The 144,179-nt window shown below is 32.1% G+C and overlaps 1 protein-coding gene across 2 annotated transcripts; it reads left to right on the forward strand.

The window, feature by feature from the left end:
• Positions 1-23,252: 23,252 nt before the first annotated feature.
• On the forward strand, positions 23,253-88,450 carry LOC126780508 (homeobox protein caupolican). Of its 2 annotated transcripts, none has more exons than XM_050505064.1 (5): positions 23,253-23,683; positions 46,048-46,374; positions 52,700-52,809; positions 85,573-85,871; positions 86,015-88,450. In XM_050505064.1, exons 1-5 carry the CDS (start codon positions 23,642-23,644, stop codon positions 86,524-86,526), a joined length of 1,290 nt encoding a protein of 429 aa, XP_050361021.1. In that variant the 5' UTR covers positions 23,253-23,641; the 3' UTR covers positions 86,527-88,450. The 2 variants fall into 2 exon arrangements, with proteins under 2 accessions (XP_050361021.1, XP_050361022.1); XM_050505065.1 differs by having other exon boundaries at positions 46,064-46,374.
• The last annotated feature ends 55,729 nt before the right edge of the window (positions 88,451-144,179 follow it).

The raw sequence follows: 144,179 nt of genomic DNA on the forward strand, positions 1-144,179 counted from the left end.
AACTACGATTATTTTTAATTTTCACAGCTTTTAAATATCATACTAAATTACTCACATCTTCAAACCCATACAGACTTTATACACTCACACAAACACCCGCGAGTGTCTGTATATATTACTTATTAATCTATTAGTTTAAATTAAATAAAAAGAAGATGTGACAGACGTGATACATTTGCGAACGAATCGATAACTTAAGAAACCTTGTACTTAAATTCGACCTCGACCTCCAGACCTTAACCTTTTACTTTAATAACGACCTAAGAAGTATAACTTGAAAATTCAAGTTTATAATCTTACAAAATTATATTTACGTTTGTTCTTCCTAGTTATAATAAAAAGTATAGCTAAGAACGATATCACATATGGTATTGGATTACCAAAAATAACCCATGACACTGGATGCAAACTTTTCGCCTCGTCTGGTAAAATATATTGGAAAGTTAAGGGTCAGTTCTGCTAACATTCGTATATAGCACGAGCATAAACGAATTAAAACATGGCTTGCCTGTAATTGGGTAAAAAGTGCGGAGTCGACTCGTTGAGTTGACGTTCATCAAATGCTTCAGCAGTGAACTTCGCTAACAAGCCGAGAGTAGTTCGGAACAGGCTTTTTGTGGTAGGGCTGGAAATACTTGGAACTTCATATACGCAATTTTATCTCAACTGCAACAGAAAAGTCCAGCTAAAAGTTACTGTGAATTAAAATTTCTATGTACATACCAATATAGTTAGTTGCTATTAGATATTTTATAATTGTATTAATAGCTTGATGAGTCATCGTTAGATAACAACTTACCAAAATTATAAAATTATTTCATTGTATTTTTTTAAATATACCTTTTCTTTAGACACGCGTACGGTAAAGTACTATTTATTTTTAACATATTCGCTTGTTTTATTTCTAATACAGTGAATAATGAATACAAGAAAATTAAATAGAAATTAATTAAAAACTGAATAATCAACACAAACAAGAACCTCTAAAAAGTGAAAATCTAATGTGTTTGTTGGATTTTTAAATTTATATAAGTACCTACTATTACTACTATCTTATAACAAACGTCGTCACGTCAGGCGATCGCAATTTTAAATCGATCGGGCCTGTGAAAGGTGACGCCATTTGTCAAGTAGAAAACGAGCTGATTTTTTCCTCCCCCTGAACTCCTGAAAATCTATCAAACTGAAATCAAAATCGGTTTATTCGTTTGATAGCAACGATGCCACAGATATACACACACAGATATACACGTTAAACTTATGACACCCCCTTTTCCATCGCGGGTTAAAAATGCAACATCATGCTACCTAAGCCGTTATCCTGAATCTGCTATGGGTTAAAATTTTTAGTGTGTTAATTTAAAAAAAACGCACTGTTTAAGCATACCTCACCCACACAAACGTGCTTGTCAATTAAATAAATCCACGTAAAATTTGTCTCCATTAAACAAGACAAAGAGTACCTATATCACAACAAAGTATATATTTGACCGCATTCAATCGATGTCACCGTCCTAAATATTCAAAAGTGATAATGTTTAAACACGCAAACAATGTACTGTTCCCGGTTAATATTAAGTTGTCATGAGTGCCGAAAGGGTCAGCGATCCGACCCAAAAATAGGGCCACCATCTCTTTAATTAGTTTTAGGATTATTATCCCGGAAACGAAGGCGGCTTCGTCACGATTATAAATTTTAACAGGTTTTATCTTTCTATCTAAAAGGGACTCATAACCGGAATCTAGATTTATTTATTACATTTACCAATATAACTTGACACATTATAATTATATACATTCTATGCGTTTAAGTTACTTATAATTTATTTCTTTAGATCAAACCTGAGATTTGGCTATCGAGCTCTCAACCAGTAGCCAGCCATCTTATCTGATTTACGTACACCACAATAAGCTTTTTTAATAGCTTTAGCTTAATTACATCAAGCACCAAATATCAAGCTTACATTATTTGCTGTGACGTCATTAACACAATTAGTAGAACCTTTAACAAAGCAAGAATCTTACTCGCAAATAAATCACTTTTTAATGTAATAAGCTGATGATATGATACAATAAAATTTAAATATTTCCGTTACACTCGTATATTACACAATACCTAAACATGGCGACCCTACTTAAACAAAATACTCATTTAAATTGCGAACGATGAAAATTATGAATATTTGCATTGTTATTAATCCAACGGTATCTATTTAGTGTTGTATAATTTAAAGTTCCTACGAACAATGGTGAGCGGGAAAATTTGCGGTCATCAACATTTAAATTATTTTTAGATGAGCGCAGGTTAGCATATGACACGACCTTTCCCTGCCAATGTTTTAGCCATTATGCAGTCTGTAATGTAATTAATTGGTTGCATAAAGTGTATTGATTTTATACCTTTATTAAATATTTATCATTTATATAAATAGTTCAAAATCAGTCGAGATGGGACAATGAATATTATCCAGTGAATTTTCATGTGTTTAAAATTAATATCGTGCTCGGCGGTGAAATCATCGTGAGGAAAACTTACACGTGTCGGATGAAAATCTTCCCCATGTGTATCTACCAATCCGCATTGGAGCCTTCAAATATTTTCCTTAAAGGGAGAGGAGAATTTGGGATATTTATAGGCTGTGACTTTACTTTTTACTTTTAAATGCTTTTAGTACTTAAACGTTTTAATAAAAATCATTTCTAATAGTATCTACGTAATAACCGGATTCTAATGAGTAGATCGTGAGAATTTTTAACATAACTTCGTTTATCTTCAAGCAAATTACACGAGAGAGAATAATGAATGATTTTACAAGACTGAATTAAAAAGATTAGCGTTTCGGAATTTAGATTATGCCGAGACGAGCCGGCGAGGCACTCAGTAGTTACACTTTTCCACTAATTATATTACATAGGTATGTTAATTAAATACAAATAAATAATTATTTAAATTTAAAAAAATATGTATACCCATAGATGGACGTAGTTACTTCTCTGCTGTTATATTATATTCCCTGATATAAATCCATAATGTTATATGAATTAACATATGACTTCAAATGACAATTAAATAAGTAGTATGAAATTATTGAATACTATAACATTCATCATAAAGCGATTGACTGAAGTGACATAATATTTTCTCGTAATATAATTCGCAATGAGTACAGAGTTAGCCCAGAAACGTGAAAGAGACACCTCAATCAGTTAAACTGCTGATATGCGAGTCCCGACAACAACTGATTTGCAAGAAATGGGACCGTGTCGATGGTTCTTGAATCGGCCTATTTTGCCAAAAGCGTAGATGAGACGCTACTTAAACCATCTCTTGTGATGGAAGCAGCTCAAAGTTAATCTAATATAATTTTGTGACATTTGCAACTGCTACTTATATGGAATAAGATTGTTTCATATTCACTTTAAATTATATTGCGTAGGACGTAAACTTAAATAGTATTTATTTATTTTACTTCCCAAAACTATTAATACAGGCCAATCTTAATGTGACAGTTTAAACTCATAATTACAAATGACAATCAATGTAGTTTTATGAATTCGTTCGCATAACACACATATAAATGCATTTTTTTGGCAACCTGATTGAGGATGTTCAGGGTCCTGACTATTATTATAGGTATTTTTTAAGCAAGTTTGTCATACCCCTCGGTATCGCGAATCAAGCGGCTGCCTCTGACGAGGAATATAATCATCGGGCACACAGTGTGCTTTTATTGTTTTCTGTTTTAACTGCAGGTTAAAAATGTCGAATCAATCAATTCAAGGTTTTAATTGATCGATATAAAATGAGATTGTCAATCAGTGCTGCAATCGCATTTAAAAGCCTTAAATCAGCTACTAAAATTACACTAGATTGTCACTAGTAACAAAATATATGGGCTAGATTTCAGTTAAATTTATTGAAATAGTTTAAAATTCAGATACAATGTTTACCCCATACATACTAATAAGTAAAATTAAAATATGAATAAGAGATTAATTTTATTACAAACCATAATTGAGAGCACGAAGACTCAGCGTTCCTTGACCGGATTTTCAACCGCAAACTTTGATTTAGTTTCACGTGTTCCAACCATTGAGCCAATGCGGCTTTTATCCTTAACGGTGTAAGGATTCGTATATATTTCTAGAAGCGCTAAGGTAACTTATACGTCGCCAACTATATGCAATTCAGTATATTATATGCTTTATAGAAAGCAACAAATATGAACTCCACGCTCTTCAATTCTACTTACTATCGCGAAAGTTTGTGAGAATGAATAGATGGAAAACTCTTTCACGTAAAAACTACTGAACGGAGTAGCATGTAATTTGAAATAGAGGTAGCTTGAACCCTGACATAACCCAAAAGCTACTTAACATCATCGCCCTGCCCTCACACACCGGCGGAAGTTAGTCATCTATAATAATATAAAAAAAAATATTTATTAATAAGTAAAGTTAAAAACATTTGTAAAATTGTTCTAGAAATGAATACGTCGTGTCGCTGACTCCATCAACATAAAATGTTATAGTGAACTGTAACGTTTCCGACTTGGTTAAAACATCACAACAAAATGAAAATAATTTCAATAACTATAAGTCAGTATGAAAGTATAAAAATAATCCAACTGCACTAATCGAGCAGTATCAATATCAGTTAGTGTTCTAACTTTTCTTACCGCTGATGCTGCGGAGGTGTCTTCCTGTCACGGACGATAAATGAGAATTCTACTGAAGTTTCGAATCTTAAGTAATAAATATCTAAAATTAAATTATCTTCGGTTACATTAATATCATGAAGTGTAGTTGTCTTCGCACGTGGATTATCATATAGACTATGATATGATGCTTGGTTGTGCTTAACCATCACTTACTCCACCGATAAACAGCACTATTTAGTTCTGTAATTGTATTCCAGTTTGATGAGTGAGTAAGCCATACAAGCCATTTGTACAGGTCATAGCATCTTAGTTCCCAAGGTTGGTGGCGCATTTGCGATTTATTCATGTTAATGTTACTTCCAGTGCCAATGTCTACGGGCTACAAACGCCAGCCCGCTGACTTATTACAAATAAGTTAGTTAGTTTGATATTTTGATGGAGTCAATATCGAGCGACTTCTCTACAGCGCTTTGTTGTTTATTCAAATGCCATTATTCCATCCGAATAGCGCAGTTTCCTTCAAAGGAAAATGAGGTGAGGTGCAACTATAACCTCTGATTAAACATACGAAAATTAACCAAACCTAATCCTACAATATTCGTGAATCGTGTGTCTGTACTCGACCATTTCGGCACTACATTTGATCGATACCATTAAAATGGTAAAGTCGAGATGGCCCAGTGGTAAGAACGCGTGAATCTTAACCGATGATCGTGTGTTCAAACCCGGGCAAGCACCACTGAATTTTCATGTGCTTAATTTATGATTATAATTCATCTCGTGCTTTACGGTGAAGGAAAACATCGCGAGGAAACCTGCATGTGTCTAATTTGATCGAAATTCTGCCACATGTGTGGCAACCAAAGCTCCAACCCGCATTAGAGCAGCGTGGTGGATAAGCTCCAAACCTTCTCCTCAAAAAGGGAGAGGAGGACTTAGCCCAGCAGTGGGAAATTTACAGGCTGTTACTTACTAAAATGCAATATCACAGTATTGAAAAGTTAATCTTTTCTTTTAAATATATTTATTTCTTCATCTAAAGAATTTGGCTTCTGCCTGTTTGACTTCATTTTTGTATTATAAATGTTTATAACTACACTACAAAAAATAATTACATGATTATATTATTATATATATAATTGTCTTAATATATGATAGTTATTATATAATATGTGTGTTGTGCTACAGCAGTAGAATTCGCCAATGATGCTAGCGCCTGAAAATGTATGGAGTAACTTCTTGTTTTCGAATATTCCTATTTATATATTTCCCGTTATTCAAATATAACATACATACCTTGGATCAAATTCAGATCCAATTCATTGAATAACAAAGAATAAATAACAAACACGTCATTATAACAAACAATGATACGCATGTATTTTATTATTATTATGCAATAATTTAAAAAAAAAAGAATAAATATAAATTATCACATGTTCAACCGTTCTCAAGGTTGCAGTGCGGGACAAATGTAACAATTGTATGTATAAATAATATAAATTAATACGTAATATATAACAATTGTTAAAAAATTCACGATAAATATTAATGACATTTTTGTGTAGTACTTTGTTTTTTAAATGTACAAGTTATATAGAGTCATTATATGCTTTACTTTATTGGTAAATAGCCTAGCGATAGAATATTTACAAGTTCGATGCGGGCTCTTTGAAGATCTTAAAGAAGCGTTTTATTTTAGGGTTGCAACAATATATATCATATATGTAAATTAAAGGGTGATTCATATTATAACAACAGCAACGAATAATACTTGTTGATTCACGAAAGAGTTTTTTATTTTATTTGTATTTGTTGTTTATTTCTAGTATTAAGCTTTGTTAATTGTACATCTTAAGTATCAAAAGTCTAACACTAGACAGCTCTCCTTGGTAGAATCCACATTCCGACCCGACGGTAACGCTTGACGATTCAAAATTACTTTTAAAAATCCATTTAATCATTTTGATACTGATTCGATTTAAATTTATCCAAAACATAGTGACGATAATATAGATGGGAAGCAGAATTTTTCTCGCAAATACGGTAACAAAATTGTGTTAGAGAATTGGTCAACATTGCGCTGTAAGCCCGAGGCTCCAATATCACAAGCGTTTTGAGAGCGTAGGCGGTTACCGCACGACTAGACAGCAGACTGCATAGACGGCACCTTCTTTATAGCTGATAAAAATGTCTAATGTTGATTTTGCAAAGAGCGGGATTGCAATATGAGATCTTGAAAAAAAAATGTTTGCCGAACGTTTTATAAGAACATTCTTATTATATTAAAGTAATTTGTTTAACTTTACAATTTGCAATACATATTAAGTTTATATTAAAAAGGGTAACACGAGGTGTCTTCATATTTTATTTTATGTAGTTATACTTCTTTAGCTGCGATGAGTTTCAAATTTCAAGGTCAAATTTAATGCAACATTGTAAGCGAACGAAATGTTTCAACAAAATTCTTTTGACGCATGACGATGAAAATGAGGATGGATTCACTTCTTTCTTATTCAAATAATATTTTTTTTGTTAATCAATACGTATTTACCGTATTTACATATCTTTCATTCTCTCATTTCTCAGCAAAGATCCTCTCAGCATTTGAAATTTCAATACATATTATATATTATCCAACACGCGTGGTTATATTTATGGCCTTCTATTTTATTACTTTCCAATAAATAAATAAATAAATAAATAAATAATAAAGTATATCTGGATCAAATCACACACACTTGATGGTTTGCCTACGATTAATATGAAATCTAGTTATGACCTGATTGTAAAACCACCTGTAAATGATCCACTGCTGAGCTAAGACGATAAGAAATACGCTAAGAGGAGCCTTGGAGATTCTACCACGCTGTTCTAATGTGAGTCAGTATCCAAGACATGCAAGTTTCTATAAGATCCGAGATGATTGTTAAGCACAAATTCATCGCGTGAAAATTCAGTGGTGATCGGGCGTTTGCAATCCTCGGCTTAGAGTCACGTGTCCTAACCACAAGGCAATCAACTATTCAACCTGGTTACTTATTTTCAAACGTCATATAGTTTTATTTAGAAACAATTAATCCAATTTTGTCTGAAACTGAAAGAGTTATCCATTTTCTTCGTTATCTTTATCGCGTTAATGTTATCGCTGACGAATATTTGCAACTTTTGTTTTCACGAATGTCATTTTAAATCGTCAACCGGGATCGTTATAGCGACTTTTTTTTTCTTTTTTTGATGTTTATTGTGACGAATGCAAACAGTTGTAGGGACGTGAATTGACAACTATTTCATTTAAAACGCACCGTTATACGTCAATGCGATAGGAGCCTTAATCGTGGAGTGGGCGTACAACACCGTGTATAGTGCACAAAATACACTAGTTCCGTTTAAGCGAAACGTTGAGTTAAACCACATGATATGCAAATCTTGCTTACCACTTTAATGTATTTTAGACACCAGATATTGACAAATTACTGTTGATAACGAAACATTATATATATTGTCGTTCCAAAAATATGTATTAAATACAATAAAGTTATAAAAACATATCTCTTTTGTTATCTCATTTAAGTAACAGCCAGTCAATGTCCCACTGCTGGACAAATGCCTCTCCATTCATCCATCATTACTATAATAATACTAGTTATTTTATACATAATAATAAATATCCGAATTACATCCCATACATACATACACGCTTCTTTGCTACGATATCCTTCACCACTGAGCGAGAGATGAAATAAAATCATCAAGCACGTTAAAACTCAGTGGTCCTTGCATGGATTTGAACCCGCTACCATCTGTTAACATTGAAATTCAAATTCGAGAACGGAATGGAATTTTGTATTGTACCCATGCAGTACGTTGTTGCATAGATGCATAGAAGTATAGTAGTAGTAGACGTAAAAAAAAAATATAATAAAAATAATTACCACTTTACTTCATGTTCCACTCTATCGTTTCCCTATCTAAGTCATTTCACAATAAAACTTTTTTTTTATAAAATAGGAAGGTGGACGAGCATATGGACCACCTGATGGTAAGTAGTCACCAACGCATTTTACATAGCCAATGCGCCACCAACCTTGGGAACTAAGATGTTATGTCCCTTGTGCCTGTAATTACAGTGGCTCACTCACCCTTCAAACCGAGACACAATAATGCCAAGTACTACTGTTTTGCGGTAGAATATCTGATGAGTGGGTGGTACCTACCCAGACGCGCTTGCACAAAGCTCTACCACTAGTGAGCTGTAAGGCTGTAAGGCTTCGCTTTAACCTTACCATCACTATAGTCATTTAACTACAAGGCTAAGGCTTAAACCCTTATTTTCACGTAACCGTCTTGGTAGTCTTGTGTCCCGTTAAAAGAAATAATTATGACTAATTTCTTTATATATGTTATTTTTTTTTAATATTTACTTGTTAGAAGGACTTTTTGCAAGCCCATATGGGTAGGTACTACTCACTCATCGGATATTCTACCGCTAAATATTGTTTTATAAAAGAGTATATATTTAACTTTTATTGTGTTTTCCTGTCAACTAACGGTTGGCTGGGAAGTTGCGGTTGAAAACTTTATATGTTAAGCAGGTATGTTTAAACAATGTGTATATTTCAATTAATACATGGCTTAGCGCACAATGATTCATTTCATTGTAATATTTATTCTAAGATCTAAACACGTCATGTCGAACGTTTTTGTTTTCAAATCCGTAAATGTTAATTGTAAGCCATTTGTAATTTTATCCGAAATCATATTCTAGAAAACTTTAAAAGACTCTGAGGAAATTGTTCTTATACACAAAACATAAGACAAAATGGCATCGATTTAAATAAAACAAATATAGGTAGGTATTCGCGTCATTTCAGCGAAACGGTGACGCAAAAAAAAGTAATACAAGCGAAATAGATTGCTGCGTAAAGAGAAATCACTTTAATACCTTCGGAAGTGGTATCGACGGAGCAAAACAACGTCAGACAGACAGGGGAACGTTTAATCAGTCTATGTAGCAGACACGAGGGGACTACCTTCTACTAAATGACCAACCCTCTGTTAACCCGGGCCACCGTATCCACAAACAGTATACTCGGTAAGTACCACAAACGATCGAGCCATCGAATTGTATAGACACGGCACTTTTTGTTTACGGTAAATATTATTTTTTAACAATTATTATTTTACATAATGTTGATTCTGGGCAAAATTATTTTCTCACTTAAGTTGAACGCTCTGATGCAGGTTGAACATAGATCTCGCAGCATATATGGAAGCATTCAAGTTTTCTTACGATGTTTCCGTTCAACTTCACGTTCAAACACGAGATTAATTAGAATCACATGAAAATTCAGTGTAGCAGTCCCGGGTTCGAATTCGCAACCTTCACTTCACATGGACGTAGACACACATTACCGATAAGACACTAGTTATTCTCTGTATCGTCATTGTTGTCAACAATGAAATTGGACCCATTTTCATTGGTGACAGCAATGGCGATGGTAAGCTATCATCGTTGCCAATAAATAATGGCAAGCTAATATTAACAATTATATGCAACGAAATACTATAATTACACTAAATAAATTTTATACTCAAAAAATCAATGCAACATGTTAAAATTTGACGGCAGAATATTTGCCTAATCAATATTGTTGTAAATGACCGTAATGTTGTATCACACTGTACTAGCTTTTGTTTTTGTATGTAAATGTGCCGAAGGTGTTGCTAATATCAATAAATAAATAATTAAAAATATATTAATCGCCAGTACTTAATCGCAAAAGTTGTTTGCGAACAATATCTTACTAGTGAATTTAATCTTGTAAAATGAGAAATAAAAAGTGCTTCTCGCTAGCCGCCGTTAATAATCTATATTCGGGTGCTGCTTATTAAAATTTTTTATCTTTAAAAAATTCTAACCGAAATTTAAATCTCTAAATAAAAAAATATGAATTTATTAATTTAATAATAACACTTTTAATTCGTTAATGGTTTATAAAATAGTATTTATTGCAATATGATCTACACGAACTCTTTTCTTTTCAGAATACTTATCAGTCTGAAAAAATAAGTGACCTTAAGTAATTATTGTACATACATTATAAAATCTAAGCCACGGCAACGTTCATTGTAAGCCATTTTTGAATAAAGAAATAAAAAAAATGTATAGAATAATAATATTCTTATTTCGTATTTCATAGATGGACTAAAATAGATTATTTATCTTTGATTTAATAAATTAATCAGATAAGAAAGATAAGGAAATCATTATCAAGATCTTATAGATAACATAGAAATCTATTAGCGCTTAACTCATTTGATAAATGTCAATTTGATATAAAAAAACAGCTTATTACATTTTTAACGAGACTACGGTTTCTTGGAATTCACACTACAGGTTACTTCGGGTTATAAATTGTGTTTAAATCTGTCCGTCGGTCTGTTTATTCGAGGCATTGACACTGATAGTGTAACAAACAAAATCTTAATTATAATATCATTTTAATTTACTAATAAAACATATTATCACGTGTAAAGAGAGAGTAAGTCAGTGTACGCATATACACGGACTTACTCATTATACTCACGTCGATTTAGGTTTAATGAGATTTTCAAAGCACAGGTGTGTATCACTTCTTATATATAGATAAGGCGTCTCCTGGATTTTATAACAAAAACTAATAACTTGAAAAACAGTACGGCATCTTGAAAAAAAAAATGGAGCAACATTGACTACCTTAAACATAAAATAGGACAGCGTTACAATAGTTCCGCTGATGCAAGCAAACACGCAAACAAAATTTATTTTAATTTAAAATAAAATATATAATTGTTATAATACAGTTCACCGAATTATGTTTTTGTTGAACATTAAAATATATATTCTATAAATATACAAGTTCCAATTATAACTAAATGAGTGTCCAACACCTTATGTTAATTTATTTATTTTAATTATAGTTTCCAAATCGAACATCGTTTTTTAAACTAAATTTATTAAAATCCGTTTTTGGATTTTTTTATCGTTATTTCTAACGCGGGTATTTGAATTATGATTAATAAATTATCTGCATTTTAGTTCTGTCAATACATAACCATTAAACTATTAAAAGATTTTTTTACATTTAGTCCCGATTATTATTATTTTTTATTATATAATCTGTATAGGCTCTATAGTAAGAGGTCATTGCCAGTCATAGAAATTGGTATGATAAAATGCCTTTTGTCGATTTTTTTTTTGGCCGATGAATAAATTGAACCCACTCAAACAGAAAAAAAAGCCGAGATGGCCCCGTGGTAAGAACGCGTGAATCTTAACCGATGATCGTGGGTTCAAACCCGGGCAAGAACCACTGAATTTTCATGTGCTTAATTTGTGATTATAATTCATCTCGTGCTTTACGGTGAAGGAAAACATCGTGAGGAAACCTGCATGTGTCTAATTTCACTGAAATTCTGCCACATGTGTATTCTACCAACCCGCATTGGAGCAGCGTGGTGGAATAAGCTCCAAACCTTCTCCTCAAAAAGAGGAGAGGAGGCCTTTAGCCCAGCAGTGGGACATTCACAGGCTGTTACGTTTACGGTACTCAAACAGACCTTAACAAAGCCCTACTATGTAGTACCGTAAGTCATGGGGTATTTAGAAGAAAAAAGTATATTACGTATTATTAATCTCGTTGAAATAATCTTTTGTTCACTTGGTCATAGCTTTATATCATGATACGAATCAATAAATGTACATATCTAACTATTTGACGGTCTACGGTTCGCCTCCTATGTTGTTACCATGCCCTCTCCGCCCCCCCGAGCATCACCCGCCCTCCCAGATTCATTTCTGGTTTTCGCTACTCTTTTTTGTCTTAAATTGTTTTTGTAACTTGTCCCCTCCTTCACGGAGAAAATGTTTTTCTACTTATATCAATGATTCCACTCTCCTCTATCTTTGCCGATAAAATTACATTTTTTTTTTTCAGTTTTCTAGCAATGAAAATTATATTAAGGTTATATTAATTACTTATATATTTAAAACGTCTGTGCTATGGACTATAATGTTCTTAAATAAATAAAAAATATTTAAAACATAGTTAATTATTTATAAGTTTTAAAAGTATTATTTAGTTAATCACTACAATGACAGATGACACTTTATTTATGTAAATCGATGTGTGAAAATGACTAACTAATGAGTTTCTTGCCTATGTATTGTATGCTCGGTGTAGTTCACTCCGAACCTGTGGTCGTTTTATATTTAATCTAATCATAACAAGATTTAATTGTCGACATAAAAGTTTTCATAAATTATATACATTTATAAATATAATAATAATAGTCCTTAGATACTAATTTTAATTGGTATATTCAAAATGTAATCTAAAATATGACCTTTTTTAGCAACATACCTATTACAAAAATAGATATTAATATATATATCTATATATTTTTTTAGACATAATAATGCATGCCTTGCTTGTTCGTTCTCATTCGTGTTATAGTAATGCAATTTGTGACTATATTATTGCAAGAAATTACGTAAGTAAATTACAACTAACCTAAAATATTATGTATTGAAATTTAGTCGTAAATCGTAAGCTAGATTGATTATTCAGATTAGTAAGAATTTGAGATTTTAGTGTATTAATCACTAGTTAAAATATTATCATAGTATTCCCTGTTGGGTTTTGTCTGCGAACTAGTCGTTCCGTCGTAGTGTGTCGACTCTTTTCATTGTAAACAGTTTCAAGCAAACAAGCGATTCTAATCATTATCGCAATGTTATAAGATTGATTTTACCGTTACAGTTGACCAGATACAATTATTCTTAAGTACAGAATAGGTATTTAAAAACTAATGTGATACATTAGGTACGGGCATTGTAAGGAGGCAATTAGTTTATTAATGTTTAATTACAAATTGACGATAAAGTTACCGTTTTCTTAAATCAAAGATAATGTAAATTACAATAATGTATGCGTAAAAAATGTACTTAAATATATATATATATATATATATATATATATATATATATATATATATATATATATATATATATATATATAATATACCTCAGTAAAATATTTTCTATTTCGGTTACTGCAACTGCAGGTTATTTTTTTCTTCAAAGACAGTAGATACCTGCTGTCGGAAATTGCCAAATAGTGTTTTCTGTCATTTCGTTTCAGTTTTTTACGTGGTCGATTTTCTAACAGGCGATTTTACTTTAGAGAAGTGACTGTATTGACTTTCATTAATACATTTTATTGCAACACGACCGTATCTTGACTGTCTGGCTCATAACAGTACGCGATGGAAATACGAAATTTTAAAATCTAGCCCCATCATTCGTTCGGAATTTGAAAGCACACAACGACAATGACTATTTTTAGATTAGACATATTTTTTTTGTAGAACGTAAGGTAATTAATGTCTTATAGAAAACTTTTGATGTTGTTTTTTATATTTAGCTGAGTATACACAAGCTTACAAATGAAAATATATTTATATACTAATAATACATACGTACAAACACTCAAAACACAAGCACTTTTGAATATTTAATTAACAAGAGACAATTAAGGTTAATTCTTCGGATAAGAATCGACAGGAAACAGTTCTCCATTCAAGCGCATTTATTTAATTTTTAGGTGTATTAATTATTATGTAAAATAAAACACTAAAAACAAAATAATAAAATTTTAGTATCAACTTAAGTTCTACAACAATTCCGTAATCAAGACCTAATAATTAGTATACGTAATTATAATCATTACAATTAAACCTATACCAATTAATCGATTAAACGGTGACCACGTAAAATTGTGTCGATTTTGTAGCTGCAGATATCTAACGAATAATATTGTAATATATTTACATATCACGAACCGCTTTACATTATATTTTGTTTACTAAAGTGAATATATTATGTTATTATTAATTATAAATACGAGATTCTCCAATGGTATTTTTTTATAGAATAGGAAGGCGGACGAGCATATGGGCCACCTGATGGTAAGTGGTCACCAAAGGCCTTTAGACATTGGCATTGTAAGAAATGTCAACCGTCGCTTACATAGCCAATGCGCCACCAATTTTGGGAACTAAGATTTTATGTCCCTTGTGCCTGTAATTACACTGGCTCACTCACCCTTCAAACAGGAATACAACAACACCAAGTACTGCTGTTTTGTGGTAGAATATCTGATAAGTGGGTGGTACCTACCCAGACGAGCTTGCACAAAGCCCTACCATCATTGGGCTACAACACGCGAATTGTAAACAAAGATTGCGGGTTCAAACCCGATCAGATCCGAAATTTTTTTATCCATGTATCTCCGGAGCACAGCACAGTTAAAATAAGCTCAAAACAATCACCTCTTGAAGATAGGTGTGACCTTATTTCATCACTTGGCCACTAATTGCATATTCATTTGTTTTGTTTTTATTAACAAATGTTATTAAGTTATCGACGAAGGCTCTATATGTTAAGGGGAGACTACGATTCGAAAAATGCCTTGAAATCAAATAAAATATTATGTTGTTTTTTTATTATTAATTAAACCAATTGTTTCAAGTATATATATAATAAAGATATTTAATCCCTAAATCAGTCATAAATATTTAACTAAAGTTATTTAAGAATGAGTTAATTTTTGATTGGCCGTAGTCGCTACGCGTGCTACACTTACAATATTATTCAATTCATTAATCGTGTAATAATTTCTATCACACGGGGACAAATTATATACTTTAGGGATAAGATAAAAGTATTGCAATGAACACGCACTATTATTTTTTATCTTCGTATCAAAGCCGCGACTTGTGGTGTTACCAGTAGACTAGTTGCATAATGTTAGGTGATCTGGTTTCACTAACGATACTTACCGAGAATTCCTCGACATGTTATAAGAAGACTGCGGTTCCCATCATACTATATATCCTTAGTTATAATACAAGTTGTAATATTATAAATGAAACTGGAATATTTTATAATAATATACCAAATATATGTGAGTGTAATTATTTTAAATTATATGCAGGACGCAAGTACTGTCTATAATATTACCAAATTAAAATGTTTCGCTTATTAATGACAAACATTGACCCCTATAACTGCAATAAGCACCTTAAGTTCATACTATGCATATCCAGAGCGTACTCCGACGAACAAGTCTATTGGCTAGGAGACTAAATCGACTTACCCCACCGAGTAAGTCCTTAGTATCTGCGCTCACCTTGCTACCAGCAATAATACGAGGTCCGCCCGCGCCCCGCTCAAACAGAACCACATCTCGGTATCCTCATTTCGTATGCAATTTTATTCATTATTTGTAATGTACTTCAATGGAATAGCTACCCTATATAGTCAAATCACTTTTAGCGTTTACCGTAGGACGTATGTAGATCGACGCTTTCAGTATATTTAGTATGTCTTTGAGACGTTATTAACGCCTAACGTTCGGAAACTCATTTGCCTAAAGCAAATATCGTTGGTCCCTTTTTTTTATTTTCAAATGCGATCCTTTTAAGATGCCGAGCTTTATCTCGATCTGTCGTTGAAGTAATACCGTGTCTATACAGTGTGGCCAGATGCGTGATATTAAAAAGAGATCAAAGACTTTCGTTAAAATCATTGAATAATAATTGTGTGAGTAATGACGACAATACGTCATCTGCGAGCTCATATAGATATTAATAATAATATTTATTTATAGTTGAATTTTTATTGAGTTTATATAGGATGAGGGCAAAATAATTTGTTCAAAATTTGTTCCCAAAGTTTGTTCAAAAGGAACGCTTTTACAACGATATCGAAATTATCTGTTCTCATTTGATATAATTTTTTGTTTAACGTTATATGATATGTGTCAAGATGGTCCAATGGTTAGATCCAAGTGAGTCTAAGCCAAAGACTGTAGGTTATAAGGTAGGTAGGACTGTAGGAAGACCCTTTTTATGTTATTAATTTATGTGTTTTTTGAATTCCTTGTTGGTCTAGCGGCAAACTTATGAGACAATTATGATAGTTTTTCTAAATAGCAACTCCAAATATGGAAGTCGGTTTGTTTACACGTGGCGTGGAAAGCACATAGTACTGTTGTTTCGTGCTTAAACTATTTCCGGTCGTAGGATTTGCAGTCTCATATGGTTATTAAAGTAATAGAAGACAGCGCATTTGTATTCGACTATACCCTTATCCACTATAAAATGTCCTGTGCAGTTAGCTAGTATACCTTGAGAAAGTTCACCGTGGCCGAAAATAGGTCAGGTGTACATCAAAAATAAATATATATTTACTCGTATGTACATAGCTTGAATAATGTATTTAATTTAATTACAACAAAAAAAAGCAAGATTAGACTGATAAAGATCAGTACTATAACTAAATAACGGGCTCAAATACGGGCATGTACCTATCACTTAGTTTTTATATACTTAATTGCGTTTACACGATTTTGTTCATTTGTTCCCGTATAGCTTATAATGTTTTTACAAATAAATCACTCTCAGCTTTAATAAAACTGCAAATAATTCGATTTTGATATAAAGCATATGCTAATTTACATGATCGAAAATGTTTAGTTTTTAATGTAAGTAGGTACTACATAAAAAATCGGTTTTTAATTTTTTAAGCATACGAAATATTGGTTTATGTAATGTATCATAAAACGAATGTAAACATGTACATTGTCAATATGATTTTAGCGATAACTGTAACATATAAACATATATGTTACAAAATATATTGGTTGAATTTTGCTCAATATCCTCTCCTTATAATATTTTTTCAAAATATTTTGACGAGCCGGTTGGCGTGGTTGTTGGATGCTTGCCTTTCACGCCGATGGTTGTGGGTTCGATTCCCACCCAGGACAGACATTTGTGTGCACGAATATGTCTGTTTGTCCTGAGTCTGGGTGTAATTATCTATATAAGTATGTATTTACAAAAGAAAAATAGTATATGTAGTATATCAGTTGTCTGGTTTCCATAGTACAAGCTCTGTACAAGCTTAATTTGGGATCAGATGGCCGTGTGTCAAAAATGTCCCAGGATATTATTATTATTATAATAATCAGCTGATTAAATCAAATATTAAGAGACTCGTATGTTATTGTTAGCGAATTCGAAAGCTATTAAGGCAATTAGAAAAAATCAATCCGTTCATAGATTTAAACGAGATAAAGGCTGTAGGTAACAATTTACTATTTAACATTTATGCCCCGTGACATGAACACGATCAAAAACAGTGAAACACATTATTATTGCATTTAATGTGCGTCCGTATTTACCAGGATTACCAACATATCAACGCAAATAAATTTTTTACATCGAAAGAAAAGGCGAACGCTAAGTGATATGAGATTAAAAAATTTATATATTCCAAAATCATGAATTAAATTAATCCGATAATTATTGAGGTTATTTCGATGTTTTTATATTATTATCGATTATAATGTTGCTACAGAAAACTGGTAAATGTACTGCGAGATAACGTACGAACTTTTTTTTTTTAATTGTAACCATAATTATGATATTTCTTTAATTTTACATGGTAATTTCATTTTGTTTTTTCTTGTATTTAATATTTCTATAAGAGGTAATGCGCATGCTTCTTGGTTGCAATGCCACCACATACATTTCGAGATTTTTATAAGCTGTTTAGTTGTTTTTTTATCGTTTGTTTTTTCACTGGTTAGGTATTCATTACAGCAAGATTTAAAAAAAACTGTCAAAGAATATCTGTGTTCTAAAAATTATTATTAATTAATAAAATAAATAAAATTATTGTATTATTACGACTTTATTATTAATTATGACTTTATTAAATTTTTTTTATAATTAATAAGTTACCATTGTAAGCAAACAATTTTGAAAAAAAAAACATCCAAATTTCTTACGCCGTTTCTTCTCGGGACTGAGGTGCTTCGTCCCAAGTCGGTTGATTTTTGCACATCAACGAGAAAGTTTACGAATGCTTATATGTTGAATAATTTTTTTTATTTGAATTTTTTTGTTGAATACGAAATCATCATATTTTTTACATGTTCAAGTAAAATAGCTAAGATATATATTTAAGTAACATTAAAAAAATCGTAAACATCGAAATGAGAAAAAATAATTTATATTATGTTTTAGAATCAAACAATATTGTACATTTATAGTTTTTTCCATTTTTCTAGTCTCCAATTCAAATTTGTCTAATTAAATATCAAAACATCCTGATTACGAGAAGATGAATACCAAGATTTAGATTACGCCATATTATTATTTATATAATTTCATTTATATAACTTGCCTGAAAATTCAAACTCCACACTTTATATATATATTTATATATATATAAAGTGTGGAGTCATCGCAGATGTATATATATATGTATATACATGTGCGATGTAGTAAGTAGTAACCAATCCCTACATTGCTTATGTGGCATTAATATTGATGCTAATGCGCTTTTTTTTAATTAGCAGTAGAATATCTGATGAGTGGGTGGTACCTACCTAGACGGACTTGCACAAAACTCTACCACCATATTAATACAACACATTTAATACATAATACAATAATAAGGTTGCTTTCAAAATGACATGATTTTATTACTTAGTTATATACTATCGAGAAATTTAAAATCATATTTAAGTATTACAATCATTTATAATAAAATATTCAGATGAAAGATTATTTATTTTACAATACATTGGGTACAACAAGTAAATAATAGTCTGTTATCAATATAATATATAATTATTTAAATAAAAAAAATAAATTTTAATGAGTACCAGTAGCATAAAAAAATTACAAAATAAACATATACATATATACAATATAATGGACTTTTTGTAAATCTTATTTTAATTTGATAAATACTGAAATAGCAATTAAAAGTTTTATCAATATTAACAACAGCTAGGTAAAGTGCCTATAAATGTCACACTGCTGAGCTAAGGCTCCTCTTCTTTTTTAAGGAGAAGGTTTGGAGTTTATACCACCACGCTGCTCCAATGCGGGTCGGTGGGATATACATGTGGCAGAATTTCATTGCACTTAGACACATGCAGGTTTCCTTGTAACAGGTATACCTACCTATATATATTTAAGTATAAAAAAAATCAATTAAGTACTATTACCTTATTTATTGAAAACTTAAAGAATTTATTTACATAACAACAACACGACAAGAGAGATACACACATATTAGAGACTTATTCACATTGAACTGTGGATTCCTATAAAGCCAAAAGCTATTAAGGTAATATAAATCATTTTTGTTAATATGATGTATCTATATATATTAATTACGACTTTCATTTTTAATTTGAACATATAATATCTTTTTTATTTAAAAACTGATATAATAAGCCTATCATATTGTTAAGTAACATATAAATATGTATATTTGGATAAGCAGTGAAGACACTGGCTCAATCCAGGGCGAGCACCACTGAAAATTCATGCTTTGTTTGTGTATATAATTCACCTCGTGCTCGGCGGTGAAAGAAAACACCGTGAGGGAACCGACATGTGACAAATAAAAATCTGCCACATGTGTATCCACCAACCCACATTACAGCAGCGTGGTGGAATAAGCTCCAAACCATCTCAAATAGAGCCTAAGTAGTGGGATATATACAGACTGTTACTTTACTTAGCAAAGATAAGTCTTTCAAAATATTATAATTGTAACTGATCTTCAGACACGTAAGCCAACCATGGAATCTATATATGTACTCATATAGATTCCATGGCTGACGGTGCGCTGATGGTATAAGTAGCTACATTTCAATCAGTGCCAGTGTCGATGGGGTAACCTCTTACCATTAGGTGGCCTACACACTCAACTGCCTTCCTAAAATAAATTAAAACACATTACATTCGAAAAAGATATAAAAGCAAATGAAATTTAACGAGGTCTTTTAAATCCAATTTATTTAAAATTGCTTACAATTTCTTTAATTTAATTAGCGATCTCTTCATTACCAAAATCAAGAAAACTAGAAAACCGTAATCTGATAACAATTAATTGTAAACAGTGATTTTATATTTATTTATGAAATATTTTTATCCGTCTACTTTGAATTTTCAGCATTAACAGAATCACGTATAAAGTTTTTTTTTATTAATAGAAGAAAAAGATAAAACATAAACAATTTAGTATACGTAATTTTAAATTTTAAATGTTTCAATACAATCAAATTAATTATTATAAATTAGCTAATGTCACTTTCTTTACGTCATTCCTATGACGATACCTCTCTGCCTATCAAATTATTATTTGTAATTAATTATATTTAAATTTTAATTAAAAACAATTTGAACTTATTCTGCGATTTATTTGCAAAATTGAATATACATTGCCTCACGAAATAGTTACTGACCAAATGTAGAATGTGATTACACTTAAAATTCGAATTTTAAATACCCACACTAATAACTACTTATTTTAAAAAAGCTATGCGCATGCGTCGGAATAAATTTTGCTACATCTTTGCCTGCCCACAAATTTTGATAAATATAAGATCCTAATTCTTGTCTTATTCATTGTATCGACAAAGTCAACCTCTTTGGCCGAATAATTAACTGTATTTACAATGTTAATTAAAAAAAAAAACAATTTAGTATTCGTACTATTATTAAACTTTAGGATGTTTCAAGTCAATCAAATTAATAAATCATTTAGTTTAGCAATTTCGATACGAGCCGCCTTAATTACCTACGTTTGATTTCAAATCGATATTGAAGACCAAAATAACCATAATGAATTAAATGAGCATAATGTATTTATGCTCTGTTCATTGCGCTTAATCCAATCGGAATCAATTAATTCAATCTAAAACTTCAATAGCTGCAGCGCTTACAGATAAAAACCCGTTGAAATTTATAATATTACAGCTTATATTTTGTGTATTATTTTAAAAATATTAGTGTCATCGCTTTGTTGACTATTCAAAAGAGAATGTAAATAATATTTCATAAACCAACATAAAATAACTTTTTTTTTGTTATAAATTCAATGTAATTGCAAGGTAAGTTATGTATTACATTTTGTTATATGTTTTCTCACTGTTAAGACGTATAAGTGTTTTGAGTATAGTTAATTTTTAATTAAAATTCGATGGTTTGTTAAGGCTGAAAGTAAGAAATGTAAGGAACGTGCGACGTTGGCGTTAGCTGCGCGTCGAGTGAGCCGGTAGAGCCGCGCGCCGCGCTATCCAATTGGTCGTTCGGCGCGGCCCGCCCAAGGGAGGGGGCCACGCACACAAACAAAGTGCTCACCTAAGATAATTTATTTTATGTTATACCGTTTGAATATTTTATATTTGTGTGAGTTTTTTGCGTTCAGTGTGAAATATTCGCGCGATAAGAAAGAAGAGGGGAACAGATCGATCGGGTACGTTGCGCTTTTTATTTCGACACTCAGTTGCCTTATTGTACGAGTTTAATTGTAGTGCATCTTCGGTTAGGTTCTAGTAAAGCTTCGTAGTTGACACCCTGTTTATAGTATAATTCGCTCGAGGCTCTTAGCAGCTGACACTCTCTCGACTTTGTATAGTCTGTGTAATAAATAATGTTGATCTTATTCAGTCTATTTAATGGGAACATAAATAATATCAACATATTCATTAATATTTAAACTCGGACAAAAAACTTTGACAGTCATCATATATTTAGTTTTTAATCGTATTTCACTTACTTAAAACATTTAGTATTCAATTTACAAATTGCTAACTTGTTAAAGAATACTGACGATGTATAAGGCTTTAACAAAAAAAGTTTCATTTCAATAAATTTCAATACTTAACCATTATAATTTTAAATACCATTCAATTGAGACAAAACGTAAAACAAAATGCTGTAGGTATAGCATGTCGATACAGTTACTTCACTACAATGTTATACAACTATTGAAATCTATTACTTAAAAATATTCGAATGATATTTTATATATAAATATAGAAATCAATTTATTTTCTTGTTTATAGAAAATGTTTTGAGGGCGAATAAAAAATACAACGCATGTCGTGGAACAAAAATCGAATATCAAAAGGGTAGTTAGTAGCATTTAAATATAACGGCGTACGCAATACAGATACAGTCGGGACGAACACACTGGGAGACCGTTTAATGCTGTCACCGCTAACACGCTTCAACCAGTAGAGCGACCCCAGTAATATAACCTATCGAGTACACAACAGACCACAACAACTGACTCCACGAGCATCGTATAGCTATCCTAGTTCAACGTTATTGGAAAATAAAAATTACAAATGTCGTGGTTACCTTTAATGACATGCAAAGCTATCATTAAGTCGACTACGGCGAAGGCGCTCGTCGTGCGCGTCGTCACTGTTAATTATCACAATATATAAGTATAAAATGAAATAAAAGGGACCGCTCCATACCGACACCGGCGTAAAAAATACGAGAAAAGAAAGAGAAGCTTTTAAAAAAGAAAGGAGTGCATCTACCCCCACCTCCGGTGCCCCCACCGAGCGGGGCCGCCCCTGCGGCGGGCGCCACCCATCGCACCGCAAAAATCGAGAGCGTCGGCTGCGGCGCGGGGTCAAACGGCGACGCGAGCGTGAAAAGAAGGAGCGGTGTGCGAGCAGCGACCGACGCACACAGACGCGAGTGTGCGTGTGCGCGCCGAGAGGGACGGCCGAGGCGAGAGAGGGACGGCGGCGCCAATTACTATCACCTGGCGGGCAGCTACCGCATTACCCACTGCCGCCGCGCGCGCGACCACGCGCCGCTCAGCACGCGGTCGCTCCGGAACGCTCCGTGTCGGTCCGCGGCCATCCGCCGGCTCCGGCTGCGATTCGATCGATTCTCTCGACGCTTGCACCCCGTCCTCGCGTCATGCACCGGACTCGCCCCGGACTAGTGCCCGCGAATATGAAACTGTGAAGTGAGTGCGGACTGTGACGAGAACTTTACGTGTTTATTCAAGTTCAACGATCAATTTTTAAAAGTGAAAAATGACGTCTCAATTCGCCTTTCGAGGATCTCCTCCGAATCAGGTAAATATCTTTCGTGTTTTATTTGCTTATTGTATTGTATAATAATTAATATTGTAAAGATTTGCAGAGCGATTTTTTTTTCTGAAAAATTTGAAGCTTTATTTTGATGATGTGTACAGTTATTTGTTGACAAATTATATATGACGGTATGCTCACGTAGCTCTCCATTCAGTAAAAATCGGGTTTTATTGGCAATTTTCCAAGACTATTAAAACCCTATTATTGGGTGTTTATGCTAGCCGCCAAATTGCAATAAGAGAAAAATTCTCCCGTGCCGTTTTATTTCTTTTTACGCTCAAAACCTTTTAGATTTTTTTTCCTTTAATTATCGGGACGGGAATAAATTCGTTGAATAATATGTTGACAAATGAATACGTAGAGTCGGACTGATGAGTAGTTTAAGTATAAAGTTGGTTGTTTTATTCTAGTAAGTAAATTAACATGTGTTGCGGAGACGAGGCGTACACAATCAGTGTCAGACTGATTTGATTACAAATGTTGGGACTTAATCAACTCCACATAATGTTCCATCCACCAGGATTCTCTTTGAACAATTCGCTTTACACAACACTTACAAACACTCATCTAACATATAATACATTCAATATTATATATTTATGGATACTTAAGAACATTAATTTAACAGTTTTTTTTTAATCTGTATACCTATTTTTTGTATTTTAATTATTTTATAAAACAGGTCTGATATTATAAATATATTAATTGTGCTTAAATAGTTTATATATATTTATTTTTATTTTTTTTTTTCTTTTATTACAATACGATAATAAAATTTTATAATTTTCTTATCGTGATATGTTACAATGCCAATTTACAGTTTTATAATATTTGTTGTGAATCAATCATTTAAAGTTGCTTTTTATTGATCGTTTCGTATATGTTTATATGTTTTTTAAAATTATAATAAACTGAAACACAAAAAGGTTTAGCTAAGAATATATTTTTATTATTATTAAACATAATTTGTACTGAGCACATAAATAATCTTACATATTTTTATGCGATATTTTTTTTTACATTAAGTGAGGTCTTATGCCATTTTTAAATAATTACCCGTTGAAATGAGTAGCGTATGCTATTTTTAATATAACAAAAAAAATATATATTACCGGAATTGATATGTAATAAATTATTCCTAAATATTTCTTTCATTCCGCATGGAGCAGCGTGGTGGTATGAGCCCAAACCTCAAAAGGAGAGGCTTTAGCCCATCAGTGGGACATTAAGAGGCTGTTACTTTGCTTATTTCTTTATATCTTTATATTTATTCTTTAGTATGATTTATTTTTCTCCATCATGTTAATGCTCTAAAATTATGGAAGATTCATATTTTTAACATTAAATTTTGACACATTAAGAATCACAAATCGTAACAATAAACTTATGTATTTCATTTACAAATCGAACTTTCCATACAAATGTAATACTTTTATAAAAAATACATTTACACATATCTATATACAGTAAAAATAAGACAAATTTCTACCATGACCGGTAAAATGGCGTATGTTTCTATAAATTATATAATATAAATATACTTTATCAAATAGACTTGTAAAAGCACTTAATAATTGCCATTTCATAACATTCATTAGACGTGAACCTACCACCGGTTCAAAACATAGGATCAAACGAGAGTAACTGGCTAGAAACTCGATAGTTACTAATTAATACGGATTATAATCGATATATACACGTATTGTAAAAATTATAAAAGTTCTATTTTAGTAAAGTATAATTATATAAATGCTTAATGACTTTTACTTAACTTAAAAATAACTTAATTTTTTTTTTTTTCTGAATTAAGATAGTCATTCAAATACATAATTAACGCATCAGTAAATCTCTTACAAACATATAATAAATACAGATAAAAAATAAAAAGAAAATAATACATAAAATAACATTATAAAAATGTGTTATAAAATGAAGCGGTTGAGGCTTGAGACTCGATCATTATCTCAACCTTTTTAAAACGATTTAAGGACTATTAATATATATATTACGACAAGGATGCTTATGATCAAGTCTGTCTAAAATTTATGCGAACAATTCTCTGTTTTAGATGTAATTAAAGCGAATAATTTTCTAGCAAAATTTTATATAAAGAAACAAATAATAATTTATCTTTATAGAAATTTATATATTATAACTTGTAACGTCAAGTATAATAATTAAACTGTATCTTTTTACTATTTATCATAAATGTAGAGTCATAAGGGCTCTATGATATAGTAAATAAATCATACGCTACACTGGACATAAACAAAAATGCAAAAAATGTTTGTATTAGTATAAAAAGATATTGTAGTTAAAGTCCTTTTTTCAATATATAATTTATCCACTTACGACGTTTTATTATAATCCGTTTTGCCGTAATTTTTTAACATAATAACTCACAAACTTTTATACTAACATATACCGTAAATATAGAGTCATATATGATAGAGCCATAGAGTACATATGAGTTTGTACACCTTTTTATAATTTAAGCAATAGCTAACGAGTAATTAAGGCCATTATATTATCCTTATAACCGTCTCAATATTAAATATAAATACAATTAAAAAGTGTTACGAAGCTTTTCTTCATATATCATTTTAATGGTGATATTACTGGATACACGTTTATTGTTAATTACTCGTGTATTTTGTACGTTAAAATAATAAACAACTATTGAACGAATCGTTTTTTTTTATTATTATTAAGTTGTTATTTGTAAGCAAAGGCATTATTATATTCGTTTCTATTATACTAATGTTGCCCTCTAAATTAATTAATATGAAAGCTTAATATAATAATTTATACTGCTTACTTTTACATTATTTTTACTAATTCATTTAATTTAAATTATTATTAGATATTTATTTGTATAATTCATATAAATATGTATGAAAAAAAATCATAAAGACCCCGTAAAGGACAAAAGTAGTTTAATTTACAGCACATTAAGGTAAAGACACGAATATGACATGAAATTCAATTCATTTAAAAAAAAAAATACGATCAAGCGTATCTATAGTAAAACTAATTTGAAAATGGAAGCCAATCTTTAACTGTCAAAATTAATATTAAAATATCTCGAAACAAGTTAGCGCTTCTTTTAGATTTGACAAGAATTGATATATTAAAAATAAATCATTATTTATCCACTCTTATCTTTATAACTTTTATACCAAATTTCGGAACCATAAAATCCTTTTTAGAACGTTTATAGCTTTAACTATTCGAATGCTTAATTAGCTGATACGAATCCGCCGAAAACTAATAAGTACATGGGCAAACATAATTTTTTTATTCATTAACAGTTTTGTGTATGTTTGTTCGTTTGTTCGTTGTTTTTATAACTTTATCTGGATTTAAAATATTATCGGGTTATATTTTGATTAGCATTCTCGATGAACTTTCCACATGAATTATATCGAAAATATATTATTAGCAAGTGTATCCATCGCTGCCAACGTAATTGATATAATATAACAAAGTTTTATAAAACATAAAACTGTCATGTGTTACAACTTTTGAAAGCAAAATGATAATATGTTAATATTTTGATATCTTCCTTATCAATGCTCATTTTAGAGCCTAACGAAACAACAATAGCTTGCATGTTATAAGTTTTGAATAAGTCAATTATTTTGTTTGTTTATAACATTTGCTGTTTATGTAGAATAGTTTTTTGTTGACACTCTCCGGATATTTCAACGATTAAGTCATACAGGACACGAGAACACAACAAATTAATAATCGACGAAGGATATAAAAAGGTAATAAAACCATTCATTTCAAGTCAATAGATTCCGAGTAATACTTCAAAAGCAAAGAACTTCTTTATATCAGGAGTAGCGCATACTTGCGAAGGTATTCCGCGCAAGCGACTTTTGTTGTCGTATAAATCTACAACAATTTTCTTGTCTCAACCCATTAAAAGAGTTTTTTTTTCGAATCGAGCTCTGTAATTGTGCAGGGTTTGCATAAAAGGAATATAATTAATATACTAGACTTAATTTGGTCTCAAGTAAGCAGTTGGTTTTTATACTATTACACCGGACACACAAAGGAGCCGCGGTATAAGCCTCTGTCGAAGTAATTTACCGACTTGTCGAAAGGCCAGCGCAGACATCAGTCAAAACACATGTATTTTTTACACAATAACACATATACAAATATATGTATGTTTATTTATAAAATGAATACTTTTTAATGGATTCATAGCAACGACAAATTTTGAAAAAAGAATAAATATTCGATGTGATAATACAAGATATAAAAAGCAATAGAAATAAAATTCAATAACTCGATTGCTTTTACAATAATTTAAAACTTTATATTATAAAATACAGATTATTTAAAAAATATTTTCATTACGCATTTAAGCACTTATAATAATAAACATATATATATATATATATATATATATATATATATATATATATATATATATATATATATATATATATGTCAAATTAATAAAAACCGATATCTTAGGTTGCAATGAATGAGAACAAAACATACGTCACACCTTTTCCTCGTTTGTAGCATTAACGTTACCGGCCTTGACACAACAAAATTTGAAATTGGAACGAAATAACTAAAACGTTATAGTTACATAATAAATTTAGAAGAACATTCTATTTGTCATTACCATTCTAAATATAAGTTCCTCAAATTGTAAACGTGTGTGCTGCCTGCAAATCAGACGTGACAGAAGTTAAACTTTATGATGAATTTCACGCAAATAGAAGCGTTATTCTCAATATATACTGAAACATCACTCTCATTACACTCAAAGAAGTTTCACTTCGATAATTTAAGTTGCACTTTGAACTGAAACAGTTCTTGTTTATACATTTCACATTTGTTGACATTGTGTACGGTAGCAAGTCTCGTCTACAGTCTACACCGCCTTCGTACTCACAGTTTTTGCTTCATATATTTAGCCTATTTGTCGCCGCTGTATTGGACAACGGAACCGAGCTGTGACGTAAGTGGGTTCATTATTTAAAGATCACTCTATCTCTGAGTGCAATCCGTCAATAATATATTAAACACAGTCAAGTTTATTTGCTGTGTGATAGCGGTTTATTAAATTTCGCGGTTGTCATATTAATAACGGAGTTATCTCAGATTTTGCCATATTGGAACGTTGAATGGTAAGTTAATAAAGATAAAATTATGGTGTAGGGGGCCGCGTGCGTGGTGCGCTGTCTAGTTACGCTATCTTCACGATAAGGGGCCCGGGCGAGGGCTCTCGTTCGGAGGGATTATCCTCATTATTTCTTATTTTCGAGCTTCACTCCAACAATTACCTAATGTCGTCACGTTGTGCGGTCAGTCTTATTTCGTCTAGCGTCTAAATGCGCTTAAGCCAGCGATAAAAGCACTCGCACTCAATTATAGAGCCTTTTTTAATTTGTAGTCCACCACACGAGCGTGAGCAACGAGATGTTCTTTTATTGTTCTTCTCATACGCTCGAGAGTAAGGTAGCTTAATGTACCATCTAAGAGCTTTTATTGCCATACAATTCGTTAGCAGCGTTCACTCGTGTGACGTATATTTAATATTTACAACATGTGTTGCATTAACTTAGACAAATATTAAACATAATTTAGTAACGTTAAATAATTTCGTTATAAATAACGTTTCACTTACCTGTAATCTTTGTAAAATAACGGGATAATATAAAGAATTAACGATAGAGCGTTACGTTTTTACGATGTAATTAGTAACGTCGAGCCGTAAGTAATTCGACCCTAAACTAATTAAACATGATTTTCGTTAGGTTATATAAAAAAAAAAAACTTCCTCAAAACGCTTGATATATTGTCCACAGGTATTGAATGACGGTATCGTTATATTCGGATACGTGTAACATGCGTGATTATTGAGCCTGAACTCGATGTAGTCTCGATATATTTAGCGTTATAATTTTGTCACGATATTAAACAAAAGGCACAATGAAAATTGATACGAAATATGTTATAAAGACTTTTTTTTTTTATTTAAAGGCTCTGGATAGAAGGCTATTTATATGTCCTAATTAAACGTATCGTAAAATTGGATTAAACTGGTTTAATGTGGATTTGCATTGATCTAATTTTCATATATAAAATACATGAAAATAACATATATAAAAAAAATAAAATAAAAATATATTTAACGAACATTCACAGTAACTAACGTAAAACAAAAAGGTTTATTTTTAACATACAAAAAGCTGAAGAGATATAATTTTAATCTTTAGATCGTTGAATTAACTAAGGACACATAAAAAATATACACACATACGTACATACATTTAATAATTTACCTTTTAGATAACTCAATGACGGACACCATAATTTTTCCTATCTCTAACGCTTCCGTTTTCGATGAGACTCTACAAAAAATATCACTTAACTTTTGGATATTTTAAGCTGATAAAAATAATATGTTATAGCACTCATCACCTGGTAAAGGGGGCCAATTGAATTATTTTATTACGAGTTAGGGTAATTACTTGTAGCAGTATATCTTAAGCTTGATTAAAAAACATATTATAATTGTTTAATTATCAGTCCCAATCTAAAAACATGGATCCAGTTGAATTTAAATAATAAGTTTACTATCTACGTAATTTTAAATTATTTTTAGATAAATATTTATATATGTTACACTACGAGTGCAAGAAAAGAAAAATGCTAACGTTTTATTGTCAACACGCGTTATTGATAAAAATCTATCGTTACCTTAAATTATTAAAATAAAGGAATCAATGATCCATAACAGTTGAGTCCCACGAGTTAATTTTATTCGATCAAATGATGCATTGAAAGCGACTTGAAATGTATAAAGAGGCTTCAATCAAAAATGTATTCAAAAATAACTAGTTTTTTTTGTTGATTAATGTATTCTGTTGAAACCGATTCGATCAGTCTGAACTTGTGATGGAAATTCGAAATTCGAAAATAAGTAAAATAATGACAAGTGACGTTGAATGCAATAATAATAATTAATGTATGCTACTATTAATATTTCCCATCAACACATTGGTTTTGAAAATTTCACTTTTGAAGTCGATATTGAATTACGAACAGCTTCCAAAATAGGTACTTTTTTCAATATAGAAGTTTTGTATATTATTCTAAAAACGAATATTGTTTAAACTAATATTCCAAAACTAAAATATTATACGTTTAATAAAATTATTGATATAGACTGACAAGTGACATTCGATGGTATTATTGTAATTATTAATATTATAAATAAGAAGGTTGTATGTGTAATACCAAACTTATTGTTCATCTGCTGTCTCATTCTAAAACATTTATGTTAGATAAGGAAGTAAATACAGCTGATAGTTTCAAGAACTTATTGGCTATAAAAATAAATCAAAGTACTCAGCTTTGGTATGCAATAACTGCAACGATATTAAATGTTGAATTAACCACAGCTCATGGAACATATAAAAAATTCTATCTAAATATTATATACATAGATGGTATTTTTTTCTCATTACACGCTTGAGACGAAGTTATACAAGTAACTACACATAAAGAAATAAATTTCGCTCATTATCTATATTACGTAAAATATGAATTTGTTTTTTAAAAAAATATAGTTCACGGCTAAAGTCGATCGGTCTAGTGCATACCACTTTTGCAATTGTATTTATTCTATGTCGTTCACGGTACGTTTTTATTTAAACACCAATTAAGAACAAGAATGGGTTGTAAATTTTTATGCTGCCTACGCTTTAAGAGGACTCAGAATTTGATGGTGTTTAAAGCGACTTTAGACCTTATGGCGTTAATAATAAGTGAGTTTGAATGTCGTTAATGTATAATTGTGTCGTACTCTCAAAATAAACCGTAGGTATTGAATTTTGTTTTGATACGATTCTTGTTCTATGGCTATTAATTTGCTTCACTGTATTATTGTACTTTGTAATTATCATTAACTGCCCACACTTAGCCTGAGTTTTATATACATTTTAACATAAAGAACTATTTACAATGCAATAGCATATCGATGTGTCCGTGAAAACATTTCACATAAACCGTATTAACAGATATTGATCTCATTTTTCAAAGACGAAAGATAAAATTATCATAAGTTGCCAATATAACCAGTTAAACTAATAAGTTAATTTTATGTTCGAGATAAGAAAGTAGACCAGAAAATTGATGATGATCCTAAATGCTCTCATCTGTGACGTCCTCATCAAGTTTTGGCTACCGTTTAATCTTAAGGAAGCAAATCTAGGAACCAAATATATTCATAATTCGAAAGCAAGACAATCCCACACGACCGGATTGAGATCAGGCGCTGTTGCAACTGTTTTACGTTCCAAGGTACGAGAACATCGCAACCTTACAATCAACTAAACCAGATAAAAATTAAGAGACCCTACATTACACTATATTGCTAATAAGCATTGGCTAGGGAAAATAGATTTTATCGCCTTGGTAACCCGTTATAATATTTGCCCCTTGCCATGTTACACTGGCTCACTCACCCTTCGAACCGGAACAAGCCATACAAAGTATTCTTGTTGTGCGTTACAGCGAACTAGGTATTAATACAACAAAGTTGTAAACAAACATAACTATTTGCATGAATATTTTTTTTTCGAACGCAAAAATCCTTTACAAGAGACGGTTTAAAAGTCAACAGATACAAATCATAGTGTAATTAAGCTCAAATGATTGATAAATTACAATGCAATCTCCCCTTCGCTATCACACTAACCAAATATCAACTGGAATTATCGTTTCACGGGAATATCAATCTTACGTCATTGTGATACGCTCTAAAATCGTTAGTTTACTAAACAAGAGGGTAGAAATCCCAACGTTACCTAATGTCTACATTAAACAGCATCGGAGTTTCATGGAGGCATTCATTGTTTCCTAACTGAATTGTTATTTTTATTTATTACGCTTTTATTATTAAATTTTGGCCAAACATCGCTTTTGACACAGCCACGGATAAAGGTCTTCGGATAATTTATTATGTATATAACAGTTGTTATATGATGTTTCTTTTGAAAAGATTTATTCGAGTAAAACCTATTTTGTAATGATAAAAGTGTATTTACACATGGTGACCATTTTTAAGGGTATATTCGCGGACACTTGTACTTATTTATTGTAATATTTGGCTACCATTATTATGAAAAAAAAATACAATTTTTAATTTAAGAATTAGAGTTTGTCTGTATTACTTCGATACATACGGTGTTTAAGCCAATTCAACATATTTATAGTTGTATATGTAATTCTACTAATAAAATAGGACATTATTAAAATACAAGGCAGAGCTTGTGTGTCTTTATGTATGTCAGGGAAAAACGTATCGTGAAAATTTACTGGGATAAATTTATATATGTTTGTAGAAAACAACACCTAAACATTGCTTTTGAATTAGGAACTCTACCAAAGCTCCAAGTTCAATATAATTTCATGAATTGATGCGTAACGAAATTACAGACAAACACTGTATGACATCATGATCAAATCAACCCGAGAAATAATCGACATGTAACAATTCCCTGTAAATAGAGGCGTTTCTAAACAAAACTCAAGTGAATCCAGGGCAATAACCAAGTCCGTAATAAGCCATCAAAAATCCTTCATTCCCAGCCGTCTTGACCTCTTTTTCTCACGCACAATTTAACTTTTAGTGTTTGCCATTCAACGGTTCTGAAAAAAAAAGGAATTGTAATTAAGTAAACGTACCTTCCATTGTTCTGTACGTGAGGCTTATATTTTTTATTGTTATTATGTATAAATATAAATGGATTAATTTAAAAGTTCCTTTCTCCTTAGAAATTAATATTTGCTAATTACAATTATAATTAGTTTTTATAAAATTATATTCCCAGTAAACACAGCGATATTCATGAATAAACAATTATATAAATTACACATTAACATGATAATAAAAAGGATATTGTTCTAAAAAACCTATTGCTATTTGCATTAGCGTTGTACAAAATTGTTTTACAAGCTCCACACATGCGATAACAGTGTTCGAGCAATTTGAATAATTAGATTCTAATGTTAAAACGATTACAGTATATCATCGATATATTTCAATCCCTTTCGAAAGTAACGTATCGAGAAGAATCGCATATTTTGTCGTTAACGGAATGGTATTAACGTTAACTCGATATCGAATATCGATTACGATAATGGTCCGTGAACAGGATCTCGGCTACCCCTAATCTGATAGGCTTTCGGAGAATCTTAAATTAATTTCTCCGAAATGAAGCGTGTGTGTAAGATTAACCGTGTCTCGTTACATCGACGAATTGCGGCGATTTTGGCGCGGGCGCAACCGGATTTGTGCAAGTGTGCCCGCTCTACACAAAACGTTCGGGTCCGCAATGCAATTATAACATTTGCGCCGTTAACATAGATTATATTTTGGTATGGGTTTTATTTCGAATTATAAATAGGTACTTAATTTTTTAGCACTCCATACTCGTGTTATTTTGTTGTTTTTATATATATCTTTAGAGTATACGTTCTAGACTTTATAAGTTATGTTGTACTATTTTAGTTATTAATTAATAGAGAATTTATATCGAAATGCTTTCACAATTTTGATACGATGATATAATTATTCGAACGAACAATCAGAATAAAAAAAAACAATACTTTCTTATAAATTGGTTAACTGAAAAGTTTAAAGTGGAGAAATGTCATGATGTCGTTTGCGAGAAGATAACTCGCCGGAGTTATCAGAGTTATTATTAGGAGACGTTCGAAATCCATAGATCTTTCGCCGCTCGAGATGCACAATCACCATCGAAATGGAGTCGACGGACAGTATTATGTGTACTAAAATACACGTGTTTGACAATTAGTGGTGTTGTTTCGCCCACGAGCCCGCGACGTCGACACAGTCATCGAATCATCGCGACAGCCGCGTTCACTTCATCTATACATAACATTGCGTACACAGAGCGCAATTTATGTTAATGTCGTGCGCGATAATATATTAATTTCGTATTAATTTTAACAAACTAAATAGCACCTAATTTAATATGATTTACAGGTAGTATAGATAAGATTCCAAACGATATACTTCATATCGAATTACATCAACTCCTGCATTTTGTATTGCCGCTTACAATCAAAGGAGGATAGCGAAGATTCAGACGATATGATAACTTCAAAAGAAATTTAATTAGCCGATTATTGTCCTACTATTACGTGGTGCCTTCAGAGCTGTATCGCCGCTTTGATGAATCTCAGATTATATATCAATCGATAAAATTGAATCTAAAATATACTAGATAACGGTTTTGTTTTAACGATATTTTATCAAATAACATTGCTTACAAGTGCGGTGGATTAAATCGCCGCTTTTGTTACTTGATCGAGTATATATATTTGATAGTATAAAGTGCCATTCCGGACCAACCAAACACATTCGATTATTTATATTACGATTAAAGCGACGGAACCTGAGAGCTAACGAAAAAGGCATTGCGAATATCCATAACGAATCGCTGCGATTGTATAGAACGTATGTTATTGGCCTTATTGCGTTTGGAATTTGCGGTTATTTTAGTAATAGTGGTCGATTAGTAGGTAACGACAGGGAGCGATAAAGTCTTGGAAATCGCACGGGATGTTTTGAATCGGTAACGCTTTAATGACGGTCATATTCGATGATTCAATATTCGCTAGTTTACATTCGGACATGTGTACGTAACATTGTTTTATTGTATTGTTCAATTCCGTGAGGTTATCAAAGTAAAAAATAGCCATACATGAATACAAACGATTTATTATTACTTATAACAGTACGTTAGTTTAGATGACATCAATTCTCTATCGATATCGAAACTTGCTAGAACGAGCTGTAATCGAAATTCGTAACTTTTTTAGACTAAATTTTATGCAATTTAAACTAACTTTTATATATATGTATATATCGTAATTAACTTAATATATAACAAAGAAAAATATGTGTCACTCATATTCGTAATTGGAATCATATAAAATATTCAAACAAGATTCTTATTTACTTTTTTTAAATCAGATCTATTACAATAAATATAATACAGATAAAGTGTGGTCGATATTTTTTTTTAAATTGAGAACAAATTTAAAAAAAGAACAATATAAAATACGTTGACGTTAAAGCAGGTTTCAATACCATTTGGGCTATTATTAATTTAATATTTAAACTGTACCTATCCGTCATTGAAGCATTTGCTTTATAATATTCACAGTAAAAATAGCCACAGCTTCGGGAATATCAGACGGAGTTTTTTCTCACATTGCACTAGCCTTTATGAAATTGGTTGGATATGATCATTTAATTTTATTTCATTTTATTTCCCGAGGTGTGACATCACCATTGGATCCACAGTTCAATATTCCATAATTCAAACAACTATTATACTTTTATTCAATAACTAGAACTATGATAGAAATATTGCTTCTTTCAACTTAAATCGAAGCAATTGATTAAATTGTTCTATGAAAAGGCTACTACTAATTGATGGCAAAAATTATTAAAAATATTCTCAAATATAACAGAGTTCGTGCGCATATCCCGTGTACACAAATACTAAACCTCCGCACGGAATGTAGGAATATTAAGAACTCTAATGTTTAATATTAGCATCGAACGACACGTGTTTATTTCGCATAAGAGACCAATAAATTCCGCGGACAAACCGAACATGTTCATTAGAACAAGTTTACAGTGAGCGGGAATGATCGAACGCTCTGATGATTGATGATACGTTTCTATCACGACATTCTGATTTGGCTTTTGGTTTATTACTACCGTGTATCGATTACTTTTATCGGCGATCGGATTGTTTCATTAAAATCATTTTCGCGAGGTTATTGTGAGATAATTTGTATCTGATTCGAGTGGTGACCAATTTTGAAATTTTTTATTTAACTTCTTTTTATGTTTGTGTGTGTGTTTGTAAAATTTGATTATTAGTGTGTGGGTTTTTAAACTTAAACTATTTCTATCTAACCGATTGAGTTGATAATTGCAGACATGTTTGCCAATACCCAATTTACCAAATTTAATATTAATATATATAATATAATATACCAAATTTAATAAAAATATACGAAAGTTATTTTTTAAAAAACTTATTGTAATATAGTGATTTCAACAAATAAATAACATTAACCTTTCGACCGATGCGTGTTTGGGATTGTACTTATTGAAAACAAATCAACTCCAAAAACCCACGTAACAATTTTCCGCGAAATCATTAGGTCAGTTTTCGAGTAATCAAAACATGCAAACAATATATGTAACGTTGCATCGCTGAATATAACCGGATGTCTCGTTACTATAATAGAGTTCGCAAAGCATATATATGCCGGTAAATGCATGCAGGTGCTTAACATATACACGACATATTGTACATAAATAGCAAGCGATGTTTCTTATCACGCTTATAAGCCTCCTATAAGCAATTTAAATCATATATTCCTAATTTAAAAAAAAATGTATATATATGTTATACTACGTGTAACGTTATCAGTCACATGGGCTCAACCAAGAAGCTCCTCTGTTTTTAATACCTTACTCTGTTGTTGCAAAACACATACTTTAATACAAACGAAGGCACCGTAATGGATATCACACTTAGTAAAGGATTTTTTATTTGCCCAGCATTCAACTTACTTACCGTTACTCCTGTTAATTTTCTAAACAAAATACAGATGTCCGATGTAATGGGCATTTAACTCTGTAATTTGACATTTTAATCCCATAAATGTTTCTGATTATGACGAAGTCGACACATCTCCGGTTGCTGAGAAATCGCAATTTTATGAATGAGTTGTTTGAATGGAATACAATAAAGTACGCTTCGATTACGAACCGACCCGGAAAGCCTTCGTCAAGAAACTTTTAATAAAACACTGTGATGGATTATAAACGTTATTTTTAATTCGTTAAAGTTCATTTTAGTATCAACCAGTTCATTCGGGAACGCATTCAAAAAAGGTATTATAAGAGTTGGGACCAACATTAAAGATTTCAGCTCTCCATAAAACACGTCTTAATAAAATATATCAATTTACACCACGGCTCACTTCTATAACACGTTCTCGTTTTTTTCACTACGTTTTCGAATATGATCCGTTTAAAAATTTGAAAAAATCTTCGGCGATCTTGATCATAGATATTAAGTTGAGACCTAGAACGGATTTGATTTGTAAACTGTCTGCAATAAAATCATAATTAAAAATTTAGAATATATTTTATTATTTAATCGTAATTTCATAAATCAATTTATATACCTATGGTAATTAAATTCATTTATACCGTCTTAAAACGACAAATGCTAAAACTATTTTCATTATGTATACAATCCTGTGTTGAGTGCCTATAAGATTATTTTATTGCATTTTTAAAAACCTCGTGCTACAATGTTCATATATTAAATTTAAGATACTCACTCGTTATACAATATGATACGCTTGATGTCATCTCAACCGATTTCGGTCATTGCGCAGGATATATTGTAGTGCTCAAGTGTGTGAACAAACACCTGTGTTTTCTCATTCACTATTCCGTCTCATAATTCGATGAGACAGCAATCCGACACGACCAGAGAGTGTTCAGGCGCAGGACCAACGGTGCTTACATTGCCTGCATTTAAGCTACGCGCTGATATTGAGAATTTCTTGAAATTCAATAGCTTTTTATTCACTATTTTAATGAACTCATGACCTCGGGTTATACAGCCGTTTAATTTAGTAACTATATTAATGAAACACTCAATGATATACTTACGTCCTAGTTTGATTTGTTGACAAATTGATATATTAGACTAACTGCGAAATGCCAATGATTTAGCTAACAGGATAACTCTATTTAAGACGTCAAACGTGTCAAAGTTATTAATCTAGTTAGTAACTATTGCTACGTTATATCAAATACGGTGTCGAGCTCTATGTCGTAATATTCTTTGTCTAATTAGTAAATTGCGATTATTTCCACAGATTTAATTTCAACTGTAATAGTTATACAGACTCATTTAAAAAACCCCAAAAAACTCGGCTAAGCTTTTGAACTTAGTTGGTTAAAGTTTTGCTGTTTTAAATTATTACTTCCTATTTGATGTGAAAGCTTTTACAATTATCTAATAATTTGAAAATAATATATTATTGCTTATAATTAGAAAATAGAACAAAGTTTAAGTATTAATAGTTTAAGTATAATATAATATAATATCAAAACAAAATGTATAATCACACACAAGTTAAAAGAAAATTAAATAAATATTACTAAAATACAAAGTAAAAAAATATAAAGAGCTCAATTTGCATTAATCAATCGCTATCGTAATATGGTGAAGATATTTTTACTCTGTAATTATAAAATCATCCGGAACCGTTGGAAATTGGTCGGATACAAATTAATTATAGAATGCATTTCACAAAACGCCCGCTTTATATAGTGGTTAACCAAAACTGTACGGAAGTTTCGAACGTTGTCTGTCCGACGTCCCCGACAAACGATTTATAACTTTAAACCCAAACTTTGAGGTTCAATTTCGCGCGAACACACACCATGTTTATTAATTTACGTAGTTAAGGACTAAGAGATTTTTTGTTAACTACGTTTTCACACGAATAACTTCGCACTTAAAAATGTTACATTATTTATTTTATTATAATAATTCATTGTCCGTTTCGACACCGCTTCTAAGTGCTAAAGATTACATTGTCGGTGCTTTTAACTATGTTTGTTTTTGTATGATTTAGATTTATATTAAGATTTCATCTCTTTATATTATTCATTAAGATCTTTGCTTTGATAGATGACACTATAAAAAAGGCTATTTAAAAATTATAATGCGTTATTCATTGTTGCAATGTAATCATTCCAAGAATGTTGCCATCGTTCGACATGAATCACCCACTAGCTAATTTTTAATAAAATAAAAATCAAATTAAACTGTTTATTAAAAAAAACGCATCTAAAATAACAAATACATGAATATTTAAACGAAGTGAAACGGTTCGGCACGGGCGATCCTATTAAAATGCGTTATTATCATAATACAGTATTATTACATACTTATCTTTACATTGCGTAGCATTAGGACGAACTTCCTTCAATATTTATTTATTCCTAATTCGAGCTTAATTAGGAAAGGTGTGAATACATTACGAAAGGTTTACATCTGAGGGCGGTCTGTTATCGCGTCGTATATCTCCGACAGGATACGCCAGAGGTCGACGAAATGATACCTGTAATTGTCCAATTAGAAACGAAATTTTATGTTAATAAAATGATATAGTCGAAAGCGAAAGGTGTACGCGGTGATTATTGGAAACGATTTTTATTTCTATTCGATCAATTGTTCTCTTATATCCATAATGTACATGGAAAGAACCATTACTTTCCACCCGGTCTTGTGATAAACATGTTTGAAGAGTATGCCAGTGAATTTGGGAGAAAGAAAGATTCATCTTAGATCCAATAGCTGGAGACGTTTTGCCATTTAAGTTCATCAAACCGCATCTGAAGTACACACCACACTTCTCTTGCCTGTTTTCTTTAAAAACTATACTAATATTATAAAGGTGAAAGTACCTCTGTCTATCTGTTATGTCCTAATGGCTAAGGTACTGAACTCATTTTGATTAAATTTTGTACGAAGTATGATTTAAATACTCCAAACACCTGGATATATATATATATATATATATAGTATTTTCACCTTATATATATATATATATATATATATATATATATATATATATATAAAATAAGACCACATTGCGTGCTTTGATTGTTAAAATCTGGTGAGCAGGTGACGCCGTTCATTACGACAGCCCGACCTCGAGTTAAGTTTTAACCTATCAAGTTAATCTAATAATAAACACCTCGGACAGGTTAAGTTACGTAATTTGAAGTATAATTTTAAAAAGGGTTCTTAGATTAACAAAACCTTTAAAACATAGTTAACTAAAGTCTATAATGATAAGATTGCTAAAAACCGAAAGTCTTATGTTAATTTATTGTCATAAAGCGTTCGACAAATTCGATTCATAATTTGCATTTCATTCGATAAAACTAAAACAGTATTATCTAAATATTCGTCTTGTCTTCATAATAGTAATGGATGGTTTCGAATCCAAGACTCTTAATGTCCTCTAACGAATCGATCATCGATTTTAGAATTTTTATTATAATTTTAATCGCGTTTTTGTATAAACTAACCTTCATGATTATTGATAATATTGAGTACTTCTAAAATGAAATAACTTTATCTCGTTTTATAAACAAACGTTTGAAACAATAAACAAAATTTGAAATCGAATTATTATCACTATCCCTTAATCCGGATAAGATTAACCTAAGTTATTTAGAATCCGTCTCTGTTACCGTAATAAAACAGAATTTTTTCAAGTAAAATGTGTTCAATTAAAAAAAATAGAATGTTAATAAATCGTAATAAATTATTTTATATATGGCAATTATTCGATTTAAATTTAATATAAATGTAAAAAACATCCTTCATTATTATTAACATGTGTTATTACAAGACCATAAAGATAATAAAAAAAGGAGTAGATAGTCATCATTGATTTTAAAAAAGTAACTACTGATTTACGTGCGTGTTATTTTAGTAGTATTAACATTGCTTTCAACATATCAGCTGAATTCGTCCCAATCTTGTGACATGACGTTTCGAAATGTTTGTCGATCACATTATAATATAATGAAACTTAGTGAAGTCAATACTTAATATTTTCTAACCAATTTTAATCCTTAATCAGGGACTTATGTTATCATATTTTATAAAGTTTGCATAAATTATCAAGTCAAGTTTTTGGTTGTCAAACTATTTTTATGACTCAAATCGGTTTGACGTTCGCATAATATTAGGTACGCAAAATTTTCGCTTTTATGATTGTATTTTAATCATTATTTATGTTTCTGTTGAAACAAAATAACTCATATTAGTGCGAGTTTTTATTTCTTTTCCTAATTTGTTCTTATCGAGTTATTATTGCGTACTGGAAAAACATTGGAAACTTTACGAAATTTTCATGAATTAGTTAAAATTATTAAGTTTTCAATGTCCTAAATATAAAAAATGACTTTTATGTTTACGTATTTTTAAATATATTTTAAATGAATTGCATGGTTTCGTTACATTTTATTTAATTGTATGTATTCATTGATATTTAGAAGTTATCGTAAATTATACAACTATAGATCCAATGACGAGACAGTTTCATACGATAAGTCACAGGAACAGGCACATGTAACATGTAAATAAAAACATGTGCGTGCCACACGAGCATTAATTAACATTGTTTTTATTTTGAATGTAATAAAATTTTATCTGAAAGTAGTTTTAATTGGAAACGTCTATGAAGGGCAACATTGAAGCGTTTGTTTTTAACGTGGCAACATTATTTTGCACTTACGTGTAATTATGTATTTAATGAACCTGCCTACGTTTATATTATCATCGTTTCAATAGAATTTATATAAAGAAACGTCAAAATAATCTTACATTTCTAAGTAATTGAAAAATATGTATGTTTTGTTCAAGATAGACATTGTAATAAAAACATTTTATTATAACAGCTAATTATGGGCTGGTTAACACGTACTGTGTTATATAGAACTTACTAGCAAAACCCGCGACTTTGCCAGCGTGGTATTCAGTGTGTGACGAAAATTCTTCGAAATCTGCTATTTTGTACACACAATATTTTATTTATTAAAATGGCTGGTAACTTGCAAATAACAAAGACATGTAAATTAAAGTTGTTATAACTTTAGATAGACTCAGCCGATTTTGATAAAATAAAGACTAGACGGTAGCTTAAAAAAAATATTGTTTCAACTTAAAAAGGGGCAGTTAATTTGAAATCGCAGACAGATACATCAATTTTATTTATTTGTATCGGTGAGACAAATAAATCCAAGCAAGATTACATTTTCGTTCTATGAAGAGTTAGGTACGGAATAAGCGTTGCTGAATTGTATCTTAGTCGACTTAACGTTATCGTAAATTTAATACTTTAATGATGCAAACGCCGACTTTGATAAAAAGCCTTCGATACCTGCGCGGACGTCAGCGCTCACCGTACACGTCAAAGTTTTTGCCGCTTGATGTCTTTAACGAAATTCATGTCATTGGGTCCGATTTCTCTAAGATTAAACTTTTTTAGATTATTTAACAAATAGATCGAACCCTTATACGCTCGAATATTCAGTTACAAGGTTTAACACTTAAAAGAACTTAACGACTACACACATCCTGTGGGCTACAATAAAAAAACGAATGACAAAAAGACACATCATGTTTGTTTTTTAAAAGATGTCTGCCTGAGATTAGCCAGCGGCACTTTAATCCTTGAACCGTCCGATATTTTAAAAGGATATGATGACAACTTTTTTGTTCTGGTTATCTAACGACGTACGTATATATGTGCGTAACAGTTAGGGCATTACCGGAGTGAAGTGATAAAGAAACACATTCCCTTATCAGACGTTTTGCTGTACCAGAAACATACGTCTTCTGTTCGATAAACTTAACTTATACCTTGTTTGAACGCTCACGAACGAATCAATCAATCCCTAGATGAGATAGATTACTTTTATTAATAGACAAATAAGAAAATTAATAATACCTTAAATACGATCCAAATTATAATAAAAACGATCAATAAAATATTCTTAAAAACATATATTTTAATAATAAAATATAAAATATCAAGTAAACTAATATATCAAGTCATTTTTTTTAAACACTAATAATAGCATGCATGCATAATATTAGAAAAAAAACTATTTGCTAATTAAAAATGTGCTATAAAAACATAGCAGTAAGTTTTAATTTGAAAAACATCAATCGAAGTGAGAAATCTGGCAGATCGTAGTCCCAAGAGTGTTAATTTCCTTGAAAAGTGATGGAGTCCCTTAAGTGCAAAGCTGTAAAATGTCAACGTTCATCAGATGTTTAGATTATTACCACTAAGCACCCTTAGTATCTACTCTTGAAACAAGACAGACATAAGATACGACAGATTCGAGTCTTAGAATCAACAGTTTAAAGAACATCATGAAATATAATGTTCTATTTTTAAATAGACATATTTATTTAAAAAAATAATTTTGGAACGTTCTGATTCGATGAACAGAATAATATATTACGCTTCAATGATAAATAAACCTAGACCCTTATATTATATGTAGTATAATAATGGCCTAGATATCGAACAGTGTAATAATTTAGATTCTAAATTTAAAAATTTAATAGATTAATCGAAAACGCTTAATAGTTTTATCGGTCATAATATTTTGCGTCAACTTATTCGACACTAATTTAATGTCACGACAGTTTTGACAAACGCCTGCAATGAATACGTCTGGCGTTGAATTATAAGGAAATATTTAAACAAATAAAAAGAACACTAATTATACATAATGTACCATTTGTTTTAGGTTAATAAAAATAGTTAAGTGAATGCTTAGATTCACATTCTTTCCGTAGAAAGCGTGACAGTCTCTTGTAGAAAGTTTCAATGTTTTCAAACATTAAAAACTAGTTTAAATACGCATAGAACACGTATATATATATGTGTAATTAATTATGTTAATTGTTATTAATACATAATATTCATTATAAGTTACATGTTTATGTTTCGAGTTATATGAAGTTAACGTGATGTTAACGAATTGAAAAATATATAACACATGTTTCAATTATTATTGAATTTATTATTATTATAACTACTAGGTTTTATTTATTTTAATTCGATAAATAATTAATTTAAGTTACATATATATTAAATTTTATTTATAACACATACATGACATTTAATAAAATTAACGAATAATATTTAGTAGTTATACAACTTAAGAGTAATTAGTACACTGTTAAGCCATGGTCACACCACAACAAAAGAAAAACACAAAGACTATTTGCTTTATAAATCGACACCACTCATAGCCAATAAAAAACACGTTTAATTATAGAATCATTTTCAATGGCGGAATAAATAACGCATGACGTAATACAGGTACTCCGTCGTTTCAACCAACAAATGCTCGTATCATTCGAACGAACCGTATCCCCTATAAGCACCGGCGTCGATTTCATCCGCATACCACCTCGCACTCATTATCCTCTCTACCCCGTCGACATAAGGTCGATTCCACAAGAAGCTAAACGATATAGCCCTCGAGCCCGCGGTATACGTATTGCTGGCAAGGATTAAATAACTATGCTGGGTATGTAATGTAGATAATACAGGGATCCGACATTTAACGGCTTCGGGATTACCTCAATAATTCCCTCGGCACAATAAATGTTTTCAGCCGGGTGGTAACGCGGCCCTCCCATAGGTGATTTTCCGATTTAAAATGGCGGATACGTTTAGGGCGACTGAAGCCATAGGACGGACAGCCCGTATCCTATAGCAGAACACAAGACATATTACGCTTACCTACACCGCTTTACATAGCTAGAGGTTAGAGAGACCAAATGTCTCCGGCCGTTACATACATGCTAATAGGGGAACGAACAATAACTTGTCATCTAAAACGTCAACTATATATCACAGACCTTATTACGACACAAAGATTTATCCCCAAACATAATTTATTTTATCCGGAAACATCCTATAATAACATAGAATGGACACAAAGAGATTTAATTCTTGTTTTCTTCCCGATGTCAGGGACTCGTATCACGAGCGGTCGGGTGGCATTTTTCGGTCTCTAATCCCATTGAGTGAACTGAGCTTTTGGGCCGTGGACCATTTTTCATTCGAATGACAAATATTTAGAAAGTTATTTATCCACGTATGAATTCGCAGCGCTCAATTAAGAAGACCGTAAGGGCTCGGATCGCGTCTTCTTCTTTGTTCTCGGACAACGGACGGATGTTTATTCTGCGACCGCGCTATCGATTCAGGTAGTCCCTCGAATAAATCTATAACGACAACAATATGCCCGGCCGGTGCCATTGTCATGTTCAGAAACCATGTATCGTATCGCGCTAATGCGACTACGAGTAATCTAATTCCTTCACACAATACACCGAAAGGGTTTCGCGAGCGTGTCCGATTTGCCTACGAGTTGACGAGCGACAGTTACGCCCATGCGCCCCTCGCACTCGTTAAATGCACATTTATAACACATCGAACGTTCTCATTTTTCACATGCATCAATACCCGTCGTGGCTGATGGATAGCCATGTGAACATACCGTCTTGCGATGCGAATTAGCTTTGCGCACGGAGGCCTCCAACTAGTAATGCAGTTCCGCACCAGCGAATGTGAAAACGCGCCATAAAGGCATTTTAAAAATTTACAACTTACAGAGCACCATATCGACAGCCTCCAACAGTCCGCCGCCGACGCAGGCGGGGATGAGCGGTGGGGCGGGCGGCGCAAGCGGCGCGGCGCGGCCGAGTTCGCCCGCCCCCGCAAGCCGCTGCTGCGACACCGGCCGTCCTATATTCCAGGACCCCATCACAGGACAGACTGTTTGCTCGTGTCAATACGAGTTTCTTAACTACCAGCGGCTCGCATCAGGCGTGCCGCTGTCGATGTACAGTGCGCCATACCCTGACGCTGCCACCGCAGCCGGCATGGCCGCCTACTTCCCAGCTCTCGCCGCAGATCAGCCCCCCTTCTACGCAAACACAGTGAGTATTAGGTTTGCGGTAACATCATTAACACGAAAGTACTATATTTAATAGTAGAACATTTCATATGAATTATAATAAAGTTGATAAAAATACAAAAGCATTTGTGTTGCTATCGTGAATTTTATTATTTAAGTCGACGTATAAATACAGATAAAATACGCAATGTGATATGAAAAACGAAGTTAACCACGAGTGAGCCTCACGAAATGTTTGACCTATTTTATAAATAATTAATCATGGGTTATGCTAATCAACACATAAGTGTTAATTACTAGTTATTAAACTTATAGTTAAGCGAAAGTATCTGATGCCGGAGACACGTATAATATATTCGACTCACTGAATATTTATAAATGCCATATTAAAATATAAAAATTACATTCACTTAATTAATAATTTGAAAAAATGAACGCATAAAATAATAGACGTGTTGATGTCTCTCAATAATTATATAAAAATTTACATCAAACAGCTGTTAAAACATACAACGCACCATAAAAACTGCGGGAAATATGTAATAAAGATAAATAAAAATTAATGTAAATCAAGTCGTAAAATATCAAAGATTATTTGTTTTCCTTTAAAACGCCAGATCGTAATCAGTTGCGATTTCTAATACACGTGTAAAAAAGCGAGGTAGCGAGGTAGCCGAGTAACAAGCACCTATTTTTTTAACCTGATTTACTTAAAACTACAATTTTATCGCTTTTCTTTAATTTATGAATACAATCAATCAATTTTGTAATAAATTTTTTAACATATAAATAATAATTTAACATATAAATGCCTTGACATATTTTTTTAAATCGTCAATTGAAAACAGGCTAGCGTTGTTTTAATCTGTAGATATCTAGATAAACCCAATGTTGTTTATGGTAGTTGGACTTCGCAGAAACTGCACTTTTACGCATTTCAAACAAGTATTTAACATGTTTCTGCACTATCTTGCTATTATCGGCCAATCTGTGATTATATATTTACTTAAATTATCGGAAAAGTCAGAGATCCTTATCAATTAAAAGCTTTATCTTATTCTATTTTACATTATTAATAAACATGCATGTTATTCCGATTTGCCTCTTGTTTCGGCAGCAAGGAGCTCCTTTTTATTTATCTATGCACTAACTATTAGTCATTTTGTATGTTGAATCGTTTTACAAATTAATTTAATTTAGTTCGGATAAAAAACAAAGTTGTCGTGTCTACGCCAGTCAGCTGTATGTCTTTGAAAATTCTGACGTTTTTATTAGTGAAATCTTAGAGATATAGCTGATTTTGGTAGCTATAAAAATCATGCGATTTATTATTTCAAGTTATAAATTATAATATTAGTTTGTTTGAAAAAATATTAATCCTTTGTTCTTAAAGTTCTCAAGCAAACTTCCACCCCTTTCTTCTTTGAAATTTATAAAGTTCATTAACGAGCTTATTGATATTTTTGGCGCCTGTAAGAGGCATCAAGTTAAAATTATTTTAAATACTTATAAGTATAGACAGAGATAGAAAATAATTTTATTTGTCATACCTTGACATTGAATGATTATTTTTAACAGCGCGATCGAACAATTTTGATATTTAACATTCAACTTACAAATGAAACAAAATTTTTACCCAATATTTGTCAACATAATAAATACACGGTAAAGATTATTATGTTTAACATACGATATATAATAAATAAAATTTAATATGCTAAAAGTTCTCACTTCATCTTAGGATCAACATAAATTTAAAAAATTATACACAATACAAAATGCTACGGACATTCGCAGGAATTGTGTTCATTAATAATTTCAAATCGGTCACAAATAACACGATTATCGATCAACTTATAAAAAAAAACAACAATAAAATGCTGATATCATTATAGCTGCATTAAACACTGACGTCGAAAACAATTTATGTTTCCAAACCGTTATAAACACATTTAACATCACAGAACATATTCGAATATGATAACTAATAATAATTAATTATTTTCGACTGTATCCAATGACGATAGAAATATATTAATAATATATTTAGTTCCTTCTAATTCTATATAAAGCCTTCTTTATTATACACTAACTCTATTATTCGTAAACGCCTATTAAACAATTAGTTTTATGCAATTATTTTAATTCGAATTATCAATAACCTAGTATTACTTTTATAAAATTTAAAATTAAAAAAAAAAAAACAAAATACGCATTACAAATTTATCGCAAAAAGACGACGTTTAAAAGATTGTCCTGTGGCATTGTACTAATGAAATTATAATTTCTTACTGACACAACCTTAACTATTCAGAGGTGATTATTGTTCATCCGAGAGATCATATTTACCGCAGCTACCTATTCCATGTGAATGGCATTAAGTTAAAATAATTTGTGGCACATGTCAAAACAGTCATGAATATAAGAATCCTGAGTGTTAAGTAGACGCCAGAACTCTGTGTTAAGAATAAATTAGTTTGTTAATCCAATGATGTATGTTCCGTTGTATGGCGTAACAAAAAGTCGTTTTCTGACTCGGACATATTTAATATCATAATTCGTTTAACAGGTACGTTCTCCGTCCGTCCCGTGCGTATGATACAGGCTGTCGATGATATTCGATAATACAGGATGTTTCGATTCATTTACCTTAATTCAATAAAATAATAATACCATTTAAATATTTCCTTTTGTTGCCTCGATAGTTTTACTTGTATACGAACTATATTACGGTCCGGTTGAAAGCGTTTCGTCATCGAAAACGAAGTTGCGATAAAAGTGACGTATCAAAGCGTCGTAGTTTGAGGTTCGCCGCCCGCCGCGTGGGTGACTTTGAATGATAATGATCATAACAACATAAAAGTAGCCAAAGCACGTAATATATGACATGTAGTAAAACTTCGAGGAAGGTGTTAAAAGGGCCGTGAACGTGCCCCGGTAGATGATTCAATCATTCATGGAGAGATGGTCGTTTATCATCTGTAGCGAAAGTGTTAACTCCGACCCGCCTTCAATGGCTCTACTTTTTTTACACGCCTTTTATTTCATCTACAATTTATTATACCGATTTGACTGCGTAAGAATAGTCGTCTTCGAGCTATCTTTGTTTAGTTTGAAATTTAGATGTCGGGTTATGACAAGCGTTTCTTTATCGAACAGACAAACAAATATTTAAGTTTTTGTCTGTTTCTCGACGATTTTACCTTTTTTCATAACTCACGTGGAATGTTCTACGTAGTTTTGTTAAATAAATCGATGTATATTATAAAAGATTGTGAGAATTATATTTTTATTAAATGATATTTATAATTTTATTTATATGTTATTTGGTTTAACAAATAAGGTTTATATTTAACTATATGATTGTCTGCCTGTATATGTTTGCGTGTTGTAGTTTTTAGGTTTATCAAATGTATATATTATATGACACTCAATAAAATAAAAATTCATATCGTATGTAAAAACGCAATATATTTTTATAGAGACTAAGTTACAAGCGCTAAAAACATTCATTGGGGTTGTTTTTTGTTAAATATAAAGATAAGTAACATTTATATTAAACCTATAACATTTACAACCAGTTTTTGTTTGCGAGTTCATTAAAAATTAATTTCACAATGCTAAATATACGAATTAATAATCCTATTGATCACGCAATGGGTCGAAAAGACTAAGTCTATCTTAAGACAAGTTGCCTTTTGCTTGTAATCGCCCTAATATATTTGAAATTAAAATGAAATAAACTATATATATGTATGTACAGTTACTTTTAAGGATTTTTTTTTATATAGAATAGGTAGGTGGACGAGCATATGGACCACCTGATAAGTGGTCACCAACGCCCATAAACATTGGCATTGTAAGAAATGTTAACCATCGTTTACATCATCCATGCGCCACCAACCTTGGGAACTAAGATGTTATGTCCCTTGTGTCTGTAATTACACTGGCTCATTCACCCTTCAAACCGAAACACAAAAATACCAAGTAGGTGGTACCTACCCAGAAAAACTTGCACAAAGCCCTATCACTAGTAAAATAATTATTATTGCTTTGGTATTACACCAAACATTAGTATGAAACCTAAACATGAAACCAATTTGCAATGATGTTTACTCATTACATAATTGTTATTGACTCAACTTTTTTTTAACATTTCAAATAAGTCGGAAGTTAAATAACAGAAGAAAATTATTCAATGTCAAATGACAATTATGAAGTTTAAGACAGAAGTCGTGAAATTACGTAATTTTGTTTTTTTAAGAAGTTTCATTTCAATAACGTTTGAAATAAAAGAAAAACAAACTTGAAAATTTTTACAACTTTTGGAGTTTGTTTTTCTTAAGAAGCCTTGTAAAAATACGATGTCAAAAAATATTCTTCTAAAGATTCCTGTAAATTAAAATGTTTAAAGTCGTCTTAAGACAGTCATGTCTGAAGTCAGTGAGTAGCCTAAGAGCTTCGCGAGCTCCGTTTGCGTGTCGGAGGGACCGTTCAGCGGATTATGAAACTATTCGTCCCATAAAAATATTCCTAGTTGAACATATTATTAACGTTAATGGGATTATAGACGGATCCATTAAAATTATAGTGTTGCTACCAATAAAGATTATGACCGAGTTTTTTCAATCCGCACGCTTCACGGAACATTCGTTGATTATTCATTAGTGTATTTTAACTTATAATACAAACTTAAATTGCATTACCATATATATTTTGACTCGATGATACGCAAATGCATTACGTTTACAATAACTTGAATATATCAAAGGATTGGAGCTAAAATCATGGCAACGCACAGTCACATCGATGTCGCACGCTGCCGATTCCGTTGCGCGTATATAAATCGGCGCCGCGGTATGAAACCAATAAATCCGAGAAAATGCAGATCCGAGTCGGCTTAGCTCGATTATTATTTGAAGTAACAGAAAACGGAATTATATCGGAGAGGTCGGAGCAACAAAGGGCGACAGCGCGACTGGATTACGCTGTCGTACTTGAGTAAAATTTATTATCGGATTTTCGATTCGGCCACCAATGAAGTTGTTGGACAACAAAATCTTTTGATAGATTTATCCTGGCTGACCGCATTAAGACGAGCTCCCGGGTTATTTTTAATGCATCGCTATAAATTTTTTGGACCCGCGCATCTCGACGGGCCGTTTCTTTGGTTTTTACGCGATTTTAAAACGTATATCCTATTAATAACTCGGGATGTACATGAAATTCATCATTATAAATGTCTGCTTTCGAATTTTTTAATGAAATATTAAAGATCATTCCGCTTTTCGATGTTCGATGTTCGATCGTTGAATAATTATAGCGTTGTTAGCTTGTACGAAAGTATAATATCGATGTTTGTATTCGACACAAATGCGTTTTGTCTGATGTAAAAAATATTGTCTTAGTTTGTATTGAGATTTGATGATTTTTAATGATGTGAGGAACAGAATATAAATTCATTTATTTTTGAATTGCTTTATCAAGTTTTACATTAGCTAAGATGTCTATGTAAACATTTAGCTATGTGTGTTAAATTATTTTAATGAATTAACTCGAGCCGAGATTATTTTAAGCCAAAACGACAAAAGTCATTTAAAAAAAGAAACATTAAATAAACATATCCAATGTATAAAATAAATTAAAGCCTTAAATAAAACAAACAAAGCCGTGTAATAGTTTATAGTTGAATAATACAAAGAATCCGTCTAAGAGTCTCTATTAAAATTTGTCAGAGATGATTGATGTTCAGACTCCAATCAACCCATTAAATAATAATAATAGTAGAGACGAGCCATCGAAACGATCCATCAAAAAATCAATAAAACTTGGTTCAATAATAGATTTAGTTAAAGCTACCGTGAATGTGATACCGGAACCGAACGTCGATCAACAAGTACTAGCTAGATAAAAATTTAAATCTACCGCAGATGAGTACGGCTTTATTATAAAGCGTTCCTATTTGAATCTATTTGCTAGTTAAAGAAATTATTTCATATGACAGTAATATTATGATGGAAATAATACGGAATAATAATATTTTTATTGTCATCATTAAATCATCCAAAAGTCTTATTAAGTAAAAGTAATATTATTTTTTGTGTTCACGTATGTACGTAATTTTTTGTTTCCAGTTTTGCTAACGAAATAAATAAACAAATTAAAAAAAATGATCAAAACAAATAAAAATTCAAAGCTATCTCATAATTGATACAAAATGAATGGCGCGAAAATTATATTACAATTTAATATTAGTACGGATAGGAACTGTATAAATGTTTATTCCTAACTATCGATAGTGACATACATTACGTGAAACTTATAATATACATTATTTTCCCAATCAGGCAGCTGGAATCGAGCTGAAAGAGAATCTCGCAGCTAGTGCTGCGAGCTGGCCCTACCCTACAGTCTATCATCCTTACGATGCAGCCTTCGCTGGATATCCATTTAATGGGTAAGTCATTTTCTTTTACTACTAGTTTTAGGTCTTCGATAATGCTATTATCGATCATCGCACATCAGTCGACCACAATCTTCTAATGAGAAAAACTCCTACATAACTGATTACATCGGCTGCTAAAAACTTATATTTATGATGAAGTTAATCAACGTCTAAAACTAGACGTGATCTGTTACCATCATTCCTATGTTTCTCTTTCTTAGAAAATAAGTTTGTAATAACAATTTCAGTTGGGAGCATATCCGTTAATAGTTATTGATGGAAACTTTTAGAAGTTATTGATAAATAGGATTGATAGAGTCTGAAGTTCTGATAGAAATATGATCCAAGTTAGACAAACTAAGTTCAAATTTTTCAATGAAGACAAATATGGAATCATTTAAAACTTTCAGCTCTTAATGGCCAAAATGGGACATTAATATAAAGCTTCACCAATAATATGATTTGACCATTCATTAGAGAAAGGTGGTAGGGCTTATCGGTGGTAGGTGCAAGCTCGACTGGGTAGGTATATACGTAGGTAGGTATCACCCACTCATCAGATATTCTACCGCAAAATAGCAGAACTTGGTACAACTGTGTTCTGGTCTGAAGGGTGACTGAGTATGTAAATACAGGCACAAGGGACATAACATCTTAGTTCCCAAGATTGGTAGCGTATTGGCGATGTAAGCGATGGTTAACATTTTTTACAACGGTCAATGTCTGGGCGTTGGTAACCACTTACCGTCAGGTAGCCCATATGCTTGTCCGACTACCTAGATTATATAAAAAAAAGATAATTCGTATTTTATCTTGTATTTGTAGGATTGGAATACGATTCCAATTCAAATAAAATAGATATGACGCTTATTGAAATGGATCTATTTCCTTATATTGAAAATTGGAAATAATTGTTAACTGGTCAAAAGACAATCCGCTGTGTTATTTTCGATCTCCTAGTTCTTCTCACATTTAGGTAGTTTATTTTCCGAAGTGATCGTAATTTTTAATTTGGCTATCAGTAAGTAAGCTTCTTTATTGAATTAAGAAATTTTAATTTCAAAATGATTTTATGATCGAAAGACCAAAGCTATTCGTGATTGGATCGCTTTATTCTCGATAGTGTTTTTAACGGAAGCGCATTTCTGTATGTGTATTAAAAGCTTCGGCAAACTTTTAAATAGGATAACATTTAGGCTACGACCCGATCTCACACCGTATACAGATCTGATTGCCTCTGACCTAGATTGTCATGAATACTAAAATTGTAGTGTATATTACAACTGTCTGTCTGCGGATAAGCTTTCATATACATATTCTATTACAATTCGTACAAAACGTAAACAAGGCCATTAATGTTAAAACATCGAAATTTTCCGAAATATTATATTTTCATTATGATTGATTCTGTTACGAGTCTTGACTTTTCAAATATATCTAATATTATAAGGCGGAAGAGTTGGTTTGTTCGTATTCGCTCATGATCGGATCTACCAGTGCGTTTGTTAATATATTTGTTACCACCATCATTAGACATTGGCTACCATGGTGCTAGTAAAGTTATTCATTAAAATCGTTAATTTTTTTTACATTATAGATATATTTCGTATTTAAAATAAATTCAATTCAAAGTCACTTAGATTCCGATAGCATTATCATTTCATTAAATATATATATATACATATATATTAAGTAGGTCATACGAAAGGCAAGGACACATGGATTGCATGCAAAATTATATTATAATTGATTTTGATTAAATACCGAAACTAAAAAAAAGTTATTGGTCGAAATCAGTACGTTCTATATTACAGCCATTACATTATATTCGGCTAATAGAAGGCAACGGCTACTATAATTATTATAGTCATACGTGTTTATCGGTACAAATACGACCTAACACAGACTTAAAGACACACACAAAAAACATCGTTCTTATGTAAACTGATAGCGGCATATTGAAAAGGATTCGAAACACGAATTCGTTTGATATGAGTTGTGTCGAGATTATCAACGCCTAGTTGTTTGTCGGCATTAAGGTAATCCCACATCGAACGAAAATAATAATTGCAATTTCGGCAGCGTATTGTAATGACACGATATATTCATTTGGACTTGGGTTATAGAATTAATATGTTCTATTTTCTATTATTTTATAATTGATATATTAATGACTGTACTTAACTTATATTACTTACTCAATTAAGATTTTCCGAAAACGGTATAATGTGATCATATGTTTGGATGAATAGATATTACGCCTTGAACAATACCGATAAAGATGAAGTATCAAATAAATTTGTACTATACATTTACAACTATGAAACAAAATTACATTAATTTATCAAAGGAGTCACATTATCTATGTATACTAATACAAAACCTAACAACGAAAGAGTCTTCATTCATTCATTTGAAAAGATGTATCTAGCAAATTTTGTCTCTTTCTAATAACAACGTTTTTACACGTCAGGCGAAATTTTCTATCTCTATCGTAAAAAAAACAAAAATATTTTTAATCGAAACCGCATTTAAAGTATTTACTTAACATAAAATTCCAAACAATTTCAATATGAAGCGTATATCCCATGTGACCGAAAATAATTCGACAATAAATTATGTAAATGCATCGCTTAAATTTTGAAATAAATGTTCTTTTTAACATTTATATATTATGTCTATAATAAAATTGGTAATTAATTATATAGTCAACAGAAACAAAAACATATTTTATTGGCAACTGCCTTGTCAGTCTAGCGCATATCCCGAGTTCCTGGGTCCAAACTTCAAGTCAGGGCTTTAAAATGTTATTGGCTTTTCGACCGAGAATTCTCAAACATTGCTCCTGCACCTGAAATTTTTATGCTCGTGTTGGATTTGCTATCCCATCGGACTATGAGAGTTAGGATGGAGAATGCACCTGTACTTGCGCGCACACTTGTGCACTATAACATGTCCCGAGCAGATGGTTAGTCTTCCTTGAGAATTTATACATCAAGGTGAGTTTATAAAAAACTCATCACCATCGTAGCATCATGGCTAGTCTGCCTTCCAAATTTAATACTGTTATATACATAAACATAAGATTAATCGTATTAATAATTTTGCTCTTCAAAATGGGGTCTCAATATGACTGTTACGATCCTACGATTGACAACTATTGTGTCATATTTATTGCAAAACGTATGAATGATTGATCGATTTGAACGATGTCAACTGATTTTAAAATTCACTGGCTTCCCTTTGAACGAACAGTACATCAAATACATTAGAAGTGCCAAATCGACTCACCACAAGGTGCATTCTAAGATATTGTTATATTTTACGTTTATATGTTACATATAATGTAATACAGTTACTTACAGCGCAGGGTTATCTATATAGGTATAACGGAGAGACCCTTTATTTATACCCTTAAATTCGTAACCATTTCTATTAAAGAATATTTTTCGCGACAAATGTACCCATGTAATTTCGAATCACATATCCGTTACATGTACATGGATAAAAAACCTTTATTTGCATTCAAACCATAATATAGATAAAGATTAAAAATATTAGCACTTCTTAACGTTCGCATCATCAAACAGTAACAGTAACAGCCTGTTAATGTCCCAGTGCTGGGCTAAGGCCTCCTCTCCCTTTTTGAGGAGAAGGTTTAGAGCTTATTCCACCACGCTGCTCCAATGCGGGTTGGTAGAATACACATGTGACATAATTTCAATGAAATTAGATACATGCAGGTTTCCTCACGATGTTTTCCGTCACCGTCAAGCACGAGATGAATTATAATCACAAATTAAGCACATGAAAATTCAGTGGTGCTTACCCAGGTTTGAACCGACGATCATCAGTTAAGATTCACGCGTTTTAACCACTAGGCCATCTCGGCTTATAAATTAAAACGAAACTAAAAACTTAAAATAAGTAAAATTATATTTTTATAAAAGTGATGTGATTTGCAATGTTCTCAATCATCATTTCCTCAATTAAATTGAGGATTACAACCATAGCACTGTTTTTGGTAACCAACGAGACCAATATCAAACACCCGGTTAAGCCTAATAGTAGTCGTATTTATTATGATAAATAATTTAAAGAAAATAATAAAAATCCTTACTGATATTATAAATGCGAAAATTCGTTTGTTGGTTTGTATATTTGTTGCGCTTTCACGTAGAAACTACTAAATCATTATGAAATTTTGCATATACATTGTCAGGAGAACAAAGGAAGACGTAGGGTACCTAGCACCTAACCGTCTCCCGATTATATATATAAATATAAATATTACTAAAACATTATTATCAATATTAATTAAATAAAGGCGGGCGTGGAAGCACTTCAAAAACTCAAGATCGATTCAGGATAGATCTATCGCAAATCGTTATATTGTGACGGCGATCGTTTTATCCGTAATTAACGTTAACGATCACTAATGATAATATCGAACTGTTTTATAAGTAGCCGCTATTGATATGAAAATAATAACAATAATTAGGTATATGTATATATATGGAACGAACAATATATGTACAAATAATAAACACTGTATATTTATGTTATATCAAAATAGTAATTAAAAAAAATACACATGTTTATGGCATTTTCAGTATCAGATCTGTGACGTCATAAACAATTATATTATGATGTGAAAATAATAACAAAAACATTTTATATAAAATAAACGATTTAAAGAGAACAAGGAATCAATTGATCACGGTTAATTATGTAAATATGAAAAAAAAACGATAGTTAGCGTCCGCCATATTTGATTTATGACGTTATAACGTATAATTCTCAAGAAACTTAATAATATGAAGAAATATATGGATCTGTTTTGTAATATGATAAAGGTCGCATATATCAGTCTAGGCATGCAAGTACACACAAGAATAGGTCTTCCGTCTTCTTCGGTGGCATGAAATGATAATCAAATGTATTATATATGTATATATATATATATATATATATATTTCAGAATGTAAAATGTATATATATATATATATATCATATATATATATATATATATATATATAAAGCCTCGTAGTAACATATTAAAAAAAAAAAGGTAAGCGATATAAATTATCAGGAAACGAGGTAGGTAACTATATTACAAATATAATAAAATACCGCCTTACATAAACTAACATAAAAATATTAATAAAAACTTATCTTGATTCCGATAATAAAAATGGATAAAACATGTGCATACAAGGATTATTTTATCAATACAAGAATAATTACCCGAACCTATTTTATTTTTTCGCCAATATTTAATACTTAATGAGTAATATAATTTATTTTGTACATAACTTATCACACTCGAAATAATTTTAATTTGTCAACGATTTTATGTTATATTTTTTTAGTTTTTAAACGTATTGTTTACAGAAATTGATTTTTTTTATTATGTGATTTATTCGTATTCTTATATAGCAACACTGACGGCAAGATAAGCCAAATGACAACAATGACGTTTGGTCAATTCTCTTAAAACTCCCTTTTCATTCGAATCAATACTAATTCAACACTTCAGATTTGCGTATCGACATCAAACCAATGATTGATTTGAGACAAGATTTAGAGATCAATCATAAAAAAATACATCAAAATTCTATCGGTGGTGCTTAATGCAGGTCCGTCTGGTTGAGCACATCCACAGCTACCGTCTCTCCTTTCCTCTCTTCTTAACAGTAATACTCTACATTGTTATATTCTAATTTGAAGGGGGAGTAAGTCAGTGTAATAACATATGTATCCCAAAAAACATCTTAAACCCCTGGGCGACAAAAGTGACCACGTACTATCAACTAGTCTAGTTGTCAGTATACCATCGCAATGAAAAAAAAAAATACAATTACTATTAAATACTTTTATTATTTAATGTTTTTATGTTCGGATGTTTGACGCTCGATCGCGGTCTCGACGAGACATAATCTGTTATTTATAATTGTATTATATATTATCTATATTTTTATATACTTCGACGTAAGTTATATTTGTTCAATGGGCACTGGGTTGTTTTCCTTTGATTATTTATTATTGTTGTAAAATTTCTTAACATGGCAAATGGTAAAGTTTTCAAGAAATAGAAACTTCATATCCCAAGTTATTCCTCTGGATTGGATAGTGGTTGTCGCAGTTTTATTTGTACGTGTTACCATTGAAATAAATAGCAAAACAATTTTATTATTAATTCTAAATATGGCAACACATAACACTATGAAATATTACGAACGAACAACGGTTAACACGTTTTTCTAGCTTTTATCTGTTCTCTTCATTAGCGCTACGTAGTACAGTGGCGCTCGAATATTTTATAACTGGCTGTAAAAATATATTACTCAATAAAAATATGTACAAAAGTAAATAAAAAAATAAAGGTCACGTATAAAGTTTTTATGTGTGTGTTTGTTCAACGTAACTTGCGCTTACAATTATATATATATATATATATATATATATATATATATATATATATATATATATATATATTATTAAATGAAAGCTGAGTTTTTTTCGCCGGTTCTTCTAAGGTCTGAGGTATTTATTTCCGAACCAGTGGTAGATTTATGACAATCAATAAATAAGTGTAATATTGAATAAATATTTTTGACTTTGTATGTTAAATAAATCAATGTTGATATATGCACATATTTTTTACGAAGAAGGTTTTACATACAGTTTACAGTTTGTTTCACTCGTTTCTATATGGCGCTGCGGCAGAACGACTTCTGTACCGTTCAGCTATGACAATTATATATATAATATATAAGTGTACAAACACATAGGACAATGTCTATCTGGCTATTTTTTGAATTCGAAACTGACGAATGTTCTAGAACTATGACTGTTAAATTATTATCAATTTACGAAAAACAATGTTTGGATGAAAATGTTGAATAGATATTACGGATTATATAAAGTTTTCACATATTTTTCAGACAAATTTAATCATCAATAAGCAATTAACGCGTTTTATTGATTTAAAATGTAATAATTTTGAGAATAGTAGCAAATAGTAAATAATTTTGGAAATAATAAATAAAATCCGATAATAAAATAATTTGGACTTGGTAATTCGTTTGTTACTGTACATGCAGTTTTGCCCTGTTAATTACGAACATAAGTCGGCACTAGAACATTGATCACGATACATAAAACATTAACATAACATAAATTCCCATGGTCGATGGTTGATAGTTGATGATCATAATTCTATTGTTTATTCTAACGATTTATATTTAACGGAACCGAAACATTTTATATAAGAGGTCAATACAATATGACTTTTTTTAATTATGTCAACACATGTGTATGGAATGTGAAAAATATTGACAAAAAATAATGTTTTTTTTCGAAATTTTTTTTGCATCAGAATTCGAATGTTACATAATTTTCAAAGAATGTTATATTACAAAGAAAGAGCCTGTAAATAGCGGTTTTATTAATTAACCTGTGACACGAGGCTTTACCCCCGTTAAATTTGAATTATTCAACGCCATATTGGTTAACGTTTAGTTAATACTTCTAGTGTTAAGTTACAACCTTAGTCCAGCAGCGGGGAATTACCGTCCTTCTATCGGGGCATTTTTCACATTTACTCAAACTCAAAAAAAAAATCTTAATTATTTCTTGACTACTTTTTTTCTAATATTTATCGAATCTTAAGATGTCACAGATATGTCAAAATTTCCTAATTCAAATTAACATACCATTCAACAACAGTATTTTTATTATTTTTAAATTTAGAACACGCCTTTATAAACGCTTACGAACTCGTCACAAATACCTTATCTCGCTCGCTTCAGGGGTAACTCAGTGTCAAAGACACACCAAGAATTTCGTTTAAAATCCCCTTATCACCATCTTTGCTCTCAGTATGAATTGGATATAAATAAATCGCTTTTAGTTTCGGATCACTTTCACTTGTTTCATTCAAGCAACGTCCGGAACAAAGTTTTTTAATAGATATGGATCTAAAATAACCCGGTTGTCTGAATATGATCTGAAGGTTAGCTAAGGTCACCCGTATATGTAAATAAAAATACATGTGACTAACTGATGCCCCAGAATGAAATGAAAATCATATTCACTTTATTTTTCATGTCATTCATTCACGAAAAAGGTTTTAAAAACTTGAAATTTAAATCAATGATTAAGAATAAAAAATTCTATCGGTTTCTATTATTATTTATTCGTTAACAAAAAAGAATAAAATAAACATTTCACACGTGAAATGTCAGAACGGGCAGCTACTATACATAATAATACACAAGTTAAAATAAAAAACTACAGTCCCAACCACGACCGCCTGGAATAGTGATAAGAAAACAACAATTCCCTGTTGACGCTCGTTCCCTATTTTCTGAGCTTTTAATACTCCTGTCATTAATGGAAGCAATAACATATATGTTATATATATAAAAATATTTTTGAATCATTACAGCAAGTATATCAACAGCAAACTTTGATTGTTCGATTCAGCATTCTCATCAATGATTTCGATCTTTGATATTCACATGAGGCAAGATCACGTGTACTCCCACAATAGACACCACCCCTGTTCCCAGTGAACTATTGTCAGTCCATCCAGTATTCTGCCATCATCATCACTGATTTCAGATGACTCTATGTGAGAATGTACATCACTGGTAGCAAAAGCCTTTTTCTATATTATTACGCAGTCCATCTCTCTCCCTCTGGGTATCTGTGCTCAAAAGAGAACAGTATTCTCAACCGGACACCATTGTTATGCTTTCGTTCGATAAAGTGTCCAAAATTTTAGTTTTTGTTTCAAAACTATGTTGAGTGACGTAAATCCCTTAGTCCAAGGGATTACATCGAGGCTGTTATAAAAACAGTTTCACGGAAACTCGGAGTTCTGAACAAGGTGCGGCGTTTTTTCACGCCACAACAACTGTGCCTGTTGTACAAAACACAGATACGGTCTTGCATGGAATATTGCTCGCACCTTTGGGATAGCTCCACTAAGTACCTACTTGAGGCCTTGGACCGGTTGCAGCGACGTGCCGTACGCATTATTGGCGACGTAAAGGTCACAAACACCCTTGAACCTTTACAATTGCATCGTGAGATAGCAGCACTGAGCGCTTTCTATCGACTGTATCACGGCGAGTGCTCTGAGGAATTATTCTCTCTAATTCCTGCTTCCCCCTTCCTTCTTAAGTCCACGCTGGTTCTCGATGTCACCGCCTAAGTGTGACACCAATTCCTTCGCGAACAAAGAAATTTGGCAACTCCTTTCTTTGTCGCACTTCCAAAAAATGGAATTCCTTACCAGCTCACGTGTTCCCCTCCTCTTACAACCCGGGTTCCTTCAAACGAGGCGTGAAGAGGCATCTTGCGGGCCGGCAAGGCGAAGGCGGCTAGTGCAGAACGTTTTTCCCGTCTGTACTGGTCGTCGTCGCGTTTGGACTCTACTACCACTTACCATCAGGTGGAGTAGAGTCATTTGCCCTCCCGGCGAATATAAAAAAAAATCAATAGCTTGTCCAAGATTTTTAGTTGGCAATTTCTCGAGACATATCATCATTCGGAAACTTAGCTAAATTTTCTATCGTCTCGTACGTTTGTGATTTGGACTGTATTCGATTTAAATATAGATAAACAAATACATGTAAAAAAATTGCAAGATTGATGAGTTCTATGCACGGTGCCATCGTGGCTGGTGTACTTGTACTTTAAGTATATAAATAAAATAAAGCATGATTCACATCGATACGACTTCTGGAACTTGTAACGAAACATAACATAAAAGTAGCCGGCGAAGGAAGTCGTCCATATACAAAGCGCACGTACAAAGTCGGGCTCACCATATAGCTGTGAATAATAATGTTATTAGCCAGTTGTTTCTTATGACTTTACTCGCATTATTTACTATTTAATTTATCAGACTGTGAACATGAAACTTCTCGAACTCTTGCCGATATGAAAAATTAAAAATAGCGCATATAAATGAAATGTTCGAATTTCAAAAGCAACTCTTTGTTATACTAAAATAAATAAATCTGTTTTTTTTTTTTTTATCGTGTGTAGTACACAAAATTACCAAATTGATGGATATAAATATAAATGTGATTTAAATATACAAATTAAAAACAAAGAAACTAATAAATCTTAGCATAATTCATAATATAATGCATAATAATTTCCAGTAGTATTTAGATGTAATCCACGTTTCTGAGATGAAGTGTTTGGTTAGTGTATCGCAAAAAAAACTTTATTTTTATGAAAATATTTTTTTAGTTAATTTAAAAAAAAAACGGAGCTAAATAATTACTAAGCTAGGTAGGAAAGTCTCATAATAAAAAAAATACCTATGCTTTGGGTGTACAGTGGATAGTATAATGATGTATCATAAATATTAAATTCATAGTCATGGAAAAAAAACAATATCACTTTTTTATTGTTAATTAAAAAAAGACATTCAAGTTTAAATTCCATTGAATTATTAAAGCCAAGTTAACTATCACCGCGAATAAATTCTTAACTTCAACTACAATTAAAATGAATGGGGGTAATTTTTTTTTTATTACATTATTATTATTTTTTTTTTATAGAATAGGAAGGTGGACGAGCATTTGGGCCACCTGATGGTAAGTGGTCACCAAACGCCCTTAGACATTAGCATTGTAAGAAATGTCAACCATCGCTTATAGCCAATGAGCCACCAACCTTGGGAACTAAGATTTTATGTCCCTTGTGCCTGTAATTACACTGGCTCACTCACCTTTCAAACCGGAACACAACAATATCAAGTATTGCTGTTTTGCGGTGAGATTATCTATGAGAGTTCAGTACAACTGTTTGTCGTATCTATATAAATACTTATATATAATATAATAAAAAAATAGTACAAAACATTTCGTTTTAATGTTTATATTTTAATTATAATATATTATTTGCAATCTCAAATGATTTCTACCACGGTAGCCAATCTTCGACTAGCCATCTCGAGATATAACAGTGCCCAAGTGAGTGAGCAAACGCAACTATGTAATCAAAATTATGCTTGTGATGTTCGTTAAATCACCACAACGAATAAATCACACGTCAAACCGTCGGGGACGGCTAAATAAGGGCTATTAAATAACCAATTAATATGTTATAAAACGCAGGGTGGCTTCACTAATAACGGTGTAATAGGCGTTCAGAATAAAGGCAGGTGTGGCAAGATGGCTGGCGATATCTGACACTATCTCTACCTTTAATCATTCGTCGACAATCACTATTATTGAATAAACAATAAAGTTGTTGTAATTATATGTATATATATTTACAAGCGACCGCCCGGGACGGTTGAGCTCTAACAAGTAATATTTCGTCGATCTTTCGACTACTTTTTAAATAATATCAATATGAATGATTAATAGCCTAAGCTTTATTAATAATATTGAGAAACTTGAATCCGATGATATATCAATAATTTCTTTTGATAGCTGGATTTTGATATTTATATACATTCTGGTTTTTTCGAAAATATCTTATCAAGGGATTTATGTCTTTTATACGTCCATGTTATTTTTAGAAGCTTTTATTTAACTTTAACTGTTTAGTATGTTTGGGCTAAATCATACAACTGAATTTTAAAATATGATACATATTAAGGACTTAAATATACACAATAAAAAAATTGCTACTGTACAAATTCAGACCGCGTGGAATGGTGGCAAGAATGCTAGCGGCATTTCCCCTTTGAATCGCAATTCCGATCCTCTGGGCGAAATATGAACCAGCCCTCCTGTCACCAGTAGAGGCAATAAGACGAGGTGTTGTATTTTTAATAAAAGTTTTTGCAAACACACTCGTGATGCTGTGACAATATGATCTAGAATAGTCAATTTTATTCATTTTAGTAGTTGGACTGGATGGAAATGCTTGTTTCCAATCTGATAACTTATTTAATGATTGCTGTCACTGTTTGGTCGAACTCATTTCATATCTTACTTATGAAATGTTGATGTTGATACGCCCTTTTGAAGCAAAGTATATTATCACTTCGTGAAATTTCACGGTCGTGTTCTGCGGTAAGCTTATGCTGCTCTTACAGAATAACTTTACAGAACTCATAATGTAAATAATGAATAATATATCTTCAATATATCACTTAACGAATTAATAAAACACTGACACAATATGTTGATTATTAAATAAACTTTTATCAAATATATATTTTACAAAAAATAATTATTATTACAAATGATAATTACACAATTATTATTTTTACAAAAGATAACAATGTCATTTTTTTTTAAATCACATTTAAAATAGTACCCAGATCCCACCCGACGCAAAGCTGCTCATAATGCAGGCCGCATTTCCACGATGTTTATCAAATTAAATCATATATATCTTCTACAATATGTTAACAATTTATATAATATGTGATTTAATCTAACGAATACTGCTAGTATCAATACCGCTAGTGCTTCAGTTCACTAACAATTAGCAAGAGAACGGAGATAACGAAGAGTGACAGCCTCACTGAGAATTATTCACACCGTCCCTCAGCACTAACCGGTCAATCATTCAGAGAAAACGCTGACCCTTACTCGGGTTGAGCTTGGTTTGGACTCATTAACTTAACTCAATCTCACTTAACAACTCAAACAAACGCTTCTAGTCGTTTAACATTTCGTCGTAGTTATTTAAGTGTTTTCGCCTGAAATTATATAAAATAATTTCATCCGCATTATATTAATATTTAAATTTGCTTAAAAAATACATTTATATTAAATAAATGAAATAAAGTAAGAAACTAATACTATCTAGATTTTCATATAAAAACAATTTTTATGTGACTATTTCTTAATATTCTTAATTTAAAATAGTTACGGTAAATAAAGCATAAAGTAGATAAGTTCTTTATAATCTAGATCTTTATAATTACTTACTATTCATTCGAACTTATTTTATTTTCACAGTTTATACTGACAATGAAATCATAAAAGTAAATCTCGTAGAAGTGGGAAAAAACTTCATCTCCTTTTGAGAAGATTTACCTTATTTCACATCTCCACTTAAATACGGGTTAGTGGATAAACATATGACACGTTTTCATCAGACACAATTGATAAAAAAAATTAACAGATTTATCTATAAATGTTATGCATGGGGTGATTTGTTAAACATCGCTGCGACTTCTTCCTTTGAATTTCAAATCAATAATGACAGAAATCAGTGTTCAACTAAACAGCTGCTAAGCAACGCTTATAAGCGAGGCCGTTAATATTAAAGGCTAGAAAACAAAGGTTTCCCATACAGGTATTCGTTGTCAGGAAATGTAGTTAATTTTTAGTTAACTTGACACATGAAGCGCTAATACAATGTTGCCTCATTAATACGTATATCGAACCAAACAGAACCAAATGTACATATCTATGGTTTCACTTAAGTCGGCATAAAATTCTCAATTCCGTAAGTCTTATTATCTTATCGATTTTAAAGATTCAGATGAACAGATGTACATTGAGAAAACATAGGCTTAATAATAACGGTATTATTTATATAAGTAAAGTACGTATAGCGGCTGTACAGTGTCGTATAATTGCGTATTTTTTTTTGATCCGACATATCGTTAACGTCCTCCGACATTCATTAAACGCTGCAATACGAACGCTAATAATAATTATTAAAGTTTATTCGGACGTACCGTGTCGGTGCCTTTGGTCTCTTTATTAAAATTTGAACGAACCGAATGGCGGAAAATCAACAAAAACTTCGTTTACATTCTCAATTAAAGTAAGATTAAAGAATTTGGAAGTTTCTCTCTTTTGTATAATAATCACAATTTAATCTGAATCCGTTTCAAGATACGAAGCTTTTTATTTGAAAACCTTATATTTTTTACCTTAGCTTCAAAGCAACGAACCATTTGTACCGAAAGCAAATGCTACCCTACCCCCAATACGCAGGTGAAGCTACGGGCGACGAACTAGTTTAGTACAAATAATATTTAATAATGAAATAAATTTGCCGTGATGCGTAGTAACTACTACATCTGTCAAAGTACAAATTACTTTAAACCATCGTATATATTATTATATATAATAAATATGATGAAATATACATATCACCAATACAAAAACGAGACAGTTTATTTGTCATTATCAAACCATAATAAAAAATATCGATGAAACGAACAGTTCGATTATTTTGCGTTACAATAACGTAATGGGAAAACATTCGCTTCATTGCTGTGTACGGAACCAGTTCCAATGATATTTTAAAAGCGATTACGGACAAAGATTGTCTAGGAATTCTGAGGAACGCTGAAAAGCTTGAATATTCGACTTAGCCATCCTCCAGTGAAAGGCATCTCATTTATCTGTTTCGTGATAATGTCTTGTATCGCAATAGACATTATTTCAAATAACGTAGTAGCTGTATGCAGTAATAAAATAACTTAATGTAATATAATGTGACGTTGTTTAATTATAGCCTTTATGTTAAAAGGTGTAAGATTTATATTTCCATTGTTCGTATGACAGGTTAGGATATTCCGTAGATGTTGGGGATCAAAGGTTGATTGAGTACAAGGATCCGTTGCATTTGATTTAATACGGCGTTAAAGTGTCATGAAAAGTTTTTTTTTTTATTTTAATAGATTTTGGATATTTTTATAGCAAATACAAAATGACATGTTAAAAAATAAACTGATTTAAATAAAGCTTTCTCCCCAAGCACACTGCACAGAAAGTCATACAGACATATTTATTTAAAATAATTTGAATGATACATAAGAGCGCAGTCCAGTTCCGTTGTCCTCGCGTCTCAACAGTGCCGCAGAGACAGACAGACAAACAAAAACAAATATATTTTTGAAGTATGCGTGACATGCGACAGGAGATGTGAGTTTTCGCGAAAAGGAAATATAGTAAGCACTGAAAGTATTTTATCGTCATAATAATAAAACGGAAGGGTTTTTTTAAGAAAAATCCCCAAAGGCATCTCTAGATTATTTGAAATATATAAAAATAAATCAAATTTAAACCTATAACAATACGAGTATAAATAAAAATTGTAAATATTAGAGGACATTTCGTTATTTTCATTTATCGACAAAATTTTATTCTTTCATGTTTTTGATCGAATTCAACCCTTTATTAATATATAAAATAGTTTACATACAACATCTTATCTCTAACTTTGAACTAGATTTATCCATACAAAGTCAAATAAAAGATTATCAATTTTGCTTTATGCTCTTAAATAAGATCGAAAGGCGGACTTACGACACCTCCCTTAGTACTAATACATATCAATATATTTTACTGGTGGTAGAGCTTTATGCAAGCTCGTCTGGGTAGGTACCTCCCACTCATCAGATTTTCTACCGCTAAACAGCAGTACTTGGTATTGTTGTGTTACGGTTTTAAGGGTGAGTGAGCCAGTGTAATTACAGGCACAAGGGACATAACATCTTAGATCCCAAGGTTGGTGGCGCATTGGTGATATAAGCGTTGGTTAACATTTCTTACAACGCCATTGTCTATGGGCGTTGGTGACCACTTACCATCAGGTGGGCCATATGCTCGTCCGCCTTCCTATTCTATAAAAAAAAAAACTTTATTTCCTATGCCTCAGGTTCATTCAGTTATTTTCGAGATATTTCAAAAGCACGGACATGCTCTTCGTGCTTGTAATGCATAAAGCGCCCCAATATACGAAATGATAATGCGAATAATTTAAATTTGTAATTGTTGCGGCAAATCAAATAATTTTCAACTGAATATATCATTAATACTGTCGTTTTAGTAATGGTCCCTTGGTACAGTCGCGCCGAAGTCCATACGCGGGCATGAACCCGTTACCCGTTGGTCGTCAACCGCGCCGTGACCGGTGTACCAACGCGTACCACCACTTCCGCTCTGCCGGCATAATTATAAGCGGAAAATTCAACACCACCCGACTTAGAAGAAATTTGACGGACCGCTCACAGCTTATAATCACGTAAATTTATGCCTTATTATTATAGCACATTGGATGAAAATTGCCTCGAACTAATCTAGATAGGTCCGTCGGTAAAAGAAACGAGAATCGACTGGTTATACTCAACAAATATCTGCATGAGAAAATGATACTTAAAGCGTTAAAAACAAGAGCGAATATCCTGGCAATCTAACGACTAGCGCTGTCGACAGAAGCTCTGTGGATTCAAAGCACGTATCAGTCTATTTGGCCCCCAACGATTCGATATTGTGATCACAAAGTAACGATTACTCATACTGAAGTTTATTTAAGACAGGAAGAAATTGCAATTGTATTCCCTTAATGTTTATAACTTCCCAATAAGACGGTTTTTGTTTGCACAAATCGTAATTAAAGGCTTGTTTATTACGAGATTGAATCCTAATGAATTTAGCGAGTTAGCGCGAAATATTAAATTGTGTTTACGGAAAGTTTTAAACAAACTCTTCGTGGTCAGTAATATTCTTTGAGCTAATCAAGTTTTTACAAGCGAACTAAAGCGGTGTAATTAATAATCTTTTGTAATAAGAACGTATTCCAACATTTATTTTTAAAACAAAATATATGCTAATGGACGAGGATTTTAATCCTGTTTTTATGATTATTTATATAATCTCAACCTTAAATAGTATTTTTTTTAATATAGTAAACAAGCTGAGTTAAATTAAAAGCGGCCTAAAAAGTTTGTACTTTTTCTATGTCGGTATAAGGCATTAGGTACTTTTTATTTATTTACATAGCATTTTTACCAACGTACAACAGTTCAGTATTTTGAATCCGTTCACATTTTTGGGCTTATTAAATACGAAACATCAAAATGAACTATTAATAAGCAACCTCTATTTAAATTATTTCTTCTTTTTAATAAAATATTAACCACAGATATAATATATAATATAATATTAATAACAACGTATATTTTTTTATTATCGATGCAACCAATGACAGGGGCGACATAATCGTGACGTAGAATACTAAGAAGCATATTCACTTAATATGAATGACAACTATCATTATCTATTCTAGATAACATAGTATAGATTAATAATAATAACATAGTATAATTTGTGATTGCCGCGATGGCTTCGTAGTTAGCGTATAAGACAGATCCCGATGAGTTCCCGGGTCGAGCCAGTAAGAAATTTAGATAGTAAATATGTTTTTTTATACAAAAATCTTCATTGTTCCGGTGCAATACATGTGCTTGGCGGCTGAGCTCGCAGTTGGTCAATTCCTTCTAAAATTTATAAATACAGTAAAATTTAAAAATGCTTACTTATTAGGGAATTAAATTCACTGAAAATATTATGCTTTCAATATTTTTATGTAAGCAAATGTATATAATTATTATCTTATTTATAGTGCTGTTTCTGCTAATCTATTCAACATATTCTATTGAAATGACTTATACCTACTATGATTCTGACAAATCATTGTTCATAATATTGTTTAAATTTAGCAGTAATTATAAATTAACCAATCAGCGACGTTTGCTTCTTCGAATAAACATAATATACATAGATTTTAGTTCTGTTGTATACAATCTCTAAGCTAAGCTTACTTTACAGTATTTATAATATTGCTAACTTACCTATCTTACCTATGATGCTTAAAAAGGATAACTAGTAAGGTAAATTAATCTAAATGTGTATCAGAATAAAATACATACAAGTTACTTTTGGTCTAAGTAAATTTGTTTGTCGTTTTATAAAATTATAACCTAAAACAAAAGACGGCCACGTGGCGAAGTCAGATCATATAAAAATGAAACAACCTATCTAAAATAAATTTGTATGTAATATATTATATCGTGTCGGTATATTAAACATGTTTGAAAATAATAATTGTTATAGATAAATAATTGCTTATTCAGAAAAGCACTATTGTTGAACGGATTGTCCATGGGATGGGTCCATTTGATATCTAAAAAAAGAATAATACATAATATTATAGATTCATATCTAGTATAACTGTCAATTGTACAGAATAGTAGTTCTTTCGGATATCTAAAGTAACTTTACCATTCCCGAATCGATCAGACGAAATTAAATTAAAATACAGGAATACTAGCGACAGAATAAACAGACAGCGTGAAACTCGACTCAATGCAAATGAATTGCGAGATTTCTTCGAAGACAACATGGCGATACACTAAGGCTCGTACTGGATGATGCGTCACCTGGAACGTCGGAACGTGCGCCTATAAAGTCGGAACGTAGGCTCACGTTTCGTGTCGCTCGCGGACATGATGTCACCGGTGCTGGCGGCGTGTACCGACACGCTTCTCCAATACAGCACACAGTTAATCGAGGATACGTGTACGGACAACGATTTACAGCACAAAGTGGCAGTCCTCCCGTGTATTACCAATCTATGGAACAATAAAGAGTACGCGCTGTTGCATGACAATGAGTACGGCGTACGGCAGCGCCGCGCGCGCCATTAGTAAGCGGCACTCGGTTCGAAGTAATTGACCGACGGGCTAATTTCATTCTAGCCGCATTGGTGGCTTCCTCTTTCCTTTTTCCTATCGGTCAGCGGCGGCCACGAGGCGGCCACGAGGCGGCTCGGACATGATCTGTTACATACGTAATTGAATTTCTGGGTTACCTTAAAACGACACCTACGACTTTGAATATTGAGGCTTTTATTCGGGATTCAATTAAAGATAGGGATTGAAAGTCAACGCTTGTATGCACTTGTCGGATCGTCCCCTAATAGAAAAGATAATAGGATACATAATAGAATGATCTTATTTCATTCAACCGATTTTTAAGCCCCCAGCGCTTATGGACTTAACGCGATTAAACACGCGAGAGAGTGGACTTATTTTTAATAGATAGATTTATTTTGACGAGGAGTTGATCACATATTATTTCTTGATATACACATTGGTTTAGAAATCATCTTCCAAATTCAAATTAAATCATGAACTGTAATTAAAAGAAAAATAAAATAAAAAAATTAATAACTTTATTATAATAAGATTTTTCTCGCTAATCTAAACTACATAACAAAAATATATTTATAAAATATTCCTATCCTGGACTTTAGCTAATATTTACGTACCGCGATCGTTTCTTTTTAAAAAGAATTATTACATATGAAATAATAAATTACTAGTCAGACCATTTTTTTAAAGTACATTTGAATCGTAACGCAACTATAAAAAGAATTTTCATGTGCTTAATATGTGGTTATAATTCATCACGCACTCGGCGGTGAGAGAACGGCGGTGAGGTGCAATATTTGTAGAATAATCTCCAAATCTTTTCAAGGAGAACAAAGCAAACTTTTTTTTTAAAATGAAAAGTGTCGCAGTATTTATTAAAACTAAATTTTATCAAATCTCTCTTAACCTCATATCTTCTAAATTCAATATTGACACGCATACCTAGTATAGTCTTAGTACACACACCAAACATCTGCAATTTGGGGTGACCACAACCTAATAACCGTTCATCGTGTAGATTGGTCAGTGGACTCATGTATTACACCTAGGTAGCTCGCAAATGACAAATTAGTGGTCACGCTTGATCACTATAAACCTATTTACATAAATGAAGATAGTTATGGTGCATGCTGAAATTGTTATCAGCTTAAACGCGAAATAACTGTTAATATGTATTATCGAATTAGTGTCAAATTATACTGGATAAATTGACAATCTATTTTAAAGTCATTGCAGTTTGAAAATAGAACTAATTATTTTATCTGTGAAACCACGTTTTTTACATGTTATACTGTGTTTCGAATTTCGAATGTACTATTTTTTTTAATATCAACATAAACCCAATGTGAAATGTTATATTGTACTAAAAAAAAGTGTGCGTTAACACAACTACATGATAATTTTGTTGTTTTAATATGAATGACGGCTACATACATAGGTATTAAGCATTAAGATTATTTTTTCAATACTTGGAATATTATTATCTTTTCACGTCAAGTATTTCCTTTTATTGTTTTTTAATTAAATTCAAAAGCCGGTACTTGAAATATTATAATATATAATACAATAAATATCATAAATAACGGGTTAACGCTTATATTTTAAGGAAAAGGCATGAAGCTTATACCACCACGACGCTCCATGCACCACTGCTGTTGCAAGACATATGTAATATTGCAAAATTATATAATTGAGCATAAGGAAACTAAACGTACTGGTGGTAGGGCTTTGTGCAAGCTCGTCTGGCCCACTCATCATATATTATACCGCAAAACGGCGGTACTTGGTATTGTTGTGTTCCGGTTTGAAGGGTGAGTGAGTCAGTGTAATTACAGGAACAAGGACCATAAAATCTTAGTTCCCAAGGTTGGTGGCGCATTGGCTATGTAAGCGATGGTTGACATTTCTTACAATGCCAATGTCTAAGGGCATTGGTGACCACTCACCTTCAGGTGGCCCATATGCTCGTTCGCCTTCCTATTCTATATTATTCTGTGTTTTTGTTTTGGAAAGTCTTGAAGTCTTCAAGGTCAGAATAGTATATAGTACAATCGAAATCAAAGTCCAAGTCAAATCTTAAATATCATTGCATACAAATATTTCTAAAGAAAAACCTTAGACCATAGATTAAATAACAAAACTTTTGTTTTATAATTTCTGATCGAAAAACAAATCGAATTTAAATATTAAATAATATTCTGCGTTTCATATTGTCAGTATATTGTAAGGTATTGGTCGATATAGTTTTACATTAGAGCTTACATTTTTCTGTTAAAACGACACAAAAGTGACATGTTCGTGTCACGCTTGGCCTCTATTCGGTTAGTGAAAACGTACTTATCTCCGACCCTGTTGTTTAAGTATTTAATCCAATTTCTTGTAACATGACCTATGTTGAGAATGAGCGTCAGAAATTTGTTTATTTCAAAATCTAATTAAAATCGACATATTTACAACAATTTTCGCATAGTAAGCTTGTTTTAATTATTATTAAAAATTACCAATTCGAATGAAACTTGATAGTTAGAAAGTTTTATATGCAAGAAAAATCTGTATCCTTATAATAAAAAAAACGAATGGACTAATGAACCGTAGAACTCCGTAAAAGAAGTATGTGATAACCTTTTTCTAATTACACCGATTTTTCTCGTAGTTGCCCCATTGTTACTAAATACAAGAAGTATAAATAGTTGCAACATAAATTGTATAATATAATTATAATACTTAGAATCGATTGCTCAATGCTATCGTCGAGAATATAAATCGAATTGTGTAACAATGCCTTCCAGCTTCATAAAATTCTTCGATATTAATAATATGTCAGCAATAAAATAAGACGTGACCCATGATAACAAATGATCCGTGATCACGACACTTAATTTTCACTAGTTTATACGTTCCACATTGAACGACTTGTGAGGTCCAGGAACTATCGACAAAACTTGGCGCCAGAACGTCGTAAGATTGACGAGATGTTAGGCGGAATACACGTATCAATCGCCATAAAACTGTCTTCCATTTGTGTTATATTGCGTTTCATTCTAAATTAAAAAAAAAATGATAACTGTAAAAAAAATCTTATGTAGAATAACGCGTCTTTATTTTGCCTTAAATCATAATTAAAATAAAACTTTTTTTTAAATGTTAAAAAAATTATGGTATAAGCTTAAAACTACAGGGTTCTTCGGCAATGATAATAAATCTATAAATCCATGTCCGAAGTCCAGGCGAGTGCAGCCGCGGGTATTATCCACTCCAAAGAACTTTGTACAACACTATAAGCGGCTGATATTCTCAAGTCGATATTACTCAAGAAATAGTACTTATAAGTGCGAAATACATTTTTCAAGGTAACAACGTTATTTATTCTCCGTTATATACAGCTTAAAGTCTAAACACTATGTACTAAACTTAGCTACATATACTATTATTATCAACAATATTGTCTGATATGAACACGAACAGAAATATGTGTTTTATCATAATAATTTTACATCTTGTGAGGTCTTAAAACTACAAATGATAACGCTTATTACATAGAATAAAAATGTAAAATTAATTATATTTAGTAACAGTAACAGCCTGCCATCTCGGCCATTATATTTATATATTTTAATGAAACCGAAAATCATTGAAAATTAAAAATAGCTATAATATAATTTGATATTACATTTAACAATCAATCGTATACCGTATAGATAAAAAAGATGTTTAAAGACGGTCTTATCGCTAAAAAGGCGATCTTATTCAGACAAGTATTAGACAAGGGACTTGACGTAGCAGCGTCTGGGTAGTATACACACTATCACAGGATTAAAAATAAGTAATTAATATAAATATTCTTTTGTTTAATTGAGCATACCAATTCACATATACTTATTAAAAGAGGTCTTAATTTTATCAAACGTTAATAAAATAAGTAAAATATAATGAAACAATTTAAATTAAAATGTAAGTGCTTCAATTATATTTTATAATAACTTTAAATTAATATAAATTCCCATATTAAAAAAAAAGATAAAAAGACAATATAAAATATACAGTTTAAAAAGCCTTTGCTTAAAATAATGTTTACAGCCTCCTCCAAACTCCAGGGAAATATTTTGCAATGATTTACATATGTGTATATAATAATTAAAAAAATATATTATTAAAAAAATTTGACGACCAAAATTTGACGAAAAATTTATTATAGTGCTTAGTATATTTTATAGAAACGAACTGTACGCTTCAGTAATCAGCAATCATAAATTAAAAAAGAGCAATAATTTTTATTTAAAAACAATTATATAAATCATATTATTCAAACTGAATAAAGAATTCCCATTTAAAGTATAAACAAAATTTTGCTATTGTTTTTAAAACATTTCATTTTAAAACCTTCGCTATCAAAATCATGATCAAAATAAACCAGACGACCTGATTTAGTTAAAAATTTAAACATCAAATATATTTCTCACTATATTGAGAACTACTAAAATATGGCTATTCAATATTTAAGCAGAAATTCGTTCTAGATATATCTCTTGAAATAAATATTGCTTTGACAACTTCGAAACTAAAATAGGATACCAATTTAATATTTAACTAAATATAATTTATGATTCCACAGGGTCAATTATCTTGTGTGGCATCAACTTGAAGTTATATACAAATTCAGCCGTGCTTCCCGAACTTGAACTTGGAATGTTTGGTTAAGGTTCACATGTTTTAATATGCCATCTCAGCTCTTTCTTTTTGTATTGTTTCGTTTACTTTAAAAAATACAATAAACAATAACTTCAATCAAATAACTACTGTATTAACGTCAAAACAAAATAATATATAAACATTTTCCATAATGAGAATATTCTCGAATTTTTTAACATAGTGATATTAAAATTGATGAAACAAAACAATTTAATCAGACCATAAACGTCTCAAATGAAGTCGATTTAGATAAATTTTTGTAAACTACACCTTATACTAACCTTATATTAGCTAGTATGCGATAGCAAGACAAATACGTCCTTTTTTATATTGTTATAACTAGTTTCCGCCCATGGCTTCCCACGCGTGTGAGGGTGAGGTAATCTATATCTTTTTCTGTTCCTCTGACAACGTGTATGCAAAATTTCATACTGATCGGTTGAGAAAACGTGAAAGCATAACAAATAAACAAACCAACAAACTCACTTTTATATTTATAATATTAGTAAGAATAATAACAAATAAACAAAGAACAGTAGCTAAGCTATTTACAAGACCTTATGTCCACCGGTTAGTATGTGTGTGTAAAATTTTGCAAATAAATTTTCAACCAGTTCCGACCAGTTCAAGCTGGAAATTTTGCACGCCCTCTAATTGCAAGTGACGATACAATTCGGAGTACTTAATTTTTTTTCTTTTTGTTTAGCTTGAATAATAGCTTGTTTTCGAAGGTTATTTAAAAAAAATAACTTAAATAAATATGTTTTGACACAAAAGAATATTATAAATATTTAATTTAGATTAGAACAACATTCTATTATGTATATATTTCCATTTTTTCTTTTTGTATAAATCTGCACTAAGAGGAAAAATGTGAGATTTGATTCAGAAGACACATAAGAATGTAATCGACGAAATATCTAAGAATATCTATAGTTACAGTGAATGCTTCAAATGTGTGAAATGTCCAATAAATACATATGAAACCATTTATTAAAATCCAAGCGTTTATTTAGATTGGTAAAACTATTTTAATAAAGTTCTCATATAGTTATATGAAATGAAACAACATTGTTAATTTTATAATTAAGAATTACATTAATCCAATATCGTCTTTGTTTATTAATTTGAACAACAAAAGTGTTGAACATACAGATTCATAAAGGATCTTTTATTATTACTATTTTAATTGGTCATAAAAAGTTAATATATGTTTTGTTGAATACAGCAAATCTTATAATACAATTATTTTGTCTGAAAATGTTATTGTAGGTATCCGAATGTATACATATTTTACCTTGATTATATTTTTATAAAACGTTATCGCCCAATGTAAATTTAAACAAAACAACTCTAAGCGATAGTTTTGAATTTAAAACAAAATTATATGTTTAAATCGCATCGCTATGATTACTATCTAATATATTTATCTAATGAAAGCCACTCCACAGATAACCAATGCATTTTCGCATGCATTTATAGGGTAAAAAAAACCACCATTGTTATTATGGTAATACAATAAAAAAATGATCAGATTAAATTTGATGGATCATATCGGTAAACTGATTGCAATTACTAAGCGACTGCGGTGAAATTGTTGTTTTTTTTCATTGGCATAGAAGGCGTTAGTAAAGCATGTCGCCTACAATATAGTATATATTTTCGAATCACACACGTTATAAGGTAACATATATATGTATCCAGGTGTTGTCCGCATAAAAATATTAACCTCCCTATCTCACTACTTTTTTTTTGTTTCAATAAAAATTACAATAATACAGTTTAAGTTATTTACGAAACGAACATAACTGGATAATACTATGTATTTAATAATTATACCTTAGTTTAGTACGCCTAATTTAGTTTAGTCGCTAAAGTATAACGCGAGAGTGTAGATATAGGTGATGCATAGCGCTGCATAGCATTAAAACCTGTGTATCTCAAACCTAACCGTTTTTTGATCCCTGCGAACGTAAAACAAAGAACCGTTATAAAATAAAAATTAATACACTGTTGATTAAACTAAGGAGATTAATTGAAGTTACAAGCCGCTTCAAGCACTATTGAAAGGCTTTTTTACACGTGAATAAACTACCAGTAGAAACCGATTTTGTTTTAATTAATTTTTAAAACTTATATCTGAACTAAAACTGGTTCATAAGCTATTATAAAATAAAATATAATTTAAGAAAAAATCCACGCCTTAAATTGATGAATGAATTTATAGTCTGTGTCACTCGGGATGATGATTCTAACGTTACCCAATCGAATGTTAATCTGATCATTCATTTAAAAGTTATGGTGGAACAAAGAATACTTACATACATGAATACGTGTCTGATAAATTTCTAATTGGTTACTATCCGATTACTATTATGATTGCTGAAAAGCTGATCAAAGTAAACTAATTTGAAGTTAATCTGTACGATCATTGGTCGATGGTAGATGATGACGCAATAAGCGACCAATGAGCGAAAAGTATTCTGACTGACTTTGATATCATAAACTGGTAATCAATAAGACGTGCTTGATTAAGAGACTATTTGAATTTTTTTTTATGACGAAATAAAAAAAAATTGTATCGCGTCTAAAAATATCGAAAGCTAAGAATAATAGTAAGCCAATTACAACCGAACCTCTTTGTTTATTGCCTCTCTAGATATGTTTAATTTATATGTAAAGACAATAATTTAACAAGCATGTGGACATTGCTCGTTATGCGTAATCATGGAGCGCTGTACCTACCGCATTATTATCACACTCTGTTATTGTTAAATTAATTAATGTCCTATATATGTATACTGGACATCTTTATCACTCTAGAGGTCAAATGCGAGTTAAACAGAAAAATAATTTGCCACAGATAATGTAACAGCGTTGCTTCTTGTTTTCGTTAATCGGAACACACAGATTGTTTAATATTTTATTTTTATAATCAATTATTATTAATGCGAGTGACTTTTCGTCTTGCGTATCTTTTTTAAAGTTTTGTTTTTTTTTTAATACATTTTTGTCGATAACTTAATCTGCAAATTTACCTCAATCATAACTAAACTGTTAAGCATTTGAAATAGCTGTTATTATACATAATACGTTCAATTGTTTACGTTTTCTAAATTTAATAATAAAACGTGTACGCTAAAAGCTACAATCAAGAATGTCATCTACAAAAAAACCAACAATTGTTTAAATTATAGCATATTTACTCGTGCAACTCAGATAAACACAACACATTATTGATGAAGAAAGGGAATTTCATTTATACACGCAACACACACGGAAATCGTACGAAATAACAAAGAGACACCCTTAAAATAAAAACCAGTATGGGTGTTGACAGATGGTGGTGGGTTTACGCTTGGCTTCGCACGAAATACGCGCCGCCCAGTCCTGATAACACGCCCTTCTTAAAAAAGTACCAACTTACTCATTGGCCCATTTACATGCGTCCGAAAATATTATACCGATTGCAGGTTCATATTACAATCCTACTATTAAGGGTATGAGAGGGCCATAAGTCGTGTGTATCATATACGGGCTACGTACTCATGCGGTGGGCCGTAACAGCGCGTCGTTGGCTCGTAATGTGATTTTGTGCGGCGCGCCCAAACCGCGATATCTACCCGACAATATTTACTACCTGTGTACTGCCTTTTAAACCTCCCCCATAACCCGAGATTGGCCTTTGCGTGAGCTCATTTCGATATTACGACGACGAATAATTAGCTTTATCGGATACCATTTTTACGAACCGTATTATTTATTGTCGCCTGAAAGGCGATGTGAGTTATTCGTTTTAGTAAACCATGTTCGGTGTTGGTTGTATTGGTTCAGTTCGTTGGAGGGATTTTTTTCCAAGTCGATGACTAAAAAATAGCATTTAGATTTTCACCATAGACGGCCTCGTAACATGATGTCTAGTCGAACAAGTAACTCGATCTTCTTTACGATCTCCGACAAACTCTTAACACGAGCCTGTCAACGACAGTTAGGACGAGTCTTTAATTTCATAGGCCGTGTGTCATCGGACTGATAAACTCGTTGGAGTGGAAAGAAAAGGTGTACGTCTATTACTTCACAAAATATCTTGTCGTGTAGTTTTATATGGGTGCCGACGATGTCAATGGTAATTTCAAATTGTAAGGGTAACCCAATATGCTGGGGCGGTTTCGTTCTGCCTACGTGAGTCGGCAATGCGGCACTTGGTACTAGAAGGTGTACAGTTACATTGAACTTGTTCGTATCTTTTTCATTTATGCTAAATGACACAATGTGTCACCATGACTTTTATCGCCAGCAGAGTTTTTAATTGCATGCGCTTTTTTCTATCTTAAAACACTTATGGGTAATTTTAGAAGTGTTGTGCATATTAAGTATTTTTTTAATTGCTTATTAACAGAAATATACCGTACATATTTACAAATTATAATGTAAGTATCTTGATAAATGTTATGTTTGTGCTATTAGTGCATATCCCATTTATTATTTAACAACTAAACCTAGACATTTACGAAAAAAAACACTAATAGAATGTTAAATAAAAGAAAAATGAGTTATCAAAACAATTATAGATCGACTAACTAAAGAGTTCTTTCGTGTATCCCAAAATTTTACTCATATATGAAAACAGAAATTTAATACAGATGGTTAATATTTCCGAAAAATAAATCTTACATTTAATACGTACTGTTTTATTACAATATGCATTGGATATATAAATTCCTTTTAACTCAATATAAGTATTCGCTGGATGTCGCTCCAACGATATTATTTATACAACCTACAATTCAACACATCAAACTAAAATAACATAATATAAATTCTGAATAAACTTCATGGAACATAAATAAACTACTGAAACGAAGCTTCGAAAGATTGTTGGAAAATTTTAGTTATTAAATAATAAGAGGAACGAAAAGTTTTCTATAAACTTTGAATTTAAATAATAATATTGAATAAATAAATGTATATTGAATAGACGTCGAGGTAAACATGAATCGAACTTCAATTATACAGTACTTTTAATATAAAAGTGAAGATATATATATAACAATGTGCTAGTATAAAGGACCTTTTGTTTGATCATCGCGCATAAGCTACTGAAACGATTTTGGTGAAACTTTTTGTGCTTGAGTATATTTTATCTAGCTTCGATACTACATAATACGGAATACGTCACAAACTAAACTCGGTAAGGCTTTAAAGAAGTAATCAAAACGTGTGGTTATTTTAAATTTGAAGAAAGCGGACCTTTGTCCTGACGTAGGATATTTATGAACTGAAAATTATATATAGATTGAGGTTTCGATTGGCCAATGTCTATAGTGGTTACCACTTACCATCAGGTGGCCCTCCTACGCGGCCACCAAACTATATTATAAAAAATATGCATTTAAGTAGCACAGAATCATTTTAATTTGTTTTCGCATAAGCAATGCGTCCGAATATAAGAACGACATTGACTTTCATCAGACTACGTTACCAATAAAATAAACAATATTAAAACAATTGCTTTCTTTTTTTCAAACATTGATACAGAAATTCACATTGAACTTGAAATTTGTCAAAATTAAATCTTATAACAGTGAAATTCAGTTCAAATTACATTATCTTCACATCAATACGAGCTTGTGTTACAGTGGAGCCTCGAGGCTGAATTCTACCACTTGCATCTTACGACTCAAGTTATGTGATACATTTCGTGAACTACGACTTTAATCATATTAAAATAAAGTTGAAAGTCGTTTGACATCTTGTATTTATTATTATAATTTGTATAAAACTACATTTATGTGGTCACTGCAAATGGAGGCACATTTCTTGGCAATTCCACTTATTTGCCGTTATAAAAGTGTCCAATACAGTATATCTAATCTCATATTATATTCATATATGTATATAATACTATTCTGTACTTGTGTATGTCAGTGAACTTCTTCTATGTAGCTTGAATGATTTTGATGAAACATTTTGTAAGCCCTGGATGGTTTAGATTTGACCAGGTAGATGGTACAGTTGCAGGACGATCGTATTAATAATGTCCTCCAGACCGATTTCGGCCACGGCGGTCAATCTCAATAGTGATTAGCCAACTACCACAGGTGCACTCTCTATTCCCTACCATTCATAATCCGATGGGACGGCAATCCGACACGACCGGAAAGAGTTCAGGCGCAGGACCAACGGCTTTACGTGCTTTCCGAGGCACGAACAATGATGAAAATATAGTTAGCAGCTTAGTTATACCCAATTTAATTTTTCGTTGCCATATTTACTTATCGATTTGAAACTTAGATGATAATATCTTGGTATTATCAAAATAAGCTAATCATTGAGTCAGGGGATAGAAGTATGACCCTCGAATATGAACTCATTAATTTTTTAAACCCGCACCCGTAACACCAACCCGCATTGGAGCAGCGTGGTGGAATAAGCTCCAAACCTTCTCATCAAAAAGGGAGAGGAGGCCTGGAGCTGTTAGACATTCACAGGCTATTACGATGAAAAAATTGTTTTAACAAGTCCTATGCATCATATAGACAGATACGTTTTTAGTTTCTTAAACCCTTAATAGTACTATTCCTAAAAATTACTTTAAGCTATTTCTAATTTAAGGTTGTTTAACAACTTGCGCTATTTCTTAGTACTGTTAGCATATAATGTTTTATTCTTTGATAAAAAACAAAATGCTAAAGGTGATAAAACAAATAAAGTTCACGGTTCGCAGCGCATTGGTGGTACAGTGTTCTATCACAGTCTAGAAATAAACCCAACAACTTAACTTGACATAAAAACTGGTCGTTTTGAAATACATAACAAAAAACTTAGTTGACAGTTATTACAAATGTAATGTAAACGAAAGCAAATTTTCAAATATTTTTATGTTTATTTCAAATTTAGATTTTGTATAAATTTATTAATTCGTTTTTTTTTTTTACAATTTCGACTCTTTATCGATATGTAAATGTGAAAGCAGGCTCATGCATTATATATCTTTATTGCCTACATGTAATAATTAAAAAAAAATTACTATAGCCACCTAGACCTTCAAGAATTCGTTTATTGGCGGGAAAGTAACCAAAGCGAAGTCATTCATCCAGCCAGACAAATTCTTAAAGATTAAAACGAAAGCAAAAATTATGATAACCTCTCGGGCGATTTTAGTCATGCTTAGCGAACAAACTGCGCGGGAGATTTTATGGTGAACTAATATTTTTTTACACGAGTGCCCTAAAAAGGAGTGTAATGTTTTTAGGGCTCAAGGAACCATGGCCATGGATGTACCTGAGTTTCTTCATGCAACTATAACTTTTAAAAGCCATTTAGTAGTAAAACTATTAAATGTGCTTGTAGTTTTCAAGAATTCCATTTCAGAAAATTCAATATTTTAAAGCTCCGAACCTAGATTCAAATCCGATTACCGCATGATGTAGCTGTACAAATTTACTACTAGACTGAAGAGGTCTAAATACTTAAAAAAATATATAAACAGTAATCGCTATTTCTATGAGTAACTGAAAAAAATACATTTTGATCACTAGTAAACACACTTCCAATTCACGACAGCCTAATTATATTTCTCGTATAAAATCTTGATACTCTAGCGTGTTCAATTAAAATTCATAACTTCTTTGTTATTAATTCTCTCTTACATAAAGAAGTCTCGCGGAAAATATAAAATGGTTTCTGTTTAACACTTCATTTTACTAAAAAATACAAAGTAATTCCACACTTTTTGTACTATAAAAGTTCTTATAAACACTTTTTTCATGGTATAACATTGTCTTTGTTGGAATTAATCTAGTATGATAGGAAAATGTAAAAAAATTAATGTTTCAACACGCAATTGATAACAGAACTGTTCTTTTTTCAAATTGATTGACGTATGAACTTTTCAAAATGTAAATCTTATTGATAATTATAAAATTGATCGTTCTTGCAACTACCAAAAGTAATTACTAAGATATTTGCAAAATAAGTTTGACGATAAACTTACTTCATTTAAACAAGGATAACAAGGCAAGCCAACTGTTAAATTCTTAACTTTGGCTTCAACTTCGTCCCCCACAATCGATCCGTGCACGTGTACAAAGATCATTGAAACTGTAGCGCGTTGATTTCGCAATAACAGCGATAGGTGAGTATGATATTTTTATGTTTATCTCACTTTTATGACTTCAAGTAGGAAGCGAGAGGTGGCGAGCTACATAGACGTTTAATTGAAGGCATAGGGGCGAGGGTGAAACACCCTCTGAAGGCGAAATAATAAAAAAATGAAGCCGAGCCATCCCCGCGAGCGCGGATGCCATGAAAGTGGCACGCCGTGGATAAATGAAGGTTTTTTTGTTTGCGGAATACGCCTAAGCTCCGTCGCTCCACTTTCGTATTGTCGTTTCAATTCTGTAAATGTTAGTTCATTCACAGCCCGTGAGTCATTAAGTGTGGCTCGAGCGTTGTTTTTATCCACAAATCATCGTATAGCACCCGCCTTTTTAATTACCATTAACGTTAAAACGTCTGTCGCGGTTCGATGGCTGAGGCTTATTAAATCCGGCCACTTGATAATGGAACGCCAACGAAAAAGATATACCATTCCATATTTATTTACGAGTATCTCATCCGATGGAGGGCGAGAATTAAGTCAACAACAAACTTAACAAAAGAGGCCGAGTTCATTTCGTCGTATCGGGTTTTGGAAATACGTCGTTATGTCTAACCGGCAGAGAACATAGTCGCGTGCAATGTTTCGAGGCGAGGGGCGCAGCCTGTCACTTCTGCGATTTAAGTGACAGTTTTATTAATTTCCCATAGTACTCATCCCTATTTTCCACCCTTCTCGGCTACAAACAATGCTGCATTGGCGGCATATGGACGGCAGTGTTTGCGCTAGTCTTCACCGTGTAATATAAAATTCAAACGAACCGTGGAATAATGTCTTAAACCATTAATCGCTTTGTTAATTAACTTCTTATTTATGAAGCGTTATATTATATTAAATCATTGCGATTAAGACATTCAATGGTAAGGGAAAGGTAAAAAAATTACATTCAGATTTTTCTTTTCATTCGTTTTCACCAAAATAATTGCTCAAAAAGTATAATCTAACCAATTTCCTTCGTCGTATACATTAATCTTAATAGAATAATGATACGGGTTCTGCATCGTAATAAAGATAGTAGTCGGTATATGGGTGCGTGGTCTGCGAGCGAATGCGTACGGGACTAAGAGATAAGCTACAGCTTAACGCCAGGACAGCAGCCGATGGCTTATCTCGATTTCAATTATCATGGCGCTTTCATTGGCCCGCCGGTGGGAGGGCGAGGCGTGCGGAGGGCGGTCACGACCCAAGTTATCTCAAATCTCTTCCAAATCGGACTACACCATTTACGCTTGTGCCCACCTTAAAGTTTAGTTACGCTGCGTCGTCTAGATGCTAAATAATTGTTGTTTGACGATCACGTAATGTTAACGAACGTGCTTCCATTTAGTTAAAAGATCGACAAATATCTTTTGTTATAAATCTGTGCATGTTATTTTTTAATTTGAAATAAACCATTTTTCTTGTTTAGTCGTGTTTATTATATTTATAAAAACGAATTTTAACTTACTTAATTACTAATGAAATCGTTTGTCAGCAGATATGGAATGGATTTGAATGGCGCAAGGAGAAAAAATGCTACCCGAGAAACTACAAGCACGCTCAAAGCATGGCTTAATGAACACAAGAAAAACCCGTACCCGACTAAGGGTGAGAAGATAATGCTAGCTATTATCACGAAAATGACTCTTACTCAAGTGTCCACATGGTTCGCTAACGCGCGCCGACGTCTCAAGAAAGAAAACAAGATGACCTGGGAGCCGAGGAACAGGGTTGATGATGATGACAATAACAATGACGACGATGATCACAAAAGTAATGATGGAAAAGATGCTTTGGGTAGGTTCAACCTTTAGTTAAATATAGTTAGGCTTACACATGTTTTATTATATTTGCTTAATCCAAAATTTAAGAGAAATAGCAAATTGTATTTTAAGATATTTTTTGTACTTCAATGTTTTTAATTAAAAATATTTTTATAGATGGAAAAGACTCTGGCACAGGATCTAGTGAAGACGGTGATAGACCCCAGCAAAGGCTAGATCTATTGGGACAACGAACAGAATCGGAATGGTCAGAATCACGTGCAGATAGCGGACCAGAGTCGCCTGAGCCATACGAAAGGCCTATTCACCCAGCATACCAGCATTTACCATCTCGCGCAGCACCTGGAAGTACACCAGCATCAGCCAAGCCCAGAATATGGTCGCTCGCTGACATGGCCAGCAAAGATGGGGAAGCGCCAGCACCGCCATCGGCGGCATCTGCTTTTTACCAGTCTGCAGCAGCAGCGGCAGCGGCTCGGCTTGCACATCCCTACAGCCGACCAGAACTATACCGAGGCCTCTATCCGCCAACTCATCCCGCTGACGCACTGCTGGAGTACTCACGCTCTCTCGCTCTCGCTGCCCCCGCGCCTGCTCCCCCTGCTCCCTCCCCGTCCTCGTCCTCGACCTCGTCGCTTGCTGAGCCACCACCTCCATCCCGCGCCTGACCGCTTGCTCTTCGCCCGCCGCTGGCGCACCGACAATAATCACGATCTCGGCCGACGAGCGCCGCAACGGCTTTGACGGCATCACGTCTGTAAATATCGACTTATAAATATAAATATATCTATATATATATATATATATACATACGTATATACGTGATAATAAATAATTTATGCACCGGTAGAGAAGCTTAGATTTGTGATAGTGGATACGTGAGGTTGACATCTCGCTTACGTCGACGCTGCGTCCGCGCCGACCGACCGACAATACTAGGTGCTATTACGAGTTGGACCTTGCGACACGTTGCGTAGTTATTACTGGCAGTGGTTAAACGAAGTGATTTAATAAAAAAAATACATAGGTATTAATACGTGTTATGTTTCCTCTAGGTAAACGACACTGTTTTAGATTATTATTTCATATGTAGAGTGTAAATTATTATTTTTTTTCAAAACGTTCTCCTTATGTTTAGTGTCTAATTACGTCCAGTTTATCTCTTGTTTGATAGTTTGGTAAATATCTAACGATTCGAATTTTAATATTTATTGGTACGAGGTCAGTAGCTGTAACATGTTTCGTTTAATGTACCGTTTAAATATAAGAAATACTGATCGCAGATTGTGAGATATCTGTTTAGATTAATTTCTAGTCAGAAGACTATGATCGTCTATGATAAACATATAATTAAAAATGTCGTTATAGAAGAAAGCATTTTAATTTATAAGTATTTTTTTAGCTACGAAATCAGTTTTAGCTGGCGTATTGAATCTCTTTTGGAACAAATAATTACAAAAAAAAAAATAAAATTTAATTAATATCGAAATTTGTTTACTATAATAAATCACGTAATTATCATAGTTATCATTGATGATTCGAATTCGCGTTTCATCATCATTTGAATTTTTCACGAAGCAAAAGTTAGCGAAATAAATCAATAGCATGCATTGTATTGTGAATAAATTTAGACACAGTATCACACTCAATAAATGTAAGAGATTAATAGCAAGTAATGAAACATTGTAAAAAACTACTTTTAAAACGAATACCGTATAATTGTTCTTATAATATAAATAATAATCAACGAATATTTAAAGTTGTCATAGACCCGTTTATCCTGAAAAAAAAAAACGAATGACCTTGTATATTTGTAACAAAATATTGTATAGATGTAATCGCGGTTTGTTCCACTGTAAAATATGTTTTTTTTTTTTCAATATTGTAGAGACTGAAAGTCCAAAATTGAGTCTATAATTTTGTACATACATACATCACTGTTGTAAGTATATACTGGTATAATAAATATTTAAGAAAGGTAAACGCAATAATTTTTCTGTATTAGCAATCCTTTTGATGTATATAAAAATGACGGAAGACGGGAATAGGTTATGTATACTTATGTCCGCACTTGCACGAAAACACTTTAAACATAACGTCGTTTATTTAATTCAATCACATAATAACATACGAAGTCAATACTTAGTTTTCACCGGACATCGTGACACAGTCATATCGATGTCGCATCTTCTTATAATCCATAGTTATTTTAGTAAAAAGATCTCTGCAAAGCACCGAGTTACAACGACTAAAGCCGTGCAAGTGTAGACATAGCCTTAAGAGCACTCAGTGTTGCACGTGAATACGTGGTCTAACGAAGTTATTTCTTCAACGTTACGTATAACAATGATAGTTCTGTGTGTTAGAATAATATTGAGTATTAATCGACGTTTTACGTTTATTTCAATGTTAACTATTATACGATTCCTGATACCTTCGCAAATTAAGTTATTTAGGATATATTGTTTGTAATAGTATTTTGTTAGCTTCAATGTCTTCAACCGTTCTTCCGAAAAATGTGTGAATAGATGCAATAAAATTTAATACAGAAATAATAACAGATTTTCATTGTCATCGAACCTCGAACCACGAACCTCGACATAATATGTTGTAGCTTACGAATATAACTTTAAGAACAAGGATGTATCTTGTATTATTAAACCATAAAACAGTTATAACACAATAATTATTTAATTTCTTCATTTCCATTATGATTAAGTTATTATAATTCCCATCAAATACGGCGCACCGAAATTAATACTAGCAAAATATATTCATTCAAATGTTCGGAAAAAAAAATCATGCCCAATATGTTTTTTGACTTACGAAAAAAACGACTTTATACTCAAGTTTCATTCACATCCACGTCAAATAAATTAAATCAATTAAAACAGTTCCAAGTACAGACTGTCTAAGCAGATGAATATTTTAAACTTAGACGCGATAACAACACTACGAGAAGTCGTATGGAAATATTAGTAATTACTGCATGTATCCTTGGTTGTGCTGTTGTAAATCAGTCGTCAATTATATCGTCTAAGTAAATTCCTTGTGCCCAATTAGACTTCAAAGTCGGACTTGCTTCGAGTATTTATTATGAGAATACACAAATTTTCTCACTTATAACTAAGCCGACTAACAAATACATATAAATCATAGCTCACCTTTGATGTGACTGTCCAGCCACTCAAGCTGACGTCAACAGGACTGATACGTCGAGCATTCGTCACTAGCTATATACCCCGACTATGTTTGCTGATATTAAACGAAGAAAACGATTTGATGATTCATCATTACAAAAACTTTATCGAATTAAATTTAATAAACAATGATATAAAAATATTATTATTTTTAGGAACTCAACGTAATTAAAAGTTATAATGTCTCAGGCTACATAAATGCGAAATTTCATTACAATAATAGGCTTTGTCGTGATCAGTCAACAAACAGAATGGTAGAATCAATTAAAAATAGTTAAAATATATAATTAAATAATTTTAATATATTTCTATGAAATTTATTGATCTTAAAAGAATCTACCATGACAAAATTTATTTTTATCGGTGACAAAATTCTCCGATGCTATATACATTGGATACACTTAAATATAAATTCAGACATAGATAATATTTGATCACGTAGAGTATTTGGTCACGAGATGAAAGGCATTTGTTGTATAAATAAACAAATCGTGTGAAACTCGGGGTGTGATAGTGATGAAGGGCGTAATGGAATTATACTGGAATTCATCAGATTTGCTCTATAACCTTCGTCCATCCTGTTTTCTTTAAGTTTATTTAGTCCAAAATCAACTTCAAAATTGTAATCATAAATGTCATCACTTGATGAATTATAATTATCAACAAGCCCGTAGTAGATAAATTATACATAGTATAATCAAAAATATAGTATTTTAGTATTTGTTACGTATCCGTTGCATAGAACGCATAGCTGTTATTTCTTATACAAATATATGTCGTCTATGGAAAATTTAATAGCAATCCATTCAGTTTAGCTACTTGTACGAAATAATGTAACAAATAAACGAATATATTTCGATCACAAACTTAGTAATGTATAAGCTCGTCTGGGTAGGTACCACCCACTCATCAGATATTCTACAGCAAAACAGCAGCACTTGGTATGGATGTGTTCCGGTTTGAAGGTTGAGTGAGCCAGTGTAATAACTGGCACAAGGGACATAACATCTTAGTTCCTAAAGTTGGTGGCGCATTGGCGATGTAAACGATGGTTAACATTTTTTACAATGCCAATGCCTATGGACGTTGGTGACCACTTACCATCAGGTGGGCCATATACTACCTCTAACTAGCTACCTATAACATAAAACAATCCAGGCAATTACTTATTTATTAATAAACTAAAAACTTCATATTCATGTTCATGTTTTGAAATGCATATAAGGTCGCTTATACGATACGATGACATAAATATAAATGACAGCACACGTTTTCATTAATGTTCTTAAGGAAATTTCACTAGCATAATATTTAAGAAATAAACATAAGTAATTATTGAAATAAATTCAACTGTCTTCGAAGCATATTTAAGAATGCAATATACAGTTTCATACATAAATAGATTCAATGATTTCTAAGTAGCTATCTTCTATATCGAGTATCTTGAAATCTTGTAACTCGCTTTATACAAGACGGCAAAAGAACTTATAAGAGCGGTGACTAAGCCGTGGGAAACTATATGTTCAAAAAACAAACCAATGGGTATTGGTACAATATTTGAGTGTTGGTCTCTATTGATAGAATCTGTGCAATATGAATGGGCCAACTAAAGCCAATCAACATTTTTAGATGATGACTCATTCGTACATGTTTAAGTTCTCATTTCAATTACAAACTCACACTCACCAATCACGTGTCATTGTCACCTCGAGATGCTAGTATTGTTAGCACCAGTCCGCACCATTCGTCCGTCATTCACTTATAATAAAGCCATCGAACGTTTCGTATTAAAAGCAAATCTAACGTCGCTAGTGACTTGAACATTTTATTCATTTGAACGCTGACCGAAACTCAATAAAGGTCGGATTTATTTCTAAAAAAAGTCCGTACGACGTGTTGTGTAAATAGTCCAACATGTTTCTGTAACAAAGAAATCTTAATAGCCGATGACGGGCAAGAGTCAATATCACAATAAAGGACTTGATTGCTCATAATTTTCACAGCACACATGTCGCTTGAGGCTCCTACAGTATCATTCCGATTTAACACGTTCGAAAATTTGTAAGTTATGCTCATGTTTGTGGAATTAGTATAAAATACTGTTATCTATTGCATACTCGCTTACTAAAACGTTGTCTGAACGTTTCGATAAGGTCTTTGTCGGGGCGATTACGTTGCATTGTGAACTCTATAATTGAATAATATATAGACTGTTTTTCAGTCGATTATCGCGGGAATCCTTAAGTAAGGAATTCCGATTCCGTACCGGCGAATGCTATGCGATCTAAAATATTGGACATCTCCATCTTGAATGGTGTTTTGCTCTTTCTTTTGATGCAAACAATGAGACGGGACCGTCAAGGGAATGTGTGCATACTTTTAAATATGTTAAAACTTCTCCCACATTAATATAATTTAAAATACAATATATTTAATAAAAAATAAAATTGATCTAATGTCTTAGTAAAATTAATTTGAGATGTTTCTGTAAGCATTACCTACGTTCAGTACAAAATAATTGATAAAACAGATGGCGATTGCTGGACTTCGAAATTAACTACTTGTTTGATATTTATATAATTTTTTTATTTTCTTTTAATTATATATTTATTAATTTTCATCCCTAACCCTTGACGATAAAGTACTTGTTAAGTCTATTTCTATAGTTTTTTTTAATTTATTTGATTGGTTTGTTTTAATTTGGTTCCTTCTGACCATATGTCTCAGCTTTAAAAGAATCATTACTATTATAATATATATAATATTAATATTTAATTGTAATAAGAAACTAAAAAGTCCTTTAATTAATTTTTTTATCAATAAATTCAATTCTATAAAAGTAAGTAAAGTATTATAATGTACAAGTACATTAATTTCAATACAAAATTCAAAAGAAAAAATATGAATTTTCAATTTGTTTTTTAATAACGTTTGTCGTCTGACATGCGAAGTTTTACACTAGCAACAATAATTGGCTATTCCTTATTAATTAATACCGCTGACCAATCAGCATGAAATATCACGTACCGTTCATTTGTCTCCTTCTTCATTTACACTGGCAAAGAACAATACAAAATTTCGTTATTAGTAGATCATTTATCAGTAAAAAATAATAATAAGCGGATGGTACCATCTGAGACCAGACTGCGTTGTACCACTACTAAAAATGTATACAACATTACATACTTTAAAGCAATTTGACAATTGAGGTATAATAGGAAGGATACAGTACTGAAATCATATGTACTCATACATATGTTAATTTTGTCTAAGCGTCTTAATTATTAGCATTCTAGTAGATTTTTAATTTGACATTTAATATGCAGCTATTCTATAAGAACACATTTTAAGCTCACCAGAACACTATCTTCAAATATTTTCAAAAAAATATATATGTTCATGACAATAAGTCGGATATCAATATTTCACGTGTGAGATACGAAGTAGCCGAGATGGCCTAGTGGTTAGAACGCGTGAATCTTAACCGATGATCGTGGGTTCAAACCCAGGCTAGCACCACTGAATTTTCATGTGTTTATTTTGTGTTTATAATTCATCTCATGCTTGACGGTGAAGGAAAACATCGTGAGGAAACCTGCATGCGTCTGATTTCATTGAAATTCTGCCACATGTGTATTCTACCAACCCGCATTGGAGCAGCATGGTGGAATAAGCTCCAAACCTTCTCCTCAAAAGGGAGAGGAGGCCTTAGCCCAGCATTAACAGGCTGTTACTGTATACGAAGTAAGTTCCTATAGAATAGAACAGCTGGACAAACATCACCGTCTTTTTCAAGGTTATTTCTTTTGTATAACAATGCACCTAGTTTTCGTCTGAGAATATATTTAAGACGACATACGAGATATTCCAAATCACGTTACTTATAAGAAAGGTTCGCCCAGTAACATCAATAAGGTCGCATACATTTAATTTACTTTTTTATTGTTATTTATATAATTTATTTCATACAAATGCAGCAGTATTAATATATCAAAACATATTGATAAGATGATAATGTCCTTTTAATACAATAGATAAATAAATTAGAGATTAAATTTTGTATAAACATTCATTTTATAATCGTATTTTGTTCGTGTCTGCGTCGTGATTCGCTAAGGTTGGCAAAAACGATGCAACTATATTGAACATACTTAATTTAAATGGTACGTCTGTGTCTACATGGTTATCGTATTAGTAAACAAGCTTTTAATAAATTTATACATTTTTAGGGCTGTAGCCGAAAACAGGTCAGATTATTATTTCAATATTAATTCGGATTATTTTATATTTATCTCAAATCTCATATTTATTTTTGCATAAATAAATAATCATGATTTTGCGTTTTATCATGACGTTATTTAAGCCGTTTCCGTGTGATTCGTGAACAAAAAAGTAACAGACGAAATATGAATTAAAATATAATTACCCTCTGTATGAATAAAAACATCTTCAATAATATATTTATTACATGAAAAATATATTTTAAGGTAGACAAAAACTGAACCTACCTGAATACAATATTTATGCATACGGCTGTACATACATATATGTAACATTAAGTACAGTATCTCAATCAAAACCACTTTTGACAGAGCAAATTGTTTTTGAGTATTTTTGCAGAGAGGTAGGTAGCGTACTAACTGTCTGTACATTTCAGGAAAAGGCCTACACGGTCATTTAACACCAAATTTCCAGACGACATGCTCACAGAAATGAAACTTATGTACGTAACCATATCATAAAACAAAAGTTCTTTTGATTGACAACACTTTCTTTTATAATATAGGTAGACGGACGAGCAAATGGGCCACCTGATGGTAAGTAGTCACCAACGCCCATATACATGGCATTTTAAGAAATGTTAACCATCGCTTACATCGCTTATGCGCCACCAACCTTAGGAACTAAAATGTTATGTCCCTTGCGCCTGTAATTATGCTGGCTCACTCACCCTTCAAACCGGAATACAACAACACCAAGTACTGCTGTTTTGTGGTAGAATATCTGATGTAGTAGGTACCTACCCAGACGAGCTTGCACAAAGCCCCACCACCAGTACAAACATGATTTGGGTTATTGGGAGTTTGTGAATCATTCACTATAACTGTTCTAAGTACGTCGTACATTTTATAAGTCATCTCAAGGTACGAAAAAACATGCATAACAATGAATTACTTTGTCCATTATACAAAGTCAATTATATATAGTCCAATCGATTGAGCAGATATAGACATATTTTTGGTGCAAGTAACAAAATAATCTCTGTTAAAATATTTAATTCATGCATTACTTGTATTTAATAATAGATTTAAAACATATTCTCTTATTAATTTGCTATGATAATATAAACTTATTTTAGAAAATGATACTTGCCTAACTCTTCTTTGGTATCGTTAATGTAATTATCAATCATTATATAATCGTTCATCGATTAATTATAAAAATTACATTTATAAACATCAATTACAACAAACATGATTTAATTGAAATAAATTCATTAATTATTTAAATCTTGCACTCGAATAACAGCAGTAGCACATTGTTTTTATGATTTTAAGTTGTTGTTTATTTATAACGCTCACTTAGCTTCGTAGCAAGCTGTACTGGTTACAACAAGTTATATCTAGACAAAACTAGAATATACTGGACTGGACTATAACCTATAACTTAAAAAAAATGTCACTGTTTGCAAATATGAAAAAAAAAACAATTAACAAGCTGTTTCATTAAAATATATTGTTAGTTACTAACATTTTATTAATTCCAAAACTATAAAAATAAGGTTCTCAAATGATACTAATTTTTTTAGGTTTGGAGGGTTATTAAAACATGATTATCTTATTCTAATGTAATTGAAGTCGTATAAACAAAATATATCTTGTAATAATCGAAATAACCGAAGCAGCCCTGTCCCTCCCACCCAATTCTACTGGGCATCTGAATGATGGCTTGTATTATTTTTTGCGGACATACCATGTCATCGGAACGATTGTAGTCGGTTCCCTATGATTTATCGACGTCCATATTACAAATACGACACAATATTATGCGACTCTTTATTTCTTCTTTAAGCCATATTAGTATTCCGAAAACAATCCTGACCAGCGTTCGTTTTGTCATTCCGACTAAATGTTATTTTGTTTGAATTTCAAATTCAAATATACATTTGTTGGTGATTTTTTTTATCCATAATACAATTAATTCCGTGCTTCAATCAGCGGTTATACGGCCTGGTGTATTCAGAACTCTCATGAATTAATACTGCATTATGTTTTGCTACATGCTCGAAGCGAGCGACGTCTTAATTTGTACAATATAATTAAAACAATTAGGAGCTACTACGCTTCATTAAGCTGAATCGCGTATCGATTACATATTTTTTTTTATTTAAATAGCATTATTAAAAATCTTAAAACTGGTTATTAATCGATGCCAAAGTGAGCGTTTTTTAAGACGCTGCTAAAATTTTTGGACATGCATCCGTCTGATTTTACGTTATTTGATACCAATGCCATACTTCTCTTAATCTCTCTTAATAAAAAACGATCGAGATAGAATGCGATCCGTCATTTTATTATCACATATGTTTAGAGCAGAATAATCAAATGTGCTAAAAGCATTGATTGTATGCACAAAAATGGTACCTGATTTAGGTACTTGATTTAGCAAGGAAAACCATAAATGTTAAAGCTATTAGTTTTGAGGCTAAGCTTATCAAGACGCATTCTTGATACTATTTTAAAAAACAAATAATAATACTTACGAAGTTCTCCCGAAAGAGATTCAGCCAAAGTGGGGAATTTTATGGAGACCATAGAGATAGATGTCACTATTTCCATATCTCTCATAGCTACATTGAGTGGGACGGCCAACTGACATGATCGGAGAAACGTCAGATGCAGGGCCAGCTTTATGTGCTCTGAACTCTTCGAGATATAAGTATTGGGCACCTGCCTACAATGGTGGATATACATGTGACAAAACTATCCGACACATGCAAGTTTCCTTACGGTCTCTCCCTTCATTGCCGTGAATTTTCACACGAGTTGAATTACTCACACAAACTAATAGGATTCGAACCCGCAATATTCGGATTATATCCACAATACTAGCACGGTACTAATTATTATTAATAAAACGCACGCACAAGGAATGCGATAATTGAATAATATCATGAGAATCCTAACAAGTTACTGCGACAAATCTTTTTCAGCACGCATGGGATTTAATTGGCTGATCCTCATACCAGTTTATGGGTTGAGTCTGCTTTATAGTCTTCGGTCAAGCGGCTATTCAGCGCAGTGGCGATTGCAACCAATCACTTTATCCAGAGTGCGGGAACCTGATTTCAAAAGCTTTGGGCTTATCCGTGACTTGGAATTGGTATTGCGTACGAAATTTCGACAATTTTTATTATTTTTTTAATATCTTGTTGATAGTAAGCTATGAATTAATTATATTATTGCAATAATAATATGAGAGGAAGCGTAATTTTATAATTTGTATCTATATAGTTATATATATAGTTTAAAAATATGTTATAATATGTATTTATAATTAAATGTACTCACAATATGTACTTACAAAAAGGTAAAGACTATAATAAAAAATAACTTGTTATAAAATTTACAATGTACATAACATAATGTTTTCGTGTATTGTATAAAATTGTTATCATTAATATACACGTATAAAATATTTATCATTTTCCTTACCAACTTGTTAGCTAGATTTTATCTTTATTCCGCCTCCTATTTCTATATACTTTTGTTTTCTAGGTTAAAGTTGCTTCCAGATTTTCGTCGACGCGATGGGGAGCAGGTCAGCCCAGATATTAATTGCCTCAAGACACAATCGATGATATGGTCGCTGCACATCGGTCGGTGATTGAATACGTTCACTGGAAAATATTTTAAAATCGGCTTAGATAATCCAATCGACGCTACCTGAGCTTAAATCCGTTGATATGAAGCTATCGATGTAAGGTACAATTAAATCGATAAAAACGATCGTCGTGCCATCTCTATAAATTTATCTTAAAAGTAAATAACATGAAAGTAACTCAATAAAGCTCCCAGCTGACATTATATTTTTTGATATCTACAACAATCATCGTTATATTTCAGCCAATTTATATGAAATTAAATTTAAGTAATTACAGGCACAAGGGACATAAAATCTTAGTTCCCAATGTTGGTGGATCATTGGCTATGTAAGCGATGGTTGACATTTCTTACAATGCCAATGTCTAAGGGCGTTGGTGTCCACTTACCATCAAGTGGCCCATATCTCGTCCGCCTTCTTATTCTATATAAAAAAAAAAAAAACTTTAACGAACGATCCACCTAAACCTTCCTTATAAATCACACCGTCCAATGGTTAAAACCAAATGAAAATCCGTTCGGTAGCTTTCGACTTTATTTCAGCATTCAGACAGACAGACACGGCGGTTGTACTTTTTTATAATTTGCAGTGACAGTGATAGCAAAATTTCATATTCAAATATAATGCACATTCATAATTTTATTAAAATATTTACATAATATACGCAAAAAATGCTTTTAATATTTCTGAAAATGACTTCCATATATATATCCAATATACAGCATAAGTTCATATCTAAATATAAATAGAAATATCAAATAAAATGGTGATATTTAAAAATTGGGAACAAAGAAATTTAAAATAGATTAAACATCTAAACCAATTATGGCAGAACCGAGAATAACTCTTGACCAATATTTTTGCGTCACTGAAACATAAATATAATGAACTTTTCCATTTATATTCAAGCTCGAATCGGAAATAACAGAAAACGTTAATTCAATATACCGTGAGCTAAATCACTTGAGTAGGTCAAGAGATAATTGTGCTGAGCCTAGAAACCTTTTAAATCTAGGTTCAGTTTTATGATAGTCTCATTTAAAAAAAGAATATTGAAGCGAAGAAATATTCTATTCTGAAACAAATAATATAACAGCGATATTAAAGTGAGGTAAGTAGTATATTTCGATTAAGAGAACACAGTGATAATTAATAACAGGAAATTGTGCAAATTTTAAAGAGTGCACAAGAATGTGGTTACATACGGGAGAAAACTCTTTACTATTCTAAAAGCGCTTCACAATCCAACGTGATCCAGGTTATGTGCAGGATCATTGGATTTAAGCGTTCCTAAGAACAATTATTCTGTCAAAATTTTCCAAATTCACGGAAAGACATGTTAGCCTTGGAACCCGAAATCTTCAGTTAAGAGTCACGTATTCTCACCACTAAGAACTGCCAACCATGAGAACAAAGTTGCTAGGTTCCCAGTGCGTATAATAATTATATGTGTTCATATTTGCATGGGCATACCTGCATATCTGCGCTACGAATCACAGATAGCTATTAAAATGTATTCAAATTTCAAAACCTAAGCTACTGTCATTCAATGTCAATTGCTATTGTCGCACATATTGAAAGCTAAACGTTCAATCTAAATTATCCTGGATATCGAAATTTGGAAAAAATTTCACACAAGAATAATTAACGACACACACAAGCATATCATTCTAAAGAGTTAAAGAAGAGACAAAAAATGTCACCGAAAAAAAATGAATTTTAAAATTTTCATATAGTTAAAAATTAAATTTCCCACTTAACTTTACGATTTGGAGCTTTTTCCATCGTGCTGGTCCATTGCGGATTGGTGGACACACGCAGTGCTACAAAATACCATCGTGAAGAATTATAGTTCAGATTTTAACTAGCAACCTTTAGTTAAGGTCCACGTGATCTGTTCATATCGGCTTTTTCAATTTAAAATTAAATAGTATGATTGGTATCGACATAGTGTTTCAGTTCTGAAAGAATTTCTAAGTTTGATATTGATTGTTCAGACGAAGCTTTTCCTCTTATCCAGGAAGCTGCCAAAGGTTTAATGGCGCAATAGATCATAGATTTGGAATACAAACAGCTAGATCAGTTAGATAAGCCGGCGCGGCAGCTGCTCGTTCTCACGGGCTCACTAATTTTTCGGTATTGACAGTGCAAAAGTTTCTCGTTAATATGCAAATTGAGATTTATCTGCGAGCCCGCAATTTAGGGTCACTTTCGTATAAGCGAACTGTGAAATGAAAATTCACTTCACGCCCTGGTTACTAGCGACCGTTCGCAAATTTTATACATTACTATGTCTTATTTATCGCCGCGTTCATACATTATAATGTTATTAACGAACAAAATAAACTCAATGAGATCTTTTATAATGTGTTAGCGCGCTTAGTTAACTCGAATGCGTCATAAAGGAACACATTAAGTGTTTTATTGTTGAAATTATTAAGATAACAAATATTTTAAGTTAAATTTTTATGAATTCGAAATAGGTACACAGTCGTTAAAGTGATATTTTTATTTTAATTAGACAATAGATCCGCTGACGTTCGCCTCTCTCTTTTAAATTATATGAAATGTTTAATGTAAATTTTAGGGTCCCGTAATAAAAATGCAAATAGCATTACGTGTAGTAAGAATTCCTCCTTAATTTCTCTATTTTGTTTAATAGTTGTTTTACTTGAAAGCTACACGAGATCGACTTGTATTACGAGGACGTGCTGAGCTTGATTTATCCCAAATAATTGAATAATTTTACAATTCTGCATTTGAAATTCGATTAATCGTATAGAAAACCAAAACTTTTAAGCCATTTTTTATGTTTATTTCGTTCATAATATAAGATATTTTATTAACTAATAAATAACGTTTGCAATCAACACGCATTACAAGTATTTAATTTTATACCGAATGATTCTTGATGGCTTAACAATATTTTTACATAAAGTATGGGTGTTTCACGTGAAATGGCGAGTCATTTAACGTATATAGGCAAATGTCAGGCTCATGCGTATTTATAGGCTTAACGAATAAATTAAACTACGAAGAGAACGCGGAGTCGGTCGCCTCGAAATATTCATATCATCACGTTCAAGCCAACAGACCACACAACTTAAAAGTAAATTACGTAAACTTTCATTAAAGTGAATGATATTTTCATTATTAAGAATGTAATCAATGTAATATATTTTTTTTTAACATTTCACTCATCAGATATTTACTGGTGGTAAGGCTTTGTGCAAGCTCGTCTGGGTAGGTACCACCCACTCATCAGATATTCTACCGCAAAACAGCAATACTTGATATTGTTGTGTTCCGGTTTGAAGGGTAAGTGAGCCAGTGTAATTACAGGCACAAGGGACATAAAATCTTAGTTCCCAAGGTTGGTAGCGCATGTGCTATAAGCGATGGTTGACATTTCTTACAATGCCAATGTCTAAGGGCGTTTGGTGACCACTTACCATCAGGTGGCCCATATGCTCGTCCACCTTCCTATTCTATAAATATATATTCTTTTTTTATAAAATGTATTCAACATACAAAATGTCAGAAACGTATTTAGTCTTATGTATAGATAACAAACACGTCAATTAACATATTTGTATTATACCGTTAAATGTGTAATTAACTTTGTAACAAATAAGCTATAAAAGGTCTACGCCAGCTTATAAGTTTATACCAACTTAATTTACTTTGCTTATTAAAATAGAAAATTCGTTATTTATTATATAGTGAGTTTGTATTCACAACATACTATACTTGTGTTAAGACTTTATTTACGAATAACAGGTACACGGATGGATTAGTAGGCTACGTAGTGGTAAGTGGTCATAGCCGCTAATAAACTTTAGCACTGTAATAAATATTCACCAACCTTGGAACTAAGATGATATATACTATCCCTGTACAGCACTGGCTCATTTACCCTTCCCACCGAAATCCGACAATACCTAGAAATACTGTTTAGCGGTAGAATAAATGATGTGGGAGTGGTACCTACATAGACGGGCTTGGAAAGACCTACTACGATGCAGAAGATTTAGTTTTAGCAAACACCGGAAAATGCAAAGAAATACTTTCGAAAATTAAAAGCAATTATACGTATATAATTATTTAAATATATATACTAAACTAAACTACACTGAGATGTAACTACTAATTTAACGAACATACAAATTTAAATAACATAAAAAATCAGAAAAATTATACCAGAAATTATACTTTACTTATATTATACAAAAAACTTTTTATTTTTCTCGCATTTTTTATCGATTATAATTTGACGTTCGCAACGCAAAACTTGACGTTTATATTGCTTCATGTTTATTTTTTCTGTAGTTAGGTAGGTAGCAAGTAAGTACATAAGCTTGTAATTATATATAGTTATGTAAATAAACGAAAACTAATTCTACGCCATGTCACGTCTCATATTCATATTTTTAACTTAAAATCGACGCCAATATAGAATACAAAAACTAATCCAACGTGAATGAGTCTCGCTTGTTTTTAAAAATTCACTGCACAATAAGTAAATTCATTACATAGAAATTAAATCTAAACTTTTTAATTTTAGACAATATTATTTGTAAATTCAAACTATAAATTTCAATATTTAATATTACAGAAACATCAAACGTCAACTTGAAAACCATCATGTGATCGGTTTCGTAAATGATAATAACTGGCGAAATAAATTCATCTGGTTTTTTTTCGGCATTATTTATGTAATTATAGGGGTGTATCAAAAAAAATTACCGTTTTATCAAATTCAAGATTTAAAGGACTGTAAATATTTTAATCCTATTTAATACTTACCAATTCTTAATAATCCCTTTAGAGCATTCTCTAAGGCTTGTTTATTCCCATTCGACTTTAAAAAAAAAAGCCATGTTAGTTATTTTTTTCAGAGAAACATGACAGTGTTCTACGAAATTCTCGTAAGTTTAAGGCATTACTGGAAAAAAAAATTACAGCCGCTGAAGCAACTCGACCACCTTGACCAGCGCACTGCGCGGCGTTGGTTTGAAAAATTTAGCAGTGGAGATACGACGTTGGAAAGGAAGAAGGGCTCCGGGCGACCATTAATGGATATTGATGAGGTTCTGCACGAAGCTGTTAAGTCAAATCCATCCACAAGTACTCGCGAACTTACTAGGGAGTGTGATGTGTCAAAAGATACTGTAAATCGCCATCGACGCTCCATGGGAAAGGTGAAAAAGAGCAGTAGACTGGTTCCTCACGAACTTACTCCTCAGCAATCAGCTAAAAGATTAGCAATTTGTAAAAATTTATTGAAAAACCCTTCTGATATGAGATTTTACCGGAAGATTGTCACTTGTGATGAAAAATGCATTTACTGGCGAAATCCGAATACCCGTGAACAATGGCTAGATCGCGGTCAAACTGCTTTTCCAGTAAAAAATCCATGCTTTGCGTTTTTTCGAATTTCGAAGTTGTTATTCATCACAAATTTGTTCCTGATGGATGTTCTATGAATTCTGAAGTCTACTGCGAACAACTGGACAAATTGTATGCCAAATTGTCAGAGCGTTCTCCTGCTTCGACCAACCGAAAGGGAGTCTTATTCCAACAAGATACTGCTCGTCCTCACACTTCCCGTCGAACTAAAGAAAAGTTTGAAGAACTTCATGGATTCGAACTCCTGCCTCATCCACCATATAGTCTAGACCTCGTACCATCAGATTGCTACTTGTTTCGATCCATGGCCCATTTTCTTCAAGGGAAAAAATTTGATAATTTTGCGGAAGTAGAAATGGTGGTCCAAGAGTTCTTTGACAGCCATCCCAAGAAATGGTATCAGCGTGGGATCGAGCAATTGGCTAGCAGATGGCTAATGACAGTTGATAACAATGGACTATACTTTGAGTATTAATTGTATTTTATATCAAAGAAATAATAATACAAATATTTGGTTAAAAACGATAATTTTTTTTGTACACCCTATTATTTACAATTTTCAATATAAGAAAGAAATAGCCAGCGGTCGCTATAAGAACTCACTCACACACACATTTCATTACAAATATCATATATAATATTGCTACACAAAATAATATAAAGTCGAGTAACATGACTAATATACAAAATAATAATATAATAATAGCACCCTTATGTCAATTCATTTATTATTAATTTTGATAATCTGACTAAGGACAATAGGACCTTATGTTTTCAAGAAGGCGTCGAGGAAACAATGAACCGGTAATAATGTAAGTTAAATCATCTGCCTGATGACATTTTCATTTTATTTGGATTAATAATACTAATAAACAATCTTACAACAAATAAATGAAAATCAATGTTACAAAATTATTGCTTAGGTATTGGTAATAAACGCCAAGCAAGCATAACCAAAACAAAACATAGGAGACGTAAATAATAGATTATTTGGTTTAATTAATTTCTACAATTGTTGAGTAGAGATTAATATATGCAATTCATAAACGTAATTAAATAAATAATTAAAAATATACCTAGTATCTCGATGAAGTACTCCGTGTGGCAAAAATAAAACTGAGTAAAATTAAGTAATCGTTTACTCGGTACAATTATTAAAAAACTATTTAATCAAAATTATAATTTGTTCAAATTATTTGCTAGCGAAACCCTGAATTATATTCACTGATAAGAATTAAGCCTGTAATAGATAAAATCATTATTTGATTATAATAATTTGGAGCACTCGTTTCAAAAACACTCAAATGAGCGCTTTGTATCTATATCATATTCCAATCGAGTTAAGACAAATTAATCTTATTCATATTTACATGTTACATGCGATTAAATAAGCTCTGTTATATTAAGCACTGCAAGTGGTTCTTTGTTAATATCTCTATATTATAAAATAAAACTTGCACTAAAATACTTATATACACTTTAATTTCACTTTCTAAGTTCCCATAACAACTTTGAAATAATTCAATTTTTCCTCGAATCCATAATAATAAATATCATAGATTATTCAAAACCTCGAGCCATGATATCATGTCAATTTAATGTTAAAGCTGTTTATTTATCTTATGCGGCTGAGTTGGAAGCTAGATGAGGAAAGTGTCATTCATTAACATTCATTCACTAAAACTTCTCTCAGGTACCCAACTTTAACGCTCCATAAATACAATTTTTGCGAGCTATTGGCCAAATTAACATGTTAGAAGATGTTTTGTCATAAAGAAGATCAATATATTCTAAGGCTGTCAAAAAACCCGTAATTGAATTTCTATGAAAAATAACTTTGTCAATGTCATAGTTTGATATCAAATATTTAATTACAATGAAACTCTGAAACAGACGTAGTAAATTATATAATTAGCACATAAATAAATATTTAAAATAGTCGTGGAAATAATTATTATCTACAAAAATCAACGAAATTAACTTCAAGTTTCTTAATTACGCGAAACTAATACTTCATACAAAAGTGCCTGGAACGAATGCTCGGGCTTATTTAATCACACTCAACGCTGTATGACCACGATGACCACAATTCCTGACTTTTGTATGAACGTCCTGATTTTTAATCTGTAGAAAGCATATAGTCGCACGTGTCATGAGACACTACAAATCTGAATTGAACAGTCTAGCACTGGTTCAAAACTCAGATCTCCTCGCGCTGAGTGGGATGGATGCAAAAACGCGTCCCTTGAAAGCGGCTCCGACGATTTGGGTAACTGTTTTATTTAGATAAGTTTTTGTTTTTAAAGTTTAGTTGTACCGTGTTTTGCTTGAAAAAAAACGCAATTTTAAGAAAAAAGATTTTGGTCATTCAACCCCCCAAACTGTCCAGCTTTAGAATATAGGCTTAAAATTGTAGATTATTTTAAATTTATAATACTTAAGTGGACTGACAATACAAAATACCCTATATATAATAATATAGACAGGGTAGCACAAACATCTAACATGAAGTCGATATAGTTTTATAATGAAATCTATATAATTATATTAGTACTGTCCTGATTTGTACTTTGAAATTGTGGTCAATATATATATGAATGAAGTTAATGTTTATAGTAATGAGGCAAGTCGCGGGCTACACTCTTATTGGTATATTTCATAAATCAGTCACGAGGTTCGTATATCACGTTTTTAATATATATTATATTTTTTGTTTCTGTTAATAACTTTTCTGTTCGCTAAAAATATAAGTATTGACATTATAGAAAAATACAATTAAAATCAGCCAAATCAGAAAATGGCCAAGTAGTGCTTTGTGTTAACCCATCTGGGTAGGTATTAGTCACTCATCAGCATCATCAAACCTAAGTATTGTCGTGTTCTAGTTTGAATGATTAGCCAATATAAACATATATAAAGTACAGGGGCAAGGGATGTGACGTCGTAGTTCCCAAGCGAATGTCTATGGGTGGTAGTGAACACTTCCCATCAGGTGGCCATTAGCCAGTTACATATTTTTACTATTACCTTTTACATACATATTTTTAATAAAATTTTGGTTTCCAAAATTATCGCAAAAATCATGTTATGTAGTTTGCTTTACGAATGAAAAATAAATCATTAGATATTACATTCCAAGCGTTAATTTGCTTGTTCAGTTGAAATTTTGTTAATAATAATAATTTTTCATCAAATAGAATATTTTTAAATAATGTACCATATTCATTGTTTATTTATATGCCAATGTATATGTATTTTTGTAAATAAGTAGTGTCTGCTTATCTATGTACATTACATAGAACCACTAAATTGAAAAAAAAAATATTGACATGCCACAGCATAGTAATTTAACAGAAAATTAAATTTATTTGCAAAGAGTAAGAAAATATCAACGTCTACCCAATGAAGTACGTTAAACGTCACCATTTTCTTCTAAAGAACTCTGAAAATATAAAATTAAAATCACATTTAAAATAGATTTTTCAAATTCCCTTTAAATGTTTAAAATCAAACAAACGCACAATTAAGACAACAAACAACCGAAACGAAACAAACCACCCTATATATTTAGATCATTAGATGCTTAAGCTCAGGCGACAGCTCTATAAATACACCAGCTTATACTCTGACGTAGCGGTTTATAAAAATTGTATTTATTTTAAGTAACGAGCCAGAGAATGTACCACGGGAGTTAACTTAACATCTGTTTGTTAAACAAATTCAATTCCTTGGTGCAATACTATGAAGTAAGGCTAAATCTGATTTGTTTTAAAAAGAGCAACTACGTGAGTTTCTTGATAGCTAGAGGCTGCGTGTCGAAAAGAAGAATTGAAATAGTGACGTAATTTGAGTTAATGGTCATCACTATTCACCGATTCCTTTTGAAACTTAAATCATCTATATCACTTCTTTCCCCAAATAGATATATAACACGAACTGTGTTATCACGAGGCCCCATAGTATCCCTATACATACTACCTTTCTCAATAAAAATGCACTGACGCAAAAAGTTTTTTTTTTTTTTAATGAAATTTGAATTAAAAAATAATAGTCGGTGAAAGCAAACCATCCCTTCGAGTATGTAAACATCGCTAGACACCACGACATTCCCAATTTGGCAACGGTTAAAACCTACCAGGACGCACTAAACGCGCTTGATGCGATCCCCGATGACAAATATAATCTTTAAGCCGAGTTGACTTGACGCTGATGTTGTTCTCAGAAACTGAGATTTATTTTTACTCAAAGATCTAAATACTAAGGTGAAAGATATCACATTTGTTCCGTAGAACGTTAAATCTTTCGACAGGTCGTGTAATCGTGGAAGTTATGTCGAAAAATTTGCCGCTTACCATTTGATATTCGCATCAAAGAAATAATAATACGTATATCCGACGTACGATGAAATTAACACATCTGTGTATATGAAGCTTACGAGTTTCAACGCTCCAATAATTCGTTTGAGTTTAATTATGTGATTAAGATTCAAATCATTTTTTGAAATCTTTTTGATCCAGACGTCATATAAGTAACCGTCTAATGAAATGCGTTTGATGTGGGCAGAGTTATGCCGTTTATCACCTGACATTTCATTTGACATAACAATAGTGTTTCTTTAGATCGAATATCTGTTACTGCGATCAAATCTAGCTACATGGGATGACTTTGTATAAGCCCGTTTAGGTAGGTACCACCCACTTATCACATATTCAACCACCAAACAGCAATTCTTAATATTGTTATGATCCGATTGGAAGGGTAAGTAAGCCAGTGTAACTGCAGGCATAAGATACATATCTTGAACCAAGAACATAATATCTTAGTTCCCAAGGTTAGTGGCTTACGGCGCCAATGACTATGGGCTGTGGTGACCACTAATCATCAGATGGGTATTACAGTACGCAAGTCATCGAAATGACTCTGTTAATTTGATTTTAGGATATGTCGCCTTATTACCTAGCCTAGCATAAACGAGCTAATATCTAGAATTAAAACTTACAATGTTGAAAATAAACGCCACATGGTAATATATATTATATGGATTTAAGAAAATAATGTATAAGAATAAAATTAAATTAGTAATAAGTGTTAGACAACGCAACGCAACATCTGGGTATAAGCTTTCATAGTATACACGTTCATATCAGCGACAGAGTTTCTCAGTCTACGTCATTATCCGTGACGTCATGTGCCATTGTTTCATCAACTACAACAACAATTGTACAGTGTGGAGGCTTATTGCCACCCCAACAAGAATGGTAACAACGAACACTTCCACAAAATAGACGTTTTTTTGTTCTTAAATAAGTGAATTTCTATTATTTTACATTATTTTGGTTATGTCTGCTTGTTTTTGTTTCTAGGCAGCATCACGAACTAAATTTTATGATTGCTCAATATTCATATTAATTAGACATTCATTGCGTAACATTTCGTTAGCTGCTATATTTAGATTTCTAAGCTGCTCTGAATGTTATTAACAGTGTGACCATAATCGGATCACCTTTTTTTAGGTCTTCCAGACTCTCCATGGTAGACGTCATTGATCCTTCTTCAACAGTTTAACAAACGCGTCGTCACTGATATCAATGTTAGTTACACAATTATAATGAATTTGGAAATAAACACAGTTATTACATAAAAAAATTCTTGATTGATAAAAAAGAGTAACTATTCAGTTACTTGTCGGTTCTTAATCTTCGTAGAATCCAATTTCTAAACCAATGAAAGCGTAATATCAAAATTGTAAAGTGACTATTGAAAACTGTTTGCATGAGTCTACTTGAGTAAAGTATAATTTGACTTTTGTCTCAAACAACCACATTACGGGTATTTCTGAAATTTAATAGACATAACAATAACATTATCAAAGATACAACATTGATGTGAAACTAATCAACAAAACAAACTCAGTATCAAAAAGTGACATGTGACATTGACTACAATGACTCATATTTAAAGGATACAAGCACCTAAAGCATTAAGGGCGGGTCGAGCATCGCGTGCATCTCACCAAATAGCTTTGCTGGACGAGCATCCTAATCTGAAGCAACACGCCCCCACATAACAGTACACCGAACATAAACAACTGCTCACCAATTATTGCTAACTCCGCTCACTTAGCTGTACAAATAAAGATTAATTTTTTTTATTAAAACAATCTGCTCACATTACTTCCTTATTCGCATTTTATACATTATATTTAATACAAAGCACTAATTAAGAGCAAGTTCTTTATTATGCTGAGAGAAATACTTGTGACGTTAATCGCCATTGTCTCTTTTATTAGGGTTCTGTATGATATCGATATGCGTTTTTTTATTATCACATTCATGAGAGTTTTGTTCGAGCTTATCTTGAAACTTACTACTTTAGTAATAGACAATAATTAAATATTGTCTGTTAATAAAATTCGATGTAGCTATAAACTACGAGGATTTGGCAGTTGGTCACGATATTGTGAACTGGACCTTTTATCTCTAGTAATTATACTACTAATTTAATAGTTTTTTTTTAAAGTAAAGATGACGCACATATGGCTGACCTGATGGTAGGATGTCACTGTGTCCCATAAATACTGTCACTGACATATAAAAACTATACATATTGTCAAATGCCATCGAACATTATCTAAGATGTCGTATCCCTTGTGTCTATACTAGCACATCGCCCGCGGCTTCGCCCGCGTCTTAATCGAAAATCCAGTTAAACGAGATACAAAGGTCAAAATATGTTAATTATATCATAATTTAGCTGTGATTAGGCGTGCAGAAGTAACATATATTCAAAACACACACAGCCTATCGTATTTATGATATCAGCGCGAATAATATTAATTTAGAAATTAAGGGAATATGGATATTCTATATTATTGTAATGCCTCCTTACTACATTATGTATTTCCATTTGCTAGGACAACAATATTTTTGGCATGACTTAGATATGAAAATTAAAATAAAAAGAAAAAAATACACATTACAAATTTAAAGCAGAAACACGCCGTCTAAAAGATTGATTTTGATGAAACATAGACTAAATGGTACCTTGAAATACTTCTTATAAGAATTCAATTATTTCAATTTGTAATTTTTAGCCGTTTTTAAGAATACCCCGGACATATAGACAGACAGACAAAAATATAAATAAAATGATTGTTTTGGGTTTGGTTCACAGAAAGACACTTTTATTTATTTGTAAATATAAAGATAAATATATAGATTAGAATAAAAAACATTTAAATGTTACGAAAATAAACTCAAAATAAAATTATTACATTATAAAGGTTTTAATTGTAGATTCAGCGCTGTTTGTTCGTAAGACAGGGGGACAAAAAAACCTTCACAGAACTTCTAAGATAGAAGATCGAACTCCCAAATCCTAAAACGTATAAAAACATACACCTAAACAGTGTCAGATCGAAAGCATTTAGTTCATTTAGAAAACAGCATTGCATTATATCATGGAGTCCAAACAGACCCACAAACAGGGTCATTAAAAAAAATATTGATATGTCGAGTATTTCGTTTACATGACGCTACAATTACCGCGACCACCGGACCGCGTCGCTAACAAGACGAAGCACAGTCCACGAGACAGGTCTTACACCGGAAACATAATGATTTCACAGGCCTCAGATATTTACAGAGATATATCTGTACCTACAATAAGATACACGTATTTTTACATATAATAAAACTGTAATTAAAAGCGTGTTGTAACAAAATAAAAATTTTGTTCTATAAATTTAAATGTAATGTTTAAAATATAATCCGTTTTTTATAAGCATTATGGGGTAACGTAACAGGCGAGTAATGTTTTAATTGAATGTGGGTATTATTGTGATATATACTCGTCTGGTGCATGCGGAGGAGGAGAACGTAAAAAGTTCATACTACAAAGAATTACGTGACAGAAAAACAATTTTTATTAAACTAGAATTAATTTTATTTATTGTCGTCTTAGCTAGAAATGTTTGTTGTTTCGCGGAAAAAGTGGGCATAATTAAACAAAATCCACACTGATGAAATCAAGGCAACTCATTAGGAATAACATTTTACGAAACAAACAAACTTTTATTTTACAACTTAACTCAATAGTTGTTATGTCCAAAACACTGGTGGTAGGGCTTTGTGCAAGCTGTGTAATTACAGGCACAAGGGACACAACATCGTAGCTCCCAAGGTTGGTGGCGCATCGGCGATGTAAGTAACGGTTAAAATTTCTTACAATACCAATGTCTATGAGCGTTGGTGACCACTTACCATCAGGTGGCCCGTGTGTTCGTCAGCCTACCTATACTGTAAAATATATACATATAAAATGATCTATAACAAATAATAAGGTCACTATTTTGCAATATATAATCTTAATACAAACCAAGTTAATTTTCTAAATATAAAGTTTTTTTTTTTAATTATTATTGACATCCTGACCAACAACGGCCTGGCCCTGTCTCCACAGAGTTCAGAAACCTACGCAGGAGTCATTACATCGATAGATGTATACACACACATATGTCCTCTCTCTTCCCTCACTCACATAGTCCAGTGCGACAGAAATCGATGATCGAAAATGGTCGATGGGAGGGAGATCAGGTGCAGGACAACCTTACTTTTGGCTTGGCAGATAGTTATTGGAGCTGAGATTGCAACCTGGGATCTCGTGAGTTCTAGCTAAAAAGTTTAGACACGAAGCCAACGAGGCAGTTAAAGATTATTATTATGATAAGGCATATTAAAGAAAAAAAAATGGAAATAAGATTTCATTTGAGATAAATATAATTTGTAATTTGTTTGATATTTATATTATTGTTTTAACTGTAAATGGAGAATAGATACTACAATCAAAATGCTCTGCTAATATTATCCTAGGTCTTCCAACTAAGAATAACATTTTTAAGTGTAGAAAGCCGAGGAATTCAAAATCATATGGGATGAAAAGCTTGAAAACATTTTCTTTATACCTACACAATTCCACATCTATACGATTACCATAATTATAAAGAATTATTTCAGAATATCGACGCGTTTATTTCACTTCCAACCCTGATTAACGTAGTTTCAATTACAGTAAACCCCGACAGCTTTCACAGAAATTAACCATAATTAGTCACTTAAATTTCATTTATCTGATGAGCCAATCAGTCCTTTATCGGCATATCATTAAGATATAGGCCATCGTTATAGAGATGGTATCTTATATACGGAACTTACTACACAACGAGTCTCGAAGCGAATGTATTCTCAAACGATGCATTTAAGAAATAACCTAGCGAATGACAGTCTTCAATTAATACCGTCAATAAGGGAGAAGGAGTTCCAATAAATATAAAACAAATACAGACTATACGTAACGTTACATAATAGCTGATAAGCATTCATTCGGTGCTTCGATAATGTAGTCAAACGCCTAATTAAAAATTCTCGAAGATGTGTCAGTTACATTGTCTATGAGCAACATAAAAATACATAGAGGAAGCGGTGAGCATGTAACGACAAGTCATATCCACGTATCCGAGTTTAATGTATTCCGACATAGGCCAAACAATGCGAGTATTATAAAAATGCGTATTAAACATATAACCGAACCAGCTTAGGTCGTTCACATCACGGTGAGACCACGGCCGCCGCTCCCTCGACACTGTTTAACATTTTTTCTTATTCACGCGTAGAAGTATTCAGAAAATGAGAGCTTTTCGACCTTTAAACGTTCGAATAATGTTTACTCGAGAGCGAACGATGCGAATATAATTAAAAAAGTAACGGCATTAAAAAATATATGTCCCCGTAAGTAGGTAGTCGAGAGCGCTGTACCATTTATAAACTGAGGACCCGTCTTAGAAAAACTGGCGTTCGGAATTATTAATGATTTGTTTGAATGCGTCACAGAGTTCATTGTTGGCGCACACTCCGTCCGGATGCGACCGCTGACACTAATTATTCCCATGCTTTTCGAATGATAGATTGCTGCGGACAAATCACTGCTAGGTTGAAACGCGGCGAGCAATAAAAAAGCGATGTGATTAGTTTTAAGAGACGATTGTTCGAGTGGGCCGGACTGTTCCGAGGTAATATGTTACCCCGGAGAGATGAGATGCTATCGTGGACCACTGTCAGATTAACTCCGGCCTGATCCCATTTAAAATTACGTGCCTACATGATAGAAGCAAGCTTAATTGTTCAACCTCCTACTACATTTTGTATTTAAGACAAATTTGACATTTTAAAATATTGTTAAAAATATGCATGCGTCTGTGTGCGAGCATAGGCGCGTCAGTGTGTGTGACGTTGTTATTTGTTTGATTTGCCTTAATATACATCGATACTTGCCATACCAAATAATAAAAAAACCAAAGATTAATGTTTCGTATAATCAAGTTTATTTTTAATACTTACATATTATAAATATGATAAAGTCTTGTTACACTAAGCACAGTGAGACGACACGTTTACAGAAATAAAGCTAAGCTTACAATCATTTAACAGTGAGTAATTATGGCTGGAAAAAATATCCTACACCAAGAATAAATATCAGTTGAAGTTTTCGTAACTGTAATAACCGTTCCATCAATGTTTATTGTATCCGAAATAATAACGATTACTTCATGGACTTCACATAAGCCCGTGAAAAATAATTTAAGCTCTTAATCGCGCCAAGGTTAACGACCTTTAATGCGTTTTTAATTAATCATAATATAATTTTAATCTTAACTTAAAACACTTAGCAGTGTTAATATCTAATAATACCAGACGGTAAAAAATATAAAAAGGTAGGAATAAAAAAAAATTAAGACTAACTTTAACCCATCAAAACATATTACTTTGGACATAAATTATGCAAGATATAATATTCCGTTTCATATGACACTTACGAAATAGAGCTATTTTTTTTTAATTGAAAAAAATATATTAAACCTATAAACTGAAATACATAATTTTATATCACATTAAGATGCTGTTTTATCTGAAAACATATAACTTTAAAAGTAACAGGTTTTTATATAACCAACAGCAGGCCTTTCCTCCTGTTATAGGAGAATGCTTAGAACTTAGATCATGCTGTTCCACTGAGGGTTTTCGGATGAATGTGGCAGAATTAGATTCGACACATGAAGGTAGCCACATGACGTTTTCCTTAATAATGAAACGTAAAAAACATTTTAAAGAAAACGTATTGTATGCTTAGTATTTTTATTATCTCAGTTCATTTTTTACTAATTTAATTAGATTCGTTGTATCTATACTAAATAGTATGTCATTAAGATTAGTCGTTGAATATTCGTGATTCTATTTTTAAATAACTCTTAGCTGGTTATTATATTCATTGACCCAAGTCAGAAGGGCTGCTGTTGTTACAAGGTTCAACTTAACTGACGATTCTGAGTTCGAAACCGGGCAAACACTACTGAATTTTCTGTGTGTTCTTATTTTATGTTTATTTTTCATCTCGTGCTCGATGGTGAAGGAAAACATTGTGTTGGAGTAAGCTCCAAAACTTTCTTCAAAAATGAACAGAAGGCCTAGGAGAAAAGATCCGACGGATCCCAATAACATTTTATAGGCTGGGGTTTGAAACCAGGCAGGCTAGCAGGCCTTACATCTAGCCACTAGACCAACGATTAATAAGGTCAATCGAATGAAAAAAATAGAACGCAATAAATCTATTTTTGATTTTCCATTGACAAAGACTAAATATGCAGCAAATGCATTTATTAATAGATCATCTAAACAGTACAATAAAATATTTATTGAATGTGATATATTTCATCTCTCCCTTAAAAAATTCAAACTGCAAGTAAAAGAAATATTATACTCTCAAGAGCCTTAATTTACTCATGCATTTTTAATTAATTAATTATAAATTGATTATTTATTATTAAATTATGTTTTCTTGATTTAAAAATTAAATTTATATTAAATTAAATTATATAAATGAATTATATAATTTCATGCACCTATTAAATATAAAAAATGTCTTGTTTTGTAATTACTTATGATTAATTTATAAATGGAAACTGTTTTGGTTTATGAATTGTTTTATATTTTTTATTTTATTGTAATTATTTCACTGTTTGTTTCCTGTACACTAAATAAATAAATAAATAAAGAACTATCGCTCGCAAGCTCCACATACAATCAGTTAGAAGTCGTATCATATTGTATTATAAGTATACGTATCCTATATATGTAGAATTACAGTAAGCGACCACCACGCGGTTTCATAAGAACCTATGAGTGATTTTAATGAGTGTAAAAACAAGCAAACAGGAGGACAAATAATATCTTATAATATATGTTTACGTTGTTTTCTTATATTAGCAATATTTTAATCAAATCCCATCCCTTCTGTTCTAAATTTCAATTATCGAATAATTTACAACATACATAGATTTATTATTTACTATTTCACATAACCCATTCTATTGTCAAATAATTTGGTGCTAAGAAACCTAGGAATCTTAAAAGAAATTCGAACTTCGTTAAACAAAAATGGTTTTTAAAGCTTGATTAATAAAGTCTAAATTACAACCACGCTTCTGACGTTGCAAGCAGGTGGGCGCCTAATTTAATACTTACCGACTTAAAGCTAGTTAATTAGGTGCGTACACACTAAGATCGTTCGATACGACGCGAGTGTTAAAAGATTTACTTCTCTCTACATATTTTTCCTTTTTTTGTGTTTTACTATCGAAGACATAAAATGTTTTATTACATCCGATTAATAATATTTAAAACATTACAACTAAGGATATTTTGTATTTTTTTTTCTTCTTCTTTATAATGGTAAATGGAATACCGTCAATGCCAACCACGGGATCTAAAATGCTATTATAAGAGATACTCTTGACTAGTATCTGGCTAACTAAAGCTTTAAACCGAAAACATCAAAACATCCTGTATGATTGGTGTTAGAAACATTTTTGAGAAGGTGGTATCCATCCAGACAATTGAACACGCAGGTCTACAGACTAGTGGTACCACATCAAATGAGATTTAAAATTTACTAAAAGGCTAAAAATTAATATCGGGAACCCAAAAACATATATAGTATATTATCATTAGTAAGTATTGAAATTTAAATTTATTTTAGCATTTAGTATTATATACTTTACGTTTTGCATAATCAAACATTATTATTAAACATACGTACATAATATTTTTCCAAAAACTAGCTTTGATTGACATTAACTCAAATCAGTAAAACCATCTCATCTTTTCAAAAAAAGTAATTTATAATTGCATATAATATTGCAAACATTTTATATTTATAATTTAAAAAAAAAATAACTTCATATATGTATGTACTTTATATTTAAACTTACAATAAAGTAGATAAATTCTTTCTATTTAAGAAAATTACAGAGCATATTCCACCACGCTGCTTCAAAGCGGTTTGGCGGATACACATTTCGCGGATTATCATCCGACACATGCCGGTTTCTGACGACGTTTTCCTTAATCGCTGAGTACGAGATGAATTATGAACACAAATTAACCAAATGAAAACTGAGAGCCGCTTGCTTGCTACACTTATTCGAATATAAATTACATATAAAAATACATACGAGTATATTGTGCACTTTCGTGACGTATGGCTGTGTCATTTCAATGTAATCTTAAATATATACCTCTATTATTATAAAATGTGATTGTCAACAAAATTTTATACTGACAATCCTATTCGAAGTATGAAGACACTAGACGTAATAAATAATCTTATTGATGTCGTACAGCTGGGCGAAAGCTTCTTCACCCTTTAACAGTTAGATTCGTCATTTTGATCCACTGTTAAGTGACGGATAGACCTTCAGAATTTCTCGTGACACATACGTGTCATCTCGAGATGTCTCTAATCACGATAGATCACAAGAAGAGTTGTAAAAACATATTTAAGCGAAAATCAATACTCGGTCTTCAAATCCCAAGGGAGCGTTTCTACTGAGATATCGGTCTTGAAATTATTTCATTATAATATAATATTTAATATTAAAATAGGGTATTTGAAATGCAGGTACCAATCCCGGGTCGGGACAGTTGCTGTAGTTGTTGCAGTTGCAGTTGCTGACAGGTTTTTTGTCACGGATGTCTTAATAAAACGTTGAACGTGAAGTTAGAAATGAGGCAGTGCTAGATTTCCATGCTTCGGAAAGCACAGCTCTCGCACCTGAATTCTCTTCTGGCATCCCATTGGTCTATGAAAGAGACAGTGAGTGCCCCTGTCACTTGTGCTCTATGATATATTCTGCGCTAGCCTCTTCTCCTTTGAAAATAAATATCTTGTCCGGAATCAGTCGAGAGATTATCACATTACACACTAATCAGTACAAGATTTACGAAACAGATTAGTTACCTTTAATCTACTAATTTAATTAGTCCTAAGAAATCGTTTATTCTTTTAATTTCTTAATTTTTTCGTTGTTCAATGTAAATTTTGCCAGATTACGCAAACGATACACGTGAATCTTAACTCGAATTTGAGTTATAAAAACTTCTGTTCACGGGTTTAATGAAACCAAAACAAACAAAATATTTTTTTCCAAATATTGAAAGAAATTCTGGAGCATGTCTATAAATTTTTCTTTTTGAAATGACCTGCAAACTAGAAAAGTTTGCAGGCTTTAATAGTAATAATATAATATATTAATATAATATAAAATGAAAATATAGTTTATTCAATTTCATTCATTATTTATTATCACATACATACATATATTATTTAATATTTTTAGTGGAAGCTTTACATCGATATTTTTTTTGGAGAAAGAAATAAAAGTGCATTTAACTATATATTACGAAACAAAGTTCCGCCGCCAGGTCAGTCTAACTATCTGTCTGAATACTATAAACTTAAAAACTACCGAATGAATTCTCATACGATTTCAACAATGGACAATGTTATTTATGAGGAAGGTTTAGGTGTATAATTCGTTAAAGTTTTATGTTAATTGGGCAAAATATAACGACGATTGTTGAAGATGCCTGAAAAAATCATGCCGAGTGGGTCTAGTAATTTGTATTTTGACGTATAGATTATTTTACAGACTACAGAGGAACAGAACTGAGATGGTTCCGTGGCTAAAATACGTGAATCTTAGCCGAAAATCGCGAGTACAATACCGGGCAAGCACCACTGAATTTATCTCTTACTTCAAGGTGAAGGGAAAAATGCTAAAGAAAACAACATTTATCAGATAATTTTTTCCTTTATCAACCAACGCATTGGAAGTGGAGGAACGTGGCAGAATAAACTCCAATCATTCTCCTTAATCTGAAAAAAGACTGTAATCCTAAAATGAGATACTTAAGACTACTTGGTACTTTAAAAAAATATCTACTTATAACGCGCTTTATTAGCAATAATAAAACAGAAATTAAATTAAACTAACAATATCAAGACAATATATAGCTGAAGTAATCGAAAACGAAAAATTAAATTTAACGTAATACCGGTCTTATGCAAACAATCAAATACAAGCTCTATAAATCTCAAACTTCGTATTTATTGAAAACTAGAAACGTTCGACAGTAAACGTCGCCAGTTCAACAATCGTACACAAGTAGACCCGTGAGATACCTTGGGGCTGACCTATCAACCTCATAAGAAGAGATAAACGAACAAATCGGCTAGGGACCGTCTAAAAAGATATCGTCTCAGCCGCGCCCAATGAAATATTATCCCGTGCACCGTACAAGTACCGGACCCCGAGCATAATGACATTTAAGTAATACAACCTTCTATCTGAGAGACGAAAACTTCCGAGATAAGTTAAACGGTAACCGGTATATTGTTTCAAATAGTTATCGGCGTATATAATTTGTAAACGTCAAGTCCCCGCGCGGCGACAGCGCGCCGGCCCGAGACTCGAGACCGCTTCTCCTAAAAATACGCTATCTATTGTAAGCTTAAACAATCAAATTTATCAAACGCACAAAACAGCTACACCGATACATAGATCAATTAGATAATTGAATACAGCTACCAAATGATACGGCGATTATAACTCAGACCGTTACTGAATGCGAGCGGGTTCCGTCGGTTTTACTTCGGTACATTAATAATAGATGATTATGATAAAGTTTAAATCGCCCACGCGAATTGTTACCAAGATGCGGGTGTTCCTAATGATGAAGGTGATTGATTCTACGCGAATATTATCAATTCGCGACATTGTAGGCATAATCATTAGTCATGCTTTACACCGCTAACTTTCCGTATAACTGATAAATAAGGAAATAGACAAAACGTATTTGATAGATTAAAGGATTGGCCAGAATAGTACAATGAAAATATCTATACATGTACTGGAAATTATATGTACATTAATATTCAAAGTTTTTTGTTAAGAATATTCCAAGCCTTGTTTTGATGAGTGGATAGGTCTACGAGAGGATGGTTGACTGGTGAATAGAGGTCTGTTAGGTGAGTAAGTGGATGATAAATAGGAAGAATAGGTAAATGAGTTATATGCCTGATATCACCGATATTTTGGTATACTCGATGTATTAAAAAAAACCAAAAGGACGGTTGGATGGGTACGTCGCCAGTAGATGGGTAGGTATGTGTTGGTTGCCTGAATTAGTTGGAGAGACCTCAATTATACAGTATAGATATAACAGTACCAGTTTGGAAGTCGTTAACGTGACTTTTTTACCATCAAAAGAGGTAAATTATATTTTTCCATTAAAAATTTTCAATCATTATCTATCTAGGTATGCTGTTTTAGTTATTCTATAACAATATACACAGCTACCAAAAACATTGATTATTAACCTACCTACCTACCCCCAATCATGGAGCAGCGTAGTTAAACCTTCTCCTCAAACGAGAAGAGGAAAGGAGAGAGCTGTGACTTTATTTTTTTACTTGATAATACAATATAGTGAATATGCAAATGATGAATACTTAGTATTTTTATACAACTACAGAAACACTCGCTTATTAATAAACATACAAGTTTTATTTTTAATGATTTACATTTAGTGATATAAATTAAATTTATGTTTTTTTTAAATTCAATTTTTAATAAAAAATTGTGATTACAATTCGTCCCAGTTGAGAAGAAAAGTTTTCATTGTAAAAAAAAAGTTTGTTTACTTCAAAGAAAAAGTTAATTTTACAAAAGTAGGGAAACCTTGTAAAGAATTCTCGATAATATTTGTTTTACGAAGTACCGGATGGATACAAATTAGTAGGTACTACCTACTCAGTCACTTGTGGGATTATTGTCAGGCCTAGTTCACTCGCTAAAGACATCGTGGTTACCGTCCTTACCTGGGCTCACCGTTTATCATAAGCTCATCCAGTAGCATCAGCAACCACGTCGCTTTGTTTTGACGTTGAACGTCATTACCACATTCCACCACAGGGGTGGTCGTCCTCTTACGTAGTGGTGTTATGTCACTGGACATCGTCGTTAATGCCTGCGTCGGGGCGGTGATCGACGAGAGTAGGAGCTCACAAGGTTGAAGACGCTCGTCAGGTGGTCTTCCGACCTACTTGGAAATTGAAGTGTAAATTTTGTTCTAATTTTAAATAATAGATGGCTTTGAGAAACATATGAATTGATTGATAAAATGACTTAAAGATCAATATATAAAAGATTTCTCACTCAATAAGACGAAAAGCCCTCACTTTTCGTCGATCGATATCAACAGTGACACATTGAGTACTTGCCTGATGTGATAACTTAGATGGTAACAATTGATAAAATATTCCACACTTTGCGCATTTATTTATCCGAAACGTTTTCTTTCTCTTTGATTTTTGATTTAATTAAGATATTTCGATATCACTTATATTATGCCATCGAACACTACACACGTTGTCTTGCCTCGTTTACCAAAGAAGAGTTCGATCTACCTCATACATAAAAATATAAACCAACATTATTTTATGAGGCTATATAATACAAGGTACACACACCTCTAAATGCCATTCATATTCTTTGGTCTGTGAACATTGCGGAATAATAATTAAAACTGCCTTAACAGTATCAACGGACCCATAGTACATTCGTTATTATACACCCCTCGTGACAGCCGACCGTTTTGATCTATACAATAAAAAAATGTAATAACTTTTGTACGTAATTTTTTAAGCATTATATAATGTTTAATTATTTTTTCTGACTATAAATTTAATATAACTATGTTGTTAATAAAAAGCATAGTGACGTTTAATAGTCAAGAAAATACTAATAATAATACAACTAAGGATATTCTTTAAATAATATCAATAGAAAAATATAAACATTTTATTAAATCTTAGGAAGGAATATTTATAGTTTTTAATACTAACTAAAATTGATTGCAAAAACTCTTTAATAATAACACGATGTAACAGCAAAAACAAAGGAGAAAAAGTAAAGTTAGTTAGTCGAAGTTCTCCTAAGAGCATCAATCTCCTAAGACTTATCAAAACGCAGCCAATAAATTTAAATAAAGATATAAAAAAAAGAAATAGCAACATCAATAGCAAAGTATTTATTATAATAAATAAATAGGCAAAGATAAAACAGCTTACTACCTTTTTCTCATCTGTTTGTCAAACGATTTTCATTGAAAGTGTCAATCATTTTTTTGGTAGCTTGACGAGCTTTAGTGCTACCAATAAAAATAAATGTTCGATTAAATACAACTACATACTTTTCTCCTTCTAATTTTTAATAAATATGGTCGAAATTCGAACACTGTAAACACTGACACTATAGTTTTTAAATTTATAAGTGCGTAAGACAATTTTATAGGCACGAACAAACTCATACTATAAAGTTATATCGAAATTAATGAATTAAAGTCGAATTGAGTATCGTTACGAGATTAGCCGATTTGGGAGATTATCTGAATGTGTTAAACGTCGGTGTTGGATCGTAATGGAGGGGAGGATTTGGCCCATTGTTTAATTATAGATAGTGCACCCGAACCACACGGGGTCCGGCTTTATTGCTATCAGAAAGGCTTGGCAAGTCAAAATGTTTTAATTTTAGAATTAACATTTTTATACATCATACAAATAGTATAAAAATAATGTATTTCTTATTTCCCAATTGTCGCAATAATGACTTATCTGATTGATACGCTATTTCCATATTTTGATTGCTTATACATTCAGAATGGGCTAATGCTATATAGTACTAATAAGTTGTACGTAGCATTTATTTTATATATGCACTTTTATGTCAAACAGTGTTATTCTGTAAAAACTCCCATAAAAATCACGTTTGAAATTACCACCGACTTATACTATATATTATTATTATACTACTATTTTAATTTATAATTAAATATAATTGAGTTAACATCAATTATTATGGTTAATGTCGCAAATCACTTTCTGACATTTCACGACCGACTTCTGCAGGGAGTCTCGAGTTTGTTTTTACAGAATAGCTTTAAAGGTGAGGATATAGCAAGGCACTTTCTGGGCCTTTTTTATCGCTGGAAAAACTAAAAAACCAGCGGTACCCTTTCAGTCTTATCGAGGAACGCCACGGGATCGCTTTCGCATCGTTACCGTGCGCTTTCTGAGCCGTCCAACCATAACAGTTACATGAAAAGTTAATATCAAACATTTATAGATCAAGAAAATATTTTAATTTTTTTTTTTATAATAATTCTCATCCATTTTTCAATATTACTCATAGTCACCACTTTTATAATTAAATAAAAAAGGTGAAAGCTAAACAACAAGTTCAAAATAAATAACAAATATATTTGAATAGTTTTCTGTAAGTACGAATGCGAAAGAGGCTACAGACTAATAAAATTATTAACAAGGCTACAGTTTTCAGCTTAGACTAGTATTTGGAGATATTAAAACATATCTGAATAATCGTATTATAAAAAGACGAGAGGTGTGCTGTATACGCTAGCGTCATAATATTTTGTTTTTATACTAATATTTGAAAGATATGATTGGGTAAAATTTAAATTTTATCCGAGCAACATAGGACGGCAAGGAATATTGGGTTCGGTTTAAAGATATTTATTGTCTCATAAGTAATAGAAAAAATCACTTAAAATGAGAAATTACATTAATATTACATATATAATATGTACATATGAGGTATGGTCGTTACCACCATTGGACGTTATGCGGGCAGATCGTTGAGCGATCGAGCAAAGAAAAAATAACTTAATTACTATAATAACTTTAATCTCAATAAAGTTAACTATTATAGCTTGAGGCGATTGAAATGCATGACAGTTCCAAGTGGTGAGTACTTGGTGGTAAAGCTTTGTGCAAGCCCGTCTATCTAGGTAACACACGCTCATCAGATTTTCTACCGCCAAACAGTATTGTTGTGTTCCGGTTTGAAGGGTGAGTGAGCTAATGTAACTACAGGCACAAGGGACGACTTAGTTCTCAAAGTTGGTGGCGCATTGGCGATGTAATGAATGGTTGATAATTCTTATATAGCCAGGGTCTAAGGGTATTGGTGCCCTTACCTTTAGATAACCCATTTCCCAGTCCACCTACCTTTTTCATAAAAAAGGCAATAGTCCTTAGGACGGATGAAAATCATAAGTAAATGATAAGTATCCTGCCTGGCGTCCCTCCATCAGCTAGGCTTTTGGCGCGAAGTTTCCGATATTTGACAATACAATAGTATAAAATACCATCACTAGTGTTTCGCGCCGCACTTTGTTTCGAACGGTATTATTGACTTTCATTTTTTTTTTTACTTACATGTAATTAACCCAAAATATATGTTCGACTAAGAGATCAAAATTAATAATACCTTAAACATTTTAATCGTTATAATATTATTATAACAGTTATTATTTCGGGCAATTAAACATACCCATATTTAAAAAACAGATTTACATAAATCAAAAACTAGAAAGTTGAAACTTAATTTAAAGTTGGTATAAAATACAGCCATGTTTGAAAATATAAAGAGATAAATAAAAAGAATAAATAAAGAAAATCTAAAAAGATTGATCTTGTTCTTAATCTAAAGATAATATGAGTTATGTTGGCTATAACGTTGCTTGTTATGTTTGAGTTAACTTAAAGATATCTTCACCAAAGAAATATTATGCCTTTTAATCTCAGTGATAATGGCAAATAAAGAAACGAACGAAAGTTGTACAATATAAAGAACCGAATACAGCTGCGCGACCAGGCGAAGCGGAAGCGACCTTGAAGTACGATTCCTTGTAATGGATCAAACACACCTGAGTGACCAAGCGAAGCGGAGTATTCTAAAAGCCTACACATATTTGCAATGTATACGGCATATATTGGCAATGGCAAATCTTTGTTGCAGTTGCGTCCGCGAGAAATACGCAGGGACATCGCGGCCGCTTCGCTAATTCGCTTTTGTGCATCCAATTCCTTGATTGGAGATAAAAAGAAAATTTATCTTTTATTTAATTTTGTATATATAAAACCAGTTTATAGTTAATAAATAAATTATTGTATGTAAACTACATTAGGTCGTCAAGGCTTGTTTCGGATCAAAACTTACAAACAAGAAACTAAAACGAGCTTAAGAGTAATCCGCATCAACCACACTTCGCTTGGTAACTCAAGTATGTTAAATTCTTGAAGATTACCTAACCGTCAACTTCAAAATTATTTCTCAAGTTTTCCATTAATTTATCAAAGTTGTAAGTCAAAGAAACCTTATATTTTACACGAGCCGATGGAACAAAAGAACTTGGCGAAAACATCAGCGTAACGGAGTTGAACAACGTAAACCAAAGTCCTACGACGTATTTTTTTTTTACTTAATAAAAAGAAAATTTTACAATGAAGCGAATTTTCAATTAAAAATATGACATCGAAATTTACATGGAAGTGGAGACAAATAAAGCTTGTTTGATTACTTTTTTTATTAGCTTTACAATAAGTTTGAATTTCGAAAACTTTTACGAACAATTATAAAGTATATTTCTCTTCACAGAGTATTTGGACGTGACTGCGGTCTTAGGCAACCAGACAGAGATCAGGTGAGGAGCAGCGCCACGACTTAACGTGCTTTCCGAGGCAAGTAACTGTATTGCCGCTATCTTGATTCTGGGCTACTGCTGTAAACATACTCATAGAAAAATCTCAAAGCTAACCACTGAATCGTTTAGCAATGACAAACTTAAAAACTAAAATAAGATAATAGTGCTTCTAGCACTGTGGACTTTGATTATTTCATCGCCCAAGAATCTCATGATGATGGCTATCCTAAATATATTTTACCTAACATAATAGTTGAAAGAAATATATTTCATGCAGCTGAAGTCATATTCACGAAACAAGTTCTAGCTGCGATAATAATTGATCAATTTAATTATTATATTTGACAGTCAATTAAACTGACCTTTATATAATCCGTTTCTCAATATCATAGGTCACTTGGCAATCATTACAACTATGTAAATGGCTTTTGGAAATATAGACTTCACGACTAACGCAAACACTCATCATTTTATATAGAGAGATATTTTTACCTAACAACTTCCTTCACCCTCCCATGCGACAGACGCGGGCGAAGCCACGATCTGAAATTAGTATTTATATACATTTGTACAATAATAAATATTATTATTATATCTTAAAGGTACAAATCCTATTGTAATATTTCATTAAACATTATAAATAGATTATTATGATTTCTTTATATTTGTTACAATCTAAACCGATGACTTTGATTTAAATGAAATCTAAAACCAGCTAACTCACACACTTGTCCCATTTAATAATTATTTGCAATGCAATGCAAGAGATGCCAGTTTTTTCATTTTGATTCTCAAACGTTTTTTTTCTATAATATTTTTGTATTAATTACCATTTCTAGCTATAATTCGTCAAAAAAATCGGATATAATAAAGTCATTTACAGTTTTACGAACTAAAAACATACATTAATGCGAATATATTTTGCATACATTTCCTCTTTTATTTAATAACACTATATTTATACGTTTCCGTTATGAAATTAAAGACCAAATGCTCAGCGAAGCGCTTCATGTTATTATCCCGTTGTTTTTCTACTTAAATCGACTATGATAACATTTTGATAAGTCTTATATACGTATTATATCTTGTCAACAGCGGAACTCATTTTTCAAATTAAATATTCAAAACAAAATTTACACGAATTATTTTGAATAAATAAAAGGCTTTGAGACTATTAGACTGAAGAAGCGTAGCATTGAATTATCAAAAAAGAAAAATCAATAGTTTATTACTATTTAACTAACTGTTGGTCTAGCGATAATTTATACTGCTGCGGAAGATATAGTCACTAGGGTTCGAACTCAGTCGTTCAGGAAATTATCATCACGCATTCGAACTTAGGGTTACTGACCTAGTGTACCTACCTATTGAATTAAATTTTGTTAATTAAATACATTTAAACTAATATGTATGTAATTTTTATTTTTTACAGTACATGTCACACAAAAATGCATTGATTGAACGCTTGCTGGATCTCGTGTAGAAATTCTGCGAATGTCAATTCAAAATAAGCGAAGTTACTAATACTAAGCTAACCTTAAGTCCTAGCCCTTAATTACAACATACATATCTATATAAATACAATCAACGTATATACATACATCTGAAAAAATAATGAACCGATAAAATATACAATCACCATTTTACATCTTTAATATCATAAGAACGATATTAAAATACCGTTTGCACCTAGTTTCGGCAAGAGCGTACACTTTCAAACAGTTTAATATTCTAATCGTCTGTATTTTCGGCATGCAAATGAAATACTAACGCCATATATTATAAAGTTCAGGAGCTGAGATGGTCGAGTGGGCAGAGCACGTGAGTTTAAACCGAAGGTTGCGGGTTTTGAACAAATAATTGAATTTCATCACTGATTTTTTATGTGCTTGATTTGTTTTTATAATTGTTGGTCACCACAGTCGGTTGTTAGGAAAACAAATCGAGGAAACTGGTAAGTACCAGATAAAGTTCTGCCCCATGTACATCCACCAGCTTGCGTTGGAGCGGGCCTGAAATAAGCTCCAAACCTCAAACAGGAGAGAACACCCATTTACTGGCTTCATTATACAAGAACGCTATTAAAAAAGGCTATAAAAACACTTCACAAAATTAAAGTGAAAATAAAGCTTTCAATCTACATTGCATTTCACAATGTTGATTCTAACTAAACGAACCGGCGAAAAATTGATTTAACTCTTGTTCACCGTTCAAATTATATATTATAAGCCAAGATTTGTATTTCACGTATTTTATCATCTATATAATCTTGAATGGAAATTGTCGTAATAACGTTTTATATAAACGTCAAATGCTCATTTAAATATATTTCACTTGACAATTGTCCGTAAATTTAAATGTCTGCTGGAGTTTACTATAGAACCTTGAATACCTTGCCCCAGGAAGGATGCATTGAGTCGGCGCAGTCGTCAAACTTTGTGTTAAAAGTTTCGAATCTATATAGTTTATAGTTTTAATGAAACTTGTTCAATGCCTAAGCAACTGCGGGTCCAGTTCGTCGCAAACGAGACCATGGAATGAAATAATCGAAATGGAACGTGAGAAATTCGTCGTCGGACTTATTCAATATGAATTTATTTACCTAAAATAATTCCATATTGAACGGTCGAATATTAACTACGAGTATACAAACGAGCACAACATATTTCGATTACGCTGTTCTGTAAATAACAGAACAATAGTCGAAGCTGGGAAGGAAGTGCGAGGCGTCTTATTCCTTTTCTCTGGCGCGTTTCTTGCTGGTAGCCGTCGCGAGGCCGGGGGAGATCGACGCTGATAATTGTACAAAAAAAAACAAATCTTAACACCGATTTAAAACTGCAACGGATAAATTAAAAGAATCCAACATCGCGATTGTTTTTCCCTGCGATTCTTCGCCTTCGATCTCGCTGATAAGCCGTGTTGTGAGCGAACTTTATGTTCTCATGTCGCTACGTGTGTATTTGTGTAGGTAGTGCTTCAATCGTGTGCTTTTAATTACAATTTAAAGTAGATTTATATTGCGCGCGCAGAATATTCTGATCGAGAAACTCACTCCGATAATAAATTTTCAAACCTTGTCTAAACATTAATTAATTTACCGTTTAGAACATATGATTAACGATGGAAAAAAAAATATCCATTCAACGAGATAGTCTTACATTATTAATATAACAGGCAAACGAGCTTAAGCTTCACAAAAGCGAATAAGTCCATGAAAAATACACGCGTAACTCGAATCAATAGTTGAAAAGTCGTTAAAAATGCAGCCACTTTCCTCGGGTCATTAAATTTCTTTTGATTTCCTATTCCGCCCAACATTCTCCCTTTGCGTTAACACCCTGAGTAGTGAAAAATTGGAGTAAGCGTGTTATAAAAGGCGGGGGAGTAGGTTCGGAACGATAATTCACAAGAAGCGAACGTAATGTTCTCCGCTGCCTGAGCGGGACATAATCAGCCGCAAAACTAAATTTAATGCTAATAGCACTTTGTAAAATAAAACCTCGGCAGGGTTGGGCGCTTACTGGCATTATTTAAAGTGATTTTAATTATGTTGAAAGCAGATGACATCGCGTCCGACCCCTTCATTGTCCGCGCGCCGCGCCGCCGGTCGAAGACTTCCCAGCTTGTTGACATTTCGAGGTTATAATTACCGCGGTAAAACCCTTCGAGGTGTTTAATCTTTTAACGTCTCCATTATACGTAAGATTAGTTCAAACAAACCCTTTAAACGGCCATCTTCATTAAACCATAATGATAATAAAACTGTTAAACTCAAACGCGTCACCATTTCACAGAAAATCTATTACAGGTTACTTTCATTTATTTTTAACAAAACAACTGAACAAACGAATTAAAACGATACGAAACTTAGAAATTTGTAACTTCGTCATATAATAATGTCCTACGCTAGCGACTTCACTTTGAAACCGATAAAGATATAAATCATTATTTGCAGTAAATTTAAAATGGATAGGTACGACGCAACACTCTTACTGTACCCCAACGAAGCCAAGTTAAGTTCATCAAAACACTCCAGGGAAGTAATAGGTACTTACGGGAGTTTGATTAACAAAACTCTCGGTACACTGATCCAATATCAGAGGGTTACTAATAGCCGTAACGCTACACCGTCGCCTCGCTGCGTGTCGGTAGTGCCTCTAAATCCGTCGAAGCCAATAAATCACACGAAGGTAAACAGAGGGTTTTCTATGTATATTGTTACGCAGTCGATACTACAACTGTTTGTCGTCTATTCGCAACAAAAGTGATTCATGAACCGCTACTGTCATTACGAACCATATCAGAACTTACATTTATTTGTCTAGTTATAATTTCGACTAAACTTAACTAAATAACTTTTATCTCGCTTACACTAAAGTTATATATTCGTTAAAAGAAAGAGACGAATCGTATTTTAGTTGTATCAACATTTAATAAATATGTGTTTTATTTTTCTTTTTAGTTTCATAATTACAAATAAATAACAAATAACATATTTATCTATACAAATAAATAATATTCAAGAATCTGTTAGTAACATAAAAAGAACTTTTTTCTAAAGTTCAAAATCAAAATGAAAACATATTTTTGATTATAACCGTCTATTAGTCCGCAGTAATCTTAAAAATAGTAATTAAATTATACAGGTAAATAATTAGATTATAATGGGAAATATTCCAATCCCATTGCTTATCACATCCTGGGTCATAGCAAGTTTCGAAGTGAAAAGCGATCCGGACTGCGACAATACCGGGATGATTAAATAGCAGACGATCTGCTTCATTTTTAATTCGACTATCGGCCGCAACTATCCTCGTAAATACGGAATTTATTTACTGAATTTTAAAAACCACCGAACATCGAACTTTGAACAGCCAACGGCTTATAATAAATATAAGCCGATGCTTTCGGAGACGTTTCTTAATATTAACTCACATGTTTGCAAGTTCTTTTATTATATTTAAATACAAATATTTGATTCTTCTAATAGAAATATTAGTCGCTTCGCTGACCTTTAATTACACTTGTGTAAATATGTTAATTAATTAATTAAAAAACAACCTACAAAACAGACATAATTAAACAATCGCAAAATCAGTAGTAATCAATTAGTGTGGTTGTAATATGACAAAGACCCAACACACTTAAAACTTACTATAATAATATTACAAAGAGGTAAGTTTTGTATAGAACCTTTGCATTTTATTTGACCTCAGCGCGGACATACAATATGAATTTTTGTGTTCCGTTTTTATTTTTATTGTGCTTAATATGTTAACCTAGTTGTAGACAAAATGGTCGGTTGTAAGCGCTTTCTATCTAAATTACAATAGATACACAAAACTTTGTATGTTAAATTTATACAACACCGAGAAGTCTATAGAAAAGTTTACGGAAGCATAACTTGCTTAACAATTTTATGTTTAAAAACATTAGAAATATAAAGATTGAATAAAAAAATAAGCTATAAATAAAGACCTCCTCCTCCGTCTCCTTTTTGAGAAAGCGCTTTTACAATGCGGGTTAGTGGATATATATGCTATATTGTCATGCAACACATGCAGGTCACCTCATAACGTTTTCTTTCATCGCCTGCCACGAGATGACACAATAATTAGCGAAACAAAACCGTAACCGTACCGTAACAGCCTGTGAATGTCCCACTGCTGGGCTAAAGGCCTCCTCTCCTCTTTTTGAGGAGAAGGTTTGGAGCTTATTCCACCACGCTGCTCCAATGCGGGTTGGTGGAATACACATGTGGCAGAATTTCAGTGAAATTAGACACATGCAGGTTTCCTCACGATGTTTTCCTTCACCGTAAAGCACGAGATGAATTATAATCACAAATTAAGCACATGAAAATTCAGTGGTGCTTGCCCGGGTTTAAACCCACGATCATCGGTTAAGATTCACATGTTCTTACCACTGGGCCATCTCGGCTTTTTTTTTGCGAATGCGAAAGCGAAACAAAAACTCAGTACTAACTTGAACTCTCAATCTTCTGTTAAAATTCATGTTTTAAAACAACTCGGATCTCTTAGAGCGATACGAAATGTATTAAGTTTAACAATATGGAGAACAATATTAAGGGTATCTTAATATAAATTCATATATATTTTTTTTTTTATAGAATAGGAAGGCGGACGAGCATATGGGCCACCTGATGGTAAGTGGTCACCAACGCTCTTAGACATTGGCATTGTAAGAAATGTCAACCATCGCTTACATATCCAATGCGCCACCAACCTTGGGAACTAAGATTTTATGTCCCTTGTGCCTGTAATTACACTGGCTCACTCACCCTTCAAACCCGAACACAACAATATCAAGTATTGCTGTTTTGCGGTAGAATATCTGATGAGTGGGTGGTACCTACCCAGACGAGCTTGCACAAAGCCCTACCACCAGTATACATAGATATCTAATGCACACTATTGCATGCATAAATTGTACATCGTTACAATGTTGTTTTAATTTCATTTACTGGTGGTAGAGCTTTGTGCAAGCTCGTCTGGATAGGTACTACCCACTCATCAGATATTCTACCGCAAAACAGCAGTACTTGGTATTGTTGTGTTCCGGTTTGAAGGGTGAGTGAGCCAGTGTAATTACAGGCACAAGGGACATAACATCTTAGTTCCCAAGGTAATACATCTCCAATGCGCTGGTGGCGCATTGGTGATGTATGCGATCGTTAACATTTCTTACAATGCCAATATCTATGGGCGTTGGTGACCACTTACCATCAGGTGGCCCATATGCTCGTCCGCCTTCCTATTCTATAAAAAAATATCTCATTTACTTTGTGTATTAATTTTCGCAGTATATTATAAACTAATAACAACTACACATTATTCAATGAAGTGAACATTTATTAATTATGTATCAACAATGTTTTCTGTCACTCGCTGAGCGATTGAACGACATTAAATCATCACGCCGACCGCTTCAATTAGAAATTTGAAATTGGAATAATCACTATTCATGACATCACAAGTGTGAATTTTGATGAATATCTATAGTAGTATTAATTAACAATTTAGTTTTTATAATATTTGTTTGGTTTTAACCGGTAATATCAGAAATATATTTAATGTAATTCCATTGTTACTTTGATATATCATAGCGCACGAAGTCACAATATCCATGCAGTGTGATGAAAAGCGTCTCGTGAATGAATCCCGTGTAACATGACTGACCAACATAATAATCTCGAAGGGTACAATAGTTGTCGCCTGTGATGGAAGTTCGAGTATATTTGCTCTGTGTGTTTAATCAGGGATCCCGTGATGATCCATGTGCTGTGATAAATCGCACGAATACAAACAGGAGTTATTTACAAGGACCGTCACGAAACGTGTCATCGCGCTGTTTATTATGACAAACAAACTTGACGTCAGTCAAATGTCGAGAAGTCGGTTACTATCGAACGATAAAATTACTTTCACCTACCGAACATTAGAAATTTCCTGATATTAATACTATTCAAATATGAAAAGTAAATACAAAAAAGTCGCGTACTTAACAATACATTTAATATATTATTTACCTCTTTTTATAGTATTTTTGGATAATGCAATATTCACCCAGTATGGTGATGGTCCACTTCATTGGTATATTCCTGCAGAATTTCATACGACACACGGGGGTTTTATAACAATGTTTTCTTCCAATATCAAATTAAGCTCATGAAAACTCAGTATTCAGATTTAAAATCGTTATCTTCGATTAAGATTCATATGGTCTAGATACTGCTTCATCACCGATTCTATATATTTTGAATTTAGAATAAAACAAACCTTGATTATTTCTTTATGATTTGTGTTAATAGTATTTTTATTTATAAATGCAATCGTAAAATATAACGTCTTCCGTATATCGAGCAGTTGGTATTCCCAGTCGAGAAGCAAATATCGGACATGATCCGTCAATGTGCCCTCAATTGACATCTCGTCGATCGATAGACCATTGAACCGTTTTGACAAATCATAATCGGAATTTTTATTTTGATTGGTGCGTGTCAAATGTTAAATAGCAATCGTAGTCGTGAAATCGAACACTCAAAAAACTTCAAAAACGGAAATTGTTTTGATCTTAGTTCGTTTTTCGTTCAAAGGTTAGGTTGAATTAAAATTAGATCTAGATTTACTTTCAAGAATGTGCTAGGACCAACGTTGAACTGTATAACGCAACAGTACTATTGTTATGGAATAGAGGTTAACAGTAGGGCCTTGTGTAGGCCCTCAAACAATGTATTGTAACAGTGGAACGGTTTGTAGGATCAGTGAGCCAGCGCACATTACAGGCACAAGTGTTATAACAGCTCCCGTGCTACAAAATACTTCCGGATGCAAAAATACGCTCGTCTACTTAAAAAAACATACTGTATTTGCTAAAACGACAACTAATATCAGATCCTGTAAGAAAACCACGTAACAACAATCCTGGACTGAACCACTGTACTTGCGATAATAACTAAATACCTGAATGTATTACTTTTTAAGCTATAAACGAACAATGCTCTGATTCTATACCAACGATACCTATCTATACCTATTTATACAGCATAATGAATATCAAAAGCTTGCCTATTTTTACATTTTCGTGGCGTCGCAGCGGGACCAGTCGTTAGTTGCTCATTATTGCCGTGACAATGGAGGCGGTGCGCAGTTAGGCATTAGAAAGGCAGGGCGTTCACTAATGACGTCTCGTACGCCTGAGCTGAGGACACACTGCAAATCTGATACCTTATTTTATGGAGACATAAATTAACAGTGAACTAATTAAAAATATGAAAGAAATGGTCAGGTGACCTATTATGGACTTGGCAGAATATTCATTGACCCTTACACTGTTATTTTAATTAGAAAATCTGGAACACGTTTAAGAATTGTTTACCAAAGTCAATGAGTTTTAAAATAATTCTATGATCACAATAATTATTAAATGAAACTAACTTGTTAAATGCATAATTAAACCTTTATTTTAAATAACAACCAAACGGACTAAAGTAAGATACAATAAAAATGAACACGTCTCCTTACGATATTATAATATCATACAAATATATAAAATTGAACCGTGTGCACCCCTCCCAAGTAGATCCAGCGCATTTTTACCAAATAACTCTTTGTTCGTGAGCGTTCAGTTATTTTACCTTCTTAAATGTTTCACAACGCGTGTATATGTGGAAATTAAAATTAATTAGTCAAACCTCAATACGAACTTTGTGTAGCTAATGTTTCACACATTGTAACTATGACGAGATTAAAAAAAAACACTAATGTGTTGCCATGTGCTTGTTTTAAAATATAACATTTCGGTAATTAGTTTATTACTGAAAATATTTATATTTCCTGTCCGATTCAAGTAAAAAAAAGTTGTATAATTAGTGATTTGGAAGTCAAACTTTAATAATAAAATGTTTTTTCTTATGTTTATTAACAAATGTTATAAATAATTATCGTTTTATTTAGGACTCCTTGACCATAAATTATTTAATTTGTTTTATTGACCTTGGTACATTTAAGAGTACAACATTGAACTGAAAATAAAAAATAATTTATGGAAGTGATAATTGTAGATTATATTTTTCAAAGTCAACAAAATAATTTACAATGCCTCAAGACTGAAGTTAGCCTCTCCGGGTAATATAATACGTGTAATATATACTATAACGAAAAACTTACGCTAATTACGTTTTTGACAATGTGCATTGCTCATTTGCATATTGTTTGAATGGGTGTTTAGTTAACTACTGATTTTATACTTATTGTAAAAGTAGGAGAAAACTAACATTGTTTTACTATACAAACAACATTTATAGGTGAAGCGGAAAATTGCTATTTTCTCTATCGAACTAATTAAACGATGAATACGAATAAAGAATTTAAAACAATATAGTATACTAACCGCACACAAAAATATGGGTTAGCTTTAGGGCTTTGTGTAATCTTGGTAGGTGCCAACAACTTTTCACATATTTGTATTATATTTTGGTAGGGGTAGTCAATATTTCTTACAGAGCCAAAGACTATGGGCGATGGTGACCAATTACGATCACGTGGCACAAATGCCAGTCTTGCCCTTTAAAAAACTTGCCCCGACACTAACCTCTCAAAATGTTTGCATGGCAAGTAAACGTGCAAGCTTACAAACTGTCAAATTTATAATATACCTAGCTATTTGGCCGCGGTTTTATTGCAGTTCAATTTAGATTATACATTACTGTGATATCAACGTCCATTTACTCCTCCGATGTTTATTATTGAAGCACAAAGTTATGTAGCCTATAAACTTTCTGTCTAACGCAATAAGAATTAATCAATTTGGACTGCTAGTTTGTTAAATTAGTGCGTTCAACGATACCAAACGTTCACTTTTATAAATATAATTCTATACATATATACATTATTGGAACTGAAAAACCATTTTTTAACATATAAAATAAATTTAAAGTATACAAAGTTTTCTAGGAGGATCACATTTGAATTGTCACCTTACAAATCTGTCATGTTAGTTGTCAGTTTTTCTACCGGTTTTAAAAGCGATATTACAACCGGCAAGAAACTCAATAGATACGTGACATACTCGTCGTCTTAGATCATTTATTCATAGATTGTAAATAGCATGCGTGAATGTCAATGTCACTAGCACCTTTGTTTTTTTTTAATAATAATATGATTTACAAAAAAAAGACTTTTAATACAGCGAGCAAAATATATAGTTTTGTACCTTATAATAAAACTCACAGCCAATATCGTATTTTTTATTACAACCTTATTTAAAATTATGTTCATTTTATGATTTCAAAAATAATTATTATTTAACATATGAAAAAAACTGTTTAATAATTGGACGAACTTAAAAAAACGAATAAATTCATATTCTAAAGCAAACACATCAAGTTTAACAAACCGTTGCACAGTACTGATTTCACATTGCAGATTATATTTTTAGAGTTACATAAATAAACATTTTATTATACAAGGTTGTATTGTATCTATAAGTCATTTAATATATGTCAGCTTTTTATATAGCAAAATATCATTAGAATAACAATATGAATCATTAACATATTACCACCGAGCATATTAATAAAAAAAAATAAACGTAAACTTTGACTAAGGCTTGAAACTATAAGTTCCAGCAACTTATAATTTTATCTAATTATTTATAACAATAAAATGACAGTTAATATGACAAACCTTATTTTTCAGATAATTAAGTATAAAAAAAAAGTTAAGCAATTGTTAAGCACATGTTATAAATTCATAACAGAAACCGATACATGATGATTAATTAAAAATAATTACTAGTTTAGACGTACATACTTTTAAACAATTGTTTTGTGGTAACAAATTATAACGCAAAAAAATACAGGAAAAATATACAAAAGATTTTTGAAGACCGATTAAATCTTCATAGCAAAATAATTTTGTACCAATTAAAAACATAATTATAACTACTTACATAATTATAACTATACACACCGAAAGTGATCATAAATTGTATAAAATTTTCACCTCTATTAATATCTAAACTCTTGTAATTATAACTTAAAACGTTGGAATCAATTCGTTTTTATTTAAAAAGTTAAATTTAAATAATTTTAAAACTGATAACGCCATCTGTTGACAAACGGAGGACTTAAAAGTCGAATGCATTTCGTCTCGAGTGGCAACCGGTGGGATGTGTTAAATGCAACAGCCTTGGTTGGTCCAATATTGACACAAAATCCCATAATATAACCGCCATGCACACAATAGATTTATAAGATAAACACAGAGTAAAATGACTGTAAATAGGATCGACAACATTTTAATATAATATGGCCGTGTTTACTTGGGCGGTTCTCTGTTATGCATACACGCGTTAATGCTGTATACCGTGAAATCATTGTTTTTTGTTGGAGATTAAATATGAATAAAGGGACAAAGGAGAGAATACCGTGTTTTTTCAACGCAGGATTAGTGAGACTGTGAGATTTTTGCATCGCTGGCTTTAAAAGTCACCTGCATTATATTTATGTAACTTAAGGATTTTGTATCTAATTATTTTAATTACGATTTTAATACAAAAAAATACATCTGTTTACGTTTTTGTTACTTAATATGTTTACAAAAATTCAACATTAGGTAATTACGTAGTCATGTTGACAGTAAAAAGCTCATAAAACTCTTATCAACAATAACGCAAAAAAAAAATCGATAAAAATTTAAATGTTTTTATACTTACTTACTAGTAAACACTTAATATTTTATTTATTCAACCGCAACAATTATCGTTATAAAATAACAAATCAAAATTGAACATTCATTCATTGATTCATTCATTCAATGTACACAGCATTCACTCCGAGTCCATTTCGCATGGGTATTTAATCTGTCAGCGTTTTACATAAAATGGCGTGTATGAATGGTATCGAATTTTGTATACGCACCTGAGTAAACTTCGGGCATCGTTCAAAAGGATTTTAACAGTTTCTATTTACAGATTACTATTGACAAACAGACGTAGGTAATTTTGTATAGATAAAACCACTTGTAACAGAAAAGGATAAGATATTAACATGAGCGTTCTGGTTTAAAAACTTATCGCTCCAAGTGAGGGTTAACATTTTGATGTGCGCTTCAAGAAAAGATGAAAGAAGGATTTATATTTATTTAATTTTATGAACGTTTATTATTGTTAAAAATCCTAAGATATCAATAAAAATGTTTTTGATTATTCCTAAAACTTATATACCGTACATACATAAAAAATTCAAATTTATTTAAATGTTCTAATAAAAGTTAATTAATAAATTAATGGCCTTATACACAAACGCAACCGGTGGTCTTGCATTCTTATGCTCGTATTTGGAATTTATCTAGCGAATTTATTGCTTGACAACGCATCCAAGAAGTGTAATGGACAATTATGAATGAATGAAATTATAGAGTGACAAAGAGTACTTTAAAAATATGAAGTTCTGACAATTTCAAGTTAAATGATAATTAATAAATATCGGATCTGTTGTTATGAATATTTTCAATATAGATCGCCCTAACTTGTGTCACCGACTGCATGACGTAACGAAAATGTTGTATAGTGGACATGGAAGATAAAGTCTCATGATCCAATTTGGAGTATCATTTTGTCCAGATCTCAGTTGGTAATAAATTAATTGTTTTTTTAATTACTTTTTTTATAATTTTTTACCGTTCAAATGACGTCCAAGCCATGTACGCCATTACTATTTATTAAAATCACAGGCAAAAACACAAATAATGTCTCAGGTCTTAATAGAGACTAGTATCAATCGTGTCGAAATTCGATTTTGTTTTGTGCCCATCTATGGCAGTGTCTTTACCTCATATGAGTTTATTCACCTTCTCTCATAACAAATATATATTATTTTACAATAAATGTCTATGAAAATAACAAATCAATGTCGGTACATAAAATTGCTTTATATATGTATACATATGAATGGACGAGACCTTTTCAACGACAAAGGTTACACATGATTAGTTATTCAGTTTCATCACCATAATCTCTGTGGTGTTTCCATAATAAAACGTTTTGTACGTAAAACTATTGAACATAAAACTCGTATTAAATTAACTTGTATTTTCTCTTAACCCCCATTTGCCATCCCCTGGAACCGGGCCCAGAAATAGCTGAAGATCAAATCAAAAAAGATCTAAAATTATAAAATAAAATTATGTAGAAAATATAATAGATTGGCTTTAGTATTCATTTAATTCATACGTTTAATTCATTCATTTAATTCATGTGTTAGTAATATAAAATATGATTGATGTAAAGGTAATAAGTACTAAGTTTCTTTTCGATAGAATATACATTCCGTATCGATGATATCACATGAATCTTGTAAGATAATGATTCAATTATACTTGTAGTATAAGTAGACTCACTACTTGAATAAAGTATATTTTGATTATAGTTAATGAAATGAAACATATATAAACAATAGGAAGTTCACATTTAATTATGTTACCGTATACACGTACATACTGAAGTAACTCTAACGACGATGGTATTCCTTTGATTTGCCGCCGCGCCGTGATCGAAAACAGTCTGAAGGACGCTTCGTATTTCTTGTGAACTCCACTGACTATTAGACTCAAAACAAATTATAACGTGTTCTATTTCGAAGTCGCCATGTTGAAAACACTAAGGAACCGGTGACAATAATTCGTCTGTTTCTACTTGTCGGTTTCACAATAGAAGAGGTAAGGGGGTCTTGTTAAAATCAATGCCTCGTATGCACGCCGCGTACTGACGGGGTAACTTTTGCACACTAATAAACCTCCCTTATAGGGTGGTTCCTTAGAGGGGAGTAAACACTCGTCGGCTCATACAAATCAATTTACGTTATATTATATCTTAAGGGATCTCGTGATGTTACGTATTAACAACTTCGATATTAACAAACATTTTGATATTGTTTCGTATAGTTAACTTTCCATACGTTTTTGTTCTTAATCATTTCGAACGAATGAATTTAAAGTAATGAGCTTGATATTGTGTACTTGTGTTCTATTAAAACATACTTGAGACATTATATTTAATAGAATATAAAGCAATGCTCTAAATACATATATATACAAAATCAAACGTCAATAATATGTAAGCTGAACATATGTACATAGAGAATAGCAGTAATAGTCTTTACAGATTCAAAAACTTAAACCAGACATAGCTAGCTAGCGCAGACTCACCTCGTTGATCGGCCAACTTATATTTATTCTACTTAGTATTACAGGCACAAGATACATAACATATAAGTTACCATATTGAAAGACCCCGTGTAGTGTCACTAACCCATGGTAGTAACCTTCAAACGATACATCTGCATTTCGCCTTCCTTCTAAATAAATAAAAGTATTATTATTTTTTTAATTTCTCTTTCTTCATCATAACTCCTATTCTCATATATTAGATATATATTACTTTTATTACAGCGTAGTAAAGTAAGTATCACATTTTGTACTGATACAATAACGTAATCATAATTAAGAATATATGATAATAATAAAGTAAAGTGTGCATCGTGGACCTCCAATATGAAATATTTAAAGTAGGAACGTATTAATATTTTACTACCAAATACTAAATACAAAAAAAAGAAAGGATACAAAATTGATCCTTGCGAAACGGCCTCTTTTAGCACAGCCGCAGATTTATTCTATCTGTAAAAACTTGTTGTATTCTTTGGCTTCGGTATAAAACTATAACTTCCCTTTAACACCAAAGTGTCTAAATTTATTTACAACTGTTTCGTGTGACACACTATCGAATGCTTCAGAAAAAACAGAGAAACACCAAAAGCATTCTGTGTTGAACGCCATGATGGATCGACATCGCCGGCTGAGTGGCATCAAAATTGGTTCACATGTTGGGGGTTCGTGTCAAAAATGAAATCATAACTTCTAAACAAAACGAATAAAGAACTAAATACAAATATTTTAAAGTACATGGTACAATAAAGCCTTTGTAGTAAGCCATAATAATAATAAACTAACTTTATGTTTTCATGTTAATGTCGTAGTAAATAGAATTAAACTTTAGATAATAATTTCCATTCAACACGATTCGAATATGAGTGAATGAATGAATGGTTTCATGTTAATATAGAGCGGAACAAAATCTCAACCACCGGGTTCTCAAAGGCCGAAGAACGTAGCAAGCGTCGACATTCTAACATGTGTAGGGGGAGCGTCGCGACGCCAGGGCGTACACATGTTACCACCTAAGGAGACCACCCAACCTACTCAAATTTGTATGCACATTATACATGAGACCGGGTGTAGACCGATCATCTTTATATTGTCATTCCTAATATATTTTTCTATGTAAACACAGCGATTTGGAATCCAAATTTAGATTGTGTTCTATTACGAATGTTTGCAAGTCTTATTTAAGTATTCTTAATAGCTATAATATATTTCTGATAGTTTATTTTAGAAAATAATAACAATAGGTATAAAAATAAGCGTACTGCTGACAAAAAATAAAAAATCATAGTACAGAATAGTAGATTTTATAGATAGAAAACTGTTTTTCCTTTGACAAAACGCGAAAAAATAATACTACTTAAGCTTTTTAAAGTTTTCTTTTCCATATCATATTTTAAGTGCCGTAATATTATAACTCGACTTGTAGCGCCATCTGTTGCATGCGTGTGGAACTATAAATTAGAAGAATGACTGGCTGCGTCCACATGTCGTTACGTCACTGAACATTATTTTTATAAAAAATAAACGTTCAGGAAATCTATTCAATTGCTGGCTTTTTGACCTTCCACGGGTTCATGATCTAGCAGAATAAATGTCACAATCACAAAAAGATCTAATTTTTCGGGTAGATATATAATAGTCATAACCCATATTGGGTTTAAATGGTGTGGTGGGGCTACCACTGCACAAAAATTGTGATCGTCGATGGACCTAGTCTTATCTTCTCTGCATCGAAATCAAACGGCCCGACAAAACTCGCTTACGCGTCGAGCTGGTCAATAGCAGTCAATCACCACCACGCTCGGCTGACCTGTCATGTTGGTGAGTGCTATTGATCAGATAATAAAAAAAAACGAAACATTATGTAGTCTAAAGAAATCATATATTTTATTTGTCTATATGTACTTTAAATATCAATTATCATTAGTATTTAGCAAAAGAGAAGAAAGACTTTACGTGCTTTCCGAGAGCACGGGAGTGTACACACTTCTAACTTCCAGACTCTGGGCTACTTAGAACTTTCGACAGAAGAACCCAATCACTTTTTATATGACGGACCGGTTGGTGTGGTTGGTAGATAGTTGCCTTTCTCGCCGAAAGTTGTGGGTTCGATTCCCACTCAGGACAGACATTTGTGTGCATGAACATGTCTGTTTGTCCCGTGTTTGGGTGTAATTATCTAAATAAGTATGTATTTACGAAAGAAAAGTAGTATATGTAGTCTGTAGTATATGTAGTATATCAGTTGTCTGGCTTCCATAGTACAAGCTCTGCTTAGTTTGGAACCAGATGGCCGTGTGTGAATAAAGTCCCAGGATATTCTTTTTATTGGCCGATCTGGAATTTGAACCCAGGACCTCGAACTCTGCGGCCTTACATCTAGCCATTAGATCAACCTGGTCATACTACTCAACCAATCGTCGGGAAATTTTGCTTACACGTTGTCAGGGGAACAAAGACAGAAAAAGGACATAGGGTACCTAACACACCTCCAAACCCTCCCTTACACGAAAGCGAAGCCATGGGCGGAAACTAGTAATTTATAAATGCATAGCCGATTTTGTTTTTTTGTTTTTATCGGATTTAAAAAAATTAAAAAAATTACTTGGTAAAAGAAAAGTTTTTAAAATACCTTTATTCAGATACACCTTATTTTAAAACTAGCCTGACGATGACGAGCAAGCACAATAAAGGAAATTTATTTAGCAATTAAGTTAAACAAAGCCGCGGACACTTACTATAACATATAAATCTCATGTTATTATTAAATTTATTGTAACTAATTTGTAAACCATAAATTAATGAAACTACATAAAATATTATATAAAAACAAATAAAAATTAAAAATTGTTACTGTATATACAAATCGTGACCGCGTGGAATGGTGGCAAGACTGCTAGCAGCATTATGTCCTACAGTGTATGGGGATGGGGTAATAAATCAAGAACATTTATTAAAATAATCAATGGCATTGCCATTAAACTAACTCTAAATTAAAGTATAATATAAATTTTTTAAAGCGTAATTTTATTCTTTTTTTTTTCAATTCCTATTCGTTGACAGTTTCCCGATTTAAAAACCGTAAGACGACCTAAAATCCTATTTTCACTCTGATGGTAATATAATAAGGAATTCCAGCGAAGTTCAATCTAGCTTACTTTAAAATATTAAATTAGACACGTTACCTTTCTAGTGTCTAACGAATCCCTTCTAGAAAGTTGTTTTCAAACGAAGAAAGATTTTTAACACAATTCGAATTCCAACAACAAAAATAATATATTTCAATAATAAGAATGCGAAAATCAAAGACTACTGACATTGTTACATATTTCGAAGCAAACATGTCCCGTCAGAAATTAAAAACGACAATATTATAAATCTTGAATAAAATATAATTAGGCAGAACGACGAATGTCAATACATAACGATTAATTAAAAAAAAGTTTTGTGTATGGTTCAGTTGTCAGATGATACGCGGCCCGATTGTATTAATGAAGCGATGTAATACTGAAAATTGCATTTAATTACCGGCCTGAACCACCCTTTTGATGTTACTTCAGCAATTATATGTAAAATTCCCTTAATTGGAAGTTTGGTGAACTCAAAGAGAGCCTGGAAATAAATTTGCGGAAAAATCAACAACAGCACAATATGGCGTTCATTTGTTTCTTTTTTTTTAATTGTTTCGGGCAAATGTCCCATTGATAGTGGTCACCTCCGTAGACAATAGCTCTGTAAGAATTATAAACGATAACTGTCAAAGCGACGGATAATGCATGGTACCTATCTAAAATTATGTTTGTATTATCCTGTCACACTGGTTCACATGCACTTCAAAACGGAACAGCGATACGCATAACATATATATATATATATATATATATATATACTACCATTACAATAGAGTTATTATTATATAATTAATTTTGTATTTTACAATTCGTTCTTCTTTGACATTTAATCTTTCTATGATAGAATATCTTTTGTGGTTATCTTAAGTTATCGTGATAAATTCTGCTCCTTTAAAATTGTACCATAGAAATTAAGTAAAGGTTCTTGCAACTTAACCTTTTTTGTATTCCTCTGACAACAGGAAAACTAAATTTATCCTTGAATTCATATCATATAAATCAGTAAATCCGATGTGCATTGTCGACAGTTCTATTCATATTTAATTTATCAAAGGGTTTACTCACCGGTTCAGAGATGCGTGTAATCCAATGTCGTATTTCTGTACGATTACTATAATTATATATATACACGAATACCATTGTCACATTCATATTATTCCACGATGCGTAAACTGTCATAACTTATAAGCAAACCTAATATCTCAATTAATATTTAAAAAAACCATATACATAATTATGCCAATTTTAGTTTGAGATTTTGTCAAGTATAAAAGTTGTTATATTCTCAAAAACTATTGTTAATATTGAATCATACGTTGCACGTAATTTTAGTAATAAATCAAATTTAAAATTAGTTTCCTCGCATTTATATAATGCGATGTATATTTCATTCAAATATAACAAGAATTGAAAGTTAAACATTAACGTCATTACTGGTTACAACATTTCTTTTCTTTGCTATAATATAAATATTCTGAGAAAATACCAATTTTTAATGAAAGTGTCATTGCCCCACGTACAAAAATGAGGAGACGAATGTATAGTTATAATTCTAATAAATGTTAAATCTTAGCGTAACGAATTACCCTGTAGTTATATTTTAATAAAAGGGTTATTTTTAATAAAGGTTAAGGTTATAACGAACGACGATACCGTTGACATCGAAGCTGCATTTCAAAATTTTAAAATACAAGGGTGTAGAAGGGGTGAAAACGCAATTTGTACAATATGTACGTCTAGAAACAGTCGTAGATATAAATCTTATGAAATTATTAAAAATATTAAAGGGGCTATTAGTAACAATGACACATAAACACCCCTGAACACATGGCGCATGGAACTGTTTATTCATGATTTTTCAAGAAACCTATTGCGACGTCGTCATTATGATTAAACTCAGTTAAAATAAACCATCATCTCATCAATTTGTACGCTCATTTTTGTTATGCCTTTCGTATGCCGCATGAAAAATGAATCGGATGAAAGAGAAA

Source organism: Nymphalis io, chromosome Z, assembly GCF_905147045.1.
Source record: "Nymphalis io chromosome Z, ilAglIoxx1.1, whole genome shotgun sequence".
Classification (NCBI taxonomy): domain Eukaryota; kingdom Metazoa; phylum Arthropoda; class Insecta; order Lepidoptera; family Nymphalidae; genus Nymphalis; species Nymphalis io.

Excerpts from the sequence above, each read along its gene's own strand:
- LOC126780508 (XM_050505064.1), top strand. The coding sequence starts at position 23,642 with ATGACGTCTCAATTCGCCTTTCGAGGATCTCCTCCGAATCAG. Across the intron at positions 52,810-85,572 it reads GCTGGATATCCATTTAATGG|ATATGGAATGGATTTGAATG; the intron begins GTAAGTCATTTT and ends GTTTGTCAGCAG. Across the intron at positions 85,872-86,014 it reads TGATGGAAAAGATGCTTTGG|ATGGAAAAGACTCTGGCACA; the intron begins GTAGGTTCAACC and ends ATATTTTTATAG.